General features: G+C 35.3%; 2 protein-coding genes and 1 long non-coding RNA gene across 6 annotated transcripts; 2 read left to right on the top strand and 1 right to left on the bottom strand.

The window, feature by feature from the left end:
• Window positions 1–51,614: 51,614 nt before the first annotated feature.
• On the bottom strand, window positions 51,615–135,072 carry RB1CC1 (RB1 inducible coiled-coil 1). 4 transcript variants are annotated; one of them, XM_019712559.3, is made up of 24 exons: window positions 134,717–135,072; window positions 112,147–112,261; window positions 111,076–111,195; window positions 109,720–109,846; window positions 109,351–109,521; window positions 106,658–106,860; window positions 104,530–104,953; window positions 99,908–100,078; window positions 94,054–94,238; window positions 93,703–93,889; window positions 93,536–93,617; window positions 93,199–93,260; window positions 91,796–91,899; window positions 91,255–91,381; window positions 89,268–91,165; window positions 76,399–76,564; window positions 73,863–73,971; window positions 73,520–73,760; window positions 62,171–62,225; window positions 61,130–61,177; window positions 58,440–58,498; window positions 56,407–56,543; window positions 53,342–53,412; window positions 51,615–52,583 (listed from the first exon to the last, which is right to left on the bottom strand). In XM_019712559.3, exons 3-24 carry the CDS (start codon window positions 111,144–111,146, stop codon window positions 52,506–52,508), a joined length of 4,776 nt encoding a protein of 1,591 aa, XP_019568118.2. In that variant the 5' UTR covers window positions 111,147–111,195; window positions 112,147–112,261; window positions 134,717–135,072; the 3' UTR covers window positions 51,615–52,505. The 4 variants fall into 4 exon arrangements, with proteins under 4 accessions (XP_019568118.2, XP_019568119.2, XP_019568121.2 ...); XM_019712560.3 differs by having other exon boundaries at window positions 56,416–56,543; XM_019712562.3 differs by having other exon boundaries at window positions 76,399–76,543.
• On the top strand, window positions 134,162–135,007 carry LOC148757645 (uncharacterized). The gene is made up of 3 exons (XM_088799313.1): window positions 134,162–134,440; window positions 134,531–134,856; window positions 134,957–135,007. Exons 1-3 carry the CDS (start codon window positions 134,341–134,343, stop codon window positions 135,005–135,007), a joined length of 477 nt encoding a protein of 158 aa, XP_088655439.1. The 5' UTR covers window positions 134,162–134,340.
• A 97-nt stretch (window positions 135,073–135,169) lies between the features above and the next one.
• On the top strand, window positions 135,170–136,580 carry LOC109435030 (uncharacterized). Its single transcript, XR_002135920.3, has 2 exons — window positions 135,170–135,323; window positions 135,424–136,580. It is a non-coding gene; the product is annotated as an uncharacterized LOC109435030 (long non-coding RNA).
• The last annotated feature ends 3,438 nt before the right edge of the window (window positions 136,581–140,018 follow it).

Below are 140,018 nucleotides of genomic sequence, written 5' to 3'. Positions count from 1 at the left end.
GGCTACTTAAAGGTTGACCTTTGTCAAGGAAGCTGCCGGCCAAGGATGCAACTACCCACCATGGCCCACTTTGGTTAGTAGTTTTTATATTCATACCATCCTATGTGGTTATTTTCAGTCTCCTGAGTTTGTCAGGTTTAACATGTGGCCCCATTTCCATCCACACAAGCAAGCAGTAGATTTATTAATGAAAAGAAAAAGAATACGGTCATAAGAATGGTGGCAAGAGGTGAGCCTCTTGAAATCTCCCCTTAAATTTACAACAAATTGAAAAACTATAATTCCACAAAGGACTCCCTGCACAGCAGACAGGCAAGACTAAGAGATGTGCAACTGAAATCACCTAAAGGTGGGCAAATTGGGAGAGGGGGAGAGGAGGAAATTTGGGAAGTGCAGACAGGTGAGCCTCACAAGCACATGGCAGACCAGATCTCGGATCTCGGAGCTCCGAGTTCCCTGCATTCCAGAACTACTGCAACCATGGGAGAGTTAAGAATTCAGACTGCTAGTGCTCTGCTTATGGCCCACAGTCCTGCCTGAGGGATCAGCATATAACACGACTGAACCCAACGTTCATGGCAGAGACCTTGGAGCAAAGACTGAGGAAAGAAGGGTGAAAATGGCGATTTAAACCCTCACTGCTGAGCAGAGGATGGAATGATTCAGCACTGAGCCTAGCCATCTCTCCCCACCCTCCCAGAGCTCACCGCACACCTACCCTCCCAGTGCTAGAAGCAGAATGGTAGCAGTGTCAGATCAAAGAACACAGTATTTGCAGTTTTGAGAACTGTGGCTTACAGACATGGACTTGCAGACCAATTAGTTCCAGCTAAGGAGAGGGTGCCTTGGGTGCAGGACTGGCTGTGGTGGTGGTCGCCACCATTGCTCTGGGCCACCTCTCACAAGCCACCCCTCCCCTGTCTCCACCAATGTGGGCAGATCACTGTAGGAGTAAACAGAGCCACTGAAACACACAGGCTCTGAAACTGGTGCAGGAAGAGCTTTCGAATTTCAGAATCTTTCCACATCCCCCCACAGAGGTGGTGCCCTGTAACCCAGGTGAACTGTTCACAGATGAGAAGTCTGCCTTCCAGAGAACCCCCCCATTGTGTGAGAAGGCCAAGCAGTTCAAGGAAAATATAACACTACGGGGTGAGATAGAATAAAAGGCTGCAGTCAGAGAGAAAACAAAGTGTTGTACAAACACCTACAGGAAAACAAAAGAAAGACCTCTTCCTATCAGGCTGTTGTAGAAACCACTCCTGTAGATGCCTAAGAAGAGAAATAATAATTCATTAATAGCCATGGATAACCAAGGTAACAAGATAGCTCACAAAGAAAATGAAAAGTGTCTAGAAAATGAACTTAAAGACATGAAAACATCTGACTTAAATGATAGAGAATTCAAGATTGCAGTTCTTAAAAATTCAACGAGATGCAAGAAAACACAGACAGGCAGTTTAATGAACTCAGAAACACAATCAACAGAACAAAATAAACACTTTACCAAAGAGATTAAAATCTTTAAAAATAACCAAATAGAATTTCTGGAGATTAAGAATTCAATAAAGAAATGAAGAATGAAATAGCCAGCTTAGGTAATACAGCTGACCAGATGAAGGAAAGAATCAGTGACGTCAAAGATAGAAATCTGGAAATGACAGAGACGGAAGAAGAGAGAGACTTGAAAGGTAAAAGAAATGAAAGAACTCTACAAGAACTTTCTGACTCCTTCAGAAAGAGCAATATAAGAATAATGGGCATACCAGAAGGAGAAGAAAGGGAGACAGGAACAGAGAGTATATTCAAACAAACAGTTGACGAGAACTTCCCAAAGTTGTGGGAAACACTGGATGCTCGAATCCAAAAAAAAAATAGAACACCTAATTACCTCAATCCCAACAAGACATCTCGAAGGCACATTGTATAAGAAGCTGTCAAATATTAATGGCAAAGAAACAATCCTCAAAGCAGCCAGGGAAAAGAAGACAGTAACCTACAAAGGAGAGCCCATTAGATTGTCATCACATTTTTCAGCAAAAACTCTACAAACCAGGAGGGAGTGGGATCAAATTTTCAAACTGTTGAAAGAGGGAGATTATGAACCAAGAATAATATATCCAGCAAAGGTATCCTTCAGATATGAAGGGGGAATATACATTTCCAGATTTACAGAAGCTGAGGGAATTTTCTAAGACACGACCTACACTACAAGATATACTGAAGGAGGCTATCTGAACAGCGTAAATAGGGATAATTTATGACAACAAAACCATAAAAGGGGGGAAACTAAAGGCCTGAACCAGAATACGAGAATGGGGAAAGTAAGCATGCTGAAGAAAATGGAATACTCTAAATATGAAACTTCCTTTTACATAAACTTAATGGTAACTACTAAAAAAAATCCAGAACTAAAATATATAACATAAGAAAAAAAGAAACAGAGGAAAAATAATTAAATACCACTACACTGAAATAATAGACAGCAAAAAAAGGCAAAGATACAATGGAACACAGTCTTACCAGGAAACCAAAGATAGAATGATAGGAAATCCTCATATATCAATAATCACCCTAAATGTAAATGGACTGAAATCACCAATAAAAAGGCACAGGGTAGCAGATTGTATCAAAAAACTAAATCCAACCAAATGCTGCCTCCTAGAGACACATCTCAGCTACAAGGACAAATATAGACTCACAGTGAAAGGGTGGAAAGTGACACTCCAAGCAAAGAGTATCCAAAGAAAATCAGGTTTAGCCGTACTGATATTACATGAAGGAGACTTCAGGATAAAAAATGTAATGAGAGTAAAAGATGGACATTTCATAATGATAAAGGGGACTATACAACAAAAAGACATAACAGTCATCAATATCTATGCCCCCAATCAGGGAGTACCGAAATATACCAAGCAACTACTAACAGAACCAAAGGGAGAAATTGACCAAAACACAATTATAGTAGGGGACCTAAATGCATCATTGACAGCTATGGATAGATCATCCATACAGAAAATAAATAAAGAAATATTATCCCTAAATGACACATTGATGAAATAGACATAATTGACATTTATAGAGCACTTCATCCTAAAATATCGGACTACACATTCTTTTCTAGTGTACATGGCACATTCTCAAGGATAGACCATATATTGGGACATAAAACTAGCCTCAACAAATTTAAGAAGATTGAAATCATACCAAGCACATTCTCTAATCCCAAATCTTTGAAATTGGATGTCAACAGCAAAATGAAAGCTGGAAAGACCACAAATATATGGAGATTCAATAACATACTTAGAAGGAACGACTGGGTCAAAGATAAAACAAGACAAGAGATCAAAAGATATATAGAAACAATGGGAATGAAAATACATCCTACCAAAATTTTGGAATGCAGTGAAAGTAGTTTTAAGAGGGAAATTTATCATCACAGACCAATCTCAAGAAAGAAGAAAATCCCAGATAAATAACCTCATGTTACACCATAAAAAACTAGAAAAAGAACAAATGAAACCCAAAGTCAGCAGAAGAAAGGAAATAATAAAAATCAGAGCAGAACTAAATGAAATAGAGAACAAAAGACAACAGAAAAAATTAATGAGACAAAGAATTGGTTCTTTGAAAAGATTAATAGAATTGACAAACTCTTGTCTACAGTCACTAAGAGAAAAGACACAAGTAATCAAAATCAGAAATGAAAGAGGGGAAGTTACCACGGATGCCACAGAAATACAAAATACAAAGGGTCATCCAAGAATACTATGAAGGATTATATGCCACCAAATTTAATAACCTAGAAGAAATGGACATGTTCTTAGAAACATATAGCCTTCCTAGACTGAATCACGAAGAATTGGAAAATCTAAACAGACCGATCACCAGTAACGAAATTGAATCAGTCATCTAAAACCTTCCCAAAAGCAAAAGTCCAGGACCAGATGGCTTCACTAGTGAAATTTACCAAACATTCAAAGAGGAATCTAATCTAATGCTCAAACTCTTCCAAAAAAATTGAAGAAAAGACAATATTCTTTAACTCATTTTATGAGGCCAACATTACCCTGATACCAAAATCTGGTAAGTATAAGACAAAAAAGAAAATCACAGACCAATACCTCTGATGAATACAGATGCAAAAATCCTAAACAAAATTCTAGCAAATTGAATGCAACAATGCATTAAGAAGATTATACATCACGACCATGTAGGGTTCATCCCAGGGACACAAGGAAGTTGCAACATGCACAAGTACATCAGTGTGATACAGCACATAAACGAAATAATGGAAAAAAAGAAACAGATGCAGAAAAAGCATTTTACAAGGTACAACATCCATTTGTGATTAAAATACTTCATAAAATGGGTATAGAAGGAAAATGCCTTAACATAATAAAGGCCGTATATGACAAACCTTCAGCTAACATCGTAACTAACAGTGACAAACTGAAGCCCTTTGCTCTATGCTCAGAAACACAACAGGCTGTCGCCTAAACCTTCTGCTTCTCAACATAGTGTTGGAAGTCCTTGCCAGAGCAATCAGGCAAGAGAAAGAAATAAAAGGCATCCAAATTGGGAACGAAGAAGTTAAATTTTCACTCTTTGCAGATGACATGATGCTATGTGTAGAAAATGCTAAAGAATCCAACAAAAAGCTATTATAAACAATCAACGAACACAGTCAAGTTACCTGCTACAATATCAACGTACAAATGTCCGTGCATTCCTATATACTAACAATGAAATCTCAGAAAAAGAAATTTAAAAAATAGTTCCTCCCCCGTTACCCTCTGGTAACCACTAAACTATTGTCTGTGTCTATGAGTTTTTGTTTCTCATTTGTTTGTCTTGTTCTTTTGTTGTTTTTGGTTTATATACCACATATCAGTGAAATCATATGGTTCTCTGCTTTTTCTGTCTGACTTATTTCGCTTAGCATTATAATCTCAAGGTCCACCCATGTTGTCACAAATGGTCCTATTTCATCTTTTCTTACCGCCAAATAGTATTCCATTGTGTATATATCCACAACTTCTTTCTCCATTCATCTATCGAAGGACATTTTGGTTGTTTCCATATCTTGGCCGCCTTAAATAAAGCTGCAATGAACATTGGAGCACACATGTCTTTATGGATAAATGTTTTCAGATTTTTTGGGTAGATACCCAGGAGAGGGATTGCTGGGTCATATGGTACTTCTATTCGTAATTTTTTGAGAAACGTCCACACTGCCTTCCATAGCCCCTGCACCAGTCTACATTCCCACCAATAATGTATGAGTGTTCCTTTTTCTCCACAGCCTCTCCAACACTTGTTACCATTTGTCTTCTTGATGATAGCCATTCTGACTGGGGTGAGGTGATATCTCATTGTGGTTTTGATTTGCATTTCTCTGATGATTAGTGATGTTGAGCATTTTTTCATATGTCTATTTGCCATTTGTATGTCCTCTTTGGAGAAATGTCTCTTCAGGTCCTCTGCCAATTTTTCAATTGGGTTGTTTGTGTTTTGTTATTGAGTTGTATGAGTTCCTTGCATATTTTGGATATTAGCTCCTTCTTGGAGCTAATATTCCTAGGTATTTTATTCTTGGAGGCACTGTTTGCAAAAATCTTCTCCCATTCAGTTGGTTGCCTCTTTGTTTTGTCGATGGTTTCTTTTGCTGTGCAGAAGCTTTTACGTTTGATATAGTCCCACTCATTTATTTAAGCTTTTACTTCCCTTGCCTTTCGAGTCAAATTCATAAAATGCTCTTTGAACCCAAGGTCCGTAAGTTTAGTACTTATATTTTCTTCTATGCAATTTGTTGTTTCAAGTCTTATGCTTAAGTCTTTGATCCATTTTGAATTAATTTTGGTACATGGTGACAAATAGCAGTCCAGTTTCATTCTTTTGCACGTGGCTATCCAATTCTCCCAGCACCATTTATTGAAGAGGCTGTCTCTTCTCCATTGTATGTTTTTAGCTTCTTTGTCAAAAATTATCTGTCCATATTCATGTGGTTTTATTTCTGGGTTCTGAATTCTATTCCATTGGTCTGTGTGTCTGTTTTTCTGCCAATACCATGCTATTTTGATTATCTTTGCCCTGTAGTACAAGTTAAAGTCAGGGAGTGTGATACCTCCACCATTGTTCTTGTTTCTTAGGATTGCTTTGGCTATTTGGGGTCTTTTGTGGTACCAAACAAATCTGATGACTTTTTGTTCTATTTCTTTAAAGGATACCATTGGGATTTTGATGGGGATTGCATTAAATCTTTATATTGCTTTGGATTATATGGCCATTTTAACTATGTTGATTCTTCCAATCCATGAGCACAGAATGTCTTTCCATTTCTTTGTGTCTTCTTCAATTTCTTTTAAAAATGTCTTACAGTTTTCAGCATATAGGTCTTTCACGTCCTTGGTTAAGTTTATTCCTAGGTATATTATTCTTTTTGCTGCAATTGCAAAAGGAATTGTTTTTTTAATTTGTTTGTCTGAGATTTCATTGTTAGTATATAGAAATGTAATAGACTTTTGTACATTGATTTTGTTTGCTTCACTTTTGACACCTTAGTTTCAGCCTTGTCTCATTCACAATTAAATCCCAAGGTAATGCCATGGACATCTCACATGAGAATATTTTCCTTCTATGTTCCCTCTGTCACCTGCAATTCTCTTTTGGGAGATTAAATATATATATAATGATTAAAAGAATGTTTTCTCTCTGTTTAGCTATATTACTTTACTACTATGTAGATTTCCCCCTTTTTATTACATTGAACAAATATTTCTGTAGTACTCACTACTACCCAGAACCTCAGCACTGAAAGCTCAGTGTTACAGTTTGAGATATCCATTCCTCTGATCTGCTTACACATTGCTATTACTGTAAAAATTTATATTATGCTCAACTCTGACTTTTCCCCTACTTCTCCAGATTTATGGGGTAGTTATTTCTATTTTTCATCCTGTTCAATTCTGTGCCCATATATCAATGGCCTTTTTAAAAAAAGACACTTGAACTGTCATTTTCCAGAAGATATAAACACTAAAGCAGTAGTCTTCAAAGGGGTTCTCCAAGGCTCACTTGGAAACTTGTTCAAAATGAAAATCCTTTATCCCTCCTAGATGTACTGAGTCAGAAGCTTTCAGGTAGAGCCAGCAATCTGATAAATATATATATATATATATATATATATATATATATATATATATATATGGAAAATATATATATATATATTTTCCCAAAGACTCCACCAAACAAATCCACCAAAAAACCCAAAAAAAACTGTTAGACATAATCAACAAATTCACTAGAGTTGCAGGATACAAAATTAATATACAAAAATCAGTAGTATTCTTATATACTAACGAATTAGCTGGAAAAAAAGAAAGAAAACAATTCCATTTACAATAGCACAAAAACGATAAAATACTTAAGAATAAATTTGACCAAGGAGGTAAAAAATCTCTACACTGAAAACTGCAAGATATGAATGAAAAATAGCAAAGAAGACACAAATAAATGGAAAGTTATCCCATGTTCATGGATTGAAAGAATATTGTTAAATTGTCCATTTTACAAAAAACCATCTATAGATTCAAAGTAATCCCCATCAAGAGTCCACTGACATTTTTTTACACAAGTAGAAAAAAAATCCTAAAATTTATATGACCCCTAATAGCCAAAGCAATCCTGAGAAAGAAGAACAAAGCGGGAGGCAGTACACTTCCTGATCTCAAGCTATATTATAAGGCTATAGTAAGTAAAACAGTATGGTATTGGCATTAAAATAGATCAATGGAATAGAATTGAGAGCTCAGAAATAAACCCACGCATATATACTCAACTAATATTTGACAAGGGATCCAAGAATACTCAGTGGAATAAAAATAGTCACTTCAATAAATAGTGCTGGAAAATTGGTATTCACATGTAGAAGAGTGAAACTAGATTCTTATCTTACACCACTCACAAAAATTCATTTGAAGTGGATTAAAGACTTAAATGTAAGACTGGAAACCATGAAACGAAACTTCTAGAAGAAAACATAGAAAAGAACTTCTTGATATGGGTCTTGGTAATGATTTTTGGCATATGGAACCTAAAGCACAAGCAACACAATCAAAAATAAGCAAGTACAACTACATCAAACTAAAAAGCTTCTGCACAGCAAAAGAAACCATCAACAAAATGAAAAGACAACCTAGAGTGGGGAAATTTATTTGCAAAACATATACCTGATAAGAGATTAATATCCAAAATATATAAATAACTCAAGTAACTCAACAGCAAAAAGCAAAAACAAAAAGCAAATAATCCAATTAATGAATAGGCAATGGACTTGAATAGACATTTCCCCAAAGAAAACATATGAATGGCCAACAAGTACATGGAAAGATGTTCAAAATCACTAATCATTAGGAAAATGCAAATCAAAACCACAATGAGATAGCACTTCACACTTGTTAGAATGACTAGCCCCAAAAAGAGACGAAAAATGCTGGAGAGGATATGGAGAAAAGGAAACTCTTGTGCACTGTTGGTGGGATTGTAAACTGGTACAGCCACTATGGAAAACAGTATGGAGATTCTTCAAAAAATTAAGACTAGAACTACCATTTGATCCAGCAATTCCACTTCTGAGAATATATCCAAAGGAAACAAAAACACTATGTGGAACTATGTCAAAGACAAATCTGCATCCCTATATTCATAACAGCATTATTTATAATAGCCAAAACATAGAAACAACCTAAGTATCCATGATACATGAAGGGATAAGGAATAGGTGGTATGTATCTATACTGGAATACTATTCAGTCATGAAAAATAAGGAAATCCTACCCTTTGTGACCTCATAGATGGACCGTGAAGGTAATTTACTAATGAAATGTCAGACAGAGAAAGACAAATACTCTATGATCTCACTTACATGTTGATCTAAAACAAAACAAAAACACCAAACTCATAGAAAAGAAATCAGATTTGTAGTTAGCATAGGTGGGTTGTGGTGAAGAAATTGACTGAAGGTGATCAAAAGGTACAAACTTCCAGTTAAAAGATAAATAAGTACTAGGGATATAATGTAGAGTAACTCCTAAGAATTCTCATCAAAAGGAAAAAAACAATCATTTTCTTAATGAAAAAAAATTTTTTTTCTTTATTTCATAACTATATAAGATTATGGATGCTAACTAAATTTATTTTGGTAATCATTTCAGGATATATGTAAGTCAAATCATGATGCTGTATACCTTAAGCTTATACAGTGCTGTATTCAATTATATCTCAATAAAACTGAAAAAAATAAGGGTAAACTTTAAGGATCTGTTTTGAACAGAAGGGAAGCGGAGCACAGCTGGCCCTGGGAACTGAGGGAGTTGTGCACTCAGAGCAGCAGCCCCTCAGACCCTGAGGCAGTTAGAAATGGAAGTGGGGAGTACAGTATGGGTTGGGGTGAGGCAGTGCCCTATGCTATGGTTTCCCAACTTGGTTCAGAAAACAAGTGTCAGCCTGTCAGTACAGGAAGGCTTTACATAGTACGCTTTTCCAGAAATCTGATGGTGCTGAGGTCTACTATGGAAGACATCAGGTTCTTTCTGCTAGGAAAATGCCACCATCTGCCCAGGAAGCTTAAAATAAGAGACAACCAGGAAAGAATTAATAAGAAGACAGTGAAGACTCAGAAGGAAAGGATGTGAAACACAAGAAAATTCTTACCAGAGGAAAGTTAAGATGAAAATGAAAATTGTAAAAATCTGTGGCAGCAAAACACTGGGTTGACCCATGGGCACTGAAAGCCTTCCTGCCCACCCCACCCCAATCCATAAAACAATAACAGATTTTTTTCTTTAAAAAAATGTGTGATGTTTTCAAGTGTTGCTTTCCCTTTGCTCTCCTATCACCAATAAAAGTTGTCACATTATTCAGTGAGTGGACTACTATGTTTCTATCTTGTTTATTTATTTTTAGTGGAAACTCTCACAAATGTGAAACAAGATATAAAGAAAACACTGTGGAAATGTCCTTTTTCACTAAATACTGGTAGTTCAAACAATAATCAAAATTGTTCATGAATTTCTGTTGAAAATCAGTTTTTTTCTGTACTCAGACTGAGACAATATAAAAAAATCAATATACACTAACACAAATATATGTCTATTATTTACAAATAATAACACTAAATATCCATTGATTAGGGAGGTAAGATATAAAATTATAGTTCTGAATTATACTAAAATTACTCGTTATTTTTGCCTTATGGGGTGAGGAATCACATGAGACTTGAGGGTTTTTTTTTTTCTTTCCAAATCAAGTTGTTGTCCTTTCAGTCTTAGTTGTGAGGGTGCAGCTCAGCTCCAGGTCTAGTTGCCATTGCTAGTTACAGGAGACGCAGCCCACCATCCCTTGGTGGGCGTTGAACTGGCAACCTTGTGGTTGAGAGGACGTGCTCCAACCAACTGAGCCATCCAGGAGCTCAGCGGCAGCTCAGCTCAAGGTGTCTTGTTCAATCTTAGTTGCAGGGGGCGGAGCCTACCATCCCTTGAGGGACTCGAGGAATTGAACTGGCTACCTTGTGGTGGAGAGCCCACTGGCCCATGTGGGAATTGAACCGGCAGCCTTCAGAGTTAGGAGCATGGAGCTCTAACCGTCTGAGCCACCGGGCCAGCCCAGAGGGTTGTTTTTGTTTAGTTTGGTTTGGTTTCTTTTTCTTCTTTTTATGTGTTGGTTTTTGTTTCATTTTATCTTATAGAAACTTGAAACCACTTATCCATCTTCAGTTCTGGTGAAATCTTTAGAAAGCTGTTGCCCAAACTAAAAAGCAGAGAATCCCCCAAAGTAAAATTGCTCTTGATTTCAGAGCATTTCCTCTAATATTATATAACATTATATTACATTTATAATATATATATTATATAATTTTATATTATATCTCTCTATGTAAATTTATCTTAAATAAAATTCTACCAAAGGATCAAAAACATTTTGGAAAATCAATTAGAAATTAAAATGCCAAGATTGTTCTATTATATTGCCATGGATTTCTTCTCAAACTAACAATATTTTAAGCAAAATAAAGTACAAATTAATGTGGAATACAAAACAAACAAAAATGAAAATTGAAGCGTGTGTGGTTCAAAATGGTGTAAGAGTGGCATTTAAAGAACTTTACTGTCATTTCTGGATACCCTCCAAAAACTACAAAAACAGCAAAATACACACCTCCAGTTTCAGGGAAACAAATAAATATCCATAACAGTAAATATCTAGACTCTAGAACATCTACAAAAGATAGAATAGGTAGAATATCTGTAAGAGATGCCTCTTACCATCTAGGCAAGAGTGGAAATGTAGGGTAACCACTTTATTTTTGCTGATGGGAATACAGTGTTTTTTTCCCCACCATGTTTAGCTTGAGTAGCATGCTTATTATCTTAAGTTTTCTGTATTCTATGCTTCCCCTTTCCTCAGCATTTTGCTACATACAGCAGGCATCATCATCTTCTGATATAATTCATATCAGGTTAATTCAGACCCCACTTGTCCTGTGAGCTCACATTTTATCCTGGAAATTGTTAAATTTTATAAAAAATCAAAACCACATAACCACATAAAAAAAATTCTGTTTTAAAATTATCTGCTTCCAAAACACTCTTACGTTATAACTAATTTCTGAGGTGCACTTTAAGCTTTTCAGAATGCCTAACATTCACTTTCTCAGTTATTCTTCAACCTAGGAAATGAAGCCTCATTGTAAGTTAAAGTATTTGTTCAAATTAATGGTGGAACTGTGATGTGTAAGATAGTTATTGTCGATATTTGAAGGTTTTCATTATGGAAGAGGGATCAGAATTGTTTTGTATGCCTTCAAGGAAACTAATGAATTGAAGTTACAAGGAGAATATTTTAAGAATTAGAGACTATGCAAAGATGAAAGGAACTGCTTTGGGTGGTAGTAACTTTTTCCATCTTTGGAGCAATTCAAGCATCAGTTGGATATTCCTAGGGAATTCATATGTACTGCAGTCAAGATTTAACTATTACTTAGGTGTCTTTGGTGATAATGGCCTTTATGGTTTCTGATATTTCATGACTTTATACAACTCTGTTGATTAAGAACTACAAATTGGTAGTGACAAAATAGTCATGAGGTCGTAAAATACAGCATAGAGAATATAGTCAATAATGTTGCCAGATGGGTAGGAGACTAATCGGGGAGATCACTGCGTAAATTATGTAAGTGTCTAACCACTACACTGTACACCTGAAACTAAAATAAAATAATATTGGATGTCGACTATACCTGAAAAAATAAATAAATAATTTACAATAAATAAATAAATGCTAAATAAATAAAATACTTTGAATTTCAGAATACTGAGGCCAAGGCAAATGTTTGAATTCATGCTTTGTATCTAAATCACAACAGAAAAGATCATATGCCATTTAAAGAAATCATCTATTAAAATTTCGTATTCCTGAGAAGTTGCCTGCTAATTGAGAGAATAAATTTTAAGTCATTAATTGCAGGATACTCCATCAAATATCTATTGTATGACTAAAACCTGGGTAATTAAACATGTAACAAATACATATTTATAATAGCTTTTTTCATCCATTATTCCTCATCTTAAAGAGAGATTTGAACTACATATATGATAAAGAGGTATGTTGCACTCTGCATGTGATTATTGGTCAATTTTAAGGACACAAGTTTAATTTCATATGCTCTTTTGATTCCCTAATTATTAAAGCAATTGTCACTCTTATAACAAGAACTCAAAGATCTCAAGTGGAAAAGAGGAAATAGAGTATCATAAACTTGATTACCAATAATTTAAACCCCACACTTACTTTAGCAAGATAATTATTGTTGTTTTCAGTGGGACCATACTCTTACAATTGTGAGATTTTGCCTAGTCTCACCTTCTGCCACTAGGAAACACATCCAGGCATATTTTAGAGGAGCAGATGGACAGTAATAATATGTGCTTCCTAAATATATCTCTCAAAATTAAAATGTCCTCTCACTTATTTATGATTAGAGGAGTTCAGACTACTTGGGTATTGCTGATAGCTGTCTAAATTACCTCTATTTAAGGCATCTCTCATTCACAGGATATTGTTTCAGTTACTAACATTAAACTATTTTTTTTCCTACACTGTCAGCAATAGGTGTTGAGGCCTTAGTTGTACCTCTACATTAAAATACTTTGGAATGTATATTGAAGGCCTTTTTAAAAATTGCTCCACAGGCTTTTTATAAGGAATTAGAATGAAAATGCAACAAACTTAGAAGCACTAAATGAAATCCTGTATGAAAATATCTTTAAATTGTGATTTATCTCTGTCTTGTCATCATTACTGGTAAAATAATTTTGTTTAAGTATCTTTTCTAAATTAAAAAGAGAACTTTATTAGAACCATTAGAATATAGCTGTGAGCAGTAACTTGAGAAATGCTGGCTTCTAATTTATGTTTTTGAACATCTTTAGGATCATAATGTATGCAATGTTTTGAACTTAAAGTTTATTGGGGTCACAATTGTTAGTAAAGTTACATAGATTTCAGGTGTACAATTCTGCAATACATCATCTATATCTCACAGTGTGTGTTTAACACCCAAAGTCAGTTATCTTTCCATCAACATATATTGGATCCCATTTACCCTCATCTACCATCCCCCTCCCCCATTACCCTCTGGTAACCACTAAACTATTGTCTGTGTCTATGAATAGTTTTTGTTTCTTCATTTGTTTGTCTTCTTCTTTTGTGGTTTTCAGTTTTATGTACCATATATCAGTGAAATCATATGGTTCTTGACTTTTTCTGTCTGACTTATTTCGCTTACCATTATAATCTCCAGATCCATCCATGTTGTCACAAATGGTATTATATCATCTTTTCTTATGTCAAAATAGTATTCCATTGTGTATATATACCACATCTTCTTTTTTTTTTTTTTTTCTAGTTCAACAGTGGAATGTTGCAATTTATTAGAAAAGACTGAATATGGTGCATTTAGGTCACCTCAAAAAGTCAACACAAGCTTGAGGACAAAATCATGAACTACAGGGCATGTTTTATATATACAGGATGCCTGGCAACCCTAAGACCCAAGGACTCCCCTCAGTCCAAACTTCTCTCGCTGAATCAGTTTGATTAATTAAATATACTTGCAATCCTGTATATTCTGTCAGGGTTCCACATATTAGAATTCAGATATACATCTCACCTCCTATCCTTATGTTCACCCTGGTAGATGAAGTAACTTTGTTGGAAGTCGTAGGAGAAAGGGGGTATTATTGCAACAATTCAAACAACTGAAGAGTAAGAGGTACCTTGTTCTATACGGCTATTGTCACTTGACTATATTGAAAAGTCTCGCCTTCTTCTATCCTCTCCTCTCTGCTCTTCCCTAAATCCAAATTCCCATTCTTGTCTTTTCTTTTCTTTTTTTAATTATTAAATTTATTGGGGTGACAATTGTTAGTGAAATTACATAGATTTCAGGTGTACAATTCTGTATTACATCATCTATAAATCCCATTGTGTGTTCATCACCCAGAGTCAGTTCTTCCATCACCATATATTCGATCCCCCTTACCCTCACCTCCCACCCCCCACCCCACGCCCCCCTTACCCTCTGGCAACCACTAAACTATTGTCTGTGTCTATGAGTTTCTGTTTCTCATTTGTTTGTCTTGTTCTTTTGTTGTTTTTGGTTTATATACCACATATCAGTGAAATCACATGGTTCTCTGCTTTTTCTGTCTGACTTGTTTCGCTCAGCATTACTCTCTCAAGATCCATCCATGTTGTCACAAATGTTCCTATATCATCTTTTCTTACTGCCGAATAGTATTCCATTGTGTATATATACCACAACTTCTTTATCCATTCATCTATCGAAGGACATTTTGATTGTTTCCATGTCTTGGCCACCGTAAACTAAGCTGCAATGAACATTGGAGCACACGTGTCTTTATCTCTAAATGTTTTCAGATTTTTTGGGTAGATACGCAGGAGAGGGATTGCTGGGTCATATGGCAATTCTATTCGTAATTCTTTGAGGAACCTCCACACTGCCTTCCATAATGGCTGCACCAGTCTGCATTCCCACCAACAGTGTATGAGGGTTCCTTTTTCTCCACAGCCTCTCCAACATTTGTTACTATTTGTCTTGTTGATGATAGCCATTCTGACTGGGGTGAGGTGATATCTCATTGTGGTTTTGATTTGCATTTCTCTGATGATTAGTGATGTTGAGCATTTTTTCATATGTCTATTTGCCATTTGTATGTCCTCTTTGGAGAAATGTCTCTTCAAGTCCTCTGCCCATTTTTCAATTGGGTTGTTTGTTTTTTTGTTGTTGAGTTGCATGAGTTCCTTGTATATTCTGGATACTAGCCCCTTATCGGAGGCACTGTTTGCAAAAATCTTCTCACATTCAGTTGGTGGAATCTTTATTTTGTCAATGGTTTCTTTTGCTGTGCAGAAGCTTTTAAGTTTCATATAGTCCCATTCGTTTATTTTAGCTTCTACTTCCATTGCCTTTGGAGTCAAGTTCATAAAATGCTCTTTGAACCCAAGGTCCATAAGTTTAGTACCTATGTTTTCTTCTATGCAGTTTATTGTGTCAGGTTTTATGCTTAAGTCTTTGATCCATTTTGAATTAACTTTGGTACACGGTGACAAATAGCAGTCCAGTTTCATTCTTTTGCACGTGGCTATCCAATTCTCCCAGCACCATTTATTGAAGAGGCTGTCTTTGCTCCATTGTATGTTTTTTGCTTCTTTGTCAAAAAATATCTGTCCATATTCATGTGGTTTTAGTGGTTTTATTTCTGGGTTCTGAATTCTATTCCATTGGTCTGTGTGTATGTTTTTCTGCCAATACCATGCTGTTTTGATTATTGTAGCTCTGTAGTACAAGCCAAAGTCAGGAAGTGTGATACCTCCATTATTGTTCTTTTTTCTTAAGATTGCTTTGGCTATTCGGGGTCTTTTGTGGTTCCAAACAAATCTGATGATTTTTTGTTCTATTTCTTTAAAATATGCCATTGGGATTTTGATGGGGATTGCATTGAATCTGTATATTGCTTTGGGTAATATGGCCATTTTAACTATGTTGATTCTTCCAATCCATGAGCACGGAATGTCTTTCCATTTCTTTGTGTCTTCTTCAATTTTTTTCAAAAATGTATTATAGTTTTCAGCATATAGGTCTTTCACATCCTTGGTTAAGTTTATTCCTAGGTATTTTATTCTTTTTGCTGCAATTACAAAAGGAATTGTTTTTTGTATTTCTTTTTCGGAGATTTCATTGTTAGTATATAGGAAGGCAATGGACTTTTGTGCATTGATTTTGTAGCCGGCAACTTTACTGTATTCGTTGATTGTTTCTAATAGCTTTTTGGTGGAGTCTTTAGGGTTTTCTATATATAGCATCATGTCATCTGCAAAGAGTGATAATTTAACTTCTTCATTCCCAATTTGGATGCCTTTTATTTCTTTCTCTTGCCTGATTGCTCTGGCAAGGACTTCCAACACTATGTTGAAAAGCAGAGGTGATAGGGGACAGCCCTGTCGTGTTCCTGAACGTAGAGCAAAGGGCTACAGTTTTTCTCCATTAATTATGAGTTTAGCAGAGGGCTTGTCATATATGGCCTTTATTATGTTAAGGTATTTTCCTTCTATACCCATTTTATTAAGTGTTTTAATCCTAAATGGATGTTGTATCTTGTCAAATGCTTTTTCTGCATCAATTGATATAATCATATGATTTTTGTCCTTTACTTTGTTTATGTGATGTATCACATTGATGGATTTGCGTATGTTGAACCATCCTTGTGCCCCGGGGATGAACCCCACTTGGTCGTGATGAATAATCTTTTTAATGCATTGTTGTATATGATTTGCTAGAATTTTATTTAGGATTTTTGCATCGGTATTCATCAGAGATATTGGTCTATAGTTTTCTTTTTTTGTGCTGTCCTTACCAGGTTTTGGTATCAGGGTAATGTTGGCCTCATAGAATGAGTTAGGGAGTACTGTCTCTTCTTCAATTTTTTGGAAGAGTTTGTGCAGGATTGGTATTAGATCCTCTTTGAAGGTTTGGTAGAATTCACTAGTGAAGCCATCTGGTCCTGGACTTTTGCTTTTGGGAAGGTTTTGGATGACTGATTCAATTTCGTTACTGGTGATCGGTCTGTTTAGATTTTCCAGTTCTTCATGGTTCAGCCTTGGAAGGCTATATGTTTCTAAGAACTTGTCCATTTCTTCTAGGTTGTTGAATTTGGTGGCATATAGTCCTTCATAGTATTCTTGGATGATCCTTTGTATTTCTGTGGTGTCCGTGATAACTTCCCCTTTTACGTTTCTGATTTTGTTAATTAGTGTCTTCTCTCTTTTTATCTTAGTAAGTGTAGCCAAGGGTTTGTCAATTTTGTTAATCTTTTCAAAGAACCAGCTCTTTGTCACATTAATTTTTTCTATTGTCTTTTTGTTCTCTATTTCATTTAGTTCTGCTCTAATTTTTGTTATTGACTTTCTTCTGCTGACCTTGGGTTTTACTTGTTCTTCTTTTTCTAGTTCTTTAAGGTGTAACATGAGGTTATTTATTTGGGAGTTTTCTTGTTTCTTGAGATAGGCCTGTAATGAGATACATTTCCCTCTTAAAACTGCTTTCGCTGCATCCCAAAAATTTTGGTAGGATGTATTTTCATTGTCATTTGTTTCTATGTATCTTTTGATCTCTCCTCTAACTTCTTCTTTGACCCAGTCCTTCTTTAAAAGTATGTTGTTTAATCTCCATGTATTTGTGTTTTTTCCCGCTTTCTTTTTACAGTTGATATCCAATTTCAAAGCCTTGTGATCAGAGAATATGCATGGTATGATTTCAATCTTCTTAAATTTGTTGAGACTGATTTTATGTCCCAATATATGGTCTATCCTTGAGAATGTTCCATGTACACTAGAAAAGAATGTGTAGTCTGATGTTTTAGGATGAAGTGCTCTATAAATGTCAATTATGTCCATTTCATCTAATGTGTCATTTAGGGCTACTATTTCATTATTTATTTTCTGTTTGGATGATCTATCCATAGCTGTCAATGATGTATTTAAGTCCCCTAGTATAATTGTGTTTTGGTCAATTTCTCCCTTTAGTTCTGTTAGTAGTTGCTTGGTGTATTTCGGTGCTCCCTGGTTGGGGGCATAAATATTGATGACTGTTATGTCTTCTTGTTGTACAATTCCCTTCTCCATTATGAAATGTCCACGTTTGTCTCTTGTTATCTTTTTCACTTTGAAGTCTGTTTCATCTGATATCATTATGGCTACACCTGATTTTCTCTGGGTACCATTTGCTTGGAGTGTCAATTTCCACCCTTTTTCTTTGAGGCTATGCTTGTCCTTGTATCTGAGATGTGTCTCCTGGAGACAGCATATGATTGGGTTTAGTTTTTTGATCCAATCTGCTACTCTGTGCCTTTTTATTGGTGAGTTCAGTCCATTTACATTTAGGGAGATTATTGATATGTGAGGATTTCCTGTCATTCTATCTTTAGTTTTCTGGTAAGGCTGTGTCTCCATTGTTTCTTTGCCTTTTGTTGTTGTCTATTATTTCTGTGTGGTGGTATTCTATGATGTTTCCCTCTGTTTCTTCTTTTATTTCAGTATATATTTCAATTCTGGATTTATTTTGAGTGGTTACCCTTAAGTTTATGTAAAAGAAAGTTTGATATTTAGAGTATTCCATTTTCTTCAGCACGCTTATTTTCTCCATTCCCATATTCCGGTTCAGGCCTTTACTCTCCCCCTTTTTGAGTTTTGGTTGCCACAAATTGTCCCTGTTGATGGTGGTCGAATAGCCTCCTTTAGTATTTCTTGTAGTGCATGTCGTGTATTAAAAAATTCCCTCAGCTTCGGTATGTCTGGAAAGGTCTTTATTCCTCCTTCATATCTAAAGGATATCTTTGCTGGATATATTATTCTTGGCTCATGATTTCTCTCTTTCAATAGTTTGAATATTTGGTTCCACTCCCTCCTGGCTTGTAGAGTTTCTGCTGAAAAATCTGATGATAATCTAATGGGCTTTCCTTTGTAAGTTACCGTCTTCTTTTCCCTGGCTGCCTTGAGGATTCTTTCTTTGTCGTTGATTTTAGACAGCCTCAATACAATGTGCCTTGGAGAAGGCCTGTTGGGATTGAGGTAACTAGGTGTTCTATTTGCTTCTTGGATTCGAGGGTCCAGTTCTGTCCACAAATTTGGGAAGTTCTCATCAACAATTTGTTTGAATATATTCTCTGTTCCCTTCTCTCTTTCTTCTCCTTCTGGTATGCCCATTATTCTTATATTGCTCTTTCTGATGGAGTCAGAAAGTTCTTGTAGAGTTCTTTCATTTCTTTTAAGTCTCAAGTCTCTTTCTTCTTCTATCTGTGTCATTTCCAGGTTTCTATCTTCGATGTCACTGATTCTTTCCTCCATCTGGTCAACTCTACTACCTAAGCTGGTTATTTCATTCTTAATTTCTTCTATTGAGTTCTTAATCTCCAGAAATTCTATTTGGTTCTTTTTTAAAATTTCAATCTCTTTCGTAAAATACTCGTGCTGTTCTTTGATTGAGTTTCTGAGTTCATTTAACTGCCTATCTGTGTTTTCTTGTATCACGTTGAGTTTTTTCAGAACTGCAATCTTGAATTCTCTGTCATTTAAGTCACATGTTTCTGTGTCTTTAAGTGCCTTCTCTGGAGATTTTTCACTTTCTTTCTGAGCTATCTTGTTGCCTTGGTTATTCATGGCGATTACTGGTTTACTATTTCTCTTCCTAGACATCTACAGGAGTGACTTCTGCAACAGGTTGATAGAAAGCGGTCTTTCTTTTGTTTGCCAGTACTTGTTGGTAGAATGTTTTATTATTTCTCCAACTGCAACTTATTTTTCTTCTCCCACACGGTAGTGCTATGTTTTCTCTGCACTATTCCAACTTCTCACACAATGAGGGGATTCCCTGGGAGACGGGCTTCTCCTCTGTTAATAGTTCATCTAGGTCACAGGGCGCAGTGTCCCGGTGGGTATGTGGAGAGCTTTTGATGTTCCAAAGCTCTTCCAGCTCCTGATCAGAGCCCGTGTGTTTCAGCAGTTCTGTTTACTCCTGCAGGGATCCGCCCAGATAGGTGGGGTCAGGGGCAGGGTGAGTTGTGAGAGGTGGCCCAGAGCAATGGTGGTGACCAACACCACAGCCGGTCCTGCTTCCACAGCTCTCTCCCCTTTGCCGGAACTAGTTGGGCTGTCAATTTGTGTCTGTGGGCCATAGTTCTCGAAATAGCAAATTTTCTGTTGTTTTGATCTGACACTGCTACTGTTTCGCTTCTAGCACCGGGCAGGTGGGGGCGGGGCGAGCTCTGGGAGGGTAGAGAGGGGGCGGCTAGTCTCAGTGCCTAAGGCTCCGTTCTCTGCTTGGCGGTGCGGGCTTAAACCACCGTTTTCAGCCTTTTTCCCTCAGTCTTTTCTCCGAGGTCTCTGCCGTGAGCGTTGGGTTCAGCCGTGTTATATGCTGTCCCCTCAGCCCTGTGGAGCCCTGGCGGAGCCCTAGCAGTCCGAGTTCTTCCCTCACTCGCAGCTCGGTAGTTCCGGGAAGCAGCGAGCTCGGTGCACTGAGCGAGGTCTGCGTTCTGCGCCCGCGCGGCTCCATCTCTGCGCACTTCTCCCTTCCCTCCTCCCTCCACTCGCGCGAATCTCCCACCTGTAGGTGATTTCAGTCGGTAGTGGGCCTCTTTGTCTTGCCTGTCTGCTATGCAGGGAGTCCTTTGTGGAGTTTTTGTTGTTCGATTCTTTGTAAATTCCAGGGGAGCTTTACGGAGGCTCACCTCACTCAGCCATTTTTCCGGAAGTCCTCACATATTCTTTATCCATTCATCTATCAAAGAACATTTTGGTTTTTTCCATGTCTTGGCCACCATAAATAAAGCTGCAACGAACATTGGAACACATATGTCTTTATGGATAAATGTTTTCAGATTTTTTGGGTACATATCCAGGATAGGGTTTCCTAGGTCATATGGTAATTATATTCTCAATTTTTTGAGGAACTTCTACATTGCGTTTCATAGTGGCTGCACCAATCTGCATTCCCACCAACAGTGTATGTGTTCCTTTTTCTCCACAGCCTCTCCAACACTTGTTACTACATGTCTTGATGATAGCCATTCTAACTGGGGTAAGGTGATAGCTCATTGTGGTTGTGTTTGCATTTCTCTGATGATTAGTGATGTTGAGAATTTTTTCATATGTTTATTGGCCATTTGTATGTCCTCTTTGGAGAAATGTCTATTCAGGTCCTCTGCCCATTTTTTTAATTGGATTGCTTGTTTTTTTGTTGTTGAGTTGTATGAGTTCCTTGTATATTTTGGATATTAGCTCCTTATCCGAGGCATTGTTTGCAAAAATCTTCTCCCATTCAGTTGGTTGGCTCTTTAGTTTCTCGATGTTTTCTTTTGCTGTGCAGAAGCTTTTAAGTTTATATAGTCCCATTCATTTATTTTAGCTTTTACTTCCCTTGCCTTTGGAGTCAAATTCATAAAATGCTCCTTGAACCCAAGGTCCATAAGTTTAGTTCTTGTGTTTTCTTCTGTGCAGTTTATTGTTTCAGGTCTTATGCTTTAGTCTTTGATCCATTTTGAATTAATTTTGGTACACGGTGACAGATAGCAATCCAGTTTCATTCTTTTGCACGTGGCCATCCAATTCTCCCAGCACCATTTATTGAAGAGGCTGCCTTTCCTCCATTGTATGTTTTTGTCAAAAATTACCTGTCCGTATTTATGTGGGTTTATTTCTGGGTTCTCAATTCTATTCCATTGGTCTGTGAGTCTGTTTTTCTGCTAATATCATACTGTGTTGATTATTGTTGCCCTGTAGTACAAGCTGAAGTCAGGGAGTGTGATATCTCTAGCATTGTTCTTTTTTCTGAGGATTGCTTTGGCCATTTGGAGTCTTTTGTTGTTCCATACAAACCTGATGAATTTTTGTTCTCTTTCTTTAAAAAAAGCCATTGGGATTTTGATGAGGATTGCATTAAATTTGTATATTGCTTTGGATAATACGGCCATTTTACTATGCTAATTCATCCAATCAATGAACAGGGAATGTCTTTCCATTTCTTTGTCTTCTTCCATGTCTTTTAAAAATGTCTTATAGTTCTCAGTATATAGGTCTTTCACATCCTTGGTTAATTAAGTTTGATTTTATTAATCCTTCGTTAATAAAATCCCAAAGTATTTCATTCTTTTTGTTGCCATTGCAAAAAGAATTGTTTCTTTTATTTCTTTTTCTGAGATTTCATTGTTAGTATATAGGAATTTGTACTTTGATTTTGTAGCCAGCAACTTGACTGTAGTCATTATTGTTTCTAATAGCTTTTTGGTGGAGTCTTTAGGGTTTACTATATATAGCATCATGCCATCTGCAAAAAGTGATAATTTAACTTTTTCATTCCCAATTTGGATGCTTTATTTCTTTCTCTTGCCTGATTGCTCTGGCTAGGACAACCAATACTATGTTGAAAAGCAGAGGTAATAGGGGACAGCCCAGTTGTGTTCCTGAATGTAGAGCAAAGGGTTTCAGTTTTTCACTGTTAATTACGATAGTAGCTTAGGGTTTGTTATATATGGCCTTTATTATGTTAAGGTATTTTCCTTCTATACCTTTTTTATTAAGTGTTTTAATCATAAATGGATGTTGTATCTTGTCAAGTGCTTTTTCTGCATCTATTGATATAATCATATGGTTTTGTCCTTTAATTTGTTTATGTGGTGTATCACATTGATCAATTAGGGTATGTTGAGCTATTCTTGTGCCCCTTGGATAAACCCGACTTGGTCGTGAAGTATAATCTTTTTAATCCATTGTTGCTTTTGATTTGCTAGAATTTTGTTTAGGGTATTTGCATATGCATTCATCAGAGATATTGGTCTGTAATTTTCTTTTTTGTGTTATCTTTACCAGGTTTTGGTATCAGGGTAATGTTGGCTTCATAAAATGAGTAGGGGAGTACTGTCTCTTCTTCAGTTTTTTGGAAGAGTTTGAGTAGGACAGGTATTAGATTCCTCTTTGAATGATTATGTGAAGCCATCTGGTCCTGGACTCTTGCTTTTGAGAAGGTTTCAGACGACTGATTCAATTTCCTTACTGGTGATTGGTCTCTTTAGATTTTCCAGTTCTTCCTGATTCAGCCTAGGAAGACTATATGTTTCTAAGAACATGTCCATTTCTTGCAGGTTATTGAATTTGGTGGCATGTAGTCCTTCATAGTATTCTTGGATGATCCTTTGTATTTCATGGCATCCGTGATAACTGCCCCTTTTTCATTTCTGATTTTGTTTATTTGTGTCTTTTCTCTTTTTTTCTTACTGAGTTAGCCAAGGGTTTGTCAATTTTATTAGTCTTCTCAAAGAACCACCTCTTTGTCACATGAATTCTTTCTATTGTCTTTTTGTTCTCTAATTCCTTTAGTTCTGCTCTGATTTTTATTATTTCCTTTTCCACTGACTTTGGGTTTCATTTGTTCTTTTTCAGGTTCTTTAAGGTCTAACGTGAGGTTATGTATCTGGGATTTTTCTTCTTTCTTGCGATAGGTCTGTAATGATATATTTTTCCACTTAAAACTGCTTTCCCTTCATCCCCAAAATTTTGGTAGGATGTATTTTCATTCTCATTTGTTTCTATGTATCTTTTGATGTCTCCTCTTATTTCTCCTTTGACCTAGTCGTTCCTTCAAAGTATGCTGTTTAATCTCCACATATTTGTAGTTTTTCCTGCTTTTGTTTTTCAGTGAACATCCAATTTCAAAGCCTTGTGATCAGAGAATATGCTTGGTATGATTTCAATCTTCTTAAATTTGCTGAGGCTAGTTTTATGTCCCAATATATGGTCTATCCTTGAAAATGTACCATGTACACTGTAAAAGAATGTATATTCTGATGTTTTAGAATGAAGTGCTCTATAAATGTCAATTGTGTCCATTTCCTCCAATGTGTCATTTAGGGCTGATATTTATTTATCTGTTTTCTGTTTGGATGATCTATCCAACTATAATTGTGTTTGGGTCAGTTTGTCCCTTTAGTTCTGTTAGCACTTATTTAGTATATTTCAGTGCTCCCTGATTGGGGGCATAAATATTGATGACTGTTATGTCTTCTTGTTATATCGTACCATTTATCATTATGAAATGTCCATCTTTGTCTCTTGTTACCTTTTTTAATCCTGAAGCCTATTTCATCTGATATCAGACTGGTACTCCTGCTCTTCTCTGGATACCATTTCCTTGGAGTGTCAATTTCCACCCTTTCACTTTGAGACTATATTGCCCTTGTAAATGAGAAGTGTTCTTGGAGGCAGCAAAAGTTTGGGTTTAGTATTTTGATCCAATCTGGTACTCTGTGTCTTATTATTGGTGAGTTCAGGCCATTTACATTTATGGTAATTATTGATATATGAGGATTTCCTATTATTCTATCTGTGGTTTTCAGGTAGGACAGTGTCTCCATTGTTTCTTTGCCTTTTTGTTGCTGTCTATTATTTTGGTATGGTGGTATTCTATGATTTTTCCCTCTGTTTCTTCTTTTGTTATGTTATGTATTTCAGTTCTGGAATTGTTTTGTTTTTTGAGTGGTTACCATTAAATTTATGTTAAAGAAAGTTTCATATTTAGAGTATTCCATTTTCTTCAGCATGCTTACTTTCTCCATTCTCTTATGACAGTTCAGACCTTTACTCTCCCCTCTTTTATGTTTTTATTGTCACAATTATCTCTATTTATGCTGTGAGTTGATTTCTGCACTGTAGTAGCAAGTTTTCTTTTTCTTTTTCTTTTTTTTTTCTACTTTACCCTGTATGTTATGTTTAATTGTATAGTTTCTTACTTGGTGTACAGGTTGCCATTTTCTGCTTCTGTCTGTCTTTTCATAATACTACGCTTTTTTTTTTTTATTCTTTTGCTTTTTTGTTGCAGGTCGAGTAGCGTCCTTCAGTACTTCTTGTCGTGCAGGTCGTGTGTTAGAAATTTCCTCAGCTTCTGTATGTCTGGACAGGTGTTTATTCCTCCTTCATATCTAAAGGATATCTTTGCTCGATATATTATTCTTGGCTCATAATTTCTCTCTTTCAATAGTTTGAATATTTGAGTCCATTCCCTCCTGGCTTGTAGAGTTTCTGCTGAAAAATCTGATGATAATCTAATGGGCTTTCCTTTGTAGGTTACCATCTACTTTTCCCTGGCTGCCTTGAGGATTCTTTCTTTGTCGTTGATTTTAGACAGCTTCAATACAGTGTGCCTTGGAGAAGGCCTGTTGGGATTGAGGTAACTAGGTGTTCTATTTGCTTCTTGGATTCGAGGATCCATTTTTTCCCACAAGTTTGGGAAGTTCTCATTGACAATTTGTTTGAAAATACTCTCTGTTCCCTTCTCCCTTTCTTCTCCTTCTGGTATGCCCATTATTCTTATGTTGCTCTTTCTGATAGAGTCTGAAAATTGTTGTAGAGTTCTTTCATTTCTTTTAACTCTCAACTCTCTCGCTTCTTCCATTTGTGTCATTTGCAGATTTCTATCTCCGATGTCACTGATTCTTTCCTCCATCTGGTCAGCTTTATTACCTAAGCTGGTTATTTCTTTTATTACATTTTTAATCTCTAGAAATTCTATTTGATTCTTTTTTAAAATTTAAATCTCTTTGGTAAAATATTCATTTTGTTCTTTAATTGTGTTTCTGAGTTCATTAAACTGCCTGTTTCTTGCATCACATTGAGTTTTTAAAAACTGCAATCTTGAATTCTCTGTCATTTGAGTCACATATTTCCATATCTGTAAACTCATTTTCTGACTTTTCATTTTCTTTCTGAGCTCCCTTGTTACCTTGGTTATTCATAGCAATTAGTGAATCATTATTTCTTTTCCTAGGCATCTAGAGGATTGAGTTCTGCAACAGGTTCGTAGGAAGAGGTCTTTCCTTTGCTTTCCAGTAGTTGTTGGTAATATGCTTTATTTTCTATCCAACTGCAGCTTTTTATTCTCTCTCACACTGCAGTGTTATATTTTTTCTGCACTGTTCTGGCTTCTCACATAATTGGGGGGATTCCCTGGAAGGTGGGCTTCTCCTCTGTGAGTAGGGTGCCTGGATCTCAGGACACCACTTCTATTGGTGGATGAAATCTTCTGATGTCCTGAAGCTTTTCCTGCACCAGATTCAGGGCCTGAGTGTTTCAGCAGCTCTGTTTACCCTTGCAAGTATCCACTCAGATAGGTGGGGTGGGAGCGGGGGATGAGGCTGGGTAGATTGTGAGAGGTGGCTGTGAGCAATGGCAGCGTTCACGAGCACAGCCCGTCCTGCAGCCAGGGCTCCGTCATTTTTGCTGGAACTAGTTGTGTTGCAAGTCCATGGCTGTGGGCTCCAGTTTTTAGAACTGCAAATATGCTGTTCTTTTGATCTGACACTGCTACATTTCTGCTTCTAGCACTGGGCAGGTGGGGGAGGGGTAAGGAGGATCGGCTAGGTTCTGTGACTAAACCTTCCATCCTCTGCTTGACAATGAGGGCTTAAACCTCTGTTTTCACCCTTTTCCCCTCAGTCTTTGCTCTGAGTTCCTTGCCATGAGCATTGGGTTCAGCCATATTATATGCTGATCCGTCAGGCGGGACTGTAGGCCATAAGGGGAGGACTAGATGTCTGAATTCCTCCCTCTCTTGTGGCTGCGGTAGCTCTGGAATGCAGGGAACTAGGAGCTCTGGTCTGTGTCCTGCATCCATGCGGCCCTTGTCTCCACACTTCTCCTTTCCCTCCTTCCCTGTTTGCCCAATTTGTCCACCTTGAGATGATTTCAGTTGTGCATCTCTTAGACTTGCCTGTCTGCTGTTCAGGGAGTCCTTTGTGGAATTATAGTTGTTCAATTTGTTGTAAATTCCAGGGGAGATTTCAAGAGGCTCACCTCACACTGCCATTTCTATGACATCATCTATAATGTTACAATTTTAATGAATAAATAGCTGTTGTTTAGATCATATTTAATACAAATAGTTGTCAGTGTTAAGTTTGATAAAACAAAAATGGCCTGAGTGTTTTAGGCTATTTTCCATTGGTTCTGAGTCACAATTTCTAATAGATCCTACCTCTTAAATAATTGATACTCACCAGTAAAACATTACTAATAAATCACTAAGAGGATTGAGTCACTAATGGTATGTATGAATGCAGAGTAATTTTACTGAAACATATCACAATTTTTTCCTTATAGTGTTAATATATGTGATTTTGGGATAATGTGCTAATTATAGGAAAGATAAAGACATGCTAAAATATTTACCCTGTGTTTATATGAAGGGGAAGTATGTAGGGCTATACAATGACAATAGCTAACCATCTATCATGTAGACTATGCCGGTATCATTCCAAGCATTTAATATATGACAACAACTTTAATCCTCACAGCCCTACTTTGAGTTGTTAATATTATGATTATCCTCATTTTCATCTTATGTATGAAGGAACTGAATCATGGAGAAAGTCACTGCTCCAAGGTCAGAGCTTATCGATGGCAGACTCAGGATTTGAAGTCAGCAGTCTGCTTAACTTCATGTTCTCAACTCTCACCTGATATCATGTTAGTTTCTTCATTCTTCATTAATTTATTCACCGAGCAGAAGCATCTAAGCCAAATCTAATTTCACTAATTTTCCGTCAAGTGGGTTCTTTTATTCTGACATTCTTTAGAGTCGTACTTGAGAAATTGTTATTAATTTGGATTTACTCATCTATATACAGTACATTTGCATCTCTGCAAAATGAGCAATTATTTTCATGGCTTGGCTGGAAGCATTTTTACATAACTGCTAAGATAATAAACAACTCCTACTTTTCCATAAGCAGAGTTATCTGTTAGAATGCAGCAACCACAAAAGGACCAGAATTTTAAATGGCCTGTGATCATCTAAGAAGCAGTATTTGCCAGCAATAGCACTCTTCCATATATGCAGGCACTCAGCGGTCATTGTGCCTAGCCCCAGTGATGCCAGGGAACACTGAGCCCCTTCCACTGGAAGTCAGCATACGCACCACTCCCCAGGCTGGTGGGCAATCACACTGGATGTTAAACTGTTCATGTTAATAACTTTTATTAGATTTGTTCTTGCCCTGAAGATGCTTACAAGGTAATAGTTATTATTTATTTATTTATTTATTTATTTATTTATTTATTTATTTTTATTATTAGTTTCAGGTGTATGAAACAATGTAATACTTAGACATTTGTACCCTCACAAAGTGATAACCCTCCTCCTCCAATCTATTACCCCTCTGACATTGTATATAGTTGTTACAGTTCCACTGACTCTATTCCTTATGCTGTACTCCACATCCTGTGACTATATATATTAAATTATAGTTGACATTCATTATTATTCAGCTTAAGCTTCAGGTGTACACTGCAGTGTTCAGGCACCTACACTGTCCATGAAGTGTTCTCCCTAATAAGACAACTGTCCATCAGATACCCTATAAAATCTTTATGCCCCAAACTGTCTTTCATATCCCCATGGCAATCTTGTGGTTACAGATTGTACTTTCTAATCCCCTCACCTTCTCCCTCATCCCCACCCCCCTCCCATCTAGCAATCCTCAGTTTTTCTTCTATATCTCTGAGATTGTTGCTGAGTAGTTTGTTCATTTATTCTATTCTTTAAGTTCCACATATAAGTGAGATCATATGGTATTTGTCTTTCTCCATCTGACTTATTTCGCTTAGCATAATTAAGGTAATGTTTATTTATCACATAATTTCCTAATTTAAGGCCATTAAAAAAATGTCTAAATATATGTTAATTTAAAATTTTTCATAAACAATATAAGGTATATACAGACATTCCTTCAATATTCTCATTTTAGCACTGTCACACGTGGCCCTCTTCAGCAATGCAAGTGGAACAAAAATAGGCTTTACTGATGTTTAATCTGAGGATGCACTTGGACTTTCTAAGACTTCTTTCTGGGTCACTGTTCACGGCCATTGCAAGCTGGACTCAACAGAAAATTTTGTTTTCTAGATCTTTTCCCCTAGGAGGTAGCAGGCAGTTTAAAATGTGATTTTAATGAGACAAGCTAAATCTGGAAAGTGAGGTCTAGACTAGTTTTCCAAAGATAGAAAGCAAACGAGGCAGCCTGGGCATCTCTCACCCAGTATACTCACTGTATTGCCTGACACACAGGAATGTAGATCACTTGCGTTTGGTAAAAAGGACTGTAAGTGCTGTTATTTTAAGTTTTAAAGAACTGGATACTTGATAAAATGCAGTTTCCTAAAACTCTTCAAGGACTATGACCTAACGATTTGTACAGCACAGATTAATTCAAGTTTGATGAGATTGCCAAAATATTGTTAAATTTATTAAAACTCCTAATTATGCTTTTTGCTCTCCAAATTATGGTTTGGAGTTATAAAATTTCCCGCAAACCATTGTGCGTGGTGTAACTGTAGTGTTCATTAACCAGTTAGTTCAAAAACACTGTAAATACAAAGAAATGAATAGAATAGAAAGAGAAAAAAATAAAAAAAATAATGATAGGTGAAGGGCAAGCTTGAATCTGTATGCAACAAATAGCAATTATCAAAGGTTTTAAAGTCACAAATAAAATTAAACATTTTGATATAATGACTTTGATGTTACTGAAAAGTTAAATTTCTCCTTGAAGAGAAATTAAAACACAAAAGAAGTAAGTGGGATTAAACTGTTAAGGGAACCATCAGAGTAAATGGTATGTGATTTAGACCACTGAACACCAAAATTTCTAGGTTTAACTTTTTTTGATTCAACTTATTCAAAAGTTAAAAAATAAAAATTTCCAAATTATTGGGATATGTTTTGAAATAATTTGACCCATTTATCTATTGCTCTTAGTAACTTGTTAATTTGTATTTATTTTTAATTGTATAAAATAGTAAGTCTTTATCATATTTGTAGAAATAATAATTCTTTTGTGAGCTGTTGACCATTTTATTTTGGTTATTTCAATCACTGAAGATATTTTTTCATTAGCATGTAGTAATCTACCTTTTTAATTTTCTTTATGATTTCTTCTCTTCATAAGATTAGAAAGTCTTCCCCCTTCCAGGGTGGTGACAAGTATTTAACTTAATCACTGGTCTTGCTTTTAAAATGCTGTCTACAGTTTCTATGTTCAATTCATCTTGATGTTATTTTGGGCAAGGAATTAAGTTGATTTTTTTTTCCCTTTTAAAGCAAGGCAGATGTCTTCTCTGCCTAAATTTATAAAACGTGTTGATTTGGATAAACTGGCCTCTTTCCTCTGCTGCTTTATAAAAAGTATTCTGTAGAATCAGGTTTCTTACTTCTGATGTGTTGCAGACTTCAGTGATGGATTAGTCGAGCACAAAGAGAGGTACTGCTGATCTTGGCCAGGGACTGAGGAGTGAGATGTGGGCTAAGGTGCACTTTGTGAGGTTTTATTCAGCACTACCTGGCACCAGCATGGTTGACCCAGGGAGCACCCCTACAATATGAAGAAGGGAGGTTTGGTTTAAAAACCTCAAACTAAGTCATCCCATTCCTATTATCCTTTCACTATAATTAAAGGTGTGAAACTGGATTCTTTTCTTCATGAATGTACCTCTTAGGCTATAAGGTACATCATTTCATTTGATTTAACTTGAATTTCAAAAAGGGCAGATAATTTCTTAGCAGCAAATCTTTTCTAGGGATGTTGTTAACCATTGGAGCAATGCACACCCCTTTAACGTGTCAGTGACTTTAAATTTTTTAAATAATACAAATAAAAAAGCACAGCTCTTCCCCATTTTCTTTCTTTGAGTTCCCCCTGTCCACCATATTTATCTATGAGCAGACATGGACAAAGGATTCTGATGTGTAAAATTGTGTAAGGTTGAATTTAGGGTAAAGAACTTCTCCAAAATGACAAGAAGAAAATAAACTTGTTTTGAGTGTCTCTGTCAAGCACCATTCTTGCCTTTCTGGAACTCATAGCCTAGAGTTATAGGTGAAAAGACAGGATGATAAGTGCAAGATAAAGACATACAAAGGCAGACAATAAATTTAAAAGTCTAAGGCATCTTCCATGTATGAGTATATTGAATATCTTAGAGTAGAGGTCCAATATGATTTTTACAATGTTTGAATTTTGGAGAACAAAGGGAAACTGTGGCCCCTTTGGAGAATCAGTCTTGACTGGAAGGATACAAGATTGGGACCACATCCTCCCCTTACAATTACTTGTGTATAGTAGATAATGAGTGAGGAGGGTATGAATGAAGCATGGATTTCGCAGGCTGAAGTGAAAGTAAGAAGGGAGAATAATGCTGCCTGTGGTAGAAAACGGGAAATTAAGATAGGAGTTAATTTGAGATGAGAATATTTCCATTTGTCTGTAATAGTTGAATTGGTGAGTACTGAATAGAATTTATGGTCCTGACACTGGGCCAGTCAATTAACCTCTTTAAAGATCAGTATCCTTACATGCAAAAACAAAGTGAGAGATGTAGTTCAAGGTTGGAAAACATGATGAATTTGGCTCTTCTGACTTAACTCAATACGTGAGATTCTAGAAAAGAAATAGGTTGTCAAAATAATGTGGAACTAAAGTTTTGAAAAATATTAATATGGGTAGTGTCCGGAGAAACAAAATAAACTTATGAGCTTGCTAAGACTTTCTTTAGGGAAAGGTTTCATTTAGGAGGATGGAAATAAATATAAATAAATAAAGATATAGACACTCGTGGGAAAATGAATCATACATTGGGTCTTTACAAACCAGATGTAATCACCAGAAAGGTTTTCTTTTTTTTTAAGAGCATAACTTTTACATAAGTATAAATAAAAAGGAAATAGAGAAAATACTGTCAATACTAAGAAAGAGAATTAAGTCCTAAAATAACAATAGTGAAAGTAATTTAAAAAAATCATCAACGTATTTCCTACAGGAGACACTTAAAACAAAACATAAGAAAGGGTAAAAATGAAGAGATGAAAAAAGATATGTCAGGTAAATATGGATTGAAAAAAGCAAAGGTAGCAATTAAATATAAGACATATAAGAAATATATTTTTTAAGTTAAAAGCATCATACAAAACAAATAGGAATATTGTATAGAGGTTAAAGAGACAATAATGAAGAAGATATAACAATTATAAATATAGATCCACTTAAATCAAACATTGTAGTTTTTGGGGATTTCTAGTCAAGATGGCAGAGTAAGTAAACGCTGTGCTTGCCTCCTGTCATGACCACATCAAAATTACAACTAAACTACAGAAAAACCATCATTGAGAATTGCCTTCCATCTAGCTGAAATGGAGTCTTACAACTAAGGACATATAGAAGAAGTCACCTCAAGACTGGTAGGAGGGGAGGAGATGTGGAACAGGCTGGTCCAAGCTCCCCTGTGACAGTTAAAAATGGAGAGGGATATCTCAGTTGAATTCCCCCAACAGAGGTGCTAGGGGTCCCAGACACACACCAGGTTCCCCAGCCCAGGGTTCCAGAGCCAGGGACAGGGTTTCAGTCCCCATAACTTCTAGCTGTGAGCACCAGCAGAGATTGTGCATGGGTAGAGACAGAGGAATGCTGGAGTCCCAGTCATTCCTCTTACAGGGCTTGCACACTGACTTACTTGCTAACAGACTCACTTGCTCAGAGCTCCAAGGCTGGGGCAGCAACACAAAAAGTGCCAGGGACACAGAAGAGTAGAATCCTGGCTTCAGGATAAGGGCTGGAAGGGCAGCATTCTCCCAGACAGAACTGCTGGCAGAATCTATTGTTTCTTTGCTGAGCCCTCCTCTCTCCTGGCATGCAGCCACAGTTGGCCACCATATCTGACCTCCATCAACCTGGCTAACACAATTCCTTTGCCCCACCCTCGTGATTTCCTGAGACCCTGCCCCACCTAACTTTTAGGCATACTCAAGCTGCTTCCAGTGAATTTTCCATACAAATGACCTGTCTTTGCCCATGCTGCAGACTTTTCTAAAAACCTCCTAAAAGTTCACAAAACCCAAACAAGCAGCATCTGTATCCAGTGTGTCCTGTATATCTTGCTGAGTAGCCCCAAGCCTGGCACTGGTGGCAGCTGGCCTTACTTCCTGGCTTGGCCTCTCAAGGCACCTCCAAGCCCAGAGTAGGTGGTAGCCATCTTTGCATTACTTTGTGGCTCATGCCAGGTGGCCCTGGGCAGAGCACAGGCTGCAGTTGAGTTTGTCCTGGAGAGGGCCCCTCCCAGGAGGCCCTGGGAATGGCACACCTGGTGGACAGCTTCAGACCAAGAAGGAGCATCACCTGGCTGCCCTCAAGGATGACACACCCAAAGGGCAGACTGGGCAGACACCAGAGCTCTGCTAAAGGAAATCCTGCTCCGTAGAGTCAGCCCTTGCACAATAGCTCCTTCACTATAGTCACAGAGACTCCTCACAACTAATGAGTCCTAGGGCCAATCCCTCCTATTGATGTGAAAATAGCAACCAAAGCTCAACTGCAATAGGAGAGCACACACATCCCACACAAGGGACAAACCTGGAGCACCCAGCTCAGGGCCCCACAAGACACCTATTACATGAGACCACACTACTAAACCTGGAGTCATAGCACCCCTACTTAATACATAGAAACAAACACAGGGAGGCAGCCAAAATGGAGAGACAAAGAAATGGGTTCCCACTCCCCCGCTTCCCAAAGAAAAAGCAGAACAAAGCTCCAGAAAAAAACTAAATAAAATGGAGACAGACAATCAACCAGATGCAGAGTTCAAAACACTGGTTATAAGGATGTTCAATGATCTCAAGGATAACTTCAGCAAATAGGTAGGAAACATAAAAATGGAGATACAAAATATTAAAAACAACCAGTCAGAAATGAAAAATATAATAACTGAAATAAAGAATAATTCAAAGGGAATCAATCAGATGAAGCAGAAGATCAAATCAACAATTTAGAAGATAAGGTAGCAGAAAACACCCAAACAGAACATCACAAAGAAAAACGATTCCAAAAATATTAGCATAGTTTAAGGGGCGTCTGGCACAACATCAGTTGTACCAACATTCACATCATAGGGGTACTAGAAGAAGAAGAGAGAGGGCAAGGAATTGAAAACATCTTTCAAGAAATAATAATGGAAAACTTCCCTTACGTGGCAAAGGAAATAGATATAAAAGCCCAGCAAGTGCACAGAGTATCAAACAAGATTAACCCAAACAGACCCACATGAAGATACATCATAATTTAAATGCCAAAGAGAAAACCTTAAAAGCAGCAAGAGAAAAGCTGTTCGTTATCTACAAGTGAGCTCCCATAGACTGTCAGCTGATTTCTCAACAGAAAAGTTGCAGGCCAGAGTGGATTGGCAGGAAATATTCAGTGATGAAAAGCAAGGACCTACAGCCAAGATTACTTTACCCAACAAAGCTATTATTTAGAATCAAAGGACACATAAAGAGCTTCCCAGGCAAGGAATAGCTAAAGGAGTTCATCATCACCAAACCCGTGTTACAAGGAATCTTAGAGTGACTTCTTTAAAATGAAAAAAAAAATCAAAATTATGAATAAGAAAATGGCAATAAATACATATTTATAAACAATTACTTTCAATGTAAATAGACTAAATGTTCCAATGAAAAGACAGGGTAGCTGAATGAATAGGAAAACAAGATCTTTACATATACTGCCTGTAAGAGATTCACTTCAGATCGAAAGACACACAAACTGCAAGTGAAGGGATGGAGAATAGATAGTTATGAAAATGGAACCAAAAAAAAAAAGCTGCAGTAGCAATACTTATGCCAGATAAAATAGACTTTAAAAAAACAAAGGCTATAACAAGAGAGAAAGAAGGACCCAATATTCCCACTTCTGGGTATTTATCTGAAGAAACCCCAAATGCTACTTTGAGGGGATGTTATTTCCATATGTTCATTGCATCATTGTTTACAATGGCCAAGATGTGGAGGCAGCCTGTTTCTGTCGATGGATGAATGGATAAAGAATAGGTGATACATCTACACAATGGAATATTGCTTGGCCATAAAAGGGAATGAGTTCTTTCCATCTGTAGTGGCATGGATGGACCTAGATGGTATTGTGCTGAGTGCAGTATGTCAAAGAGAGACAGACAGATGCAATATGATTTCACTTATATATGTGGAATCTAAGAACAAAATAAACAAACAAAACAGAACAAACTCATAGATATAGAGAATATTTAGATGGTTGCCAGATGGAAGGAGTGTTGGGAGGGTGGGTAAAAAGGGGAAGAGATTAAGAAGTACAAATTGGTTGTTACACAGTAGTCATGAGGATATATTGTATGGCATAAGGAATATAGTCAATTATATAATAAGGAAAACTATTGTGATAACTATGTATGGTGTCAGATGGGTACTAGATTCATCAGGGTGATGGGTAGGAGGTGGTTGGGGGGCAGGGTGGAAAAGGTGAAGGGATTAAGTACAAATTGGTAGTTACAAAGCAGTCATGGGGATGTAAAACAGGGAATAACATGGTAATAACTGTGTATAGTGGCAGGTGGGTACTAGATTAGTCAGGGGGATCACTTCTTAAAATATATATATATATGTCTAACCACTATGCTGTATACCTGAAGTTAACATAAAATAATATTGAATGTCAAATGTAATTGAAAATTTAAAAAAGGTGACAGGGAATAAGAAGTTCAAAATTTCAGGTATAAAACAAATAAGTCACGGGGATATAATGTACAGCATAGGGAATATAGTCAATAATAATGTGATAGCACGGTACAGTGTCAGATGGTTGCTGGACTTATCATGGTGATCACTTCTTTAGGTATATAAATGTTGAATAACTATGGTGTACACCTGAAACTAATTTAATATTGTGTGTTAGCTATATTTTAATTTAAAAATATTTTTAAAAAACATTGTATTTAAAAAATTGATGAGTAAAACATATATATGACTACATGCACTTAAGCCAACCCTGATGAAAATATAGACTATTTCTAGCACTCAAGAAGTCTCCCTCATGCCCATTCTACAAAATTATCTTCTATCATCATGGTTCATTTGTTTGTTCTTGACTTCATATAAATGGAACCATTCAGTATGTAATCTCTTGTATGTCGTTTTAAATTCATTATTATGTCTGTGATATTTTTGCATGTTGTTGTGTATACGAATAGTTCATTCATTTAAACTGATATATAATATACCACTATGTGAATATACCACAATTTACTTACCCATTCTTTTATTGAAAAGCATTTAGGTTTCTTCCAGTTTTTATCTGTAAACATTATTGTGCATGTCTTTTTGTAAACACATGCACTCGTTAGTCTTGAGTAAATACCTAAGAGGATTGCCATGTCAGTGTAGGAGTATGTTTAATTTTAAAAAATACTGCCATGTTTTCAAATTACTTTCTCCCTTGCAGTGTATGAAAGTTCCAATTGTTCCACTTCTTTGCAACACTTGGTATTGTTAGTCTTTTGAATTTAAGCCAGTCTAGTGGGTATGTAGTTGCATCACATTGTGGTTTTGATTTGCATTTTCCTGATGACTAGAGATATTAAAGACTTTATTAGCAGCTTATTGGCCATTTGGTTATACTGTTTTATGAAGAACCAAGTTCTTCAAGTCTTTACTCATTTTTAAATTGGTTTCTTTGGTGTGTTTTTTTCTTATTAATTTGTGGTTCTTTATATATTCCAGATACTAGCTCTTTGTTGGATGAATGTATTGCAAATATGTCCTTCCAGTCTGGGACTTGCCTTTTTTTACTGTATTAATGGGGTCTTTTGATGAACAGAAGGTTCTTAGTTTCAATGAAATCCAAAGTTTCAATCTTTTATTTTAATTGCATTTCTTGTCTTCCCTAGGTAAAAGAAGATATGTTTTCTTCTTAAAGTTTTATTGCTTTATTTTCACATTTAATTTTATACTCCATTTCAAATACATTTTTCTGTGTTGCAAATAGTTTGTGTATAGTATGCAGTTAAGGCCAAGGTTCATTTCTTTTCCATTTGTTTTTTTTTTTTTTTTCCCTCAAATGAAGAAAGAGTTGGGCTGATAGTCACAACTGGGCAAAATTTTATTCATTATTTTATTTTTTTAAAACTTTTTATTTATGTTTATCTTTATTTTTTTTAATTAAAGTTTATTTGGGAGACATCTATTACCTTTTATTAAGAAAACTATACTTTCCCTACTGAATTGCAGGGAAACCATTATAGTAAATCAGGTAACTGTATATATGTGTCTATTTCTGAAGTCTGCTTTTTTTTTCCTTTTCCATTTTATTATACCTTGTGATCACACACCAGGATTGGATTTATGAGACAATAATTCACCAGGATGCTATTTTCAGGTTGAGACATGAATGCTTTCACCTTGGTAGAATACTTTTCTTTTCTTGGACTTACTTTCCATCCATTTATAAGAGCAAAGATGGTAGAGAGCTCCAGGATATGCACTGAGAGTGGTGACCCCAGAAATATTTTACTATAAATTTTATTATGTCTACTTTTTTAATAGAAAAAGATTAACAAATAAGAAAAGAAAGTGAAATTACATGAATGCCTAATGAGCCTTTATTTTTGCATTATTCATAATTCATTTTCTATATTCCTGATTGTATATTTGAACACCCACAAAAATATTGTACAAATGTTTTGAGATCTCAGGGAAATAATAGTGCTATAATCTGGGATTTTAACTTTTCCTTTTCCTATTTTTTATGCATAAAATAGTCACATCGGTTTATCTTTAATATTGGCATTTAATATAATGACTATTACAGATATTTATGCAATTTCTGTATTTGCAATGTATACTATTTATAATTATCTTTTATTTAGAAAAGTACGTTTTCAGCTCTTGCTTGTGAATGAAAACATTAACTACAAGAAATATTTATAGATACTTTGGCTGTGATATTTGTATGAAATGAAATTCTATATATTCTTCACAAACTGACAACTGAAAAAAAAATTCCCCTGATGTAACTATTGATCACAGTTTCTCTGATGCACCCAGTGTAACTAGTATACCAAATTCAAGTACTTGGTCACTGAACAGTTAATGCCTTGTGAAAATTTCTTATTTCCATCTCAGAATGCACTTGGCTCCTATAAAAATAAATTCTGCAGTATGTACAGCTTTAATTGTGAAATTATGGATTTCTATTTTCCTCTTCCTAAATTTACTCATGCTTCCTCAAAATGTTTGGTGAGCCCTTTTGCGGTCCCATCTAACACAATAGCTTGTTGATAAATGACAGATACTTGAATCATTCAGGCAAGGAAATTTCTGTTAAGAAAATAAGCTTAGAATAACTGTGCATTGTCCAACAGAAGTCAATTTTGGCTAATTAGCGCTGTAGAAAATCTACAGTTTGTTCACATTCACAATATACACAAATTAAAGACCAAAAAAGGGACCACATTTTTGCCTGAGATCGTTCTATGCAGACCTTAGTCTGTAAAGATAAGTCAAATAAAGTTAAAGGAAATATGTATGTGCGTTTTGTTTGTTTTTTCTTTGTTTTTTATTCTCTTTTTTTTGCTTTACCCTGTGAGCAGAAACCAGGACTGGGTCTGTGAAACAATAATTTCCCAAGATGTTTTTAGGTTGAGACATGAATGCTTTTCCCTTGGTAGAATATATAATATATATATAATATGATCACTTTCCCAGTTCAGTCATTTTTGAATCCTAGAAACTGATGCAAGAAATATTTGCAACAGCCCAAGAAGGGCCATTTAAATATCAAGATAGTTAATATACTTCTCTTATTTGGAAATGAAAAAAACAATTTTGTGCCTACATTTTATTGCTTTTACTGCATGATATGATTAGTTCTCTGAAAATTTTAATTCCTGTGACAAAAACAACTATTTTTCATGTCATGCTTTTCATGAAATTATACTTCATTTTAGAGAAAAACATAATTGTGAAAACAAAAAGGTTGTACCTAATGAATGATATAAACTAAAACAGTGATGAAAATATTTAATATAGTTGCTAAAATTATTTTAAAATACAAAATATGAATATAAATCTTTAAGTGTTCTACACTATTAATTTTGGAATGGAAATTTAAATATTTGTAAATTTCTGGCTTAAAATCTTTATCTCAAGGAAAACATAAGAGAGAGAGCAAAGATGTTTTTAGTGCTTTGTATCCTTAGATACAATGTTTGACAATTAAATGTGCAAACTCATCCTAGAAAAAGTGCTACATAGCTCATTGCTGAATATCACTGTGGTCACCTTCAAAGTACTCCCTTTAGGAAGCTATACACCAACACCAGCACTTAGTCCACTCTTCAAAGCAATTTTGGAACTCTTTCTGAAATGGCCATCAGAGCTGTCATTGTATTACCCTTGATGTCCTAAATGCCATCAAAATGTCTTCCTTTCAATATTTCCTTTCTCTTTGGGTAAAGAAAGAAGTCATTGGGGGCCAGATCAGGTGAGTGGGGAGGGTGTTCCAATACAGTTATTTGTTTACTGGGTAAAAACTCCTGCACAGACAGTGCCGTGTGAGCTGGTGCATTGTCGTGATGCAAGAACCATGAATTGTTGATGAAAAGTTCAGGACATCTAATTTTTTCATGCAGCCTTTTCAGCACTTCCAAATAATAAACTTGGTTAACTGTTTGCCCAGTTGGTACAAATTCATAATGACTAACCCTTCTGATATCAAAAAAAGGTTAACAACATCATTGCAACAAGTTCATGAACTTAATTATCACAATTTGTACATGGATCTCCTCTGCATATATGTCTCAGGGTGCTATGATTTAACTTTTGTGGTATGGGCTGGGTTATGGAGGGGAACTTAAATACTTTTTTTTTTAGAAACAGAATAAAAATAGAATTGATGAAGCAGCCTAGGAAGACTACCCCACAACATCTAATTTGTTAGTGTTTTGAAAGCATGTAGAATCTTTGTGAAATCTTTCTAGCTATGTATAAATATTTGTATAGCACTTTTACTTTCCCTCATTGCTACCATCACAACAAACTGAGGTTTGTTTCTTACAGATGGAAAAATTGGAACTGAAAAATGTTCCATAAATTAACTAGTAACTTATTTTTTCCCCCTTCTTCTGCCTCCCCCCCCCCCCCCCCGCCCACTCTGGTTCAAGCCATTGTTTCTCAGTCTAGTTGTGTAGGACACAGCTTCCCTGACCCATGCTGATATTAAGAGCCTTGCATTCCCCCTGGCTGAGGCTGTCGGTCGATGGTCATCGGTCGGCCACTCACAGCAGCTCATGGCAGCTCTTGCCGGCTGCCGGCTGCTCAGGCTGGCTTCTGGTCACTTATGCTGGCCGCTGGCCACTCACGATGGCTGCCTGCCACTCATGGCAGCACACAGCAGCCCATGGCAGCACACAGTAGCTCACTCCGACCTCCAGCTGCTCGTGGCAGCCCAGCTCCAGGGAGAGTCATTGTTCACAATCTTTGCTATGAAGGGCGCAGCTCACTGGCCCATGTGGGAATCCAACCAGCAACCTCGGCGTTAGTACAGTGCTCCAACCACCTGAGCCACCAGTCTGGGTCGTAATTTAGAGTCCATATTTAAACACAGTTTTAGGAACTGAAAATGTTTTGACCCTTGTCAGAATGTTACATTTTATGATACCTACTATTCTAAGCCACAGGATTCACATAAGATGTCGTAATTTCCCAGAGGAAACATATTTTCAAGATGCTTACATTTAAAAGACCAAATAAAAAGGATGGTTATGTTCAAATCATGTATTTAGAAGTTTTACTATGTATATTGATGATGTGGGATTATTGATAAACTTGGGCAAGTTGCAGTATTCAAATCCTAACATGAACAGAAAGTAGTTGACTAAAAGCACTAGACACAGGCAGCTTGCTGCCCTCAGTGTGCACAGTCACTGGTGTTTCATCTTTGCACTAGGCCTCAGCATCACTGTGGACTACTGGTTAGGTGCAACAGGTTCACCTGATTTGATAGGGTTCAGAATTTTTCCTTAGAGCAAAAGGTATACAAGCATACCTTAGAGATATTGCGTGTTTGGTTCTAGACCACTACAATAAAGGGAGTCACATGAAGTCTTTTGTTTCCTAGTGCATATAAAAGTTATGTTTACACTATATTGTAGTCTATTAAGTGTACAATAGCATTACATCTAAAAAATGTACATACCTTAATTAAAAAATACTAACCATTATCTGAGTTTGTTAATATTTTTGCTGGTGGAAGGTCTTGCCTTGATGTTGATAAAAACGCAAAATACACAGGGTGCAATAAATTTAAGCTCAATAAAATGAGGTATGTTGGTAGTTGGTATTTCTTTGAAGTACAAAGGCTAGATTCAGAATGACAAGGACAACCTTGCAAATTTAGTTTCTTGAGTATTATCTCTGAAAATGTGGACTACTTCCTGTAGTAAAGCAGGTCATACTTTATAAGAGGCTAACTGCAGAAAAGTCAACACACTCCTTGTGTAACAAACCATAGCTTTTCAAAGTATGCCAGTGCTGTCTCTTACATCAATGTGTAGAACTTGCTCCAGGAAAGGGTCACAGTGACCACTCTTCACTTTCAGTAACATTCAACATCATTATTGTAACCTTGACTATATGGGCTCCCCAAAAACTTTGAAAATACTCTGTGAGAAAATATTGTGCAAAGTAATTTTAATGAATTGGTATTGTACAATATTAGTAATCTTCCATTTTGCAATTGCAGCCTTTTAAGTAATGATGCAAGTGCTATAGAGGCTTTCTGCTTTGGCCCTTCTAACCAAAATAACACTTTTGAATTTCACTCTTAAATGAATACATAGAATCATTTTGATGTCAAGTATTATTTAATGGACAATTTCTGAACTTCATTCTAATCATAAAGTTTTAGTGACATGCTTTGTAGTTAAAAGAGTTAGACATTATATGGTAGTGAGCACTAAGCAGGTATTTATCTTGTCAAAAGTGTTGAAAATTTCAAGATTTATGTAAGTAATCTGGGTATTTCCAATTCCAGATTGGTTTGTTCTAGTAAACACTATAGAGAACACATGCAGGTAGGAAATCATGCACCTTCCAGAACTTGAATAAAATTAGAAAAGTTTAAATAATCCAATAGTCATCAAAAGAAATTGTCCTAGAGGGTGTGGCTGAGTGGCTGAAATTTTGAAACAATGAGTAGTCCAACCCAAACAATGTGGATTTTGTTATAGTCTAAAGGAGACATGACTAGAACATTACACTTTTTAAAAAATGGAAAAAAAATTAAAAATAAGGAAATAAAACAAGCAAAAAAAAAAAGCTAAAACCTGTGGAGAAAAGGGAATCCTCATGGACTGTTGATGGGATTGTAACCAGGTGCAGCTATTACAAAAAACATTATGGAGATTCCTCAAAAAACTGAAAATAGAACTACCTTATGATCCAGTATTTAACGCAGTATTTAACTAAAGAAATAGAAACCATTAATTTGAAAAAGATAAATGCACCTGTGTTCACTGCAGCATTATTTACAATAGCCAAGATATGAAAGCAACCTAAGTGATCATTGATAGATGGATAAAGATGAGGTGGTACATATACAATGAAATATTACTCAGACATAAAAAAATAAATATTCCCATTTGCAACATGGATGAATCTAGAGGGTATTTTTCTAAGTGAAATAAGAGAAAGACAAATACCATATGATCTCATTTATATGTTGGATCTAAAAAACAAAACAGAAACAATCTCATAGATACAGAGAACAAAGTGATGGTTGCCAGAGGGGAGAGGGGTAGGGCATTGGCAAAAAAGGAGAACGGGACTAAGAAGTACAAACTGCCAGTTATAAGTCACGAGGATGTGACATACAGCATAGGGGATATAGTCAATCATATCGCAATAATGTATAGCGACAGGTTACTGGACTTATTGTAGTGATCACTTCAGAAGGTATACACATGTCTAATCACTCAGTATGCTGCACACCTGGAACTATTAATAATATAATACTGTATGTGTCATATAATTTATAAATAAGTTCTTTTTTTAAAGGTTAGTAGTTGGACAATTGAAAAAGGCAGCATTAACCAAAGAGGGATTAGAGAAGAGAGCTAGTAAAGGGAGCTGGGGGGAGTATAGGTCAGCACGTGAGTAGCATTAGAAGGCATGTCCCCACACTAGTCTCTACACAACTGCATTACGATGGCAATGTGACAACTAATTCTTGCTCCAATTACCAGCTCACCAGGCAACTTTTTGGTCACACTTTTTGATAACAAGAGAAAGAATTCATCTGTTAGTATACAATATACATTTGGCAACTATATTACTCACCACAAATGAGCATAGTTTGGGTTAATACTAAAATCACACTCCCTGTGACACGTACGGCCTTTATACAAAAACGTGGAAACACTAGAGCTACTGACTCATGATCTTTATTTTTTTAGGAAAACAGTTTGAGTCAGGATATTGTGAAGACAGAACAGCAATGACATGCTTCTAAAAGGAAAGTGATAATTCAATAAGGAAACATATATATGCTTTAAAAGTGGACACATTTCTTCTTGACATTCCAGTTATATGCACAAGCCTCTACCCACCCCTTATGTTCTGAACCAGGAATTACCACTTAGTTCATCATGTGAAATTTCATCTGTGTCAACTGAGAATACTCTGATTGTGGCTAAAATAAATGACCAGTAAGTTTTTCAATAAAATCAAAACTTGTTTGAAAAGCCTCTCTGACGTTTTAAGGAGTGCACAATTGTTTGTAGTTTTCACCAGTTAATGTGGAGGTGCTTCAGGAAAATACCAGGCACGAGGGTTGGAAGGTGACCTCTGTTTGGTACTCCAGATCCCCACAGAAAGACCAGGATCCCTGATGAGGTAATTCTATACAGAGCAAAATTTTTGAGTGCTCTTACTCACTGTGCAATGATACTGTTGTTTGCAAGTCATCTCAAAATTTTAAATTATGCACAATTGTTTTTAGTGCTAATTGTTAGAAAGAGCTTTCTTGTAAGATTTCCAGAGTGTAAATGGCCATTGTCACAGTTGAAGAAGTTGCTCAGGCTCCCTTGTATTCTTCACTACTACTGGCTAAATATAAGGAACATTCATGAAAATGTGTTATTTTTTAAAAAGGACCTAATTAAGTATATAGTAGCATAAAAACAGAAAAAATATACATTTCTACTAGACCATTCTACTATACCAGATATTACCTGTTTTAAAAGTAATACCTACATATATGGTGACATCTCCAGAAATCATACTCCTCAAACAGGTGGGATGAAGAGATAAGCTTGTTATAGGAGTATAACCGCAATTGCTGAGACAATTCAGGCATCGGATGTGCCTGAGATTAGGCCTTACACTTTTGTAGAAGTTTAAGAACTCATTCTTTAGGACACCAAGCAGTTCATCTTAGAAGCTTGAGTTGGTTCAGTATACATCCACTCGTGGAACAGAGTTCCCAAGAGATTACAAGTGACACCTACATCAACTATTCACTGGGTAACACTACCATGACTAGTGGAGGAAAAGACAGCATGTCTAAGTTAGTCTTAAGAAAAGGGCATTACAACATCAATTTGGAATTAAGACTATCAGAAACATCTTTGCTATTAGATTACACGAAACTGGAGATGTCTTTCTGAAGCAACACGGAACATTTGTAAAAATGGCTCCTGAGAACTTCCAAGTGTTGGAAATTCCTAAATTGCCAACACTAAGCTACAGTGATAGTCAAGTAAGGATGGAGGGATTCCTGCCTCTAGCACACCTAGCACCCTGCTCTGAAGGAAAAAGGGTGACATCTGCTAAAACAGTTTAATGGCAGTGTTTCAATGGGGCATGGACCCTAGAAAGAGAGGCATCCGTAGGTCTATTCTTACATGACACATGCACCCTATTATTGCTTTAATTAGAAGATGAGTACATGGAGACTAATCATGCATTGTTACATTGAGGCTTGCACTTGTTTCCACTAACATTAGAGCTGATGTTGCTACCAAGCCTGATCTATTTAAGGGTGGGAAAATGAAACAAACACGTGGAGCTCAATCTATTATGGTATGGTATTATGGTATGTAAACCAAATAGCTTACAATGGACTGTGTAGTCTCATGTCAAGAATTGTTTGAAAGAATTTCCATTTTACCCATAAAGATTATAAATTATACAAAGTATTGTTTTAATTGGCCAAAGATGTTCACATTCTAAGAGTATGACTAACACAAAAGCTATTAATTAATAACATTTTAACTGCTTCCCAGTTATCACTAGTAAGTATAATAGGTAAATTTATGAAAATTAGATTTTAAGTAAACATTACTGTTTTGTGACTTTAGGCATCATTCAATCACATGCTCTTTTAAAACTTCAAGGATATCTGTACCTAAGTATTAAAGGGCAATAGCTATTTCAGACCTAACTTCAAAAAAACAAAACCAAAAAACTGGTGGATTAAAAAAAAATTGCTGCTACTCCTCCACTTTGAATGAGTTGGCTCTGGAACTTAGGTTGACCAAGACTGTGGTAGAAGTGACACAATTTGACTTCCAAGCCTTTCATTGCCACTTTTAGGAATGCTACTGCCACTGTTTAGAAACCCAGGGCATTTTGACAGAGGCCACACAAAGAACAAAGGCATGCCTGATGACAGCCCTATCCAACCTGCAGACACTTGAGTGAAGGCATTATGGAACATCCAGCCTAAGTTGAATCAACAGATGGCTGTAGCCATGTGAGCAAATAAATGTTATTTTAAGGCACTGTTTTGGAATGAGCAGTAACACATCACTTGGTACAGAAATTGGTACCAAGAATGAGGTGCTGCCATAACAAAAACCTACATTTGGCACTGCCTGACCAAGGCTGGAAGGATAGTGAACAAATTGTCTGTGAAGGTTGGAGAAGTAAACCAACTGCTATTAGAAGCTGGAAAGATGGTGACTTATGTAGCAGCAAAACAATTGGTAACATTTTTAAAAAATGTGAACTTTCAGCTGAGAAATCTGAGAAATGTTCGAAGTGTCAGTTGATTTATTTCAGCTCTGTGTAATGAGATATCTAAGAGATGAAACAGAGAAGAAACTGTTCAGTGTGTAAGAATTTAGCAAAACTATAGGACACTAAGGACTTGTAGAGTTGGGTCCACTATCAGCAGCAAGGTGAAGATTCTCAAAGAAATGGTTTCAGGGGGCCAGCCCAATGGCTCAGGTGGTTGGAGTGCCATGCTCCTAACACCAAGGTCGCTGGTTCGATTCCCACATGGGCCAGTGAGCTGCACCCTCTACAGCTAAGATTGTGAAAAATAGCTTTCCCTGGAGCAGGGCTGCCATGAGCTGCAGCAGGCTGCTGTGTGCCTTGAGTGGCCAGTGGCCAGCGTGAGTGGCTGGCAGCCAGCATGAGCTGCTGTGTGCTGCCCTAGGCTACTGTGTGCTGCCATGAGTGGCCAGTGGCCAGCATGGGTGGCCAGCAGCCATCGTGAGCTGCTGTGGGCTGCCGGGGGGTACCATGTGCCACCATGAGTGGCCGGTGGCCAGCGTGAGTGGCTGGCAGCCATTGTGAGCAACTGGCTACTGGCGTGAGCTGCTGTGAGTGGCTGATCGACTGGCGACCAACTGCCTCAGCCGGGGGAGCGCAAGGCTCATAATACTATCATGGGCCAGGGAGCTGTGTCCTACTCAACTAGACTGAGAAACAGCAGCTTGAACCAGAGTGGGGGGTGGGGGAGGGAGGAGAAGGCGGGGGGAAATCAACATCTTCTCCCCATGAATACTTCCCTGATAAGCCCAGGTAGATTTGGACACATCCTCTGCCATCATAAAAAGGAAAAAGAAAGAAAAAATGGTTTCAGGGTCATGATCAAATCAAGGCCATGACTGCTATGCCCTTTGTTAAGACTTCAGGTTCAAGTTAGTGCTTAGTAAATCCTCTGAGCTAGACAAAGTAGTTCTTAAAGAATCGTGTTTGCCCACAGTATTCTACCATTCCAGAAATGGGTCTAGGTAATTATGACTTAACTTTTAAAGGGCATATAGAAAACTCAAGTTTCCTAGGAAACCCACACAATTTTTAAGGGATTTGTACTTGCTGAATACATTTTAAAATGAAAAAGGCCTCTAGGCCCCCAACTTTGAGCTAGCAGGAAGGAGGATATCACCAATCTACTGTGTGAGTCTACTTCATTAAAGTAAATGTTGTACTTAGTTTCCAGCAAATGGTTATCTTTCAGTCTATTATTTTTTCTTTTAGGCCCATGCCTGAAAGTAATGAAATTCACATAAACTATTTTAACCAAGAGAAAATTAAGCCATAAATTCTGGGTTTTTTTTTGTTTTTTCCTCCCTTAACTGGAAGAACATTGTGTTAGAAGTCAAGAATGATGAGAATGAGTACCAGCTGAGCTCCTACTTCTGAAACACTAAGTCACTAATCACTCTGAACCCGTTTTCTTCTTAAAAATATCAGGCCAATAGTGGTATTTAAAAAATGGTGAATTAGTATGCTCAGAAGATGGGTGCCTCCACTTCAGTAACCAATGATACAAAAATCCTTATTACAATACTAGCAAGCTGAATTCAGCAGCACATTAAAAGAATTATACACCATGACAAAGGGTGACCTATTCAGAATACAAGGCAGTACAATGTATGAAAATCAATGTAACATATCACAATAAAAAGGGAAAAAAAACACAATTTCAATGGATACTGAAAAAACATTTGACAGAACTCAACACCCCTAAAAACACTCAACTGGAAATTGAAGGGAGCTTCCTTTAATACAAGTCATATGTGAAAAACCTCGGTAGTAGTATACACAATGGTGAACGACTGAAAGCGTTTCCTCTAAGATCAGGAACACAAGGAGGCTCCTTTTCACTGCTTCTATTAAAAGACTACAGAACATTTCTGAAATTAAAAGATTATATAAATAAATGGAAAGATGTCATGTTTATGGATGAGATTTAATATTACGAATAGCAATACTGCCTCAAGGTGATCTACACATTCAATGCAATCCTTATCAAAATCCTAGCAGCCATTTTTCCAAAATGGAAAGCCAGTCCTAAAATTGATATGGACATTCAACGTATGTGTGTGTACAGAGGGTGCTAAAAAAATGTATACACATTTTAAGAAAGGAAAAAGCTGTATTAAAATTGTAATAATATATACCGATAACAAAAGATGAATACAAAAGAAATGAAGTATTGATATTGTTCATTTTAAAATGAAAACAAAAAGGGCAAGGCCAGATAATTTCTAAGATTTCATAAAGGTTTAAAATTTTTCTCTACTTTCTGGGTTCAGAGAGGGATTAAAAACAGAATTGGCAATCAGTCTCTTGAATATGAGGGCATAAGTAAGAACACCAGACAATTGTAGAACACTTCCAACATGAAATAAAAACACCAAAATTAGTAAGAAAAAAGGTCTCAGAGACAACAGAGACAAAAAAGAACTACAGAAAAACAATTTTTATCTTCAGACTTTTAAAAAAGGTAACGGATCCTATCCTGAAGGGTAATCAGCACTATTGCAAGGTAAAACTGCAACTGCCAACATAAAATTTCAACAAAATGGTTTCAAAAAAATATTGAGGAAACTCTCAGAGAAAACTGAAATGTCATTAAGGAAATCAGAATACAAAGAAACAGATCTAAAAGGTTTAACATATAAGGCGTGATAAAAAAAAATATGGTGAATGTTTATTACAGTAAAAGACACATTGCCATAAATCCCCATCAAAATACTCCCCCTTGCTTTGAACACACTTATCCCATCATTTTTGCCACTTTCTGAAGCAGAAGTGACGTGTGACACGGATGCTTTTATTGTGATCACGAAATATGGTGAATGCTGCTGCCATGTGCCATCCAACGGAAAGGCAGGGATCTTCAATACAGGAAGCGGCACATCCAACCTTAGTAACAGTGTGTGACAAGTTACAGCTTGTTCGGTGCAGTCAGTCAGGTGTGAGCAACGGTTGAGAGGTATAGTTTAAAGTGTCATAAATCATCCTCTATCAGACAACGCTCTGTGTTACACAGTTTCTGGTATACGGCAATTTCTGTCAAATAAAAACATTACGGTGTGTCCTCATCCACCTTATTCACTGGATCTTGCACCCTGTGATTTCTTGCTCTTCCCCAAAGTCAAAATGATTCAGGACTTCAAAGTAGACATGAGAGTACAACTAAAGACACGAAAGAGGACTTCCAGAAATACTTCAGAAAGTGGCAAGAACAATGGAGTAAATGTGTTCGAAACGAGGGGGAGTATTTTGAGGGGGATTAATGGCAATTTGTCTTTTACTGTACATTATTTTTTATTTAAACATTCACCATATTGTTTGATCACACATCATACAATAAGAGTTTGAAGAGAAAACAAAAAGTTAAAAAAAATTGTCTCCAGTGTTGTAGCACAGGCATCCTTAAGTTGAAAAGGTTCACTGATTGCCTAGCAGCAAGAAAGGAGATTGGGAACTGCAAGACAGTACAATGCCAGGTTATAGTTCTAGGTCTAAAAAGCTCCCTAAGATTTCTTAGGAGCACAAAGGTGGGGTGAAAAACATTTAATCTATCATAGAATACAAACAGAATGGCATTAGTTTCCACAATAACCTGGATGCTAAAACAATGGAGTGATTTCTGAAAAATTCTATATTCAATTAAACTCTCAAGTGTGAGCTATTAAATTTGCAAAGATTCAGATAATTTATCTCCCACTGTTTCTTTCCTAGAAAGTTACTTGATCATAAGCTCCAGCAAAAGCCCAAAAAACAATGGCTTTCTAACAAAAATGTTAATGTTACTTTATATTCTTAGAATATGATATAGTGGGCTTAGAGAGCAACCAAGTCAGTTTGAAGAGCTAATGGTTCCAAAATGAGGTCTGTGAGAAAATGTGACTTGATAGACCAAAATATGAAGCAGCATTTGGAAAGATTAAAGCTAAGGTAATTACATAATAATAGCAAAGGAGAGAAAACAACAAACAAAAAATAAAACAAGAAAAGCTCCAAATAAAGGCTATGGGCTATACAAGAAAGGAAATGTAATCCTAGTTCAGGATTTAGCTCAGCAGACAATATTGTCATGATAAGGTAAGTGTTAATGAACCAACTAGAACAGAACATACTGTATACTATATATGAAAGAGCAGAGAAAGTTCTTATGAAATAATTAAATATTCATCATGAGAAAGTAAATAGACAATGTAAACTGATTTATCAAGAAACAGCAGTACAGTCATATAATCAGGCAAATAAGATAAAAATGGCTAAAAAAGTAAAATTACCTCTAGGTGGTAAAACTGACAGGAGTTTAAGGTCATACTAATTTATTTTTACAGCATAATTTTATTAAATAAATAAAAAGTTTAAATAATTTTTGTTCATTTTGTTCTTAGTATATCCAGGTACGTTTGCCAAAATAAATAAAACTATCCACATAATATGTATGCTTAAAGTTTACCTGCAGTAAAATGTGATTTAAGTATTCCTTTTTGTAAAAAAGTACATTTCTATTAGAGTTTGAATAGTCAATTCACAGGCCTTGTGAAGATATCTTTACACATCAATTAATCTTCAAAACTCTGTGGGTTGGTACTATTATAACACCATTTTAAAGATGAGAAAACGTGTTCAGAATTTATGCAACTTGCCCAAAGTTAAAGTTAGATCTAGAACTGGAAATCAGATATTCTGATGCCAAAGCCTGTGACACTGACCAGAGGTAACAACTCAATTGATGAGTTCTGATTTCCAGGTTTCATTTTCCTTCCTCTTTTTAACAAAGAAAATTGCATTTTCTTTTTGCTTTATAAAACTGTATGTGAACATTGACAGGATGGATATAAGAAAAACTATAAGCAACAAAATCCAGCATTAAAGAGCAACATTAATGAGACAACGGATTTGATGTCATGTGTCAGTCCAATACAATTTCACAGCACAAACGACATAATAAATTTGAAGGGCACCAATTAAGTAAAAACAGCCCACCTGGCTGATTCATTTAGACCCAACCAAATCTGCTTAATGAAACCATTCTGTATATTAAGTAATTTATTGCTTTGGTATTCTTTGTATTAAGATGTCATGGAAGGATTAAATAGAAACATGTGAAGTTCATTCATTTATTCATTAATAGGTTGTCAAATTCAGTTTTCTATACACTATGGTGTTTATTCCATTTTCTGTACTATTAGATATACATATTTAAAAAAATATTTAACTTATTTTTATGAAGAAATTAAATATTTTTCTGGAAAAAAAATCATTTTATTATTGTTCTCTAACAATAAACCTGAAACAAGTCTCATCCAACTTAACTAACTTATTTAAATACCTTTGCACCACGGCAATTTGTCTAAAGATCTAGTTTACATAATTCTATTCTAAGTAACACTGTTTTACTCTGTTACATAGTATATAATTAAAGAACATTTTTGTAATAAACATGTTTCTTTTGATATAATACAGAACAAGGTTTTCCCACATCCCAGCAATCACTCAAATATATTAAGAAAGTATCCTTCGTTAAAAGGCACACACATTTACAGGTTCAAATCTTTATTGTTTTAAAATTCTACATGTCTTTTACAATACAATATTTTGTTATTAAATGACCTCTAAATGGTTAATGTACAATGAATATGTTTTTTTCTGAAACGGAACCACGAATTATGATTTCATCAATATGATTATTCTAAACAGAATAATAAAGACGTTGGGAAGATTTCAGTGCTGCATTTGAAACTGTCAATAGCACAGACTCTTCCCTTTAGAACCCAGATAACCCATCTGTTGAAAGTGCTTTTGAAAACTGCTAATTATGGCTGATCTTAAAAATGAGGCAATCAAGTTGAATTCCTTTTTGTTTTGAAACATCAAAGGGCATTTAAAAAAATAAATGAAACAATTTGCTTTAGTAACCTACAGAGACAAACTCAAAATTATGATTATCTGCATGCAACACTCCTTTTTAAATAGTTTTGAAGAATTTATACCTTTTATAAAGAATGTGTTAAAGAGTGCAAGTTTTCTGATATTGATTTCACAAAAGGACAAATGCTGGTAATAACTAACATTTAATATCTAAGTTCAAGCTAATGTATATGTAACAGGCAATTAATATGGCTAATCATAAGCCACAATGCACAAGGTATGCCCTTTGAGAAAATGAACTCGTTTGGTCCGCATTTCTAGAGTTATTTGGGTTAAAAACAAAACAAAAACAAAAACCATTTTAATTCAGCCAAGGGTTTTGATGAATTTATTGTTCCTAAGATGTAGCCAGTTAAAAAGCATACTATGTACACCAATGAAGTACATTGTCATGCTGACTTTTGTATAAAAGGATGACCTGCTGTTTCTGGAGTGATGAATGAGCACTGTAGGACAAATCAGAAAAATGTCACAGAATGTTACTAATTTCTCTCATGAGTTATACTTTCTTATTCCACGACACAGCTTTCACTCTGTAAAACTTTGTCCCCAAAGGAACTTTAAATCTGTTTTGTGCCTAAGAAGGAAAGAAAAAAGGGAATCACTTAAAGGATTAAACCAAGTTATATAGGTAGCATCCTATCACACTACTCAATGCTGGAGTATGGGGGTGGAGGGTGCTTTTATCACACTACACAAGATCACCCCTCACCAGGTGAGAATACACTGAGCCCCTAATATTGATGGAAGAATATAGCACAAAGTGAGCCATATGTCATTAACTGAAGTATCAAAGAAACTCCAATACTACATGGTTTACATTTTATTAGTGTTTTGGAGCAGAAGAGCCTGGTATTGCAGTGAGCTAAAAAATGTTCACTAGATTTCACTGATTTTATTGCACTGACATTGCTGACATTACAGTCAGGTGCAATATTAGGCATCAAATATTTTACATTATCTTTCTTCAATGGGGGCAGCCTAAAGAAAATATGAAAACAGCAACTCTACCTATAAATAGATTCACTTTTAATCACCAGGAATGCTGTGTTCCTTTCTTGCACATGAAAACACAAATACCAACAGTCATAGGACACCTGTAGTAATTTTCCTGTATAGGTCAATGAATTCTTGGTAATTTACCCTACCATCTAAAGATAAATAATATACTTATAAAATTGTGGGTTCAAACTCACACTCATTAAACTCACTCATCAAAGTCTAACTCAAGTGAGCAAAAAAGCCAAAGAGAGCACTTTATATTAAAGATTTCTATATAAAGCAGTAGAAGAATCTTCTAATTCCTAGGTTTATATCATTTGATGTAGCTTTTACCTTTTTGGCTTGACAGTATTCCTTTTCCATTACTTTTCCAAGTACCCAGGGTCTTCTAGATGCACCTGAAGCTATTGAATCAAATTGTTAGTTTCTTTTTGAAAGTACAGTTATAACTACTCATGAAAACATAACTTCCAGAATCAAGACAGATTAATGAAATTCTCAAGGGTGAAAGACTGTGTAAGACTTTTACAACTTCTGAAATCATGAAAGTGTGTAACAATTTACAAAACAAAGCTGAATTCATTTTACTTTTCAACCAGTAATTTTGGCTTTATTTACTCCTTAAATATAGATGGTAAGTCAAACCACAGAACTAACAAAATTCAAGAAATACAAATAATCATGAACAAATAAATCTAGATATTCTAAATCAGCTCAACACTGCCATCTACCAAAAGTGCTAACAAAGATGACCTTTTCCATTTCTGAAAGCAAAGTTATGTAGAAAAAAATTTATTTTCTAGGTTCAAGCAAAGCACTGCTTTTTGAGGGGCAATGGTTGTAACACCAGTGCTCATGGGCAGGAAGTACATGCATCTTTCTCACATCTGTACTCCACAGTGCTTGGCATGGCAGTGTGAACAAAGTTGGTACACAATAAATAAGAGTTCAGAAGCAAAGTCTAGAAGAGGTAAATACTCATTCTCTTTAAATTCATCAGAAGAAAAGTTGTCATAAAAAAGTTGATTTCAAAAGTATTCAGCCAATAAATTATATGTTTAGGCTAAAGCCTTTGATATTCCTCAGAAGCCAGAATTGATTTTTAATCCATAAACACAATTTGGCAAGATATAACTGAAAGACATCCTGAATAAACCATCAGAAATAAATATAGACATTGTCACATGATAGAAAGATAAAAAAGTCCCTGGACCAGAGGATACTGAAAGTACTCTGAAGAGTAATATAGAATTTTAGACAAGTCATAATTTCTGAAAAGAATCATCTAAAACTAAAAGACATACACATGTAGAGATAATGCAAACGGGGCAAACGTCAACAAGAGGAGAACCTGGGCAAAGGTATATGGTGTTTTGTTGTTTTTGTACTGTACTTACTATGAAACTTTCTGGTAAAATTTAAAAATCATTTCAAATAAAAAGTTTAAACAAATGAAAAACAAAAACCCATAAGAAGAAAACTGCATTGGCACTGTTGACAGAAAAATGCATCAAGTTCAATGTTTTCAAGGTATAAAACCAGTAAGTTGTAAGCTTATCTTCTCATTTTTCATGATCATATGAAAAATGTACTTATCTATGGACATTGTGTATAATCCACCACCAACAGCTATGATGGAGTTGATCACATGACATTGGCTTAGTTCAGGAATTAATATTTGACCAGGTCAGGTTATCATTCTAAATGGAACACCAATCTAAATGGACATATAATCTTGTTTTTTAAAATAATCTTATTTAAGTGAAGTATCCCAAGGTATCAATTCTGGTCTTTTTTAATTCTTTACAGATCAAAAGTAATTAAAAAAAAATAGAATAGTAATAGGAAAAAAAAGGCCAAGGGGCGGGGAATCTTTTGCCCTATCACTTTTTTGTTCTAATGTTGTTTACATGTTTATATGCATACTTTCACCTAAGTATATGATCTCACTCTGGGACCAGCTGAGGATGAAGATGAGAGGATACCCAGCCCACGTGAGGCTCCTGTTCACTGGACGGATTATTTCACCATTGTTCCATGAGCCCAATACTGCAAAACTTTCCTTCCAAACAGTGAACATTTTTTCCCCATGGGCTTTTAAGGTAAAAAGAAATCATGGCCTACTGCTAAGCATATATCCAGAAACAGTTAGTTAAAACCACAGGAAGAACTACCGCGAAATGTGAAAACTATGTCCTAACACAATTTCATCTGAAATTTTGTATTTTTTGAGTCTAGGAGAAAAGAAAGCAAACAGAAACTAATGAGAGAGTAGGAATAGGAATGAGGAGGAAAGCAGCCAAGCAGCAGATAGCCATACAGAAACACAGAGAATGGTTTCTATAAGTCAAACAAAAGCCTGGCATAGAACCGGGAATAGAAGGAGCTGGACCTGAAGACAAGTACCACACATCATTAAAAGAGAATCAATGTCAGAGGGAGAAAAGGAGATAGATAGACAGATAGACAGACAGACAGATAAATAGATAGATATAGAGATACAGAGATAGATATAGTGATAAATAATAGACAGATAGATAGATATCTCCTACTGTCCCTTCCCTAAATGGCTTGGCAACTACATCAGGCCGACAAAATTACTTCTTAAAATTAATAATGGTCAGTACAGTGATAGCAACCAGGTCACTGAAAAAATAACCCCCTCTCCTTCATCTTCTGTTTTGAGGAAGGAAAAGAGATATATGGGAAAGGGAGGTAAACAGCTTGTGGTAGCAAAGAGCTATTTATTTTGAACCTGATTTTAGGTTAGACTATTAAGTAGTTTAGAAATTACTTTAGATGATTTATACCTGATTGGAGAAAACAGTACATCAGACCCATGAATCACTGGGCCATAGTTGCATATCATAATTAATAAAGCAGTCAGTAAAACTGCAAATTATTTAAGCGTGGTAGATATTTTTAAAAAGTAATAAATAATAGATATTGTAATTTTGCTGCCTTTTTTTAAAAAAATGAAGTATTGACAAATTAATGAAAAACAAGATAGAAACACAGGATAAGCGAGAAAAGACATTTTTGCAACTTAAAAGAAAAATTTTTTTTTGCCAAAAAAAGGGTAATGCTTTTATAAACAAATGAGCATGTAAGCTTAAATAGTTTGTATTTATATGAAAACTGTGAAAATTTAATTCTGCTATTGCTAGGATGTGAGATATTTGACCAATCACATTAGCTACACTCTGGTTTTGGATTGTCAATAGAATCCAGGAAGATAATCTGGATAATGCAAATTTTATAAAAAAGAAAAAAAGAGATTAAATAGAGTTCCCTCTTAGTGCTTTAATTCTGATACAATTAGATAACAGGGGAGAAAAATCTTTAATATATGCTGTCCACCCCAGGTTTATTATTTTAGTTATGGATATGACACTTACCACCCTCACCTGGTTTGAGATCCAGGGCAGGCAGAGACTCTGAATGCAGAAAATATAAGGTTGGACTAACAGTAAATAATACATAATTGTCGTGGCGTTCATCTAGGATGATAAGTACCAAATCTCCCACCTGAAAACTGAATAAAAAGGAATGTTATTTTATTGCCCTAAAAAGTTACTATCACCCTTCCCTGAAAACTTTAAGAATATATTCTGCATGTTCAACTATATTGAAATATCAACGCAATATTAATTTTCACATTTACAAGATATATGTGTGTATATGTATATATATATATACATATACATATATATATATACATATACACACACATGTACATATATATATGTATATATATATGTATGTATTTATGTTTTTTTTACTCTACCCAGCTCTTAATGAGAATGCTGGTCATACACAGATGTTCAAAGCATGATGCCAATGACTGTCAGAGACTAAAAGTTTTTATAAATAATATTTCTGATACTATCTACTGTTTAAAAGAACAAAAAAATGCTTGGATAAGGGGAGAAAAAACACCCACTATAATTCATCTAATCATCTAATCGACAGGCTTCTCGGCCTTTTGGCTAAGATCAAGTGTAGTATAATTCACCTAATCATAGGAAGAAGATATTCATCTTAACCTTTCATTTTGCAAGAAACATAAATTCTGAGGGAGAAGCGTATTTATAATCACAGTGACAAGGAAATTATTATATTCTATTTCTCCAGTCTCCAATTATAGGGCTCTCCAGTTTGAAAGAAAGCCATGAGCTAGGTTCATGTTCTTAATTAGGTTTAAAGAAGTCAATGGGTATTTAGGGTGAAGGCCTCAAAGAAGGGAGTAAGGAAGAAAGAAGTGGTACAGCCTACATGCTTTAAGTGGTGTCTGTCTTTTCAGAGTCTTTTTCAGAAATGTTCAGAATATCAATAGGCCTTGAAAGTTAATCTTGGATTCCTTAGTTGTCAATATAATTTCATTTAGTAGGTCCTTTACCTGATAAATTATCAAAATCACTGGCGAAGCTTTTAATGATAACAGACTTTTATTCATTAATTGTTTACCCTACAAATATCTACTTGCCTACCTAACAAGATGTGGTAGGCACTGCTTTGGCTAAACACCAGAAGCTAATACCTTTTAAAAAGGTAGATGGGGCCTCTTTGAGACGTTTTTTGATTTTGTTGTTTTAAGCACATCTCTCTCTAATATTTGAAAGACCATAAACTGACTTGATTTGACATAAGCTGGTAGGTAAAGACAGACACCACCCTTTCAAATCACTGAGAAAAGGTAAAATTCTAATGAGAAGCTAAAGTAACCAGCAATATTTGACAACCATAAAATTTGGTTGACAAACCTATTATAGACAAAATAAATAGTCTTTTAAAAATATTTAGTTCACTGATTTTTGTATCAGTTCTGACAAGTAGGTATAGGAGACTGGCCAGTATTCATGAGCTACTAACAAATGCTTTTCTTTATTATTCCAGAGTCCCTCCTTTCAAATAGCAGACACCAAAATCAATATATTACTATGGGGTAATTTGGTCCATGAAGATTGTCTATTAAATTATTCCATCAATTTAATAGTGTATTACTAATTTTTAGCAAATCAATGAAAAAAAGTCTGAAAAAAGTGAGAAAACATTGCAACTGAAAAAATCAATACTCTACTATCTAAAATAAAAAAAGACTAAGGCAACAAGTGGAATTTAAAGGAGGTGGCACCAACTGAAAAGTAAACTAGAATCAAAAAGGCTTTGGGAATACTTACGTGTAAATGATAATTAAAGCTGGAATAGGAATGACTTCCAATGTAATCCTAATGTTACCAGAAATAATAATTTTCAAAAAACCTTGCTTTTCCATAAAATGTTTTCACTGCCAATGAGTACAAAACACTCAGCTCAGTAAACCTATACCTGAAGGATTATAGCCACTAAAATACTTTTAACAACTCAGTATTATTCAGTTCAATAAATTTTTTCACAGGAAAAAAATACAAAATATAAATGAAATACTTACTCTCTAATAGCTATCTTTTCAGAATGCCTTGAGGATACGGAAGACATACTCTGAGACATCTAAAAATAAATGAACAGTTCATAAAGCTTATATAATGAAAGCAGTATATGTATTTAATAGGTCCTTACTGCAAAAATTTATTTCAGTGTTACACATATTCACATCTGTGTCCCAGCTTTTAAGAGTCCAAACTTATATGGTTCATAATATAATTCCTTTCCTTCAACAATTACTTTCAGCCAACAAATTTACCGACATTTTAACTTTATGTTATATTCTAAATCAAATTTGGCTAGATTAAAAACTGAATATAGAATCATATTTTATTTACAATTACATATTTAATCTTAAAAATACCACAGGAAAAGAGATTGACTTTTTTTGAGAAGACTTTGAAAATTCTAACATTGATTTAAAATCTTTCCTTTTGGCAAAAGAATAAGCCCAAAAAACTCTTTAGAAAAACCTTATTCAAAAGCCTGACATCTAACCAGGAAAAACACAACTACAATATTACCTTGATTGAAATGAGGGTGGGAGAATAAAGTTTTGTGAGATGATAAAATACCTCCTCTCTCACCTAAAAGGCCTTAGTTTTCCCTCTCATGGGTATCTATTTAAAAAATCTGAAAACATTTATCCATAAGACATATGTGCTCCAATGTTCATTGCAGCTTTATTTACAGTGGCCAAGACATGGAAACAACCGAAGTGTCCTTCGATAGATGAATGGATCAAGAAATTGCAGTATATATACACAATGGAATACTATTCGGCCATAAGGAAAGATGAAATAGTACCATTTGCGACAACATGGATGGATCTTGAGATTATTATGCTGAGTGAAATAAGTCAGACAGAAAAAGTCGAGAACCATATGATTTCACTGATATGTGGTATATAAAACTGAAAACAACAAAAGAACACCACAAATGAAGAAACAAAAACTCATAGACACAGACACGAGTTTAGTGGTTACCAGAGGGTAAGGGGGGAGAGGGGTGCTAGATGAGGGTAAAGGGGATCAAATACATAGTAATGGAAAGAGAACTGACTCTAGGTGGTGAACACACAATGTGATATATGGATGATGTATTACAGAAATGTATACCTGAAATCTACGTAACTGCTAACAATTGTCACCCCAATAAACTTTAATTAAAAAAACAAACAAACAAAACAATTCACTATGCTGAGCAAGTACTAAATTAGCGAAAGCACACTTATACTTCCTGAATGGAGTGGGCCCAAGGCCTTAGTCATACAAATCAACAAAAGATAAGTGGATTTCTCTGTTTATTAAGTCTAATTTTGATGTTCAGAATTTCTTCTATTTCCCTCTGAACACTATCTAGAACAATGCAGTGGTTTCAGCTAGTTTAAAAATAAAAGAGAAAGAAAATAACAACAACTAATGAATAGAAAGGCCTAAAAGTGTATAGCAACTGACTATCAAAATCATCCAACTGGGTATATGCTGCCAGTGAAGACAAGTTTCACCACTCATTTTTCAGAACATATTCAATTTTAAGATTTTTTAAAAAGCTTAAGTTTTCATAAATTGATTATAAATGAGGGTTTAGATTTGAGAAAACACTATGTAAATACAGTTATAAATTGATATGAAAGTATGATTTCCATTGAGACACCTCTCTGGGTAGGAGTGGGGTACTCTGGATCTAAAGGGAAAATTCTTTCATTCATAAAAATTTCCCAAGCATTTACTGGGTATTGTACCAGTTACTATTTATTCTAGGTGCTAGGAATACAGCAGTGAATAAAACTGACTAAAACCCTCGCCAAACAGAGCTTATATTCTATTGGGGATACTGCATAACACACAATGTTCAGTGATGTCTGCGATAGGCAACTCTTCTAAGACTTTTTGAAAAACAGTTTGTTCTACTTATAGAAATATCAAATACCTTAAGATTATTTTGGAAATAAATTAAGGACTGACAATCACATCACTACAAAATTAATATGTTAGTTTTTGCTGTTCACATTAAGAAAGGCATACAAAAGAAAGCAGATGTTTCCCTACAAGACAGGCCTTAAACTGTTCCTATCACCTTGTAAACTGAAATTAGTAGAATTTGAAAAATGAACTAATTATTAAAATACATTAAGGTTGAATGTAAAAATGACTTTTCAAGTACTTGGTTATATTCACAGGTTAGAGTAAAACCAAGGTAATTCAGCAGACCATACAAGATGCCTCATGAAAGGTGTCAGGTTCAAACACCTTCAGTTTAAAAAAAGACTCGTAAAAGGATATAATGTATTAATTATTCACACTTGAGCAAACATGTTAGTCTTCAAAAGGGTTATAAAGAGTAGCTCTAACTTATTTACTGACTGAATGAAAAATCCTAACTTGATGTTACACATGTAATTATGAAGCCCTAAGAGATTATAGATTATTAATAATCAGAAAACGCAGTCTTGATTTTGTTCACTGCTTTTAAAATTGTATCAGGTAGACAGTCCACTTGGTCAGGTCCAGTCACAGAGGGTAACTGACCTGACGTCATCACTCTAAGAATCACTATTCAATCACCAAAATGGCTCAACTAAAACTAAAAATAAATTAATCAAATCATATATCCTTTTGATAGTAGATCTTTATAATGAAATACAATGTAAAACATTTTTAAATGTTAAGGTCAATTGGGAAAGAAAAAACTTACCAGTCTTTGATTTAACCGCTTGTTTTCTTCTTCTTTCAATTGCAATGTCTGTAGGACAAAAAAAGAGACCTGTGGTTTATCTTTGCACCTACTCAAATTTAACATAATGACTGTCAAAATTTTATTAATCTTCAGATTAATGCTCAGTTCTAGTATGAAAGGTTAGTGGGGACATTCTTTTTCATGGATCCTTTCCAACTGCTTTATTTATTTACTGGCTTGAAAGATAATTAGAAAAATTTTAGTACATTTACCTAAGCCAAGGGTTCTCAAAGTTTAATATACATTACAATCTTATCACTTGTAGATCTTGTAAATATGCAGTTAATAGCTGAGCTCTATCTCAAAAGACTCTGCTAGTAAGTCTGCTCTAAGAGGAGAAACCTGCAGTTACAGCATATACTCCAGTTGATTCTGACGTAGGTGAACATAAAAAAATGCACGCTAGCACACAAAGTTGAACCATTTTGACTAGATTCTTATCATACAATTAAGATTGTAAAAAGCAAAAAGAAAAAACATTGAAAATCTTAAAAGCTTATGGAATGAGAAGTGGTCTATGAACAAAGATATGTTAAATTTGAATCAGTATTACATATTATCTAATAGTATAACTGGAAGGAAATCCATTATTATCAATTTTTCCCCCGCTCATTTCAATTAATCTCCATAAAAAACAATTTTTTCATTATTCATATATTCCACTTTTGCCCAATTCTAGTATTTAATGCTGTTTTGAAACATGTAAAATTCATACTTACATTTTAATGAATTCTCAGCTATTACTGAATGAAACCATTATTCCACATATTTATTTTATAAAGACCACTAATCTTTTTCTCTGATAAAGACTTCATTTATTGGGAAGATATGACAAATAAGAGGTCTGAAATAATAGTGCCAACTGTTTGGCCACTTCTCAAAATAGTAACCACAAAAAAATGATCTAATTTGTAAACACAAATAGAGTATTTTTCAGCATATTTAATTGTATCCCCTGATCATATTAAACATTGTACTTGAAGAAAAAAAATTACTTACTCGTTCTAACAGCATTATCCTTTGTTTTTCTTCAGATAGCACATGGATATTTTCTCTAAGAGAGATTGATTTATTTTAGTGTAAGTCTTTTAAAATTCTAGCCTTTACATTCTTCAATGAATTTTAGAAATTTAACTACTGCTACAGAGCACTTTAAAATTAAGGGTCTGTTCTAAATTTTTAAAAGCAGCATGTTTAAGTTAGGGTACATTTCAGTCATGTATAGTACCAGAGGCCCTGAACTTAGACCTATAAACCTTTTGAAATCATAAGTAAAACATTTGTGTATGCATTTTTCTAGGATAATGTCTTTTAAATTCCAAGGTGTTTTTTTTTGTTTTTTTGTTTTTATGTTTTGTTTTTTTCAGGGATTAAGAACCACTCTTCTTCCTATGTGTGAGTGAACCCATGTTACTGATAAAGCAGCAGTAGTTCTTGGGTGGCTTCATACAAACTAAAAACAAAACAAAATGCCTCATGCCCTTGAGTGAGCAGGACTAAGCTTCAGTTTACAATAAACCAAATCTCAATAAGGACTTTGAGAGTATTAATAAGTGGCTATAATGTGCTAGTCACTACGCCATATGTTAATTTGCCCATCACACTAAAATATTCAAAAAACTAAATAGAAAAAAAAAAGAAATAGTGTGTAGCTTTTAATTTTTTTATTGAAACATAACTGACAAATAAAATTATAAGATATTTAAAGTGTACAATGTGATGGTTTGATATATGTATACACGGTGAAAGGATTCCTCTCCTTCAAGTTAATTACAGCATCACTTACCTTTTTTGTGGGGGGAGACAACACTGAGGTTCTATTTTCTGACCAAAATACAGTGGTATCATCTATAGTCACGATGTTATACATTAGATCCTCACATCTTATTCATCTTGTAACTCAAAGTTTGCACCCTTTTATCAACTTCTTCTCCCCACTCCCCCAACCGCAGCACCTGGCAACCACTTTTTCTACTCTGTTTCTATGATTTTGACTCCCCTGCCCCTTTTTAAAGATTCCACATACTATCAGGAACAAACACCATGCAGTACTTGTAATTCCCTCCAGGTTCACCCACACTGCTGCAAAATGGAGGATTTCCTTCTTTCTCAGGGCTAAATACTAATGCATTACATTATATATAGCAATTATATATATATTATATTACATTATATATATAAATATATATAAATATATATATATATATATATATATATATATATATATATATATATTTACCATTTTATTACGCCATTCATCCATTAACGAACACTTATGATATTTCCATATCTTGGCTATTGTGAATAATGCTGCAGTGAACATGGACATACATCTCTCTAAGATAATGGCTTTATTTCCTTTGGATATACACCCAGAGATGTGATTGCTGGATCACACAGTAGTTCTATTCTTAATTTCTTGAGGAACCTCTATATTGTTTTCCAAAGTGGCTGTACCAGTTTTCATTCCTACCAAGAATGTACAAGGGTTCCCTTTTCTCTACATCCTTGTCAGCATTTGCTATTGTCTTTTTGAATAACAGCCACTCTTAATAGATATCTCATTATGAAAGTTCTTGTTTGATTTATCTTTTGCCTTTTTGATAACACACATCATAAAAGGTTTGAAGTGATTAATATCTCATTGTGGTATGGATTTGTATTTTCCTGATTAGTGATGTTGAGCACATTTTTCACGTGCTTGGGCAACTGGTATGTCTTTTTTGGGAAAACGTCTATTCAGGTCCTTAGCTCACTTTTTTTAAATTAAGCTTTTTTGTCTGTTTTTTTTTTTTTCTTTTTTTTTCGGTTGTGTGAGTTCTTTACATATTTTGTACATTAACAATTTATCAAGTATATAATTTATAAATATTGTCTTCCATTCCACAGGTTGACTTTGCATTTTGTTGATGGTTTTCCCTTTGCTGTGCAGCAGCTTTTTACAGTTTGATGTAGTCCCTCGTTTAATTTTTGTTGCCTTTGCTTTCTGTGTAAAATTAAAAAAGCCATGGCCAAAACCAATGTCAAGAAGCTCATCCCATATATCTTCTGCAAATGTTATGGTTTCAAGTCCTACATTCAAGTCTTTAATTCATTTTGAGTTGATGCTTATATATGGTGTAAAATAGGTGTCCTATTTCTTGTTTTATATGTGGCTACACAGTTTTCCCAACACCATTTATTGGAGAAACTGTTCTTTCCTCACTGAGTATTCTTGGCTCCCTTATCAAATACAGTTGACCACACAAGCACAGGTTTATTTCTGGGCTCTTTATTCTGTTCCACTGAACTACATGTCTGTTTTTATGTCAATACCATACTGCTTGAGTACTAAAACACTGTAATATAGTTTGGAATCAGGAAGTCTGATGCCTCCAGCTTTGTTCTTGTTCAAGACTACTTTGGCTATTCAGGGTCTTTTATAATTTTAGGATTATATGAATTTTAGGATTGCTTTTCCCTTCTTCTATGAAAAATGCCATTGAAATTTTGATAGGGATTGGACTGAATCTGTATATTGCTTTTGATAGTATGGACATTTTAACAATGTTAATTCTTCCAATCCACAAACATGGGATACCTTTCCATTTATTTGTCTTCTTCAATTTCTTTCATCAATGTCTTAGTTTTCAGTGTACAGATCTTTCACCTCCTTAAATTTATTCCGAAGTATTTTCTTTCTGATGCAATTATAAATGGGATTTTTCCTTAAATTCTCTTTCTGATAGCTCATTGTTAGTAAATAGAAACACAACTGATTTCTGTGTATTAATTTTGTATCTTACAAATTTACTGAATGCATATACTAGTTCTAATAGCTTTTGGTGGAGTCTTTAGGGTTTTCTATATATAATGTCATGTTATCTATAAATGGATAATTTAATATCTTCCTTTCCTATTTGGATGCCTTTTATTTACTTTCTTGCCGAACTGCTCTGGTTAGGACTTCCAGTACATACACTATGGGGATGTTGAAGTTTGCCAAATGCTTTTTTTCTCCATCTATTGAGATGACTGTATGATTTTTGTCTTTCATTTTGTTAACGTGATATATCACACTTAGGGTTTCCAGGCGGGAATTCCCGCCCATTCTCAGGAATTTTTTTCGCTTTCCCGTTTCCAAATCCCGAGATACAAACTGCTTTCTGTTCTCTACAATTAATTGTTTACACAAAGTGACAGCCGATATTACCAACCACCTGGGTTCAAAGAGCCAATTTTCCTGATTTCCCGACCAACTTTTCTTGCGATTTGGGAATGGAAAAGCAAAAAAAAAAAAAAAAATCCTGAGAATGGGCGGGAAACCCACCTAGAAACCCTAATCACATTGATTTGTAGGTGTTGAACCATTGTGCATCCCTGGAATAAATCCCAACTGATCATGGTATCTAATCCTTCTAATGTAAAATTGAATTCAGTTGAATAATGTGATGTTGAGGATTACTGCATCTATGTTCATCAGGGATAATGGTCTATAATAAGTGTCCTTCTCAGGTTTTGGTATCAGGGTAATGCTGGCCTCATAAAATGAGTTTGGTAGTGTTACTTCCTCTTCGTTTTAGAAGTATTTCAGAAGTTTGGTATTAGTTCTTTAAATAATGTTTGGAAGAAGTCATCATTTGGTCCTGGACATTTCTTTGCTGGGAGGTTAAGGTTTCCGGGCGGGAATTCCTTCCCGCTCATTCTTGGGAATATTTTTTGCTTTCCTGTTCCTGAATCCCGAGAAAATTTGGCCGGGTAATCAGGAAAATCGGCTCCTTGAACCCAGTAATACCCACAATGGAAAATAAACATACTACTCACAATGTATCTCTTCGACATTTTTCCTATTTATTGCTATCTATCACATAAAAAAAAAAAAACCAGCTAATTTTAGCTCTTGTAAATTGAGCACATTTGATCATGGAGAACAGAAAACAGTTTGTATTTACACAGAGAAATATTTATTTTCACAACCCAGGATTTGACTACAAAGTCATCTTCAGGTGAATTAACTAAGGAAATCTAAGGTACTTTACCTTAACATTGTAGCCAAATCCTGGGTTGTGAAAATAAATATTTCTCTGTGTAAATACACTGTTTTCTGTTCTCCATGATGAATTGTTTCCACAAAGTGATGGCTGATACTACCAACCACATTCGATCAGTTTGTTTGCGGCTGACAATTGTGATGTATGTGAGTGTTCTTGGCTCTCTCAGCTACTGTGGGTAAGTCAGTCTATTAAAAACCAACTTGCAATGCTAATATTTTATTCCAATATTACAATAATTTCCAATCTCATATCATAATGTTTTGTGGCACTTTTTAGCTATAAATATTCATTGCACAATATAGATCTTCCTTAATTTTTTCTTAATGCTTTTAAAGGAAACAAAATGTGAATTGGTTAAAAGTAGAATAGAGATCTTGTGTCTCTCACAAAGTACTTGAGCAATGTTACTTGTCTATGTGAGATGGAAGAGGATGAATTTTTCGCCTTGTCAAGTAAGAATGAAATTGCATGACTGGCAAAGACATTAATGGAAAGACTTTTTAAAGGAACATTTACAGCAGAAGAAGTTCCAAGAGAAGAAATAAAGGATGTCCTTACAGAGAGTTCTGACATTAAATCAGAATCTGATCTGAAGTGTGAATTGACTAAAGCAATATCAATTTTGACATCAAAGCCTAGCTGTATGCATGCAGACAAAATATTTGCTTCTCTAAGGAAGGAAATGAGCTTATATGAAGCAACGCATTCTCTCACTCCCAACTTGAAGATGCTTTTAGACGCACTCGTAAGAATTCGACCAATGTCTACAGAAAATGAAATAAATTTTTCCACATCAAATATATTTGTTACAAAGCAAAGATCATGATTGTCTGATCAGGCAATTAATGCTCTATGTTTCTTAAAGTGTCATTTTTAAAATGACAAATAAAAAATATTTGAAGTATTTTTTAAATTTTCAAATGAATACTACTTGCTTTTGTTTTCTATTAATGTTTAATTTAATAAATAAATATTTAAATGAGGTTGGGAATGTTAATACATTGTGTAATATGTAAAAACTCACTACATATTACAAGGTTTGGTTAAATAAAGTTTGTATTAATTACATTGTTTATATTTTGAGAAAATCTGAAATATAACAGAAACCTAGCCAAAATGATACCATAGTGATCTCTGTTTAGTGCTCAGGGCAAGACATGAAATTCCGGTAGACCTCCATTTAGGAAATTTTATTTACTTAAGTTTTGCATCGACATTTTATATATAGGAGTGTTCGAAACCTCTGAAAGACTGCACCCAGGGCCACGAACCCCGGTTGCCCCACCTTTTCTACAGCTTTTCTGTTTATTAACGTTTACTATTACACCCATTATTACAGGATTATCAATGAAAATTAAATAAAAAATATTATTTCGGGAATTCTCAGGAAATACGATTTCCTGTCCTTGATTCCCGAAGGTCCCAAAATGTCCGGAATTTGGAAGCCCTACTGGGAAGTTTTTGATTACCAATCCAATCTCCTTACTTACCAGTCTGTTACTGGTCTGTTCAGATTTTGTTTCTTCATGATTCAGTCTTGAAAGGTTGTATGTTTCTAGGAATGTATCATTTCTTCTAGGTTATCCAATTTGGTGGCTTCTAACTGTTCAAAGTTGTCTCTTAATGATTCTTTGTATTTCTGTGCTGTTTGCTGTCAGTAGGCTTTTAAACTCTTCTACAATTGCTCAATTATATTTTAAGCAACTTGACAAAAGGCAGGAATTGTGTTTTCTAAATGTTAGTTTTTGTAGAAAGAGGCTTTGCCTAACGTAAAGTCACAAAGATTTACTCCTGTAAGAGTTTTATAATTTCAGCTTTTACATTTAAGTCCATGATCCATTGTAAGTTAATTTGTATTATATGATGAAGAGAAGATCCAATTAATTCTTTTGCACATCCAGCTGTCACAGTACCATTTGTTGAAAAGGCTATTATTTCCTGTTGAATTGTCTTATCCTTGACTATAATGCAAGGGTTCAATTGACAATAAATATTTTCAGGGCTCTCAAGTGTGTGTGTGCGTGCGCGCGCGTGTGTCTAGCACCACTATCTTGATTATCCTAGCATTGTATTAATTTTTGAAATAAAGATGTGTTGGCAACTTCATTCTTCACTTTCAAGATTGTTTTGGTTATGTTGGGTTCTTTGTCATTTCCGTATGAATTTTAGGATCAGCTTGTCCATTTGTGCTTTAAAAGGCATATTCAACAGAAATTGTGTTGAATTTGCACATCAATTTGGGGAGTACTGCCATTTTAACAAGATTAAGTCTTCAAATTAATGAACAGGAGATGTCTTTCTAGGTCTTCTTTAATTTCTTGAATCAAGGTTTTGCAATCTGCAGTGTACAAGATTTGATCTTCTTTTATTAAACTTATTCCTAAGTATTGTCTTTTTGATGTTATCATACATGGAATTTATTTTCTTAATTTCATTTTTAGATGGGTTGGCTGACAATAGATTTTTATATACTGGTCTTGTATTGTGCAACCTTACTGAATTAGTTTATTAGTTCCAATAGATTTTTAATGGAATCCTTAGGATTGTCTATATATAAGATCATGTTATGTATGATATAGAGATATATATGAAAGAGGTAGTTTTACTTCTACCTTTCCAATGTAGATGCCTATAGTTTCTTTTGCTTGCCTAAGTGCCCTTCATAGCACCTCAAGTGCAATATTGAGTACCAGTAGCAAGAGAAGACCATCTTCTTTTCCTTGGTTTCTTGGGAAAAGCATTCCATCTTTCACCACTGAGTATGACCTTGGTTGTAGGTTTTCACAGATGCCTTTTATTAGGCTGAGGAAGTTCTCTTCAATTCCTAGTTTGCTGAATACGTTTATAATGAAAGGCTGTTGTGTTTTGTCAAATGCTTTTTCTTCATCCATTGATACTGATATGGTTTATTATATAAATTGATTTTTGGATGATATACCAACCTTGCAATTCTGGAAAGAATCCAATAAGAATCCCTTTTGTACACTGCTGGATTGTTTATTAGTATTTTGCTGAGAATATCTGCATCTATAGTTATGAGATATTTTCTTAATATAGTAGAAACGAATTTATTGATGTGCAGTTTCTGATTCAGTAGGACAACATGGGTCCCAAGATTTTAATTTCTAAGTTTAATAGTAATTTTGATGTTGCTTGTTTAGAGAAAGAATTTGAAGATGACTGTGCTAACCTATGGTTTCTAATTTTTCTAAAATGAACAGTTTTTCTACAACGTTAGAAACACAAATAGAAAATTAAGTATGGTTTCTAAACTAGGTTGAAACAGCAGAAATCTAGCACATGCAACATGCAATCAGGAAAGGACCCAGTTTGCAATTACTAACCCTAGTTTTTTTTTGTTTTAGCTCTATTGACGTTTAATTGATACGCAAAAAACTGCACATTTAATGTATACATCTTGATGACTTTGGACATATGCATACATCCATGACACGATCACAATCAAGGAACTAAATGTATGCATTAAAATAAAAATTTTCCTTGTGTCGTGAAGCAAGTGCCTACCTAAATACTATATTGTTTTGTACACCTGAAATTAATTAAAAAAAAATAGAATAGTAAAAAATTAATTTTCCTTGTGTTCTTAGAAGGAGAGGGGGGGGGGAGAGAGAGAGAGAGAGAGAGAGAGAGAGAGAGAGACAGAGAGAGAGAGAGAGAGAGAGAGAGAGAGAGAGACAGAGAGAGAGAGAGAGACAGAGAGAGAGAGAGAGATTGAGAGAGAGAGAGAGAGAGAGAGATATTCTTTTTTGAGACACATTTCTTTGATTTTGGTTATCAGCATAACACTGGCCTCAAAGAATGAGTTAGGAAGAGTTCTCTTCAATTTTTTTGAAAAGATTGTGAAGATATGGTGTTATTTAAATGTTCGATACTTTTATCTATCATTTGTTAAAAATATTAACCACTAATCTTTTGTGTTCTCTGGTATTTTCTATTGTACTCAAGTTTTAAATTTTTATGTAACATTTATTAGTTTTTTTCCTTGTACTTCCCTACTCCACATTCAGTGTAGTCTCCTATTTTAAGAAATTCCAGAGGATAAATTTTTTTTTATTTTTTAATATGTGTGCAATATTTGTTGGCATATAATGTAAAATATGGGCTTACCCTCTAACAATGGGTAACCAATTACTCCAATGTCCCATTTATTTTTCCAAAATGCTTTAAAATACAATAAATATATTTTCATACACCCATGGATTTATTTCAAGACTACCAATTCTAGTAATCTATCTGCCTGTGACTTTACCAAAAATATGCTGAATTAATTATTATCTGTATAGCTTAAGACTATTATCTTAACAGGATAAATTCCTACTTATTGTTATTTTTTGAAAATGTTATAAACTATTTTTATGCATTTATTTTTCTATATGAATTTTAGCATCCAACAGCAGATTTTACCTAACTTATCCTGATGAAATTTTAATTGGGTGTAGATTAAATAACGGAAGAAATCTGATGAGAAAATGGTATCTTTACATTACCGTATTTCCATCCATCTTTAACTTTCAGGCCTTTAAGTATCTTTCATAAAATTCTATAGTTTTCTCCAAAAGGGTCTTGCATATTTTTTGTTAAATTCATTACTAACAAATCATTTCTTTAAATATTTATTGGGATCTTTTATATATATATATATTCAAATTAGCTTTTGCTGGTAAATATGCAAACTGCTCTTTTTTTGACATACAATGACTTATACCCTTATTAGTGGCTTATTAGTTCTAATAGTTTTGTTAGTCTTTGTGGTTTGAAAAGGATATTATCTTGAAATAATGACAGTTCAGGCTTTACTTGCCAATTTTGTTACTCTTGCTGAATAGTGATAGTGACATCTGGCATGTTTGCATTCTTCCTAAATTATGGAAAATGCTTCTAAATGTTTCAACATTAAATATAATGCTTGCTGTAAGTGCTCATATATACTTTCAAATTAAGCAAGTTCTCCTCTATTCCTGGTTTGCTAAGTTTTTTTTGTTTTTGTTTTTTAAGTATTATTTTTAATTAACGGGCCCTGGAATTTTGTCAATTACCATTTCTCTATCTACTGAGATGATCACATAATCTTTTTCATATGATCATTGAATATGGTTACATTGAGAGACGTTAAAATGTTAAACTATTGTTATTACATTCCTGAAATACTCTACTGAGTCAAGTTGACTATATCATGTTCTTCTCCATGGTTATTAAATACGGTAAAATTATCTTTCGGATTTTTCACATCTATATTCACAAGTGAGATTAACCTATATCCTAATCTCCATAATTTTTAAAACCATACTTGTGGTTATTATTCTATTCATTCCATAAATTTGTATCTTTTTAGTTAATCATATTAAGCTCATCTATTGAGCTCATTTCACAGCTCATTTCACAGCTGTGAGCTCATATCACAGTTCATTTATTTTTATTAATTTCATTTTTAATAAATGTTCTTGAGCTTATATAGTTCTCCCAGTGTACCACCTTGAATATATCCCTCATTTTTGATACTTCTGTTTAGTCTTGAATAATTCAATTTCCATTTTTCTATCAAGCTATATGTATAGATACAAATATATAGGTATTCAAATTTCCTGATGTATAAACTCCTTTTACTTTTTTTTTATTAGTTTCAAGTGTACAAAGCAACATAACAGACATTTACACCCCTCAGAGTGATAACCCCTCACAAAGCTACTACCCATCTGACATCTTATATAACTGTTACAGTACCACTAGCTTCCTTATGCTATATTCCATGTCCCAAGAATGTGTGTGTGTGTGTGTGTGTGTGTGTGTGTGTGTGTGTGTATTTTTTTTGTTACTTTTAATATTATTGCTTATGTTTAGTGGCCTGAATTATATCAATATTTAGAACTCTGAGACTTCCTTTGTTGATTTGGTATATAGTTAATTTTCTTAACTATTTTTCTATTGCTTTATTTTTTACTTCATTGTTCCCTGAAAAAAAGAAGGGTCCTACCTTAACTGTGGCCCTAAAGAGTTATCATTTTAGTTTTAAACCATTTTTTTCACACACATTTTTAAGCAACTATAAATTAACAATTAATTAATTGCCTATGGTGAACTGTGCCCTCTCTATATATGAAATTTCCCCTTTAACTTTTTAAGACCTTTTGTTTTAGGTGGCTTATTTATTTTTTTGTTATTTTCCTTATATATCTTACTCAATCACATTACAATAAATTCTCTATCATTTTTTTCTTTTTTTTTTTTAAATTGGGGAATATTGGGGAACAGTGTGTTTCTCCAGGGCCCATCAGCTCCAAGTCAATGTCCTTCAATCTAGTTGTGGAAGGCGCAGCTCAGCTCCAAGTCCAGTCACCGTTTTCAATCTTAGTTGCAGGGGGCACAGCCCACCATCCCATGCGGGAATTAAACCAGCAACCTTATTGACAGTTTGCACTCTAACCAACTGAGCTATCTGGCTGCCCCTCTGGCAGCTCAGTGGCAGCTTGTTGCCTTCAATCTAGTTGTGGAGGGTACAGCTCACTGGCCCATGTGGGAATCGAACTGGCAACCGTGCTGTTCAGAGCTCGCGTTCTAACCAACTGAGCCATCCGGCTGCCCCTCTATCATTTTTCTTTAGAGGCTTCTCGTACATAGAATGTAGTTTGGATGCTTTTTTTGTTCTGACAGGTTTTGTTGATAGATTGGTTTACTATTTCACATACATTGGGACTTATTTCTGTCATTTATGTTTTCTAACACTATGGTCTCTTTATGTTTATGCTTTGCCTTTTTGAATCACATTTATTTGTTCTATTTTTCACACACATTCTTAAGCCTCATACCTTTCTAGGACTCAACCAGTTTTCAGTCCTTTCTTTGGAACTAAACAGAAACCTACATACATTTACTTTTCAAATAACTCCTCCACCTTCCTACACCCTCACCAAAATAAATATATTCATTACTACAGTAATGCCCTTTCCTCTTAGGTAATGGACCTCAAAGTTTAAACATTCCTATAAATAAGAATCGCTTAACACTACTGCAGTGATACTTATCCTGGCAGCCTATGAAACATTTTGTGCACATATATAGTATGAAAACATGCCAAGGTGATTCATCCAGATACAAAATCAGTAATGTTAAAGTATTTCTCATATTTAGAGGTTAAAGAATTAAAATGGTTAAAGAATTAAAACTTTCAGATATATGGGCTATGGACATCCAGTAGTGTTAAATACATTTCCTATCTTCAGAACTTTCAGCTTACAGAAGTGAACTAGTGGTTTATAAGCCTGTATTATTTAAGACAGTTGAAGACAAATGTACTTACTGTACAGACATCATGCTTGTCTCCATTGCCGAATCCACTCTTCCTTCATCTTGTGTTTCCATGGCTGATCTCTCGGTTTCACCTGGGAGTTCAGGTGCACAAGCTCCATAAAGTTCTGGAGCTGTAGCTACATATGGTGAAGGAACAAAACTGCTACCACGCAACTTACTGACTTCTTCTTCAAGTTTTTTCTTTTCTTCAAGCAAACGAGCTCGATCTTCAGAAAGTGACTCTATCAAATCTGAAGGGCAACCCAACTTGAAATAAGCATTACAAAACACTTCAAATAAATTTTTAATTTTAAAAAGGAATTTAAAATAGCGTATTACAAAATGTTACTAACCTTTATCTCGCTCTTGCTGTTGCATTGTACTTTTCAACTTGTCACTAAGATCACTGATTATGTTTTCTTTTCTCATTTTCTCTCTTGTTAAAACCGTGTTAAAATTGGTCTGGAACAACAGGATGATAAGTACTAAATTATCTGCATGCACATAGCAGCTAGGGCTAAAAAAAATAAACTTGCAAATATTTTTGCATGGTGCATTTATATGTGGAGAAAATAAAGTGCAATTTACAAATGATGTTTATTTTTAAATAGAAATGCTATACTATGGTGAATAAAATGTTATCATATTTTCCTGGTTCCATATAAACATACTATTATTGTCCACATATTTAGTGTTAGGCAAAAAGCATTAGCAAATGATTTTAAATTTGGGGGAAAGAAATAAAATGGTCAACAAATTGTGTTATACACTTTACCTTCTCTTTTATTGAGCTTCCTTCCTCTGGAATCTTCCTTTGTCTTTAGCTAAATCTTGATTGCCACAATAACATTTCAGAGATGACTATCTCATCTCTATCTCTTACCTGATTACGTACAATGGCTACTGCACCTCTGGTTTATAATGGCTAGACTTGTTATTCCTCAACTTTTATAAAATCTTTCTGCAAAGCTCACACATCCAACTGCTTGCATAGCTCTAACTCCATTAAGATTTTGAAACTTAAGAGCAATAGATGAATGATTAAATGATCTAAACTGATCATCTTCCCATCTGCCCAGCATTTCCAATTCCAAAATTAAGAGTCCATGAACTTTCAATCAATGCATAATGCTAATAATGATGGAAACAGGGAGATTTAACAATACGGCACTTTTAGATCAAAATTAGTGATTAAACATTGATTTAAATATCATTTCTAGCCAGAAAGCATACAGGAAGATCCCTCAAAAGGAACATTTATGATAGGTCTTTGTATTAAGCCATTTGTATATATATTATTTATGCATAAAAGTAAACATTCATAATAGTATAGTAATCATTTTGTTTATTTTCATGATCTTTGCTGTTGCTGTAAAATCAAATGGATTTTTAGAAAAGTTAAACATATTAGAATCAAAGGGCTAATTAAGGTAAGAATCAACTAAGCTCAAGACACCCATATAAAAACTAGTTACAAATCAACTGAAATTACTACTTAACATCCCAACTATTTAAAATTGGAAGATATTTTAAAGTCACCTCTCCTAATCTCATTTTACAAATATTAAAAGAGGCTTTAAAATAAGATCTAAATTGAAATTAGCTGCCAATTTTATAATTTTGGTTTCAGTCAGTTAATTCATCCCTTGCTTAATTTTGTAAATCTGAAACTGCATGTGCTCACAAAGGAGCATATGAAAAGGAAAGAAAGAGAAAAGATCTATTTTATGTAGAATGGATCATGCAAAAGAAGGTACAGTCAGATTTTTTTAAAATAGAGACATCACTGATGACCTCTTCTCATTACAATTCTTACTTAAAACTGGTGGCTACTTCCCTTCCCTGAACAGTTAATTTCCTTGGCTTTCATGAAGCCACTCTTTTTTCTGGTTACTCTTTCTCATGCCCCTATTTCAGGTTCTTCTTTCTTTCTCTGGGTCTTAAAATATCAAGTTCGTAAGAGTTCTGAACTATATTTCCATATATTCTTTCTGTCCCAATTGATTTTTTTATTTTATAACTCTAAAAAGACAATTTAAAAGTACCATTTTAGGAAAAAGAAAATAACACATAATATTAAATGTGTATATCAACTATAGCATGTGAATCAGTTTCAGAAATATATTCCTTGGGATATAAAAGGTATATAAATATTATCCCTGGCCTGAATTACAACAGCAGACATCCAGCTGTTCCTACACGTGCCTGCATTTTGCAGTCCTCTACTGTTTCTCCACATCCTAGGGGAGCAATCTTGATTAAGTATAATCCAATTGTATCATTCCTTTATTTCCTCTTCAGCAGTTGTCCAGTACCTAAGGTGAAGTACAAGCTCTCAAATAATGCATCCTATAGTCTAAATGGTCTGGCCCCTGCTTTCCTCACAAGCTTTACCACTCACCATTGATCTATATTAATAAGTAAACCAGTAATGCTCATCAATGTTCTAATTGTAATCTACTACCAGTCTACAATATGGATTAGAATTGCAGGAAGTACAAAAATTGTGTACTAATTAGCATGTAATTTAGGATAAAATGTTAAAGCTTATCACGTAAGTATTAGTAAGCACTTTTGTTTTGCAATAAAACTAACCTGAGTTTTAAAGAGGTTAAATGATGTATCCAAAAACACAAAGGTAGTTAACCAGAAAAATAATTCACATTTCCTAATTTTTAATCTAGGACTATTTTATTTTGAAGGATCGATATGACATAATGACCTTTAAAAAGAAAATGCTTTTATCATGAAGATGATAAATAGTAACAGGATCAATGTAGGAAAATCACATCTAAGACATAAGAAATTAACAGTTGCACAAAGAAATTATATTTGTTAATTTATGTTTACTTTAGCCTAAAATAACGAAATAGGGACAGGATAACATACCTGTTGTTCAGCAATCAAAGATGTTCGGACATTTTGCATTTCTTCATTCTTTTTTTTCTCTTGTTCTTCAAGTTGCTCTAGAAACTTAGCTTTTTCTTCCTGAAGCTTTTCTTGAAGTTCAGCAACCAGGCTTGAAGAATCTTCTCTGGTAGATTCAATGGCAGAACTTGAAAGTTAAATATAGTTTTAATTTTTTTTTCAAAATTGCAGACATAATCACAAATACATCAAATATAGTAATTAGTTGACATCAGAAAGGCTACAGATCTTCTTAAACCTAACAGTAGTTAACTGGTGTTACAGATATGTGAACCCTTTCTTTTTATCTACCAAGTAAAAGGAAACAAGTACAACAGAAAAGTTTCAGAGAGTATATACTCTCTAACACCAACATGGTTGAATTATTATATCTACTTCTACCAGCAAATAGTAATGTTCTCAATATAAAAATCAATATAACTCTCAAGAGCTCAGCTACAAATTTCAGTTTTACTATCCCGATAACTAAAGAAGCAAAAGGAATAGTAGTAAAGAATGAGAAGTAAAAGAATGAATGAATGAATATTCGAAGATTACATATGTTGAAGAGTTTTCCATTTTTAAAATAGGTTTAGTTCATTTTTTTTAAGCTAATGAATAAATAACACAAAACAAAAGCTGAAGTTAAATGTTCACACATAGCAAATCTACAATTCCTGTATTCATATTCAGTTCTCTCAAAACTTTCTAACCCATAAAGGGTTTCTGACAAAGCACAAGAGGACAAAGCAAGGAAAAAAAAGCACAATAATAAGTTAATCATTATTTTAATTTCTGGAATAGAAGTTAATCTTATCTACTTTCAACCTAATAATCCTTTACATCAAGTTTGTCCAAGTAGATAATCACATCAAAAGTGTTAGAATATGCTAAACTATAGGAAAATTTAACCATGTTAGTAAATATTCCCAAATTATTTAAGCAACTAAGTGAACTGATTGCTTTAAATGTAAATTTAGTCAATTTTAAATAACTTTATCAACAAAGGTCGCCCTCTCTCAAAAAACAGAGGAGAAAATTACATAATTCCAGCTTTGCATATATTAATTTAATACCCAGAAAGGCCTGGAAAGTAGAACTCAAAAAAGCTAATACATTTGCTATCAGATGGGAACTTCCATACTATTATATAAAGAACTTAAAGTATCTCTGGTTGATAGTTTCTCCCATCATTAATAAACTATGTATGTAGCAAAAGGTTCTGTTATACCCAATATTTCTAGTAATCAGAAAATCTGCATTGAATACAAACTAGATTGCCTTGATGTCTGAACTTTCTTCTATCATTAACTGTGTTAGATTTGTGTCTAGTATACAATTAGTTTATCATGAGTTTTTTAAACTCTTCTTTTGAAATGAAAAAGAGATTAAAATTTAAAAATTCAAATGCTCCCATACTCCCCCAGATCCATGTCAACTACTCCCTGGAAGCATGACTATGAACAGTAGAGTATGTCATTTCCAGATATATGCAAACCACACATATATATTCTGCATTCATTTTCTTTGTACACAGCTGTGGGAAAGGCTTTCCCCCTAAATTCTCAAAAATAATGCATACTATTGATTTAATTTTTCCCAGTTACACAACAAAGTTAATTTAATTTTGCTTTTCCTTAATCTCAACTAGACTGAACAGCTATTCACATATAAGCTATTCGTATTCTTTTTTTAATTTACCTTTTTATTTAAGTATAGTTGATATACAACCTTATATTGGTTATACTTTCAGGTATACAATACAGTGTTTCAACATTTTTATACATCGCAATGTGATTATCCCACTAATTCTAGTGATCATCTGTCACTGTGTAAACTTATCACAATATTGACTATATTCCCTTTCCCCTCTTTACTCATCCCCCACCCATTCCCTTCTGGTGACAATCACTTTGGTCTGTTTGTGAGTCTGTTTTTGTTCTGTTTGGTCTGTCTATTCATATCCTCTGCTCATTTTTCTAATGGATTGTTTGTCCCCCTTTTTTAAATTGACTGGTGGGAGTGCTTCTTCCGCATAAGAGAGAAGCTAAGAACTACATTATCCAGAATTCCCTTCCCTGTAAATTCTGAGGGTGCAAGTTTGTCAACGAAAAATATCCAAACAAAATGTGGAATGCTAAAGAGAAAGAATCCATCATTCTCCAGAGATAACTGTGCTCAGTCATGTTGACAACTTATGATTCGTAAGGGGTTTCTAAGTAAATACTTGCATTGATGTCTCAGTATACAATTGGTTGAAAGAAGTCTCCTAAGAACTGTAGTAGATTCCTGATTAGCAACTTTGGTGCTTCAAACCTATAGATTTCTATGACTTTGAACCTATAGATTTCCAGGACTTTGACTCCTTTACCCTTCACTCCCCACCTCCCAGCTCTCCCAAAGTTCATGTAAGTTCTAATTCTAACATTAAACTCTTTACTCCTTAAATATTTAAAATAGGTTCTGTTTTCTAAGCTCAGTCCAGAGAGATACAAATATGATCCTGTTTGGGGGGGGGGGACCCATAAAGATGGAAACCTAGAATTCTCTGATCTGCTTTGATCTAATGGCAGGAATGACCTCACACCAGTGCAATCGGAGTTAGAACAAGGACAAACGTAACACTGAATCAAGCCAAAATCATTTGTATAGATGTAATTACCAGAAAGTCTAATTTTAATGTTAGCAATTAATAGTTTGCTAGGTTGATTGCCTGAAACCTGGACCCACTGGCCAACATTCAACAAAAATAAGATGCCAAGATGAGATACTCTCCAAGGTAGGCAAATGATGGCCTGCAGGCCAGATCCAGTCTGTTATCTTTTTGTGTAATTCAAGTTTTATTCAAACATAGCCACACCCATTTATATTGTCTTACTCCTCTCTTGCTACAACAGTAAAGCTGAATAGCTTGGGTAAAGACCACCTGGTCCACAAAGCCTAAAATATTTACAATGCGGCCCTTTACACCAATGATTCCCAAAGTGTGATACATCCACAGAATCCTGGGGGTAACTACAACCCTTTCAGGGGATCAGTAAGGTCAAAACTATTTTCATAGTAACACTAAGATGATATTTGTCTTTTACATCTTATTGACATTTAAAGATGATAAAACTGCTGACGTCTTAACATAATGACAGTAACAGCAAACTGTACTTTTAGTCATCGTATCTTTTACTTCAAGGTGCTCAAAATGAAAAAGAAGAAAGCAGGTTTATTTTGGAGTATCCTTGATATAGTAAAAATTATTATTGAATCCCAACCATTGAATATACATTTTTGAAATATTCTGCGTGATAAAATGACAAGTATATCTAAAGCATTTCTATCGATTACAAAGTATATTTGTCTCATGGGAAAGTACTTGTACAATTCTTTTGACTGTGTGCTGAACTAGCTGCTTTTTCATGGTTCACTTTCTATTTGAAAGATGACAATCTTTGGTTATTTAGACTTTTTTTTTTGGCATTCTCTCAAAAAGGATCAGCATGAGTCTGTTATTTCAATGAACTGACAGTTATTATCAATGACAAAATGTGACTCTTTTTAAAAAGAAATTAAAATTTTAGAAAACTTATATCTGCCACGATGAGCTTGATTGAGAGCTTCCCAGTACCGCAGATCTTTTTTATAAATTCGGTAGGTATACAAAAGTGATTTTTCTAGGTTAATAAAACGTCATCATTTGCAAGATCTGCATCACTCAGTGAACCAGTGGTTTTCAAATGGCCAATTTACTGTGCTACAAAATCATGCATGAGTAAAATATCCATTGCAAAACATTTCAATGGATATTAGCATGAAGAGAGTGAAAAAAATCCACTGACATATTCATATTCCACAATGAAAAATTATCATTTGTTGGATTTTGATTTAGGATCAAGTAAAAATATCCACAATTATCTGAAAAGGCTATTTAAATATTCTCCTCTTTCCAAGTCCATATAAGTGAAAGGCTGCACTTTCCATATACTTCAATCAAAAGATATAGACTGGCTACAGAAGCAGCTATGAGAATCCACTAAGCCAAACACAGAGATTTGCAAATATAAAAAACAATGCAACTCTTCCCATTACTTTTCATCTTAGAAAACAGTTTTCATTAAAAAAAATTTCATTTATGCTAACATGTAGTACGTTTATTATTTTTAAATGACTAAATATCTTTTACCTTTGTTTTAATTTCTAATAAATTATTGATATAATCCATATAAACAAAATAACTTTGGGGTCCTCAAAAATATAAGTATATAAAAAGGTACTGAGACCAAAGTTAGAACCACTTACCCTTGGTTTTTACATATTTAAAGAGTGTCACACACACACACAAATCTGATGCAGACTACATGACAAGTAAATCCTGAAATATTTATTATCTGTCCCTTTAAAGAACAAATTTACAGACCCTTGGTCTAGAGCAGGGGTGTCCAAACTGCAGCCCGCGGGCCAAATGCGGCCCACAATCCATTTTTTATTGGCCCGCAGCAAATTCCAAAAATATATTTAGTTTACTTAAATAAACCAGGTGAGGAAATACGTACTTCACCTCGAGTGAGTAGCCCAGCTGTTTGTGTATTTTACCGCATATGGCCCTTGGAAAAAAACATTGAAAAAAGTTTGGACACCCCTGGTCTAGAGGAAGGCATCCAAAGAATGATGGTGCTAGGTATACTGGAAGGGATTTATTATGTATACCCTGGGAGGGGTAAGGCTTTGAGAAATACAACCTCAAAAGGCTCTCTATAGTGGTGCCCTGCAGGACAGGGATAGCAGGGAAGATGAAACCAATGAAATTCAATGAATTTAATGACAATAATCCTGTTCCTGCAGAATTGTGGAGCAACAGAGGCCAATTACTGATACGTAACCAGAGCCATGATACGGTGCCATTACAGGCAGCAGTGCCCAAAAAGTAATCAGGTTTTGACCCAGAAAAGTCTTTGGCAGTAGCTGTCCCAAGCCTATAATAGAATGGGCTGATAAAGTCTTATTGTTTCCTAAAAACTAGCTATCTGGTGTTCAGAGGGCTAACTTAAAAGACTGACCATTCCTCTCCCAATTCCAAGACCTGAGTCAGTCATCAACTACAATGCCAAAATTTTATATTGTTAAGTCTTCTTTCTCGCCTTCACCAAAAGTACCTTTGGTTTTCTAGGCAAGTATGTATTCAGGGAAGGTAATTAACCAATTTGGAGGGACTACTGCACATTAGCTCTGAGGGGGTTCTAATGACACTGTGGTCCACCAGATTACTGACAGTCAAGTGAGAAGTGGAGTTTGGGCCAGTGGGCCCCTCACCATGGGTAAGCAATATCTCCTTACATCCAGAATCTGCAATATAATAGACATAAAAACAACTGTTGGAGAATCCCTGTGGATCCCCTTACTCATAGAAAGAGGACTATTACGGTAGAAAGAACCAAGTAGAATCCCTAAAACTCTCACTTCAAATGACATGGGAGATTTCTACCACATTCTTATCTGACTTAAGTATGTGTCCTATAGAAAACATGTAATGGATTATGATAAATTTCATCAGGTAGTGACTCCAGCAAATCTGCTATTTCACATATGCCTTCTTTACTGGAGCAAATCAACAAGGCCACCACTACCTGACATGTAGCTACTGGATTGGTGATTTCTTCCCCCTCTATTCCTATTAGTGTAGACCAGGGGTTAACAAACTTTCAGAGGGGGGGAATGGGGGGCAGGGGACAAACAGTAAAAAGTTAGCCAGATGATGATCTCTGTCACAACACTCAACTATGCCAAAGGCAGGCGCAGGCAATAGGTAAAGGACTATGCATCTCTGTATTCTAATATACGAGTAGCTCTGACAAAAACAAGCAGTGGGTTGGATTCCCACAGGCCAGTTTACCAACCTCTGGTGTAGACCACAAGAAACAGTTTGACTTTGCCTACAGGGACAGCAATATACTTTCACTGTCTTATCTCTGGATTATATCAACTCTCTAGTCCTCTGTTAAAATCTTGTTGGCAGGGACATTGGTCTTCTTGCTATTCCTTAAGACACCACACTAATTCAATACATTTATGACAATATGCTCCGTAGACCTAGTAAATAGGAAGTAGCAACTACCTGAGCTTACCTGGGCAAGACCATGAAAATTTAGGAGTTTGACAGCACAGAACAATTTCTAAGTATCCAGTAGTCTGGGTATATGAAATGTTCCCTCTAAGCTGAAGGGACAAGCTATAGCTAGGTGAACATGTATGAATTTTGGACACACTATGTAGTACATTTGGGTACGTTGCTATGACTCATTTAACAAATAACCTTTAAGGCTGCCTGTTCTGTGTAAGGTCCACAAACTAACATGCAAGTTGCCCTACCACTTGGGCCATATTTTCCAGAAGATGCTTGAAGTGTCTGTAGCAGAAACGGATTATCGCATGGAACTTTTGCCAAGTTCCATAGTAGAATCACAGTTGAGATCCTTAGGATTTTGAAGCAGATAACTATTTACCTCTTGTGAAATGGCTTGCTACTGGGTCTATATAGTGATTAAAAGACTGACCATGGTCTTCCAAGTTACCATGTGACGTAAGCTGCCCATCCTAAAGTAGTTATTGTCTAACTCATCAACCTATGAAGTTGGGTGTACATGGCAGCATTCCATCATCAAGTAGATGTGGTATATATAGGATGAAGCTCAAATAAGTCTCAACAGCACAGAAGTTCAGGTTTCCAAGGTGCTACATTGCTTCCTTCCTCTTCATCACAATTATGGCATTCACTATCAGGGGAAAACCTGGCAGACCTGGTTTCCTGAGATTCTGCACAATAAACTGACACTATTCAAAAGCACAGTTTAAGTATTGAGAGTCTCACAGAGGAATGATCCTGAAAAACAGTAGTGAAGGGAAATTTTCCCAGTGGCAATATGTCAAGCAGTGTACTTCATGTTGCCTAGGAGGAGAAACAGCCAGGGGCATAGATCTACAGTGATTCATAGAGAAGAGCCAAAGGCTTGGCTGGATAGTGAGGAATTTGAAAGGAACTAGATTGAAATCTGGTGACAAGGAGATTTGCAGAAGGGAAATATGGATAAACCTCTTGAAATGGGCATACAGTATGAGTGAGTGAGTGTGTGTGTGTGTGTGTGTGTGTGTGTGTGTGTGTGTATGTGTATGTATATTATGTCCCACTGCAAGACACCTGATAATAATCAGATGGGCAAGTTGAACATTCTGTGAATATCAGTTAAATTCTTTAGGCAGCCACACCAGTCCTATCCAAAATGCTAATGAACAAATTGTCCAGAGGCAGGAAGTAAGGCTATGCATGGGCTCAGCAACATGATTTCCACACACTTAGTAACTAACACTGAGCCCCGGATACTGCAGTGCTCCCTTAGGAGATAAGCCACCTGGTGACAGGTCAGCTATACTTGGCCACTTCCATCACGAAAAAAACAATAATCTGTCCTCACAAAAACAGTCCATCATTCTCCATCTAGATTTACCTCCCATACCCACAATATTTCTGCAGAAAATAACCATTCCTGAACTTAACAAAATACCTTATTCATCGCTGTGGTATTTCTCTAGAATTGCTTCTGAAGAAGGGATTTTATTTTATAGTAAAAGATGTGTAGCCATGGCCTCATGCCCATGGAAGTCACTGATCTTACCACATATGTCAATCCCTAAAGCAGGTGACCTATACAATTGTAGGTCAAACTACTGAAAACCGTTACAGTACCAAACGGCTGACATTTTGCATGGCAAGGTAAAGAATGCAGCACATACTCTGAACCAAACACTACTTTGTGAGATTAATTCTCCCACAGCATACATAGGTTGGAGAACCAAGGATAGAAACTGAATAACTATTACCTCATGAGCCATTAGCAAAAATTTTGCTTCATGTTCACTATAATTCTGGGCCATGCTGATTTAGAGCAGATTTAGTTCCCCTAAAGAGAATTCCTGTACTAGGAGATACCACCAAGGTCCCACTGAACTGGAGCTTAAACTACGACTTGGCTAATTAGGGCTCCTCATGCCACTGAACCAACATGCAAAGAAGAAGGCTGCAGAATATATTGATATAATTGAACTTAATTATCAATAGGAAACAGTTTCTCCTATACAATGAAGGTAAGGAGGAATATTACTGGAAGTCAGGGGCTTTCCTAGGGTGTCTCTTGATAGAGTCAAGAGACAATGCTGTGTCCAATGATAGAGTCAAATGAAAAACTACAGCAATTGTATTGCAGGAAGGATCATTAATCATCCCTCAGATCAAGAAGTAAAATCAGCTGAGGTAATGTCTAAGGTAGAAAATGGAGTGGGTCACAGAAAGAACCTGTAAATACCTAATTACCAGTCACAAGGCTAGTAACAGAAATAAAGACTACAGTAGTGAAGCCTTTATATATTAATCAATGTTTCATCTTTTTTCTGTTTTCCCATTCCCCTAGTATTAGGTTGGTGCAAAAATAATCGTGGCTTTTGCAATTATTTTTAACCTTTTAAACCGCAGTTACTTTTGCACCGACCTAATATAGTAATTATATGTTGTGATAATGGTAGTTAACCGTACATTTTAGGGACACAGAATATCAAAGAGATGTTGTGTCTACGCAGAATGATGAATGAACATTACTCAGTATGTTCACTCTAGGATGGCTAGAATTGACAAAAATTTGAGTCTCACCTTTTGAAGAGGTTAAGATAACTGAGGCAGATTTAAACTGAAATCACATTAAGACGGAAACATGACATTATTAAGTGTCTTTATTTGGAAGTCCAATATGGATAAAAAAGATATGTAAAATTACGGAGTTTAAAAAATAAGGTGTACAGTGTGAAACTGTCAGTTGCCATCTTGCCTTTGCTCTCAGCCATTTTTTAGAATCTCATCTGCACTGTAATGCAGATTCTCTATTTCCCAGAATACCCTTTATAGCTTCAAGTCTGCCAATGAAAAGAACAGGTGCAAGGTTTGGAAAGTAGAAAAGCAACCCATGTTTACTCTCCAGAGGTGGCTGTATCCAGATGCAGTTTCACAGCAGCTTCCTGTCAAGTAAATGGGAACTACCTACTGGGTGCTACAGATTAAGCCACATTACTGGGGCTTGGAAGATATTCTTGAATGTTGCAGCAGCTTCCCAGAGAGCAAGGAAACCATTAGCTTGGGTGGATACTTATAAGTATGTGTCTATTTTCCTCATATTTCACAAAGAGCTTTCCTGGCCTTCAGTGGGTACTTCTTTAACTTTAGTTCCCCCAGCTCTGTAAATATTCGTGCAGGCTCTAATTCCTGTATTAAATCCTCTAGCTCCCCCAAGATGCATAAAGTTTCTGTTTTCAAAACAGAAGAGGTTAACTGTACACCAATATACAAATATTACACAGCAGAGTCAATCACAAGAGACTGTATAAAAGTGTTAAGGTAAGAAACAGAGGTTAAAATATGTAATGTACATGTACCTATAAGTATATTCACTTGGAAGAATTAATGATAGAATTGATAATGTTCTAGAAAGTATTTATTAGGCCACAAAACCACTCAATAAATTTTAAAGAGTAGAAAAAGGAAAGACCATTTTCTCTGATCTGAAGGTAGTAACATCAGTCAGTAACAATAAAATTGCAAAAAACCCGACAACTGTATAAAATCTGAAATTTCTAAAAACATTATCTTTTGAACCACCATGGAAATAACTGAAATTGTAATATCAAGAAAATAACAATGACGAGATTAACATAGCCTCAGTCTAGGATTTAGCCTTTACTCAACACTCCTCAGAGGAAACTGTTATCTTTTATACACGCATACACAATTTAAAAAGAATGAAAATAAGCCATTTTCAACTGAAGAATTTGGTTAAAGAAACTTCAAACAAACCAAAGAAAATTTACAAATTAAAAAAGGAAAAAGACGCCCCTGAACATTTGAAATTTAAAAAAAAAAATCATTTCTTTCCAAAATACAGTAGTACCTCAGTTTTCCAACGTCTCCGTTGACCAACATTTCGGTTTACAAATGCCGTAAACCTGGAAGTAATTGCTTTGGTTTTCAACACGCCTCAGAAGTCGAACATGTCATGAGGCTTCTGCTGCATGCAATCCTGAAGCCTAGCTGTCGGCTGTTAAGTCCTGAGCATCCGCGCAACATGGAGGTGATATTTGGGCTTCTTTTGTGTGCAATCAATCTGTGCTCATCTCATCTCAGGAGCACTCTTGTAATCGATTTATTTTTGTGACTATTGGGAAGCCAGTGCATAAATCTGTATTCAGCTAATCACAGGAGCTCTCTTGCAACCAATCTGTTTTTGTGACTGTGTGGAACCCAGTGCATCATCTGTGTTCATCTAATCTAAGTAGCCCTCTTGCAACCAATTTGTTTTTGTGACTGTGTGCAATCAATCTGTGTTCATGTCATCTCAGGAGCCCTCTGCCAATCACCCCTTGCTGTGAGAAACGGATAAAAGCTGCAAAGCCAAGAGAATCATTAACGGAACAACAATAGAGGTGAAGAAGGAAATTATTTCCAAACACGAAAGTGGTGTCCGTGTATGTGATCTGGCAACACAGTTTGGTATTGCCAAATCTACAATTGGTACCATCTTAAAAAATAAAGAAGCCATTAAAGCAGCCAATGTTGCAAGAGGTGTTAAAACACTTACAAAACAAAGAACACAGACAATCAAAGAAGTGGAAAATATACTTTTCAGATGGATAAATGAAAAAGTTGGCTGGTGACAGCATTTCTGAGAGCACAATTTGTGAAAAAGCTTTACATTTGTATGCTGACCTCATCAAAAACACCCCTGGAACAAGTGCTGACAGTGATATTTTCAAGGCAAGTAGAGGGTGGTTTGAAAAGTTTAAGAGGAGAAGTGGAATACACAATGAGGTGAAGAAACATGGTGAAGTTGTCAGTGCCAACCAAGAAGACACCGACCAATTTGTCTAGGAATTTAAAGATTATGTAGAGGCAGAGGATTTCCTTCCCCAACAAGTTTTCAACTGAGGTGAGACAGGCCTCTTTTGGAAGAAAATGCCAAAGAGGACCTACCTAACAAAGGAGAGGAAATCATTGCCAGGACACAAGCCCATGAAAGACAGGCTAACCCTTTTGTTTTGTGGAAATGCAAGTGTGGATTTTAAGTTGAAGCTTAGCTAGTCTACCACTCTGAGAACCCCAGAGTATTTAAGAAAAAGAGTGTCATACAAAGCAAATTGCATGTGATGTGGAGGGCAAACAGCAAAGCCTGGGTAACCAGGAAATTTTTTGTTGAGTGGATTCATGAAGAGTTTGGGCCAAGTATAAAAAAAAGCCTCCAAGATAAAAGTCTTCCAATGAAGTGCCTGCTTGTTATGGATAATGCTCCAGTTCACCTCCCAGGCTTGGAGGACAAGTTGATGGAAGAGTTCAGTTTTATCAACGTAAAGGTTTTGCCCTCCAGTACAACTCCTCTCATCCAGCCCAAGGACCAGCAGGTCATATCTAATTTTAAGAAGCTTTATACCAAAGCACTGTTCCAAAGGTGCTTGGAGGTGACCATGGACACAGAGCTAACCCTCAGAGAGTACTAGAAGAATCATTTCAATATCCAACATTGCTTACATCTCATAGACAAAGCAGGAAGCATGTGTCTCACAGAACAATGAAGTCAGCATGGAAGAGACTGTGGCCAGACGCTGTCCCTGAACATGTATTTGAGGATGTTGAAGAGGATGCTCCTATTGAGGATGTTGTGTCTCTGAGAAAGTCCATGTGCTTGGAAGTGAGCAGTGATGATGTAGAGGAGTTAGTGCAGGACCACAAGACTGAACTCACCACAGAAGAACTTCAACACATTCTGATGGAGCAGCAACAGGGGCAACTGAGGAATTGTCTTTGGAGGAGGAGGGAAGAGAAAGTGTTTCTACTTCACTGATCAAAGAAATGTGTGCAAAAATGGGTTGAAATGCAAATTTTTGTTGAAAAATATCACCCTGATAAAGCTGCTGTCAGGCCACTAACACTTTCAATGATAATGCTATGTCTCACTTTAGACAAATTTTAACACATCGGAAAAAGCAAATGTCAATTGAAAATTTTTTAGTGAGGAAAAGATCCAGTGAGTCTAAACCAGGTGTCAGTGGTGTAAACAAATCAAGGAAAGGAATGGCAGGAGAGGAGTCACCTACAGTGATTATGGAAGAGGGCTACAGAACACCTGAACAACAGTCACCTATTGTGATTCTGGAAGAGGACCACAGAATACCTGGAGAACAGTCACCTATTTTGATTATTGAAGGCAGACCCTCCATCCAAACCATGACTATCATTGTAGGTAAGAAAAAAATTACATTTTCATTTTTATCATCTACAGTACTGTTTTTACATTGTGTTTATTTATTATTGCTTTTCAGTACAGTATATTGTGTTTATTGTTTTCATTGTGTATCATTTCATGGGTCTATGGTATCATTATAGTAAAATTCATGCTAAATTTGCTGTTTCAGGGGTTGACTTTAAAGGTCTGGAATGGATTAATCCATTTTGCATTACTTTCTATGGGAAACCAGGCCTAGGTTTTCAAATGTCTCAGAACTTGAACGGTCTTCTGGAATGGATTATGCTTGAAAACCGAGGTACCACTGTACTAATCCATTTTTAAAAATCACTAATGGATTTACGCAGTCTGTTATTTTCAAAACTTTGCAAAACACGTTAACTATTTAAAAAGTAAAAGTTTTTACTTCATAAATATATCAATTGATACATTTACCTAAGATAAATGAATAAATTAAGGTATTGATTACACACAAAATTGAAATTTGAATCACCAGTATTTTAATTTTATAATTATAGATGAAATTCTTACCTTTTTGCTATTTGATTCTCAAGATGTTTAACTTTTTCTAATAACTGTTTCTCAACAGCTTCTCTCTCCAACTTAAATTCTTTCAGGGCAGTCTGAACAGCTTCTTCTTTTTCACAATTAAGCTTCTGAATTAACTGTTGTCTGTCTTGTTCCTGGTTCATGATGAATTTTTCTCTGTCTTTCTCAAGTTTCTGGATAATAGCTTCATACTCTTGTTCTTGTTGGGTAATTTTTTCATCTTTTTGTTTTTCAAGAGCACGCAACTCTGAGTCCAATTTACCCTGCAGTTCAACTATTTCTTCTTTCAGGTTTCTTTCTATTTCAAATGCTTGGTGATGCAATGATGTTACTTTGTTTAATTCAGCTTTAAGCGCTTTAGATTCTTCTTCATGTCTACTAATTAACTCTGAAATGCACTGATCTTTTTCAATTGTCATTAAAGTTCTTAGCTCTGCTAAGCCTACCTGATAATTTTCATTATTATCCTGAATCTTTTGGTTTAGTTTACTTATCTCTGTTCTCAAATCTTTAGTCTCTTGTTCAAGGAGAGATTTTAAGGTCTCCTTCTGCTGGGCTCTGCTTTCTTCCAGCAAAATTTTTATTTCATCAGTTTCTGCTTCCTTCAATGCAAGTTCAACCTCTAACTTACATCTTGTGTCTGACAACTCAGAAACCTTGAGTTTTAACTCCTGTAGCTGTTGTTCTTTCTCCTGGATAATTGTGACATGAGATTTTTGTATCTGATCAAGTTTTTGTTGATTTTCATTTTTTAATTTCTCCAAAGAAACTTTGTGGTCTGTCATAACTTTATCGAACTCCTGTGTGTGCCTGACGTACAGAGTATTCTCTAATTCCTTTAGATGACTTTCTTCTAAGCTCTGAAGTTCTGCCCTCAACACCTGGATCTTCTCATCATTTTCAACATGGAGCTTCTTTAAGTCTTCTAATACCATCTCTCGAGACTCCTTCAGTTCCTTAATTTCACAATTTTGAGTGTGCATTATATTTTCCATCTCTAACAACTTCTGGTCCTTTTCATTCTGCAGACAGATGACAGCTTCTTTTTCATGTTTAACCAAAGCAAATTCATTATCTTTATTTTGTAAAACCTCCTCAAGGCATACTAAGTCTCCGCTAAGTTTTTTAATTTTGTTTTCATTTTCTTCACTCTCTTTTATTAATGCATCAAGTTTGCCTTCATATTCACTTTTTAAAGACTGTAGTTCTTTTTGATGTTTTTCATTTAGTGTTATTTCCAAAGAACACTTTACCTTTTCAATAATGTCTCTTATTTCTATTGCTGTACATTTTAAAGAATTTGAGAAGTCACACTGCTCTTTTTGTACATATGTTCTGAAGTGGCAAAGGTCCTCCTTGATGGTTTGTATAGTGAATTGTGAGTCTTGGGCAACAACCCTACATTTTTCCAATTGGACTTTTAGAGAAACATGATCTCCTGAATCCTTTTTACCATACATATTTGTATCCTGCATACGTCTACTGTCTATTGCATTGATAACTGATGAATAAAGTGATTCCACCATCATTTCTGGACTTTGTGGATCACTTATAACGTTAGGAGATAAATTTTCTTCTATTACAAATTCATTCACAGCAGACATAAAATCTGATTCAGGACTTTCTGCTAATGAATCCAAGTCTAATGAAACTTGCTGAATAGTCTGTTCTATGTTTGGATGGGGAATAGTTTCAAAATCAAATGTATGTGCATCAATGCTATCTGGAGACAATTCTTCTAGGGGACATACTGCAGGACATAAGGGATCCTGAACAGTGAATGGAGGAGGAGTTCTTGGTGAGGTAGTAGTTGTAATTCCTGTTGCACTTTCTATTCTTGGTGAGGAAGCCGACTGTGGGGATGTCTGACTCGTAGATGCCTGGAAAAGACAGGGACAGGCTTAAACAGCTGTAGCAACATAAACATTTTACAGTAAAAAAGTGAATCATTTGAAAGAACTTAATTTGCCTTTTGTTCACTCAGTAGATCTGTAATGGTCTGTGACATTTCATCCAAACTTTGTGCTGCTTTTACCAAATTATGTAGAGCAAGTACATGCTGGTGTAGAGGTTCAAAGTCACAAAGTAAGGGAACCCTGAAATAGAATGTAACCAAATTAGATTTTTGATTTCTTACCAAAGACAAAAACAAGTACAACCAAATATTTTAATGATGTCAAGAATAACTACTGCATTATCATTCTCTTTCAATCAATATCAGGAATAGCCAAAGATATAATCATTAACATGATAAATTAGAAATCTTTCACAGTATACAAAGTCAGAGTAACTACTAGAAAAAAAGTTGTATGTAAGACATTCATTTCTTTATTTTCTGGTCATTTTTATATTCCCCAGATGTTTCCCAAAGCAGCCACAGGAGACCTAGTCTACCATAAAATAGTTCTCTATTCTGTTATCTCCTCAGAGCGCTCATACGTTCCATAGCTCCAGAATAATGAGAACATTACAAGGTGACATCTAAAGTTAAAAATACTAATGATATTTACCTGAGGAATGGTTGAACTTCTGAAGGACAAAATGACTGCAGAAACTGTAAATCTTTTAATGAAATATCTGGAAGTTCACAGTCAAACTTTCGAGGCTTCTGTGTCTGTACAAAAAAATAATAATTTACAAAAAAATATAAAGGACAAATTTATAAGTGGTTTCTTACTGTAATTAAATTCAGTGTAACAAATAAGCAAAAATGTTTTAAGTGATCTACTCACACTTAATAGAATAAAATTACATTAAAAATTCAATAACATGGGATACTATTTTTCTGAGTCTTAACTAACTGGGACACAAGCTGTTGATGATCAACTAATGTGCTTGCTCCTGCCCTTCACTGTTTTCAGCATCTTTTTATGGGAATTCTAGCATTCCCATCAACATTAATGGAATAATGTTTCACTAGTACATAAACTATTCCCAAATTTTTCCTTGACCTATTGCATGATCAGGTAGATCTTTCTAGCCCTAGCCCTGTATCTACTCCTATTATCTATTAGCATGCCTTGTTGTTTTAACATGGTAAAAATAATTTTTTCCCATGTAACACTTCGTTCCTTGCCTTTTCACTTGACCTTCCCATTTTCTAAAATATAAGCTCTTAGTGAATTTCAGCTTCTCTGAATAAAAATTATCTGGTAAGTCCTACCATTTCTTTATAATACTGCCAAGAAATGCACCTTTTAAAGTAACTCCAATTGTTTTTGATTATTAAGCAGATTTAGAAATGCCAAGATGCTCTTCATTAGATAGGGTTTCCCAGATATATTACATCAGTCATTCTTAGCCATTTTAAAAAATACACACATTTAAAGTCCTAAGAAATCCTGCAGTACAGAAACATGTTTACTAGCTAAGCAGTATGTCTAAGGAGAAAAACAGACAAACAAACAAATAAATAAACAAACCTACAGCATTTCCTAAACTTCTTTGACTGTAGAATCTGGTTTAGAAATATACCAAACTTATTTTTCATGGTTTCAATAAAGGTTACCAGAAGAGTCACCCTGTCTGATTTGTCAAAACATGAACAAAAGAAAGCTGGTGGGTGGGTGGGTAAGAGAGTAAGAGAATGAAAAGGGGAAGGAAATGGGAGAGGACAGTAGAAAAAGGCAGAGGGGAAAGGAAAGAGGGAGGGAAAAGGTAAAGAAACAGAGAAAGAGAAAGACAAAATAAGAAATAGAAAATCTATTCCTATCAATCTGAATAGTGTAGTAAGACTTATCCGCCTTTGTTATGAAGACATGATTAAAAACTATGAATATATCTTAAGGCTTTATAACTGGCTTTTTTAAAGCCAAAAACATTTTTATGTTGATAAAAAAATTTGATAACTATCTCTATTTATGAAATAAAGGTTTGAACATACAGAATTTAGTTATGGTTAGGAAATACATACACAAAAGGATGGGGGCCAGGAGTCCAATCCTCTAAATAGACGATTTCTTAAAAAAGACTTCCCTGTGTAAAGAAATTAACAATACGGTTATTTTACAACTTTGCTTAGAGTAAAACAAAAAAAATTAAAATAAAACAACTCCTTTGGTTTTTGAAAAAAATTCTGACAATTCTTCATATTTAAAATTTAACTATGTATTCAACTCTAGAGAGGAACATGCATCTATAGATTTCAATGGTAATTCAAATCACACGAATGCTATATAATGCTACATTCATATCTATAAAAACATTTTTATTTAAAAGATAAATTTAAGTTATTAATGAAGAACACTTACTAAATAATTTTCCAAAGGATTCCCTTTTTGACTTTTCAGCTTCATATAATTGCTTTCCATCTTTGACTAAAGCACCAGCCCACTAAGAGGAGGAAATCTTACGTTACTATCACGCAGCAATTCATTAAAACTCACAACACAATTAACATAGACTTCAACTTGCATACCTCTCTGTAGTGTTTTATGAACATTTTTCTCCTTACAACCTCAACAACAGCTAAGCAGTACATCTGAGGAACTGTACTAAGAGCTTCAACAATTTTGACTCTTTCTAACAGCTCTATTACGAGGCGGAGCAAAGCTTGCAATTTCTCTCCATCTTGATCAGCATGAAGCATTACAAAGCAACACCACCTAAAGAATGAAATTGAGACATACAAACTATAAAAAAATCTAATCCCAAGTTAATCAATCAAGTATTTCAACATAGTGATAAGAGAAAAATATTCCATCACTTGGAAGAAATTAAAAAACATCAACTCTAAACATCCTAAATTAGAGATAATAGAATCACTTACTTCAGTCTGACATGTAGGTTAGTTGCTAGTTCTTGTTTGGCAGTGGTACACTTCTGTTTAATATCCAATAGTTTTCTATGATTTTGCAACATAATCATCAACTGATTTGCATGACTTAGGCATAAGTCAGGTAATACAGATGCATCCTTCAAGTTTTCAGCTCTCATCTGATTAGCTAAAAATCCCTTTGAGAGAAAATATTTTAAAGGGTATTAACTTTGTTTCATGAGAAACATGAACATTCATTTAGAAGGAAAATCTTTATGTTAAACAAGAACTCTTCTACTTTCAAACAAGAATTTAAAATCTACTCTTTCTCAATGTGGTAGATGTGGTCATAGCAAAAGGTTCAGTTTTGAAGAAATCTATGCTCATCTAATTCTGTCCCATTGTGCTAGGAAAAAAATAAAACCCAAGAAAATAAAGTAACTTATCCAAGGACACATTTAAAAGCCAAATTAGAACAACATATGTGTCAGTCAGAGCATGATAGTAAGTAAAACGTGGTCAATGATTTTAAGCCATGAAAAAGAATAATTTAATCTTGGCCAATGATATTCAATGGTTTGTTGTATACTTCCCCAAATAAAAAACAATCAACTGACATTGCACTTTATTGAAAAGTCATTCTTCTCTTTTCTTTTCTAGACTATATTTTGTTCCACTGACATATATGTATATTTTGTTTTCTTCAGAATAATGACTAAAGTCTAATTTTACAGTACGTTTTATTATGTGGTCGGAAAAATATATACTTTTTCTTAGCTACCCTTATTTTCATAGGTAAACTTTGCATTATTTTGTTAAGTAGGGAATGTATTTAGGTTATATAAATTTAGACAAATGTGCTATATTTAAAGTCTTCTTTTATTCACACAACCAGCCAAATGAAAACCCAACAGCATATACTTAAAAAAATGTCCAAAGAGGTTATAACTTCTTTGATAACCTCTTGAGGTTATTAAGTATTTTTATTGTGCTTATAGATGTTTTTTCCTATTCTATTTACTAAATAATTAACATGCTATAGAAAGTTTCAGGATTTGTACATCCATCTGACTGACATACTTGTTACTGTAAATCATTATCTTTCTAGGGATTTAACCACATTGATCAGCAAAGGACAGCAAGTGTGTCTTCCTACTTTCTAGTAGTTCTTTCTGTTTCAAGTTTTTCTAAATATTATGTAAATATTTAAATGATGTATACTGAAAAGTCAAAATGGTTGAATATATGAAAATAAGACAATTTCAATAGTAGCTTTATATCTTTTTTTTTCAAGATGCTATACGACCAACTGTTGCTATACTTTAATTTAATCTATTTAAAAATAACATACTGCTTCTATCTCCTTTGTCAAAGTCTTAATAGGTTTCAATTACTTTTTACTGAACCCAAGAAAAGTATAGAATCAATCCTCAAATCTAAATTCTAGACCATTAATAAAGGATTTCCAAAAGCACATTTGTAACAGCATGCTAAGACATAATATACTGGATATGATCAAGACTGCAGGAACAGAAAAGGCATGCCTACTGAAATGGTGTTTCAGATAAAAACCTTGCCTCTGTAAATCCACTGGCAACCAAACAAGTAAAGATGAGTGAAAAGTTGTTCCAGTGACCACATACCACCTAACTTCAACAGGGTATCTCCTGTCTCTCATGAATGCCTTGAAAATAATCTTATTATACCCCATTTCTCTCACAGTCAGATTCACTCAGGCAAGCCCACTTGAAATCCATCTACCTAGGGCCTCAATTTCCTCTATTTTACAATTTTGCTCCCGGTGTGTAACCAGCTAATCAAGATAATTTCTAAACACACTCATATTAAGAAGTACATGGGACACCAAGAAGTATTAACTGAAGAATAATTAAACAAGTATTTAATTGCCTCTTAATGTCTAAAATGACTATACTACTTCAGGGAGAAAAATCTTTTTAAAAATTAAGAATATTATCTCCACTTAGAATAAAGTGTTCTAAAAGTTAAATTCTATGAGCTACCACTGCAGTTTAAAACATTAGCAAAAGCTGCAAATAAATTAGGGGGAGAGAAGATGTTTAGACAGCATTCTTCTATGATCATGACATCAAGAATTAGTTTTTTTAATTTTCACATGAACAGTATAAGGGATGTCCATTAAATTTTATTTCATTTTGGTTTCCAGAAGGTTTAAGGGTCAAGACCTGAAAAGCAAACAATAAAGGCTCAAGTCCAAAATAAATGCTTCTTTTATTACTTTGAGAATATGAAAAAGTACTATTACTCCCTTTGTCACAGCAACTACTCTCCCAAAGAAATGACTACATTATATGACAAAGCTTCATTTGCTGAATCCACTGCATACTTGAGGATGACATCAGAAATAGATTTTAATGCAACCAAATGTAAATCCATTCAATGTATCTGCCCAATTGTAGTAGAAACATTAGCAATATTTTTTTTAAAACAAGAGATTTTCAGGAGCAAAGAAAAAGAAAGAAAAAGAAGGGGAGGGGAGGGGAGGGGAGGGGAGGGGAGGGGAGGGGGAGGGGAGGGGAGGGGGAGGGGAGGGGAGGGGAGGGAAGGGAAGGGGAGGGAGAAAGAAAGAAAGAAAGAATGAAAGAAAGAAAGAAAATACCTAAGATAAGAGAATTGGAACTCCTGGTTTATTCAATCTTAGAAACAGTTATATAGAAATCTGGAGATGTTAAAGGCATGCAAATAACTACATATATTTAACTACATCAAAATTTAAAATTTCTGTATAGCAATCTTACCACTTTTATAATACAAAAAGAATTACCCAGACTATATAAAATAAATTCTTACAAAAATATTAGGCTAAAGGGAAGTTGGCAAATGACAAAGCAGAGAAAATAAAAGGCAAACATTGATAAAAGGGAACTGTTCTCCTCATTAATTACTAGGAGTGTTGATTTTTCCTTTATGGGTGGTATTATAACATTACTAATTAATATTTAAAATGCACAAATACCCTAGGTCCAGCAATTCCATTATTGGAGATTTTGCCTAAATACCAGAACAGGCACATAAAAATAGATGTATTGGGATATTACAACAACATTTGTAATAAGGAAAAACGAAAACCTAAATCATCATCAAAGAAAGTACAGTTAAATAAATTGTTTGATTCGTTCTATGGAGAGTTAAAGAGAATGACACTGGAGAAGAAGTGAAACATCAGGAATTCGGAGTTGTCTCTAGTCATGGTAGACTATAATGTAATGGTAATGCAGACTAAGCTTCCTGTTGCATTAGTTAATGGAGATCTAAGAAAGCAGTGAAATAGTAAAACACAGTGAAGGGGCCAGGATCTAGGAGGAAACCTAGAGAGGTAAGGTTAGGCAACTAGAGGTGCTTTGCCCTAGAGACAACTGCTGATTCCTGAAGAGGAGCCAAGGCTAAGAATAAGATCAGCAATCCTTCTGGTAGTTTCCCATGGAGATAGGAAATTAAAAAAAAAATCACATCAGTGCCAGCCAAGGAAAATGACAATGGAACACACTTTGCATTAGTACCTCCAAAAAGCTATATTCCAGGAAACAGAGTTTACAAAAGTAGACTGGCCATCACAAGGACTGGAAGAACAACTTCCAATCACCTAAATCTCTGAAACTGGATTAAGGTGATCTAAGATTGCAGTTGTCCCTGCAAATGCCCAAAGCAAACAAATTCTCTCTAAAAGAAAATGTTAACCTAGGCTTCATATTTGATTTGTCTTATCAAAACTAATTAGGCACATGAAAAGTCAAGATCACATCAATTAAAACTATGAGAAACGAGAAAATATACATAGATAAATAGGCACAGGTAATGGAGTGAACAGACATAGACTTTAAATAACTATATGCTTAATGTGATCAAAGAGGTAAGACTGAACCTTGGTAATTTTAAACTATATAAAAGAACCAAATTGAAAAGGTAGAGTTAAAAATAAAGAACAAAAATATGAAATCAATATACAGATTTAACAGCTATTCAAAGCTGAAAAAGAATCTGAAAATTAATCTGAACTATCAGGTCAAAAGAAAGTATCTGAAATGAAACAGATATGATGATATATACAGAAAACAAGGGTAAATGGAAAGGGCAAGGTGAAAGATCTAATATATGTATAATTGGAATCAATAAAGAAGGGAAAGAGTAAGACAAAGGCAAGATTTGAAGAGAAACTGATTAGGAATGTTCCCAAATCATTTAAGTCATTAAGCCACAGTAGTACTACATTCAAGTAGTACTACAAGCCCAACACAGGAGAAATACAAAGAAAGCCACACCTTGTCATATAGTAGTAAAACTCCTAAAAAAAACAAACCAAAGGTACAGTGCTAAAAGCAAATCTCTAACAGCCTAGAAGTCTATGTCAGGAAACTATCCTTCAGATATAAAGATGATTTATGGAAATTTTCAAATGACAAAAACTGAATTTGCCACTAAAAGGAAATACTAAGGGATATTTTAATGTATACTAGTCTTTAATACAGCAAATATTATGTAGGAGGGAAAAAAGCTAATAAACATTAAAAATAAAATAAAATTAAAAATTAAAAAATAATCCAAAAGGCAAAAGCAGAGGAAAAAAAGAACATAGAATTGAAAAAAAAAAAGAAGAAAAATCAGAAATGGTTAAAGACAAATATTCAATAATTACCGTATATAAGTGGATTAAATGTTCCAATTAAAAGATTTCTCAACTTATTTTGAGGCCATCATAAACCCAATGCCAAAATTTGACAAATACGTAACAAATGAAAAACATACACAAGTCAATATAATTTTGTTTGCCAATGTTAATATAAATCCAGAAATCCATAAAAAAGACAGTATGATCTGACATTAAATTTATTCCAAGAATCCAAGGATGATTCAAGATTAGAAGTAGAATGTAAAACTGTTAATCTGCTTAGTAAAGGGTTTCTACTAAACAAGTTAAAAAAACAATACTACAAACATTATTATGGTCACATGTTGGCTACTTTCTATATAAATCAGGAATTAAACAAGGACACACATTATTGTGATTACTCAGCACTGTACTGGTCATCCAGTCAGTGCAAAAAGACAAGATAAAGAAATTCAGCTCACAGTAAGGTGGCTGGATCCAAAATCAAGAGAAAAAAGGAGAGAGTCTGGAAATTACAAAATGAATTCAATTAGGAAACCATACATTTGTACCCACTAAAATGGTTATTCATATGTTTTAATGAAAGAACACAGGTACAGGGAAAACCCTGGCAGAGGAAAGTTAAACTAGAAAAGCAGCTGTGAAAATCAACTCTTTTGCTGTTTCCTAGAGTTTTTGCAGGATGGGTAGAGAGGACAAAGCAGTCATGAACTAAACAAAGTCACTACTGTGGGAGAAAAGGTTAAACCTTCTTTGCAATTCCATCACCTTCTTTTGGTTGTAAATCTGATTTGACAACACAGTTCTTGGAACATTGCACTAAATTAGACCAAAAACCTAAGCATTAGTAAATTCTGTAAGATTTCTATTTTCCTTCTGTCCTTTATAAATTTCATTTATTCTTTTGTTTCTCTTTTAGTTTTTTTGAGAGGGGAGCAGGAGGTACTCAAATGTTTAGTACAATGACTGCTTTAGCATGTCCTTTCAACACGTTTTTTCCCTAGCTGCTCAAAGCGTTTTCAGTTGTCATCTAAAACAGCCTCAGCTCAGTTTATCATAATAACGACATGCCTTCTTTAACTACATGGGAAAAGTATACTGCATTAACAATATTCAAGGATGAAGTGAAAACATGGAGCATACCAAATTGATATTGCACAGAAAACACTTGTATATAAAAGGTACCAATTCCTTTTCCTGAGAGAAGTTTGAAATAAGCACCTGAGCAAGTTCTTTCTGCTCATTCACCAGGCGTCCACAGCTAGCAATCATCTGATCCAGAGCATACAGCCGATCTTCAAGTCCTTTAATGGCTTTCATATTCTGATTATCAAGTTTGGCAATAGTTTGACGGCATTCTACTATAAATGGTCGAATAATCCTTGGATCGAGCTAAATGACAAGGACACACACATGAATAAATGTGCAAGTAGTTTAAAATATATTTCATACTATTTTGATAATAGCTTCAGAGAAAAATATAGAAAAGCAAAAAAGAAGGGAAACCTATGTTATCTTTTCACAAGAAGGTCAAGAACAAGACAATTATGTTAATAAAACAGAATTATTAATGGTTATATTAGAATACATAATTAGGAATACAGTTCCAGGAATTACACCTATCAATGTCACAAATTATTCAAGTCTCAATATCCCAAAGAAAATGTTATTTTTCAAGGTCTTACAAAGTAAAGCAGAGTTAAAAATAAAAATACATCCTTTGGTCATTAACGGTCTCAATCCAACTTCCCTCAAAAACATAACATCTTCAGCTTATCTCCCTCCTGAAGAAATCTTTTTTTTTATTTTTAATTTTATTAAATTTATTTGGGTTACAATTGTTAGTAAAATTAAATAGATTTCAGGTGTACAATTCTGTATTACATCATCTATAAATCTTTATTCTTGGTCTCTATGTCCTCAGGGAATTGGATCAACTATACTTTCCTCTTTCCCTTGAAAAAACACTTCACACTGGCAGTCTTTTTGTATGCACTCTCCATAAAAACCATTCAGCCAAAGGTCACCAATGACCTCATTTTACTTGCGGCTTTTATACACCTAGCATTGAAGACAATCTTTTCCAAACTTTAGAAGCTTTTGGGTATTACTTTGACGGTTCCTTTACAGTACCCTGATCTGCTCCTTTTCCTATCTAATCCATAAATATAGACGAACCAGAAAGAATTAGTGCTTAGCTTATTTTTACTTTTCCTTATATGACTTCAGTATAACTTCTATGGAGCTATCTCCCAACCCTTTTTTAATTCCTGATCCTTCTCATAAATTTTCAGCCATTGTATCTGATTGCTTGCTAATACCTCCATGTGGATATCAACAATGGTATATTCTATTCATAACTGATTATAGTTGTCTCCTGTTGAAATCCCTAAATGGCTTCCTTCTGCCCACAATAATATCCAAAAACCATGCAAAAGCTTCAATGATCTGGTATCAATAAATCCTTGCAGGCCTACCTTCTTTTGAAATTGAATTCCCTGTTACATCCAGACAAACCCTGTGTTTCTCTAGCTCTAACCTTTGTTCACCCTGATTGTCCCGCCTAGCTTTTTAAGCCCATCTCTGCCTCTTTGTAAGGGTCCTAGTCAAATACCACCTCCTTCAGGATGCTTTCCTGATCTCTACAGATAAAATAACAGTAAGTTGTTTTATGTACATTGTCTGGTACACAGAGAACATACAAATGCAGTTAAAACTAAACTATTCTATTGTTAGTATCAAGAAACCAACGTAGTTAATCAGAGGTTACATTTCTAACACCACCAAAAAAGTTAACAGAGCCATTATTTATAGGCAGCAATTGCTCTGCACTGTATTAACTAAAACTTGTGTGTATGTGAAGATTTTCTCACTTTTCTCAATTTTGTGATAACTGAGTCCAATGTGCACACATTTCAATCCAAAATATTGTACAAACCAAACACTAGTTGTATATTACTGTGATAAAGGGCTAAAAGAGACAACTAGAACAGACTCAAAATTTCAACTTGGGCAAGGTTAACATTATCATTGTATTGCAAGAGAAGAAACTGTAAAAATTTTCTTACCCTCTCCATTCTTCCCATCCTACCTTTAAATCCACCCCCACTGCAATAAAGCAAACAATATCCCAATAAGATCATAAGTCTCCTGTATGAAATACTAAGACAAGATTCAATAAATTATCCTGGTATTATTCTGGACAGCTGAGAAATGAACTAAATGTACATGCCTCCAATTATTAACCATCAGCAAACCAGTTTGCCTTTTGTTGTACAACCTGAAAGAGAACATCCAAGAGTTGTTCTAACTCGATACACTACAACCTAAGAAAATAAGTATACAAAAATGCAGCAACAATTCTTATTTCTTCTTGACATATGAGGGTGGAAAAACGAAAGTTTGTGAAATTAGCATCTATCAATCAACACAAATATAAAACAGAGGATCCAAATGACTCATTATGGATGACAGAATAAATGAATGCCAGTGCCAGGATTTGGGCCCTTATGATTCTAAATCTAGTGCAAGTTCCATAATACCCATGTCTTGACTAATTTCTTTAAAAAGATATATATGATTTTGACAGTTGGAAATACATGTTACAAATATTACTAAAACTGGGATTCGTCTGTAAAAATGGCTTTAAAAAGAATTTGCTTTGGGGGGCGGCTGGATGGCTCAGTTGGTTAGAGTGCGAGCTCCGAACAGGGTTGCCAGTTTGATTCCCACATGGGCCAGTGAGCTGCACCCTCCACAACTAGATTGAAGACAACAAGCTGCTGCTGAGCTTCTGGATGGCTCAGTTGGGTTAAATTCCCACATGGGATGGTGGGTTGTGCCCCATGCAACAAAAGATTGAAAATGGCGACTGTATTTTGGAGCTGAGCTGCGCCCTCCACAACTAGATGGAAAGACAACAACTTGGAGCTGATGGGCCCTGGAGAAACACACTGTTCCCCAATATCCCCCATTAAAAAAAAAAAAAAAAATTATTTTACAGAAGAATATCAAACCATGATACATTTTTTAAAATTCATTGGCAAATAGCATTACTGCTGTTAGGTAATCAAGTAGGTTAGTATGTTTTGGAAAACTATGCAATGTGAGATGAAAAGAAAGCATCTCTGATGCGAGGGAAATCCCATACTCAATTCAACCAATCTTTAGAAATGACAATAGTGGCATCAAGAATAAATACATAAAACTACTGAAAGGAGAAAAATATTAATCTAATAAAAACATCATGGCAAAGTGCTATATATTATGTGGTACATCCCATATTCTGCAAAATAAAAGCTGAAATATGCAAATTCTACAAAATCAATCTTCCTCACTTTTGAGCAAATGTTTTTTAATCGAATGGGCATGTGCCACTAAAGAAAGTGCTACATTATAGGCATTATTTTAAGCCATGTTAACTAATTTTATAACAAGTGAGTATAACCAAATGAAATTGTTTGTATTTTGCTTTCACAATGAAATAGCCATGTAAAATCACAGTCTTCAAACATTGTTGCTGTGTCCTATGAAAGTAACCATTAACCTCTGAGAGGTCAATATGTGATCCCCTAGTAAAAATACTATATACAGCTAACTTCTGTTTTCTGTAGGTACAAATTCCTGTGAATTTTCATCAAGACAAAAAAGTATTATTGTTTCTTCCTTCTTGTTACACAAAGTGAGTAAAACTTATGGCCCTGCTAAATTTCATTTAAATATGCAAACACAAAATCAATTTCAAGTCCTTTAAAACAGTAGTTCTCCTCAGTCTGTAGCCTATTCTCTGACTCATGCAGAATTATAAAAAAAGATACCTTAATAAATCTAATCACAATCATGTCGTTGATTTTCCACAATCATAGATGGAATTTTTAGGCTACTAAAATGTTAAAAGTTTATACAGAAACACTAGTTTTCACTCATTTTTTGGCACTATAATCCCCTGCCCCACCAAATGTCTTAAGTGAAGCTTTTTTTGATGACAATAAATGGTTAAAATGAAATGCGTACTCTAAAGGATGTCATTAAGAGAATGGATACTGAAAGAATTAAGAAGAAACCTAGAATTTATTTTTACAAGCTTTTTATTTTACTGTCCTATAACTTAAGTAAAATTTGTGCTATTTTGCAGATATCCCAGATAATGTGCTGCCTTTCTTTCAAAATCAAAGATGAAGACTCTTTTTCAATTGAGAACGCTTTTAGAAAAGTTTAACTATTCTGCCAATTACCTTTAGACAACAGCAGCCTTCAAAATATTTTGTATTTCTGCATCACTAGAAACATGTGCCCCATCAACTTCCTTTCTGTCTTCAAAGATTTTCTATCATTTCAAGTATGTATCAGATTTGAAGAGTTATTTGTTCCCCAGGTTTATAGTTTTTGTAAGTGTGTTTGGGGGAGAACTTAATCCAAGACACAGGCTCACTATAATTACAAAATACAAATAAAAACAATGTCTAAGTTCTGAATTTTAAAATATCTCAGGCACATGCAGTACTGCATATTTCTTCTTTTAAAAGTCAAAAACAGGTTCCCTGTGGAGGGACAGTGATTACAAAGAGGCACACGTGAATATTTTGGTAGATGGAAATGTTCAACATCTTCTTTTGGGTGGTGGTTACTCCATGAACTAACCACTCAAGAACGTGCTTATTTCATTGAACGTAAATCATTCCCGATGTTTTTAAAAAAAAAAAAATTAACCGTAAAGATAACAAAATTTTATCTCTCACTCCAAGGCTCATTATTTCTACTGTAACATAATACTCATTCTGCCATTATATAAATAATATAATTTCAAATATATAAAATGACAATAAATATCAAAGAATACTTACCCGGCTCATAGAATCAAAGCACTTCCTGACCAATGATTCTACATCATTAGGTCTATCCTGAACATTTATCCAGTCTAACAAAGAAACATTAAAAAAAGGCAGATCTTCTTTAGCATCTATTGCAGTTTCATCCTGCTGGACAGTACTCTGACAAGATTCTTTAATTTCTTTTCCACCTTCAGCATCTGCGGTATCTGGGGCTACATGTTCCATTGACTTGTGAAATGAGGTTAATAAAGATTTGTTAGTTGTTCTAGGCATATCAGGAGAGAGCACCAGTTCAGTGGAGGTTTTCATTTCAGCCTTTTCTGAGCCTTCATGTTCAGGTAAAGAATCCAGTCTTCCCAAACATTCCCTGTAACTATGTCTGGTTAGGCACTCCAACAGCGGAATCTTGGCCATTACTGAAACCGCAGTTCCTAAACTTAAAATACAAAAGATCTGTCAGTAAAATAACAGGACTGTTCTAATTAGAGATTAGCATTTTGAAAGATTAGCATTTTACTGTTACACACACAAATATTACCACCTATTATTATGTTATACATATACAATCTATGAGGTGTTCTTTAAAAGAAACCTAGTTAGATAGATTTGTATCAACACATTTAAATTCTATTTTAAGGTAAAGGTTGCCAGTTTAGCACAAACAAGTGAACACCTGGTTTTTAATCAAACCCTAAGGTATAAGAAATTCAAATTTACTATAGCCGTCCCTTACAGTATAATTTTTGATCTTTAAATCGGTCAAGTATTTTTGATATACTGAAAGCACGGGATAAAATTAACAATCCTAATAAAGATTAAGGTAACTCTTACATTTGTCACACCCTGAAAATAAACAGACAGGTAGAAGTATATTGTCAAAAGATAAGAGGAAAAGATAAAATTTTGATGATGTGACTTCTGTAAAAACATATATAAAATGATTCAGGCTCCCACATTAACATATCTAAGAGAACTCTAAATAACAGTTACTTGAAAATGTTTTTATATAAACTTTTAAAAGATATTTCTAATCTTAATCATTCCCTTCCTTCCCAAGATTTGTCCCATTGTCAACTTAAGACCAAAATCTTCTAAAGATTCATTCCACAAAATACAGAAACTTCATTTTATAAACTTCACTTGAATGAATGAATGAATGAATGAATATCCCTCCAATTCAAGGTAATAATAAAATCAAACCAAAAAACTGAACACAAAAAATTGAAAATATATACACATACAACAAAGGGCTACATTCATGAATTACTGCTATATTTTTACATTCATTAGGCTTTTCTAAAAAGAAGCAAAGAAGCAATAGGTACCAGATGTGCTTATATGCAAAGAACCAGAAAACCATCTAAATGAGAGTTAGAACACAATAGCTTTTTTCTATCTTAGAAAGCCTATATCATACGGCAACATTTCAAAAGAAAAATGAAATTTTCCTTCATTGTCTAATGTTTGAGAACTTTTCCATTTTCATTAGATGTGTTATTTTTTTATTTTACCTTTACTTTATTGGAAATTTGGTAGCAGGTGACAGGAGGCAAAGATTCTTGGGTTTGTGTAAGATTTCAAACATATTTTGAGCCTTTTACAAGAAAACAACACAAGAGGGCCAGCCCAGTGGCTCAGGCAGTTGGAGCTGCATGCTCCTAATGCTGAAGGCTGCCGGTTTGATTCCCACATGGGCCAGTGGGCTCTCAACCACAAGGCTGCCAGTTCGTTTCCTCGACTCCAGCAAGGGATGGTGGGCTGCACCCCCTGCAACTAACAACGGCAACTGGACCTGGAGCTGAGCTGCGCCCTCCACAACTACGATTGAAAGGACAACAGTATGACTTGGAAAAAGTCCTGGAAGTGCACACTGTTCCCCAATAAAGTCCTGTTCCCCTTCCCCAATAAAAAAAAAATTTAAGAAAAACACAAGAAAATGAAATGTGGGGAATCTGTAAAATATATGGTAAAACTGACCATAATTTTAGAGGTTATAAAAGTCATCATGAAAGTCTCAAAAAATGAACTTCAATTATAATAAACATATGGCCTATTAGAAATATTAGTTACTAACACTACTGATAAACTGCAAAGACATTTTAAACAAACATCTTATGATCCATTTTAATGGCACACATACTGAGTAAGTTTTAACTTGATGTCTTCTATGGATTGCAGATAATTTGAATAAATATTTTCAAACTTGAAAAGTAGTTTTTGGTAAGAATTTGAACAGTCCTCCAGATTAGCCATGATTGCAGCCCAGCCTTGGTGTTGAAGATGTTCATCATGGACCAGACTTTCACAGAAAGAGCTAAGCTTCTTGGCAACTTCATACATTTCCTATATTGGAAAAGAAACAGTAAAAGAAGGTTATGTTTCTGTGCACGTTTCCATATATGTACTTACATGTACATGTATGCATGAGTGCATTCTAAACACATTTTAAAGAAAGCATTGTTAAGAGAATGTTTTAGTTTGTCTTGTTTCTGCTTGTTATGATAGTAGCCAAAGAGAATTCATTGCTGCTGGAAGCATATATTGGTAGAACATCTACAGAGGGCAATTCAGAAATAACTATCAAAAGTAAAATGGTATCTATCATCTGGCAGTGATTCATTCCTCTTCTAGGAATTTATCCAAGAAGAGCTTAAACAAATAAAGCATACTAAAAGGTTCTTTATTCCAATACTATGAAACGAAATGGAAACAATCTCAATGTCAATCAAAAACTATTTATACCATATCTATAAAATGAAATTTATGTAGCATTTATAAGTATGAAATATAAGGATATGGAAAGATCAATATACAATATAAAATTTGAAAGTCAGAGTGCTGGACTCATAAAGTGAATTTTCTATTTTTATACTATTATATAAAACATCAATTATAAGTGACCTATAGATATGTGAGAGATTTTTAAAAAGGGTTACAGGGGTATGTAATGCAGGGAAGCTTTCTGATAGAAATATATTAAAACTTCCCATTTTTAAAATTGTGGTAAAATTACACATAAAATTTACCATTTTAACCCATTTTAAGTGTACAGTGCAGTAGCATTAAGTCCTTCACAGCGCTTTGCAACCATTACCACCATCCATCTCCAGAACTTTTTCATCCTCCCAAAATGAAACTGTATCCATTAAACAATTAACTCAACATTCCCCTCACTCTCTAGCCGCTGGTAACCACTATTCTACTTTCATTTCTATGAACTTGACTACTCTAGGTACCTCATATAATGAGGATCATACAATAGTTGTCCTTTTGTGTTTGGCTTATTTCACTTAGCATATTGTCCTCAAGGTTCATCCATGCTATATCTCACATCAGAATTTCCTTCCTGTTTAAGGCTAAATAATATTTCATTGTATGTATATACCTCATTTTGATTATCCATTCATCCGCTGATGGACACTTCGGTTGTTTCCATCATTTAGCTATAGTAAACAATGTTGCTTATAAACAGTGGTTAATATATCATTATGTTTTATTATATTCTCCTGGAAGTGTTATCACTTAGCCTGTATTAATAGGCAAATACATATTTTACTTACCTTTTTCACAATTTGACTTATTTTTTTTTTACATTTACCTACTTGTTCTATGTCTATCAATCTTTTTAATTTTTCCAATGTAATGTTTTAATATCATGCCTTTGTTTAATTTTTATTTGTTCTTTTGATTTTTCTCTAATCGCTTAAAATTATATATCGTAGTTCATTCTTTAATTTTTCTAACATTACATTTTTCTATTAATATTTAGTATCTGTACTTTTCAACCAAATCAAACTTTTATTACTTTTTAAATGGCATGTAATAGTATAGCCCAAAGTTTTACTAGTTTATCTGTACATCAAAATTCTTCCTTTGTTAATAATCCTAAAACAAATCTAAAGGACTCTATTATATAAATTCTGTTTATAGAATTTGTTTTTAAAAATAATTTTAGCTTCTCAAAAAGCATTTCTGACTCTAATGCTTATTAAGTATGTTCCAGAGAGATGCGGTTATTCTCTTTTTATGTTAAAAATGGGGTAGTTTCACAAACTAAAAAAAGTAAATATTAACTAATAATTCATTATTTTATTGATTTATTTTTATAAAAGGTAAATACTGTTGTTTGGTTTATTTTAAAGAATAGCATTATTTTCAGGTCTAAAGTGAGTCTTACCACTGATAGCTTAGAGATGATATTATAGTTAAATACTAGCAAGTAAAAAAGGAAAACCAGTAACTGGCAAACAATCCATGGAGACTGTAAGCAATACAAGAAGTATACATTGGAAAGAAACTTTGTTTTCCTCTAGGACCTAAATATGGATCCAGGGGAAAGAATCACAGTTTTAATAGTTCTTTAAGCTCTCTGTGTCTATTCTAACATAGGTACTTTATTGATGAAAGCAATGTTCAGAAGTCATTATCTGCATAGCATCATTTAGGAAAGAAGTTGAACAAATCATGTTTAAGACTGCTTTCCACTCTATCGTTTTGTCATTGTTTGACAATATAGAATGACTAATAATATGTGGTCCTGAAATTTAAAAACCAGAAATACCGACCACAAAATGTTTTTTCCAAAGAACTTTGTTATTTTTCACGTATTTTTACATGCTACCTCTATAATTTAGACTACTTTGCTATTTAGATTTCAATGCTTTTAGTAGTAATCCATTTGTTAGAATGTTCACTGATGCTTAGTAAGTTAATAAATTCATGAAAACATTACCAAGTATATGAATAAGACCTCATTATATTAAATACACCTATTTGTAATTTTAAATTGTATTACATATAAAGTAATAATATCAAAAAATATTTATATCTTACCACTGCAAGCTGTGTTCTTGAAGCAACAGTGTGAAAAACTGCAGGCATCATAAGAGACTCTTCAACTTTTATTTCCATGTCATTTTCTGTTGAAAAGGTAGTTTTAGGAATAGCAGGTGGAAGTTCACATAAGATCATTTCTTTGTTAAAAAGAAAAATTGGATTTGTGTCCTATAGAGGTAAAATGCAAAAAAACAAAAACAAAACAAAAAAAAAACCTGAAGTAAAATGTTACAAATACTGAACATGCACATTGCCCTCAATATATGAAGCAGAAAAACCTTACTTTTGAATACTGACTGAGTTCCCAAGTCCCTATCTCATGTGAAGTTGGAGCATGCCTGAAAGAAAGAGCTCTTGGACACCTACCGTCCCAGCACTGTAGGTGCACACTCTTCTATCTGCAGCCATGCATTCTCCTCCATTGACCACCAGCACCTGGTGCTGAATAGCAATCTTGTATTTGCTATGAATGGCATGCTTAAGGTCTGTTACACTTTAATAAAAAGGTAAAAAGTCAGTTATTTACATTTGCCCAATGACAATTTTATTATCAGAGTAGCACTACATCAACATAGCTAATAGATTAATGAATTTCACAATCAGATTTTCCACCAAAACAGTAGCAAAAAATATAAACTTCTTATCTCTGGACTTGGATTTCATAATCAACTGGCTGATCTTTATGACTAAATCACCCATGTGCCACATCTGAAAGTGAGTCTATAAAATACAGACAGTAGACATATTTATTTTTGTGCTCTTTATATAATGTAGCAAAGGAATATGCTCAAATTAACATCAGGTCTGCTAAAATACTCAGAACACAGGATGTGTGTAAAAATCTCTATGTCACATTACACAAACTGAATTAAATCTAAACCATATGAAAACTGTTTCCTTTTCCTTACCTTTCAAAAAAAAATCATTCCTTTACAGGTAAAATCGTATTTTATAAGAACTAGAACTTTAAGAAAGAAAATAATTTCACAATCCCATTTTTAAAACTAGGATTATTAGTTCCACAAATTATTTATAATATTTTCGGTGTCAAATTTATTTATTCTGCATTGCTAGCAAGTCTTTGCTTTGGAAATATTTGCTATTTCTATATTTTCCCTGTTTGGCCTCAAAATATATCTTTCCCACCCTGAGATCTCTCCCCATTTTTCACAAATATAAGTGGGTGTTCATTAGTCAAATATTTGAAATCCCTGCACAGCTGCAGAACTTTAGACACACAAGTCCCACTAATTTGACTAAAAATATTAAACTGATTTTATTATCTCATTAACAAAACAAACACTATTGTCTTTATTCATACAATAGAATAAAAACAAATTAACAAAAAACATGGGACTGATACATGTTACTTTATACAGCTAATAATAATTCTCTTAGTAATATCCTATGAAACTTAGAATAGCAATCAGCTATTCTAAGAACATTTATTTGATAGCTTTGGTTTGAAATCAGTATGTTTGCAGGGAAGTTGTTTATTGTGAATAATATAGCCACGCAAACAGAATAAAGCACAACTTAACAATTTTAACTAGCATTTTAAAAAAAGATAACTATTTTATGCTGGGATAAAATATTTAAGACTTGCCATATAACTAACTACTTTTAATTAACAAAGAAATAGTTTTCTTAAAATCAAATAGTTGGTTAGCTTTTTGACGCACAAAATGCAAAGTTGATGAGAAAAAACAAAATATAACTCACGTTTGCACTGTAAGTTCAGTGTCAAATGTTAGGGTAGTTCCAGTGTTAACCAGAAATACATACAACTTCATGATGATTTTGCTGAATTCTGTGAGCTTACACCTCACACTGGTACAGTTACTAAAAGAAACAGAAGAAAAGTGGTCAAATTTACAAACAAAACTGCAAATACACATTAAGATACAGCACAGTTATAACTACATAAATAACAAAAAACCAAAACAGGTTTTTATGTTTAAGATGGGTAACTGGACAATTTAGTAAACCTGTTGTTTAAAAACAAACAAACAATAATGAGACCAGGGAAAAGCATCAACTGTTCTACCATGAAAAAATAATTTAAGGAAGAAAAAGGGCAGTGGTTTAAAAAGTTATGTGTATACTTCACACTGGTCTCTTGTACCCCTCTATATTAAGAATATAAAATTAAAAACAAAAATAAAAATTTGGTCAAATATCTTCTTAACTCTAAAAGTTCTTCCCCCAGCTTTTCTTTATAACAACAAAAAATAGTCTTATGGTTAAATTTATTAATAGCAATTAAAAGGAGCCACTACTTTCAAGTTAGGGAAAATGAGTTAGCCCCAATTCCTTTCATTCAGCTGCCTCTGAGCTCCATCTCCATTCTGAGTTAGAAATCTTCCACAACAGAAACTCTGGCCCTAATAGTTTTATCACCTCGTGGAGAACAGAAAGCACACAGGTCTGGAAATCAGAATATTTAAAAAACAACTCTGCTGTTAACTACTTGTCCAAGTCAAAACCTCATGTATAAAATAAAACTTCTTCATCTTTAAAATAAAGGGACAGATTTCAACACCTTGCATTTTATTTTTAACAAATGGAGGTAAAAAAAATCCCAAAGATTAATGAAAGTGGTGAAAGACAACAATAAACAAATTCACAGAAACTAGTAGGTATCTTTATGTTCTTTCCATGTGAGCTTTATTTAGAGTAAAATTATCAGAAAAGAAGGAAAAGGCAAAGGTTTTAAAAATAATGCTTCCCAAATCATTATTTTAAATAGCCCCTAGATCAAAAACTATTATAAAGGAAGGAAGTATGACTTACCGTCAGGCACTGTGAAAAGAACTACCACTTTTCTTAAAAAGCAGGTTAAAACTGGCTTATGTTTGCTTTCCTTGACATTGGCAACTGAATGGCATTACTGGTTAAACTCCGTGAACTGAAAAAGAAAAATCACTGATTATAGAGACAAATAATTCAGTATGTGACAATAACAATATGGTTATTGTTCTCTTCCTTTTAAAATTATCTTTGGAAAGAGTAATCTCTACTTAAGTCTCTTTCCTACCTGCATGCACATTCACTGAAACCATGAGCACTCCATTAAAAGACATCAAATACAAGTCTCTAAAGATCTCCCCCAACTGCCAAACCCTACAGCCTTTTATCAGTCCTTAAAATAAAATGGTTAAAAAAAGACCCTTCGTTATGCTAAGTGAAATAAGTCAGTGGGAGAAAGACAAATACATATGATCTCACTTATATGTGGACTCTAAAGAAATGAATAAATGAGTAAACAGAAATAGTCTCAGAGATATAGAGAAAAAACTGATGGTTGCTAGGAGGGAGGGCGGTGGGGATGACGGAGAAGGGGAAGGGATTAGACAGCATAAATTGGCAACTACAGTATTGCCACAGGGATATGAAAGACAGTTTGGGGAATATAATCAATAATGTTGTAAAGATTTTGTAGGGTGTCAGATGGGTACATGTCTTATCAGGGAGACCACTTCACGGACGGTGTAGATGCTTGACCACTGCACTGTACACCTGAACCTGAAGTTGAATAATATTGTATGTCACCTATAATTTAATGTATATATAATATATGTATATGTTATATATAATTTAATATATATATATATATATATATATATATATATATATATATAGTCACGGGATATGCAGTACAGCATAGGGAATAGAGTCAATGGAATTGCAATAGATATATACAATATCAGAAGAGCAAGACATTGGGGGAGGGGAGTTACCACTTTGTGAGGGGTAAATGTCTAACGATTGCATTGTTTTGTACACCGGAAACTAATAAAAAAAGAAAAAGGGGGGAAAAAAAGACCCTGGGCTGTGGAGTCAGACTGCCTGAGTTTGATTCTGGCCCCATTACTTATATGTAATTTTGAGCAAGTCACTTAATTGTTTTAGTTTCTTTTGTAAAATAGGAATAAAAAATGATATCTTAAGCGGCCGGTTGACTCAGTGGTTAGAGCGCAGTGCTCGTAACACCAAGTCGCCGGTTCAATTCCCACATGGGCCAATGAACTGCACCCTCCACAACTAGATTGAAAACAACGACTTGACTTAGAGCTGAGCTGTTCCCCCCACAACTAGACTGAAAACGATGACTTGACATGGAGCTGATGGGTCCTGGAAAAACAACTGTTCCCCAATATTCCCCAATAAAAATTAAAATAACAATAATAATTATGTAAACTTCTGTATTTGTGTTAAAATAAATAAATAAATAAATAAATGATATCTTACAGAGCCCCTCCAACTCCAGGTATCCACACTCTAGTGAAATCCTCATTCCCACTGCACTCCACCCCAGTGTGGGCAGATCTGTGATCTGTTTCCAGCCTATGGAATATGGCAAAGGTTTGGAATGTCACTTACATGACGGCTATTTAAGATTATAACTCCCACCTTGCCAGCTGAGTCCCTCCCTTGCCAGCTTTGATGAAGTAATAAGCTATCATATGGAGAAGCCTACATGGCAAGAAACTAAAATCGGCTTCTGGCCAACAGCCAGCAAGAACGTGAAGGCCTCAATCCTACAAGGAATTGAATCTTGACAGCCACCATGAGCTTGGAAGCAGATCATTCCTAGTCAAGCCTCCGACAGGACTGCAGTCCTGGACAACATCTGCAATGCAGTCTTGTCAGAGACCCTGAAATAGAAGAACCAGCCAAGCCATGCCCAGAAACTGTGAAATAATACATTTGTGTTGTTTTAAACAGGCAAGATTGGGGTAATTTCTTAACTCAGCAAGAGTATCCCACATCACAGGGATATTACCGTAATTGAGTGAGAAAACATTGTTCATGTATTAGTAAGGAGTCGGCAGATAATAACAATTCGATAACCCCAGTGTCCCTTTTTGGGCTCATCCTCCTTTGCCAACTCTCCAGTGTTTGAGTGGGATCTCAATCCTTCCTTATTCACCCTGTATAAGTAGCTCACCTACTCCCACTGTGGCAGATATCACTACTGTTGACTGCTGGCTCCCAAAGCTAGCCTAAATCTTTCTCTAGACCTGAGTTGTTGATCCAACCTGCTCAAACCCAACAAATCCAACTTGCTTTCCTATATGCATGTCATTATTACTGTTTCTAAAATTAAACTCCTTACCTTCTCTGCTCACTAACTCTTTTGCTGAAACATTCGAATACATTTTCCTGTGGCTTTCACTATTAACAACAAAGATGTTTTGTATGCCATATTGTATAACATTTTATAATAAATTTTTATGTCATCAATTCCATTAGATTCTAATTTATCTATACTTAAATCTTAATTGATGCCACTTAGTGTTTTGAGTATTTTTTGCTAAAATTCAATATAATGGTAAATTTATTACCATATAACAAAGGTTTAAAATAAAAATGTCATTTATGTACAAAGCAGCTCAAAATGTTATTAAATGCATAAAATAGTCAAAATATCAACTTTTTGTTTTTTGTGGACTTTTGATACATTTTGGAAAAAAACTTGAAATCAATTAACACAGTGAAAGAACTAAACGTACTCACTTTTCATTTTGTTGTTGTTGATGATGGAATCTACATTCACCAAATCTCTCAAGTACTATCCTAGATCTTTCATCTTCCTCACAGATATACTGACTATGTATTCGTATTCCTACTGCTATTGCCTTGAAATCAGGCCCTGGTTGTCTCTGGACATTTACAAAAGCTTTTTACCACCTACTCCTTTTTCTCTCTATCCCTAGTCCACCAACCTTCACACTGCCTTCAAAGAGATCATCCTAAATCAAGTTTAGAATGATCAAGCTGATTAAGTTTTTCTGCTGCTTTAAACTAGCCGCTATTATGATTTTCACGGCAGCAGCTATCATTTGTATTTACTATATTCCAGACAACTACTCTAAATGCTTTATTATGAAATGCACTCATCTGACCCGCACAAGAATTCTTGCAGTAGGTAGATATTATCATCCTCATAGATTAAAAAAACTGAGAAATACTTAAATAATGTCGTAGGTTAATGAGGGAGGATTCAAACACAGGCAGTCCGATTCAACCATCTCATCCCTTTCATGGTCACTTTGACTTTGGGGAAGAGCCAGAAGTCACACAGTGCCAGATCTGGTGAATAAGGTGGATGAGGACACACCGTAATGTTTTTATTTAACAGAAATTGCCATACCAGAAGCAATGTGTGACACGGAGGCTTTCCGTAGTAATCACAAAATATAGTGAATGCTGCTGCCAAGTGCCATCCAATGGAAAAGCAGTGATCTCCAATATGGGAAGCAGCACGTCAAACCTTAGTAACAGTATTTCCACTTGTTCAGTGCAGTTGGGTGTGAGTTATTGTTGAGGGAACCATGACAATACTTCCTGTAACACATCGCTTCTGGTACGGGAATTTCTGTCAAATGAAAACAGTATGGTTGTCCTCATCCACCTTATTTACCGGATCTGGCACTGTGAGACTTCTGGCTCTTCCCCAAAGTCAAAATGATTCCGGACATCGAGGCAGGCACACAGCGCAACTACAGACACTCACGAAAGAGGACTTCCAGAACTGCTTCAGAAAGTGGCAAGAACGATAGGATAAGTGTGTTCGAAGCGAGGGGGAGTATTTTGAGGGGACTTAATGGCAATGCGTCTTTTACTGTAATACATTTTTTTAATTTAAACATTCACCATACTGACTGATCACACCTCATACTGAATGTGTGCTGCTATGCTTGCATTTACATCCACTGTGATGTTTCTGTTCATATTTCTCCCATTTACTGAATAGCAAGCTTTCTAAAGCAAGGACGATGCATTCCTAAGAACCAGCTCTAAAATAATTGCTAAATAAAATGAACGAATAATCCTATACTAGTAAAGGGTTGTTCTATATCCTTGTGAAGACTGCTAAGAAGTTGCATGCTTTACACCTACCACTCTTCAGCTTGTTCTCAAAGAAAAATCATCCTAGATTTCCCAACGTCATTATAACCACTATGATAAGTAAGGCTCCCATTTTATTCATCATCAACAGGTTTGCCCCACCACTACAATTTATGGGTGATTCAGATACTCTATAAATGCAGCTCCAATGACTCGGCCCAACTAAACAGATATTAAAGTTCTATTTAACTAAAATATACTAAGAGGGGTGGGAACTCATGTCTAGGGAAAGATGTGGGCTAGCTTTGGGAGCCAGCAGTCAACAGTGGCGGTAGATGCCGTCATGGGAGTAGGTGCGCTACTTATACAGGGTGAATAAGGAGGGATTGAGATCCCACTCAAACACTGGAGAGTTGGCAAAAGAGGACGAGCCCAAAAAGGGACACTGGGGTTATCGAATTGTTATTATCTGCCGACTCCTTACTAATGCATGAACATTTTTTTCTCACTCAATTATGGTAATATCCCTATGATACGGGATACTCTTGCTGAGTTAACAAATTACCACAATCTTACTTGTTTACAAAAACACATATGTATTATTTCACAACTTCTGGGCATGGCTTGGCTGGTTCCTCTGTTTCAGGGTCTCTCACAAAACTGCACTGAAGGTGTTGGCCAAGGTTTGGATTTTTAATCTCACAGATTTACATTTTTTCCTTATACTTAGGATTATATGCATAAAGTAGATTCCTAGAAGTAAAACTGCTGAGTCACAGCATTCAAATATTTTAAGGCTATTGGATTGATTCCTTTACCAATTTATACTTTTCAGGTAATACACCCAATTAAAAAGGCCACTATATCCTTGTCAGTATCATATTTTTAAATGCTTGCTAATATTACTTATTGTATATTTAAACACTATCATTGATTATTGCTGAGTTTGTACTTTATCCATTCATAGCCTGCGTATTATGTACAATGCACTAAGTTAGACTTGGAATGCAATAGTAAACAAGATCAACGTAATTCTAAGACTACTATAAACCTCAATTACCAGAAGAAATGAAATCCCTATCTTACAGGGTTGCTAAAAAAATTAATCAAGACAACATATATATATAAAGCACCCAATATAACATCTAAGATAAGCACTCCATAAACGTACTCAACATAGATTTTGTACACTCAAGTGCCAGGCACTAAAGATATACAAAAGATGAGGGGAAACTTGTAAAGTCTGCAGCCAGGAAAAGTAGCCAGATTTAACATAAACATGGTATTTTCTAAAAAAGTGACAGGGAAATATAAAAGGCACTTATATTGACAAGTGAAGAGTAGCCAGAGGGTACAGCTTTAGAAAAGGCATGCAGATCTTAGAGAAATTGGCAAGAGAAGAAGCTAGAGAGATAAGCAGGGAGTCATATGACTGTGTTCAATAAAAGTTTGATAAATGAAAAGGGTGAATGGATTATTAAAGGCCCCTAAATGCCAAATCCAAAAGTATAGACTTTAACTTACAGGTTAAAAGGAGACACTGTGTTTTCTAAAGGATTGGGTAGTTAAAAGAATGGTGATATCTACTTTCAAAAAGAATAGCTACAAAAAATGTATTTATTTTTAAGTAAAACCGATTCCAAAATTTATGCATGCACTTTTCTATCCTGTATTCTTTAAAGATATGGATATTGTTGGCTTAACAAATAGCTACCATCAATTGCAAACTTGAACTAAAGGCTATACCAGCTACAGGATATCCTCACAATTCCTACTATGAGAAAGGTCAGTATTCCTCATGAATCAAATGACAAAACTGTGATACAAAAAAGTTCAATTATTTTGCCACGTTATGTAGCAAGAGAGCAATACAACCAGAGTGAAAACCCATGGGTCAATCTAGGAGGAAAGAAAAACGTAAATGTACTACGATAACATATGCAATAAGCACACTGTATGACCTGACATGTAACTCTTTCTTTAGAAATTCCAATACTTTTTTCTCACCAATTATACCACTTTCTAAGACCATTTTTAAGACTTCATTTTTCCACATACAATACAAAAAAACTTCCAAGCTTAAGGGGAGTAGGATGGCAGAACACTTGGAATGTGACATGGTAAGGTTTTCTTTTTCTTATGAGGTCTAAGGCATTACAAAAACAAAGCTAGATAGATGTAACGAATGGTGTAGGGTATGGGGGCAGCAATGAACAGACTATCCAAGAATCAACAACAAGTAGGCCCTTCTTTTTTTCTATAAGTAGCCTACAGGAATCTTGGTAAATAGGACTGAAGACATCCTCCTCAGCATTACTACTAACTGACCAGGGACTTAAGGTCATCTCCTACATATCTACCTCCCCCTACTCTTCAAGTGGTTGGTTCCTATTCATCTTTCAGAATTTTTTTTAACGTGTATGATTCCGTTTTTTTTTTTCCTTTTGTCCCTCCACCATTCTTTTATTCCCATTGCCCTAACCCCCTCCCCCTGGCAACCATTAGCTTGTTCTCAATATCTATGTGTGTTTCTATTTTGTTTTACTTATTCATTTGTTTTGTTTTTTTAGATTCCACACTTAAGTGAAATCATACGGCATTTATCTTTCTCTGTCTCCCTTTTGGTCCATCCATGTTGTCACAAATGGCAAGATTTCCTTTTTTACTGCTGAATAATATTCCATTGTGCGTGCACGTGTGTGTGTGTATATATACATGCCACAAGTTCTTTATCCGTTCATCTATTTATGGACATCAAAGTTGCTTCCATGTCTTGGCTATTACTACTAATGCTGCAATGAATATACAGGTGCGTGTGTCTTTTCAAATTAGTATTTTTGTTTTCTTTGGATACACAAAAGGTAAATTGCTGGATTGTGTGGCAGCTCTGTTTTTAATTTTTGAGCCATTCCATATTGTTCTCACGGTAGCTGCAATAATTTACACTTCCACTAACAGTGTACAAAGCTTCCCTTTTCTCTATATCCTTGCCAACACTTGTTGGTTGAGTTATTGAGGATAGCCATTCTGACAGGTGTGAGGTGATATCTAATTGTAGTTTTAGTTTGCATTTCTCTAATGATTAGTTATGTTGAGCATCTTTTCATATATCTATTGTCCATGTGTATGTCTTCTTTGGAGAAATGTTTATTCAGGTCATGTGCTGATTTTTTAATCAGATTGTTTGGTTTTTGGGGAGTGAGACTGTATGAGTATGAGTTCCTTATATATTTTGGATATTAACCTCTTACTGGATGTATCATTTGAGAACATTCAGTTGTATGGTTGTATTTTCATTTTATTGATGGTTTTCTTCACAGTGCATAAGCTTTAGTTTGACATGGTCCCACTTGCTTTTTTGTTTTGTTTCCCTAGCCTAAGGAGACATATCCAAAAAAATATTGCTAAGTGCAATCAATGTCAAAGAGTTTGCTGCCTTTGTTTTCTTCTAGTTTTATGGTTTCAAGTTTTACTTCTAAATCTTTAATCCATATTTTATATATGGTGGAAGAGTGATCCAATTTTTTTTTTGCATGTATCAGACCAGTTTTCCCAGCAACTTATTGAAGAGACTGTCTTTACCACATTGTATATCCTTGACTCCTTTGTCATATATTAATTGACCATATAAGCAAGGACATATTTTAGCACTCTCTATTCTGTTTCATCGATCTATATATGTTTTTATGCCAGTACATACTGTTTTGATTATGTTTTGATTTGTAGCTTTGTAATATAGTTTGATATCAGGAATTTGATACCTCCCACTTCTTTCCCAAAATTTCGTTAGCTATTCAGGATCTTTTGTGGTTCCATATAAATTTTAGAATTGTTCTGATTTTGAAAAGAATGTCATGGGTATTTTAATAGGCACTGCACTGAACCTTTGTATTTAGGTAATAAGAACAATTTAATATTAATCTTTCCAATCCATGAAAAGGTATATCCTTCTGTTTATTTGTTATCATCTTCAATTTCTTTCTTCCACGTCCTGTAGTTTTCAGAGTACACGTCTTTCACTTCCTTGATTACATTCTTTCCTAGGTATTTTATGCTTTTTGATGCAACTATAAATGGGAGTGTTTTCTTAATTTCTCCTTTTGAGTGTTCATTATTGGCATATAGAAATACAACAGATTTCTGTATATTGATTCTGTATTCTGCAACTTTACTCAATTTATTAACTAGTTCTAATAATTTTTTGGTAGAGTCTTTAAGGTTTTCTATGTCCAGTACCATGTCATCTGCACAAGTGACAATTTTACTTCCTCCTTCCTGATTTGAATGTTTTATTTCTTTTTCTTATCTGATTGCTGTGGCTAGCACTTCCAATACCATGATGAATAAAAGTGATAGTTGACACCCTTATCTTCTTCCTGATCTTGCAGGGAAAGCTTTTAGCTTTTAACCACTGAGTATGATATTAGTTGTGGGTTTATTACATATAGCCTATATTATGTTGAAATATGTTCCTTCTATACCGATTTTGTTGAGTGGTTTTATCATAAAAGGATGCTGAATTTTGTCAAATGTTTTTTCTGCATCTATTAAGATGATATGGTTTTTATCCTTTGTTAATGTGATGTATCATGTTGACTGACACAGTTGAACAGGTGTTGAACACTGATACCAGTGTTGAACCATCCTTGAGTCCCTGGGATGAATCCCAATAGTCGTGCTGTATAATCCTTTTAATGTATTGTTGAATGTAGTTTGCTAATATTTTGTAGAATTTTTACATCTATGTTCATCAGGATATTGGCCTATAATTTTCTTTACACTGTCTTTGGTTTTGGTGTCAAGATAATGCTGGCTTTGTAAAATGAGTTTGGAAACATTCCTTCCCCTCCTTTTTTTTTTGAAATGGTTTTAAAAGGACAGGCATTAGTTTATTGAATATTGGTAGAATTCACCTGCGAATTACACAGTCTGCTTCTGGATTTTTGTTAGTTTTTTTAATACTCCTTCAATTTCATTGTTAGTAATTGGTCCGTTAAGATTTTCTATTTCTTCATTGTACAATGTTGGAATGTCACATACTTCTAGAAATTTATCCATTTCTTCCGCATTGTCAAATTTGGTGGCATACAATTGTTCTTAGTATTCTTCAATGACTCTTTGTATTTCTGTACTGTCAGTTTTAAGTTCTCTTTAATTTATGAATTTATTTATATGGGCTTTCTCTTTTTTCCTGGATGAGTTTGGCTGATGGCTTGTCCATTTTGTTTATCTTTTCAAAGAACTTAGTTTTACTGATCTCTTCTATTTATTATTTCTATTCCTTTTTTTCTGCAGATATCAACTATTTCCTTCCTTCTATTTACTTCCAATTTTGTATATTCTTTTTCTAGTTAGTTTAGGTATAGAGTTAGATTGTTTATTTGGGATTTTTCTTATTTCTTGAGGTAGGCCTGTATGTTATGAACTTCTCTCAGAAGTGCTTTTGCTATATCCCATAAATGTTGAAAAGTTGTGTTTTCATTTTGGTTTGTCTCAAGGTAGTTTCTGACTTCTTGTTTGATTTCCTCTTATCTACTGGTTGTTTAGCAGTATGTTGTTTAGTCTCCACTTATTTGTGTTTTTTCCAATTTTCTTCCTAAAGTTGATTTCTAGTTTCATGCCATAGTGGTCAGAAAAGATTCTTGAAATGATTTCAATATTCTTGAATTTACTGAGGCTTGTTTTATGGCCTAATATGTGATCTACCCTGGAAAATGTTCCATGTGCACTTAAAAAAATGTGTTCTGCAGTTTTGGGATGAAATGTTCAATAAATTTCTATTAAATTGATCTGGTCTAATGTCATATTTAAGGTCATTATCTCCTTATGAATTTTCTATCTGGTTGATCTGTCCACTGATGTGAATGGGTTATTAAAATCCCCTACTATTACTGTATTACTGTGGATTTCTCCCTTTATTTTCATTAATAATTGCTTTATATATTTAGGTGCTCCTATGTTGGTTGTGTAGATATTTTACTTTTTTTTAATTTTCTTTTTTAAAGTCTATTTTGTCTGACATGAGTATTGCTACCCCAGCTTTCTTTTCATTTGTATCTGCATGGAATATCTTTTTCTATCTCTTTACTTTCAGTCTGTGTGTCTTTTGATTTGAATGGAGTCTCTTGTAAGCAACATATAGATGAGCCATTTTTTAAAATTCATTCAGCCACCCTGTGTCTTTTTATTGGAGCATTTAATCCATTTACATTTTAAAGTAACTACTAATAAGTACATATTATACTTCTTGGCATTTGTTAATTCTTTTTTGTTGTTTTTATAGGTTTCCTCTGTTTTCTTCTTCTCTTGTTCTCTTCCCTAATGGTTTGCTGGTTTTCTTTAGTGTTTTGTTTGGGTTCCTTTCTTTTGATTCTTTGTAAAGCTTTTGTAGGTTTTTGGCTCGTGGTTATCATAAGGTTTATGTATATCATTCCATATCTATAGCAGTCTATTTAAGATGATGCTATATATTAAAGCTCAAATATATTCTGTAAGGTTTATATTTTTATTCCTCCCATACACTCTATCTTATTGTCATGTTTTAAATCTTCTACTATTGAGTATCTCTTAACTACTTTTTGTAGCTTGAGTTTAATAATTTTTTCTTTTGGCTTTCATAGTAGCTCCTTATACGTCCGATTTGCTGGATTTATTAAATATTTGGCTTTACTTGTGAGATTTTTTCCTTTGTCATATTTCCTTATTTCTGGTTATGGCCTTTCCTTAACCAGTTTCTGTTCCTTTCTCTCTTCCTTCTCCTTGTGGGATCCCTACAATGCGAATAATTGAGCATTTTATGTTTTCCCAGAGGTCCCTTAAACTATCCTATTTGTTTGCTGTTATTATTTTTCTTTTTGCTGTTCTCATTAGTTGATTTCCAGTAGTATGTCTTCCACGTCACTGATCCATTCTTCTGTATTAGCTAATTTGCTGTTGATTCTTTCTATCGTGTTTTTCATTTCAGTTATTGTATTTAGGTCTGCTTGGTTCTTTATTGTACTCTTTTTTGAAGTTCTCCCTAAGTTCCTCTATTTCATTCTCAAGTTTGATGAGCACCCTTATGCTGTTTTGACTGTTTCTTTGAATTCTATGTTAGCAAATTACTTTCTCTATTTTCCTTAGGTTTTTTTTTTTTTTTTTTTTTCCTCAGTCCTGGAGATTTTTCTTGTTTCTTCACTGAGAGATAGTCTCCTGTTTCTTCATATACATATATATATATATATACATATACATATATATATGTATATGTGTATATATATATATATATATATTTTTTTTTTTTTATTTTTTTCTGTTTGTTTATATGAATCAGATAAAATAGCTATCTCTCCCAGCCATGAAAAAGTAGCCTTATGTAGAGGCAGCCTCTGTGTAGGCTATCTGTGCCAGGTGGTTTGGGCAGACCAATAGGAGCCAAGTGGGTGCCTAAGGCATCTGGGACACTGGCCTACCGAACCAGAGTGGCTCCAGGTGAGCAGGCCAGGTGCGAATAGTAATGCCCTGTTGATCCTGCCTGTTGCCTTTGTTTGGAGCCAAAATGGAGTTGGGCGTTGTGTCCAGGAATGAACTGCAGCAACCTTGCAGTTAGGCCAGAGCACCTGGATAGAGAGCATGCCCCCGCTCCCGGAGGTGGAGGGAGGCTTAAACAATGGCACTCACCAGCACCTCTGACCCTGGAGAATTCCCGCAGCTCCCCAGCCTCCTCTCTACAACCTCTCTCATTTGTTGTACAGAACATGGTCTCATGTTGACAGACTTCTGTGTAGGCTTTACGTGCTGGGTAGTTTTAAGAAGCCAGTTGGAACCAGGTAGGCAATTAGAAAACCTGGGACACTGGCCGAAATGAGCTCCTGCCCACCCTATGGAAGTGGAGGGGAATATAAACAATAGCACTCAATGGGTCCTCCAGCCCAGAGAGTTCCTGCAGCTACCAGAGGAGGGCTCCTAGGTTTCCCAGCCTTCTCTATTTGGTCTCTTTCTCTTGTTTGTTCTTCAGAAGCTGTCCATTCAGCCCTCAGTTGTCTCATAGGAGTGACTACCCTCTATATACATATATATTTGAGTTTGCTCATGGGAGGGGGCAAGTTCAACCACCTCCTATACAGCCACCACCACCTTGGACCTTTCATGGTACGGTTCTCAAACAACTGGCATGAACCTGGGTCTAGGAGAACAAGATTTCCTTGGGTCCGTAAAAAGATGATTCCTGGCATGTAACAAAGACTGGAAATTCTTCCATACCCTGGGTCATCTTCGTACTATGAGATTTCCTGAAAACTTCATGGCTAAAGAAATGTACAGAGAACTTACCTGTGGTAGCCAAGAAGAAAATGGCTGCGTGTGAAACACTGATGGGAGCCTCCTTTACTCTGCAGCCTGCATGCTACGTAGGCACTATTCCAAGGGATAAAGTTGGAATCACAGAGACCCACTCCACTCCCAGTGCTGCCTTTTGCTAATCAGGGTACACAATAAGGGACACCTACATGCCAGGGACCCTGCTGCTACTGTTGGCAGCAAGGAGTAGAATCCCAGCCCTGGAATGGGAGACCCATCAGATCACCTAGCCTCCTACCAGGCTTTCAGTAAGGAGGAGGACAACTCAAGATCTGGGAGTCTCTGGGTAGAAAGTAAAACTTTTTGTGTTGCCCTCCACCCCCAGTCTGCTACGCCCATACCCTCTCACAAGCAAAAGTACTCTTAGGATACCATTAGCAGTAAATAAATGACAAAGTAAAGCTGAGATAGTAACTGAGAGATATCATATCCAAGTAGCTAATTTTTGGTAGTTTATTAGCCAATGTATCAAAAGGCTCTTTAATTTAAAAAAAAACAACACAATAATAATTATCTCTACCTTAAATATACCTTCCTCCCGAAATTATTTATCCTACTGACCTCTTTGGTTTTACCAATGGTAATCAACTTGGTTAACTGTATGTGAATAAGTACTCCCTGGCCCCAGATCTAATAGTCACTGTGTGTAACCCTCTCTTCCACTTAACTCCCATTAAGCCATCTAATTCAGTGCTTACTACTGCTCTAACCTAACTTAGCTTCTCCACCTACAGATGTCATCTCAAATCCATCTTGGAGGACACTACCAACTAAACAATCTTAGTTCTTATTTTACTGTCATTTTACTTCTCCCAAAACTAAAAGTACTTTATAGTATCTACTCAATTGTCTAAATTCCTTGGACTAACACTCCAGTGTTGCCCGTCTATGCCTCACTACACGAAGCTCCATGCCATTTAAACGAATCTCCCAAGAGGTGAACAAGCCTTTGTTTTTCATTCCTTCACTCTTGTAATTTCATTGCCTTCATTTTGTAACCAAGAAGTCACAACCATCTTGTCCATAAAATCTTCACCAATCTACTGTCTGTCAAGGATCTTCTGTAAACACTAAGGCCCACACTTCAGATTTCAACTGATCAAATACTAGTGTTTGCAATCAGAACATAAAGAAATGGCCTGTTATACTTTTTTCCCAAGTGCCAAATGCATTATATTCCCCAAACTGTTAGAGAAAATGTAGCCATGTGTTACACCTCTCTTTGAACCGCCACATTACCTAACATTTTCCTAAACACTGGTAAGCAATAAATGAAGCCAAGGCCATAATAAAGATAAGAATAAGAACCAAACTGAAAAAAGAAAGAAAGAAAAAAAAGGGGCTCAAGGAGAATACACAGGAACAGTCTCTATTTACAAGAATGTATAATTTACATATTCCTATATACTTGTTATCAAAATATGATGATGACCTAACAAAGCTGAATTCTCTCCTTTGTGTGTAATTGTTAAAACATTAAGCAAAAAGGGACATTAGTAACCAAGCACATATTTGATCATCCTGAAATTTAAAAAATCCTTAAACAGAAGTAAAAAGAAATCTGAATTATAATCCTAACTTCAGATCTTTACTTCCGTGACCCTGAAAGCCAGTTACTTAACCTCTCTGAATTCTGTTTCCTCATCTGAAAATTGAAAGTGGTATACTGGCTGATTCCTCCAAGTTTCTATAAAATGCCATATACATTTTACATATAGATAATACATTAAACCTAGTTCTAATTTATTTCATGTGCCAGTCACCAACGAGTAAAATAAATGAAAAGTACATGCTATCTGCCTTCAAGAAGCTTAATTACATAATTGAACATTATAATAAAGGTATGCAAAAGTTATATTCAGAAGTATTAAGAAAGAATGAGCAAGATGTGAAGAATGACACCTTCACAAAAAGGAGGTTATCACTAAAAAAAAAAAAAAAAAAAAAAAAAAAAGTAAAACTGAGTTCCAGCTAGAAACCAATAGTTTACCTTCCTTGATCACATTTATTAAAATATAAGAAGATAAACTTAGCAGATCACTTCTTTGCTTTAAGAAATCAATTATTAGAAAGACTTAATGTTTTAATCAACTTTTAAGAGTTTGGATTGCTCATGTACATTTTTCCTTAACTTTAATAAAAATTTAATAAAATCTATTAAGTTCTGTAAGTGGGTTGAATCTCAATGATCTACAACTAAAGTTATTACATGCAATTATAAAGTAACAGCATAGAAATCAACTGCTGTTGAATAAATTATTAACTTTATATGACTTATAAATATAAGCCTACTACATAACACAGTATTGCTTTTCACCAAATAGTGAAGATCTTCTAAAACTTGGCATAATGCTCATTTTATATAGAAACATTTCTTAATTTCTACAAAATGAAATTATATTACACAAGTTAACATGAACCAATTTCAAATTAAAAGCAACAGGTTAGTAACTCAATAATTGATAAGATTTTCTTAAAATGATCATGTGGTCCTTTGCCTAAATATTGTCTTTAGTTTCTGTCCATTGAGACAATAACTATTATGTATGTATCAGAAAGAGAAAGAGAGAGAGAGAGAGAGAGAGAGAGAGAGAGAGAGAGACAGAGAGACAGAGAGACAGAGAGAGAGAGACAGAGACTGCAGTAAAGAACATTTACCAGAACATGTTCAACCTACTATAGCAGTAATTAAAACTAGCATTCTGGCCTTTTCATAGACACATAACACAGAATAGAACAGATTCAAACATATCTTTATATACACACAGATATACAGTAATAGAATTTCAAATTGGGAGAAAGGATAAACTGTTCAAGTAAAAGTATCAGGACAGGTGGCTAACCAAAGCATGCAGAAAAGTAAAGTCTGTCTGAAATACAATTTTCACCCTTCAGATTAACTAATGATTAAAATAAATACAACGCATTGAGAAGATAGCAGCACACCAGCACAGTTTTGACAAGAATATAAACTTTTAGAGATTTAATCTGGCAATATGTACCAAAATTTAAAATGTGTAAACTAGCAATTCTACTCTGGAAATATATTGGAAGCAAGTAATAACCAGACAAGTGTACGAAGTTATATATCCAATGATTTTCATTGCACCGTTATTTTTAACAATGAAAAATTAGAAAACTGTGAATAGGTGTTGGTCAAATAAATTATGGTACAAGTATATAATGTGACATTATTTAGACATTTAAAAATGTTCATTAGGTCTATATATATTGATTAGTGATATAGTCAATTAGAAAATCAAGTTACAGAATATATCGTGATTCTATTTGAGGATTTTATTTTTATTTTATTAACCAATGCTCAGGCAGGTATGTGTATACACAAGCATCAAAAAGTCTAGACAGTTTAACACTAATCTTTTTAACAATGGCCATATGGAGCTTTCACTTTTCTGGTCTCCTTAAAAATCATTTATAGTTTGAGGGAAAACACTTATTCCAGTTTTTTAAAAGAAAAAATCCCAACATTCTATACAAAGAAACAAAGTACCTGAACATGCTTCCCTTAAAAGAGTTGGTCCAACTAAGAGTAAGACAATGATCCCCAACTGCTGTCACCATTCTAGCCCCCAATTTGATGTCCCAGTGGAGTCCTGCCTCTCCACTCTACATGTCTTCCCTAGATAGTTATTCATATTTAGTTCTCCAACTGCTATCTTTATGTACACATAAAATGGAAAATAGACCTGTGAAAAGAACATGAGATTTGGGGGTCAGAGGACCTATATTCAAGTCCTGTCCCCACTATTGACTATGTGACCCTGATTGACCTCATTAAAAAAACAAACAAACAAAACAAAACTACCTATCTCACAAGGTTGTGAGAAAGTAAAGAATCTAAGCATACATGAAGAGCTATGCAAATGACAGTGCAATACAAACATCAGTTACTGTTACTAATTAATCCAGATATCTGTCCTGAGCTCAGGACTAACATTTAGCTGATGCTAAGCATCTCCAATGAGAAATCATACTGTTATCTCAAACTCCACATGTCCAAATTTCAATTCAGTGCTTTTCCTTTGAATCTATTCCCTAACTTCTTTTGTCAACAAAACCTATTATTCTTGTTACTCCAAACTTGTTATTTCTATCCAAATCCTACCCATTTTTTCCTTTATAATCTAACCCATTTCACAATGACATATTTTAGAGCATGAAAACTCTTCTCGCTGCCTTTAAGTCTCCATCTTGCTCCAACTCTTCCTGAACACTCCTACAAGTTACAGTCACAGTAGTCAGGCTGCTTCCCTCCTCAAGGATCTTCCCTAGAGCCCCACTGTTACCTACAGCAGGCCACAAACCAATGGCTCACAATGCTGTTTGTTTCTTTGCAGCTACCTCTCCTGAACTCAGGGTAGTACCTGGTTCAGTACCCAGATGATTTCACTTAATTTTTACATTATCTGCCTGTCCCTTTAAGCATGTAAATTTGGCAACTCTGACATAAACCCAGATTAGCACAAAAATGGCAGACTTTGGGGCAAGATTTATCTGTATTTGAATCCCATCTCTCTCAACGAGACTCAGATCTAACTTACACATCAGTTCACCATCTATAAACTGAAATATTACATTTTACAGAGTGGATGAGAGGGATAGAAATAATGTAGTTCAGATTCCTTTACAATGCAAGGAATATAATAAAAGCTTTAAAAATGGCAGCAATTATAACTTTAACTCCAACATTCGAGGACTTCATAATCTGTTTATCTTTCTAGAAGTATCTCCAACTGCTCCCCTACACAAAACCTGCCGAAGAAAATATCTCCCATTTCTGCTTATCTGAATTTTACGCATCCAAGCCTGGTCCAAAAGTGTGGTCCTATTCATACTTCTGGGAAGTCTTCCCTAATCACAGGTGGCCCACAGTAGTCTCCCTCACCCAGGCCTCTAATTTACAGAGCTCCTACCTAGCTACATAAGGTAATACTAATTGTCTTATATGGGTGGGAAAAAACCTAACACCATGAAAGGATATTTGTTCCTCCTGGATCTTTCTGGGATCTAGTCAGCTATAAATGAGAGGGGAAAAGAGAGATGTATTTTTTTAAATACTGATTCCACTGCATGTATTCCCAGATTATATAGGGTTTACAACTAGACTTTCATGCCTATAAGGAAAAGAACAAGAAAATATTTCCTATACTCATTAAAAAAACTCTCTAATTTATCAACCGGAGATTTACAATTCCCTTTGAGAGATTACCACCATCATAATTAGGTCAGTCATTCTAGTGTGCTTACTGCCAGCTAGTCCAATCTATTCAAAATTTAGAATTAGCTTCCTTATATGGGGAGAACAAAGGGGAAAATCCCAGGGGATAATTTCTGACCTCCAAAACTGAACACATTCAGTCACAGAGTAGGTCAGCCATCTTACTCACATTCCCCAAAAGAGAGCCTTTCCAGACAAATCCAGGGCCTCCAAAATGAACTAAAACTAAAACTAAACAGGTAACTTCATGTAAGAAAAGCACCAAAAGAATAGAGATAACAGGAATATTCTAACAGTTTGGAGTATGTCCTTCAGGTTTTTTTCCTATGTATACAGGAAGTACATGTGTATATACAAACAGTTTGGTTTTATAAAAGTGAAATAATATCAGGCACACTGCTATGCAACTTGTTTGAGCTTAATATATAGTATGAGAATCTTTCCATACCGGTACATATAAATGTATTACACATTTTGATGTCTACCATTCATGAAAGTTATGTAAAATGCTTGACAAACGTAATTTGGATTTTGAAATATTAGTAAATAAACAGTCTTTTAAAAAGTTGTACCAATGAGTATCATTAGACTTTGTCATTTTGAATTAGTCTCATTCATAAAATACTAAATTCACTTTATAAGTATTATTGCATTTAAAAGTATTTTTTCACGTCATATCATTTGATAGCTTCTGCTTAACAAAAACTCAAAAGACCTGTTAAAATGACTTTAAATCAAGTCTACTACAAAATAGCTCTACTGCCTCCAAAGTATAGCACAGAAGCCACAGCCATTTTTCCTATATTATTGTCACCAGTTGAGATATGACATCCAGAACTGTGCATGGTGTCATTTTTATGGGATAGCAATACCAAGTCGTGATACTTCCTTTAAATGTGAATTCTGTTTTTTTTTTTAATTCTTAATACTCACATAACTGTATCTATACCAAAAATTTCTAGTTCTATGTTTCATTTTATAATAGATATTAAGAGTTACAAAAAAAAAACAAAAAAAAACTGAAAGCAATATTATCTATGTAGCTAATGTTGAATTAGCTTCATTCTATTAAGCCAAGAATATATGAAAACATCCAGTAATTATCAAAAGAGGATGTGTACATCTGGAATTTGCACTATACGAATTTGCATTGTAAACGGTTAAAACAGCCATGGAAACATTAACAACAGTATGATATATATATATATATATATATATATATATATATATATATATATATATATATTTAAGATTTTATTGGGGAAGGGGAACAGGACTTTATTGGGGAACAGTGTGTACTTCCAGGACTTTTCCAAGTCAAGTTGTTGTCCTTTCAATCTTAGTTGTGGAGGGTGCAGCTCAGCTCCAGGTCGTACTGCCATTGTTAGTTGCAGGGGGTGCAGCCCACCATCCCTTGCAGGAGTCTAACTGGCAACCTTGTGGTTGAGAGGACCTGCTCCAACCAACTGAGCCATCCGGCCACCCAGGAGCTGAGCAGCAGCTCAATGACTTCATTCTAGTTGCAGAGGGCGCAGCTCGCTGGTCCATGTGGGAATCAAACTGGCAGCCCCGTTGCCCAGATCTCGCACTCTAACCAACTAAGCCACCAGTCCGTCCCAACAGTATGGTATTGATTTGACTAATAGTTCAACAGATATTCTGGATAATTACTGACCAATTACGTGTGGAATATCTACAAATCGATAAAACTTAAGTATTCAAAGGAGAGCAAAATCATGGGGCGGGCTGAGGGCACTCAGAGCACCAACTAAACAGCTGTAAAAGCAGAATCTAACCAATGAAAGACAGGGTACTTTACAGACACTCAAGTACTGTACTTGCAAAAAAGTAATTTAACAGAACCTTAACTTTACTGAGGGATGGAAAGAAGTCACCTTCTCAAGGCCCTGGACAACAGAGGTCCAAGTTTACAGGTAAATTAGATTTATCAGGTCCACAATATCATGGAAGAATCAGAGAAAGGGATAATTTAAGTACAAAATCTTCAAACTAGCACTCCACAATCTGTTTCTCAAACATTACATCTATTCCAGCTTCTCAAAACAGTCTGCATTTTTTAATTATCTTGTTTAAAATTTCCAAAGGTCCACTATTTCTTACAGTCTTACATATGAAGCTTACATATAAATTTCCTCTTACTCACTGTTCATGTTGCTGGAGCTAAAACTCTGTCTTGTACTTTAACATTTCATTAAAAAATGAATGACTCTAGCTCCAAGCTGATTTCCAGCCTTGCTGGACCAAATCTCTGCTGGGTTTACTGGATCAAATCTCTGTGCCTCTGCACATAGAGTTAGAGTACATTACAGTTTCCTTACTAGGACCCAAAAAACCTGACTATCTGTAGAGGCCCCACTACCACCACATTCTCTTACCACTCTTCACCTCGTTTGTAACAATCCACCCTCAATAACCTTTTCACTTTTCTGTATATATGCCAAGCATATCAGAGCATTTGCATTTACTATTCCTCCTGCCAAGAATGTTCTTTTCTCAGAGAGTCAGTCACACAACTAGCTTCCTCACTTCTCTTAGGTCTTTACTCAAAAGTTACTCATCAGTGAGGCCTTCCCTGGCCATTTATCTAAATTTCCAAGCCTCCAAGAGATAGTTCATCTCTTCCCTTTTCTGCTTTATTTTCATCTCCAGCCTGTATCTACTACTCCCTATTTTTCCTGAATGAGTTCAGGGATTTGGTTTGATTTGTTTACTGTGCAGCATTTCTAGAGCAGTGCCTGGCACATAGTAGGTACATGATAAAAACCTGCTGAGGTGGCCCAGACACTGTTTTTCTACCATGACTTACCCATGGCATATCATGCTTTTTCTTCTCCTGGAACTATCCTCCTACACTCTATAAAAGCCCAAATCCCTTCTGTAAATTTCCCAAAATGCTCATATTATAATTATTTTTATACAGGACTCCAATTTTCCTTTATAAGGCAAGAATAATTTCTTATACATTCTTATATTGCTCATATTAACTGATTCAATGGTCTATCTGTAGTAAATAAGTAACTACAGGAATAAATGTGTGTGGAAAGGGATTGCTACCTAGATTTTCATCTGAGTTTCTGGAGCTAGTATTTTCTATACTACACAAGAAAAGCTTAACTGGGGTAAGAGAATAGCACTACCCGAAAGAGAAAATTTTACTAGCCATTCCTTTTTAGCATTCATAAGTTAGATACATTTACAAAGTAAATCATGTATCAGGTACTTAACCATTTATTGAATATTCAAACTAGAAAATTTGAAGACAATCTCAAAATTCGAGTCCAAATGAAAGCTCCTTACATAATAAAAATTCAGGTTCAAGTGTGGCTTTTCAAGAACAAAGGTCTTGTGTCCTCTGCCCTTTCAGACTTTATGAATTTGATTTGCTAAAAGTCAAGCAGCCATGCACTCTGACTTTGTGTCATCCAATAAAACCATATAAGAATTAGGCCAATAACTAATCCTAACTTTAGCCAACATAAAAGATTCAAAATAGACTAAATAAAATCACATTTTAAAAAATGGTCTGTGCATATCCAATTTCCATCAACAGATATTTATCAACATAAAGTATCACTTATAAAACTCTACCTAGGTTTTAAAACACAATATAAACACCAAAATAAAAACATGACAGGAATATTACTAAGAAAATACGTTCATTCAGGCCATATTCTGTTACAACATTAAGTACAGAAAGCAAAAATATCTTCACAGCCTTAGCAGTGATCTACTTGTAGATCAAATAACACCCCCAAAATCACATCAATCACCTTCCTAGTGGTCCTTCTTCTCACAGTAATATCAGAATTGGAAGGACCCTCTTTGTATCAAATATAGAACTATAATGAGATTCTTGATTAAACTCAGATTTGTCTAATTTAAAAGTAGTCTCCTCCTAAGTTGCTAATCTTCCAACCCTTCGAATAAATCATACAAGCACTATCAACACACGAAAAACTGGAAACTATACAATAGTTAGCAAGAGAAATACATTTTCATATGGTCCAAATCATTGCTCTATGTATAGTACACTTGAGGCGAACATTCCTACCTAGCTTAATGTCTCTAGTAACGTGACTCTTTATCAACAGTAAGCACATTAGTCTTCCTTGGCACCCCGACCCACATCGCTTCGTGGTATGACTACACTTTAAAAGAGTCATAATGGAAAAGACTAGATTATGAAATTATAATCTAATAACAATAAACAGCACATCCACCAGGCGGTGGAAGAAACTATAAAGATATTCCCTGAGAAGCTGCCATTTCTCCTGTTGTTCTGTTTCTACCAAGGAAGTTGTGAAATCTGCACACACACCCCATCCCAAATCTATCAGTGGGGCGCGCGGCGGCTGAGTCATTCCTACGAGTAACTTTATACGGCTCCTAGCACTCCGGGGTCGGGACAAACACATCTCTCGCTTCCTTCCACACTACGCTTCCTTCGGCCTCGGCCCAATCACTCTCCGGTTTCTCAACTCAGACACCATGAGGGCTGAGCCGGACAGTGGTGACGACGGGTGAGGCTACTCCTGATGGATTCGGGAGTCTCTCCCCCTCCGCCACTCACGCAAGTCGACCGGGCGCTGGCCGGGGCGCGCACAAGGAGTCACCCTGGGAACCCCGTCAGAGCAGGTAGCAGGCAGGCCCGGACCCGGCGAGCCCACCCTACACCTCCCTCAGCCCGGTGGGGCTTCGACTTGACTCGCGTGTCTCCTCCACCAGCTGTCGTGTTAGGGAGACGACTGCAAGGAAACACCTGCCGGGGCCGAATGCGCTGGGCCCGCGGGCGCACACACCGGCGCTCTGGTCCGGCGGGGACCCCGGTGCCCCGGGCCCACTGTGCCGGGGTTCGCCGCGCGGCCGCGGTGCCAGATGGGGGAAGGGGACACGGGCAGCTACGACACTTACCTGGCAACACCTCCTTCCCCGCCAGCGGCACCAACAAAGCTGGCAACCCCTGGCACCATCTTCCGCCGACGCTTCGTCCTCGGCGGCGGCTACCAACCGCCCATCCGGCACAGCCAACCGACACAACCGCCGGCGTCCCGGTACTTGCCGCGGCCCCGAACTCCGGGCAGGAGGGAGGGGTCTGGGCGGAGAAGGGACGCGGTCAGGCCCCTCGGCTCTGGGTCGGGGACCGGGGGACAGAGGGCCACGGCCTGTCAGAGCCGAGGGGCCGGGACGACAGGGGAACCCTGAGGCAGCGCCGAGGGTTCGGCAGGGCCGCCGACACGGCCGCCGCTGGGTTTGTTATTGTCGACTCTGTCCCTTCCTCCGCGGAGCATGCCGGGAATGGGCGGGGGAGTGGGGGGAGGGGCGCGCCTGTTGGCCCGGGAGGCTCACAGAGGCAACGCGCAGGTCCGGAAGTTGACAGGCTGCTGGGAAGGGGGCGACTCCGCCTTCGGTCGCTGCCGGCCGGCTTGCAACTTTGGCTGTCCTCTCCTGACCCAAGGAAGGTTCCACTGGGGCGGCCTGTTTCGGTGCTAGTCGCCGTCCGGGCGCGTACTACCGCAAGGTGAGCTTGACCTTCCTCGCTACAGCGAGTTGGCCTGAGCTAGGCCGATCCCGCCGAATTTTCAATTTAGCCCCAGATGATAAAAGGTCGTTTCCCACAGCCTGTCGGGGAGGAGCGGGACCAGCCGGAGATCCGAGGTCCTCGTCGAGCGCCCCGGGGAAGCCCGCAGAGCAGGCCAAGATCTGTAAGAGGATGAGGTACCGGGAGAACTGTGGGCCGGCCAGGCTAGACTGCCACCCTCAACCCCACCATATCCTCGACCGACCGCCGGGCCTGCAAGCGGATGAAAGGTGTCTGGTAACTACTTGTGTGGGGCGGCACAATTTTTCTCAGACCAGGTAAGATAAAGAAAACATCCAAAAGAGAAGAGAATTAAGGCTCGGTCGGTCGGAATGAAGATGAAAGCGCCACGCCACTACCGCCGATTTTCAGCCTTATTAATACTGGGTTCTCTAGTGAGTTAGCGTAAGTACTGTAATGAATGGGAAACAGTTAAAGGGGAATCCTGATTTTGTGAAGATGAGCATTCACGGGCAATGACTTGAAGCGACGGACTTAAGTATGAAAGTCTAAGGAACAGAAGTTGCACCTAAAACAAATTACATACTTTAAATTCCTGTTACATTCTGAAATATGTGGTATGAGTAAAAGCTTAGAAGTGCTACCACTATGTCATCAGAGAACATTTGAGTTGTTTGCATAAAAATGAGTATTACCACCCTTTTCAAAGGCACTAAATACTATTATTGGGAAGTAAAGTTTGCAATCTTTCATTTATCATGGTGGAAACTGATAACACTCATTGAACCAACTAGTAAGCATTGGGAATTTTCAATTTTCAGCACACTGACCGGGTATCTGAAAGTTGTTTGAGAAGGACTTACTGTTTTTACCACTTTGTTTTTAATTTCCTGTGTATCCCAGAGAGATCTTATGTTTGGCAAGTCATTTTAGTTTATTTTAAACTGGACTTTTATTACACCGCCCCAGCAAGATACAGCAGAGAAGTCAAAATTAAGAAACTAACATGTTATTATGCCTTAGGGGACAGCATAGTAAACAGCACACAGAAAATACATAGTGAGAAGGGATTTGGTCAGAAAATTTGTAAACAAAATACAACAATATTAGGCCTCTGAAGAATATATTGGTGCTTGACTTAGTGATCAATGTCATTCAACATTACAGACACAACTGAAAGCATCACTGGAATATGCCAGTGATAATGTAATAAATAATAAAATGTTTTTAATTTTGTCTCTAACTTCTTTTTTTCGAAACAAAATTAATTCATTCCTCATCTTCTTCCTTAGTCATAGGTGGAAGAAATGACCAGAAATGATTGGTTCATACCTTAAAGGTTTACACCTTCTCCAGAGTGTAAATGTTTAGAATTTATATGCTTCTCATATTCTTTTCTAGTGATAAGTGAAAATGTATTAACATTAATTCTTTTTTTACGTATGGAGGTATCTAGAGGAAATACTGTTACAGGTTACTAAAACTACATGTGTCCCGAGTAAGTCTCAACAAGTGACATTTTCCTTCAAGAAAGAATATTGAAAACCGTCTGTACTCTCCCTTCCTAAATAAGTAAAAACAAGAACAAACAAAATACCCTCATTCAACATTACTTCTCAGCCAAGCTTCTTGATGGGAAGTCTTTAATCCAGTCTCATTTTCACTACTGCCCTATTCTCACTGAAGTTATAGATTAAGAAACCTCCAAATTATTGTGTTAAATAGACAATGCTGATACTTTTTTTGAACTTTTTAAAGCATTTGTCATTTTTAATTTTTTTTGTTTCTCCCCTTTTTTGTAGTGTCTCCCTCTTGGCTCTTAAATCTGGCCTTTCTTTCATTTGGTCCTCTTCGAAATTCTCAAGTAATTATAATACAATGTAAATGATGCAAATATAAGGTGCCACAGGAGAATAAATAGATAAGAGAATCTTGTCCTCATCACATTATGTGTTTTTCAATTTAATAAACATTTAGGTTCTTGGATGGATTTACAGTGTGGGCAAAAGAAAGTCATTCTCTTTAGGAGGAGAGTGTAGGGATAATACAGGACGTCATAGCTAAACACCCTAAGTACTTGACATTAGTTTCAATCTTTAAAATCTTAGTTGCGCTTCAGGTCTCAACTTCAGTGTCACTTTTTCAGGAATCCTTCCCAACACACCCACAGTTCCTCTAGATTTTTATGTTATGTCTTTAAGTATCTGTCTAACCTGCTGAAATGTAAGACTTTTTTTAATAGAGGGAATATTTTCCCAATACCTGGTGTACAGTAGTGTACACGCAAATATTTCTTGACTGCCCTACACCTTTTTCAGGCCCTCAATTTATAGCTTGACTCACTTCCCAACTAGTATCACTTACTCCATCCAAACCAATATGATTATGTCTCTTCCCTGCCTAACAATCTTCACTGGTCTTGTTTTGTAGATTAGATACAATTTAAACTTCTTAACATAGCATAAGAATCTTTTCATTAGGTACCAACCCATCTCTCCAGCTATATACCCCCTCACTTTTCCCCTTTACACGTACCTTATGTAAATTTCCTCCTCCATGTCGTGTTCTTTCCCTCTTGTTCACCTTTCAGTGTCATTCTTTAAAACATCCTGGACATCAGCCAGCTTCCAACTGCTAGACAATACAGTGATCACTTATCCTACCTCTGCTTCATATCACACAACTAAATTTTTGTGTCCCCTCTAAGCCTGTGAACTTAGATTGGGAACTATTCATTTTTAAGTTCCTAGAACTTGATAGAGAGCTTGTCACATAGTGATTTAAATATTTGAAGGTTGACTAGATAAGTGACTAAAATTCCTGCCCTCAAATATCTCAAAAGCTCATACAGGGAACCATTCAGAAATCATTGTAATGACAAGTTTATATAACAGTTGTCTGAGTATCCTTGGAAATGATATCAACCTCCCACCCCCACCCCTCCGCAGACTCCAAAATCTGGGGATGCTCAAACCCCTTATATAAAATGGTGTATTTGCACATAATCTACTCACATTCTCACATATACATACTTTAAATTATCTCTAGGTTACTTATACCTAATGTAAATGCTATGTAAATAGTTGTTATACAGTATTAAGGAATAATGACAGTATACATGTTCAGTACAGACACAACCATCATAGGCCTAACTACATAGTACACGTCAGCAACAATATAAAAAATATTTTCAATCTTTGGTTCATTGAGTGTATAGATACGAAATTCGTAGATAGGGAGACCTGACTCTACATTAGGATACTGGGAAGATCATGGTACACAGCTTAATTTTGTTAACTGATTTGATATTTCATTCTGTATATGCATTAAATATTTCTCAAATAATGTGTCATTACCCTAATTTTTTAGGTTTTGTTCAAACAGCCAACCATGATTGACATAATTTAACTTTATTCAAAGTATGAATCACAGTTTTTCATTTTAAAAGGTGAACCCTTTTAAAAAGTTTTGGACTTTGTTTTTAAGATCATAGCTAATTCAGTGTGTAAAATATGTTGATACACTACTTAAAGGCATCTGCCACTATGATTATTATCAAGTTAATGTTTTCAGTAGTATTTACAGACCCTAAAGCTGTCCTATTCCGTTGTCTGTTGGTACTCACACATGTTAATGATAATGATAGTTAATTTATGAATGACTCTTCAAAGCTAGTGATGAGCTTGTGAGTAATACTGTTTCTAATGCAACACATACAGGAAAATACTTCTAGCATGCTTCATTTTTCAACAGTTTTAAACCAATAGATTGAGACAAAACATTTTTAGACATTTTTCACATTAAATTGTCTTACTATTTTGAAGGAAAGCTCAGCAAAATGTCTGAAAGTAGAGCTGTAATGTCTTAAAGCAAAAAGTTAACCATCTTATAGATACAGATGTGGATTGGATTCAAACATCAAGCCATAGTTTGATTTCAGGTTCTTCTTTGTGACCCACATTAAGAAATACATTGTAACAGTGTGCCCTGGTACACACATACAGTTCTCTGTATCAATGAAACCCATGTTTCACACAAAAGGACCGCATGTGATATACTCTGATCGTTTCTGTGCTATTTTTCTAGTGCTAGTCTTGACCCACTTAATTGATTTTACCACCCTCTGATGGCTTGAAAGACATTCGATTCGATGACTTTGGTCCCAAACCTTGAGATTCTTTGCTCCTTCAGTGGCCTATTATTTTGACTATAAACTTCAGTGGCTTACTATTTTGACTATATCCCTCAATGGTGAAGTTTGTTATTGTTTATTTTTAAAAACTATAACTTAACTGAAGCCTATGAAGCCCGTGAGTGAGTCTTGGATGTGAAACACGGGCTTTACATTCATAAACCTATTTAGTTGTCTTAACAGCCCTATCTGGTTTTTATTACAATAACGAAGATGTGAAAAAATTGGAATTCTAATGTATTGCTGGTGGGATTATGAAATGGTGCAGCCACTTTGGGAAATAGATTGGCAGTTCTTCAAAAATTTAACCAGAGTTACCACATAGCCCAGCAATTCCACTCCTAGAGATAAAAGAACATGTCTCCACAAAATCTTGTACACAAATGTTCATACTGCATTATTCATAACAACTAAAAAGTGGAAACCGTCTTAATGTCTGTCAACTGATCAATGGAGTATCATAATGTGGCATACTCATACAA

The sequence above is a fragment of the Rhinolophus sinicus genome, chromosome 7, assembly GCF_057876585.1.
Source record: "Rhinolophus sinicus isolate RSI-liver-muscle chromosome 7, RSI-T2T, whole genome shotgun sequence".
NCBI classification, from domain to species: Eukaryota; Metazoa; Chordata; class Mammalia; order Chiroptera; family Rhinolophidae; genus Rhinolophus; species Rhinolophus sinicus.
The sequence above is the reverse complement of the archived record's forward strand: the minus strand, read 5'-3'. Positions and strand labels throughout refer to the sequence as shown.

Coding starts and splice junctions, on each gene's coding strand:
- RB1CC1 (XM_019712559.3), bottom strand. CDS start 111,146: ATGAAGTTGTATGTATTTCTGGTTAACACTGGAACTACCCTAACATTT. Junction 106,861..109,350: donor CAAGAACACAGCTTGCAGTG/GTAAGATATAAA, acceptor TTTCCAATATAG/GAAATGTATGAAGTTGCCAA. Junction 61,178..62,170: donor GGATAATGCTGTTAGAACGA/GTAAGTAATTTT, acceptor TTTGTCCTACAG/ACATTGCAATTGAAAGAAGA.
- LOC148757645 (XM_088799313.1), top strand. CDS start 134,341: ATGGATTCGGGAGTCTCTCCCCCTCCGCCACTCACGCAAGTCGACCGG. Junction 134,441..134,530: donor TGGGAACCCCGTCAGAGCAG/GTAGCAGGCAGG, acceptor CTCCTCCACCAG/CTGTCGTGTTAGGGAGACGA. Junction 134,857..134,956: donor ACACAACCGCCGGCGTCCCG/GTACTTGCCGCG, acceptor ACCGGGGGACAG/AGGGCCACGGCCTGTCAGAG.